The 138,286-nt window shown below is 56.2% G+C and overlaps 2 protein-coding genes and 1 long non-coding RNA gene across 7 annotated transcripts; 1 reads left to right on the top strand and 2 right to left on the bottom strand.

The window, feature by feature from the left end:
• Positions 1 to 8,456: 8,456 nt before the first annotated feature.
• Positions 8,457 to 38,501, bottom strand: LOC135188828 (retinal guanylyl cyclase 2-like). Its single transcript, XM_064168534.1, is given in 19 exon segments — positions 8,457 to 8,691; positions 11,804 to 11,889; positions 12,537 to 12,631; positions 15,531 to 15,629; positions 16,297 to 16,471; positions 17,379 to 17,571; positions 18,492 to 18,655; positions 19,945 to 20,093; positions 21,274 to 21,423; positions 22,402 to 22,558; positions 24,226 to 24,402; positions 24,967 to 25,047; positions 27,644 to 27,778; positions 28,716 to 28,812; positions 30,570 to 30,654; positions 33,454 to 33,814; positions 35,441 to 35,487; positions 35,490 to 35,741; positions 37,724 to 38,501. Coding segments are annotated over 19 exon segments (3,327 nt in total). The 5' UTR covers positions 38,463 to 38,501; the 3' UTR covers positions 8,457 to 8,606.
• Positions 10,648 to 114,469, top strand: TSKU (tsukushi, small leucine rich proteoglycan). Of its 5 annotated transcripts, XM_064168493.1 has the most exons (4): positions 10,648 to 10,663; positions 93,317 to 93,569; positions 94,466 to 94,656; positions 113,025 to 114,469. In XM_064168493.1, exons 3-4 carry the CDS (start codon positions 94,466 to 94,468, stop codon positions 114,088 to 114,090), a joined length of 1,257 nt encoding a protein of 418 aa, XP_064024563.1. In that variant the 5' UTR covers positions 10,648 to 10,663; positions 93,317 to 93,569; the 3' UTR covers positions 114,091 to 114,469. The 5 variants fall into 5 exon arrangements, 4 of the variants coding, with proteins under 4 accessions (XP_064024563.1, XP_064024573.1, XP_064024583.1 ...); XR_010307868.1 differs by lacking the exons at positions 10,648 to 10,663; positions 93,317 to 93,569; positions 113,025 to 114,469 and adding exons at positions 98,570 to 98,654; positions 105,579 to 105,651 and having other exon boundaries at positions 94,572 to 94,656; XM_064168503.1 differs by lacking the exons at positions 10,648 to 10,663; positions 93,317 to 93,569 and adding an exon at positions 98,570 to 98,654 and having other exon boundaries at positions 94,572 to 94,656.
• Positions 81,882 to 85,778, bottom strand: LOC135173352 (uncharacterized). The gene is made up of 2 exons (XR_010301294.1): positions 85,231 to 85,778; positions 81,882 to 82,229 (listed from the first exon to the last, which is right to left on the bottom strand). It is a non-coding gene; the product is annotated as an uncharacterized LOC135173352 (long non-coding RNA).
• Positions 114,470 to 138,286: the final 23,817 nt, after the last annotated feature.

The following is a 138,286-nucleotide window of genomic DNA, read 5'->3' on the forward strand; positions in this document are numbered from 1 at the left end:
GGGATAGAAAGCCAAGCAGAGCCTGGGCTGTGGGACTTTTAGGTATGTCTTACAAGCCAAGCTGACAGGTGAAACCCCTGAAGAAGACAGAAATGAGGGCACAGACCTTCTGCCTTGCACTTGCCCTGCAGCTCTGATGCTTGGGGGCAGCCTGTGCTGATGTCTCTGGGCTTTGCCTTCCCCAACCCCCACATCTCCAGAGATGTCTTCTAGCCTGTGCTTGAAGCATCCCAATCATTATCAACAGGCTGAGGGAGCTCTGCTCTGTGTGACAGATCTGGTCTGTCCTGAAATGCAAACCAGATGGCACTGATGTGGTTCCCCTTGCAAATACTTCTCCTATCTCTGCCTGCCACTGCAGCCCAGCAGGAGGATCTCTGAGTCAGGAGGTGCCAGACAAGCTCCAGAGCAGTTTGCCCTCTCGTCCTTGCTGATGGGGTTAGAGATCATGCTGCTTTGCTTAGATCTCAGTTCAAAGTGTGAGGCATCAGCCTTGCTTCTTCCTTCTTTGCATTTCCTTTTGGCTGGGAGGAGGAGGAGAGGCTGAGGGAGCTGGGGGGGTGCAGCCTGCAGCAGAGGAGGCTCAGGGCAGAGCTGATTGCTGCCTGCAGCTGCCTGCAGGGAGGCTGTAGCCAGGTGGGGTTGGGCTCTGCTGCCAGGCAGCCAGGGACAGAAGAAGAGGACAGAGTCTGAAGCTGTGGCAGGGCAGGTTCAGGCTGGATGCTGTCAGGAAGTTGCTGGCAGAGAGAGTGATTGGCATTGGAATGGGCTGCCCAGGGAGGTGGTGGAGTGGCCGTGGCTGGAGGTGTTGCAGCCAAGCCTGGCTGGGGCACTTAGTGCCATGGTCTGGTTGGTTGGGCAGGGCTGGGTGCTAGGCTGGGCTGGCTGAGCTTGGAGCTCTCTGCCAACCTGCTTCATTCTATGGTTCTATTCCCCACTAGGAACCTCCAGCAAATGTTGCAGATGGGCACTGCAGTTTCCTGACCTGACAAGTTCTGCTCATTGCCTTTTCATCCTTTCACTCGTGGTGTGAACTTTAAAACTGCCTGGGGAAGCCATTTCCCCTTGGCTGCTGCTGAAAATATTTGGGCCAGCTGATTTGCTTAGTTCTTTGGATGGAAACTGGTTGGGATGAGCCAAAGAATTTTGAAGTAAGCTGTCAACACCCCAAAAAAAAGCTTTGGGTACTCAACAGCAACAGCTGTGGAAATGCAGGGCACTTGAAGATTGTGTTCATCTGTGCCATGGTCTGGTTGGTTGGGCAGGGCTGGGTGCTAGGTTGGGCTGGATGACCTTGGAGCTCTCTTCCAACCTGCTTGATCCTATGATTCTATGCTTCTAAGGAAGAAGAAAGATGTTATCTCCTCCTGGCATTTCTCAGTCACTGCTGTTGCCTCAGGCCTTGGGAAAAATGACTTTAAGCTCTCAGCCATGTGGGAACTCAGCAATTTGCCCTTTTCCCTGTCTATTCTAATGTGGCCTCTTTACTGTGTTTGCTTTGGGGAGGTGGTGCTTTACTGCAGCAAAACTGCTGTGGGCAGGCTCCTGGGGCAGGTTGTAGAGTCTCCATCTCTAGGAGCATTCAAACCCTCCTGGATGTGTTCCTGTGTGATAGACTCTGGATAATACTGCTCTAGCAGGGTGGCTGGACAAGATGATGCCAAGCACCAATGCAGGCTGGGCAGTGAGTGGCTGGAGAGCAGCTCTGAGGAGAGGGACTTGGGGGTGCTGCTGGAGGAGAAGCTCAGCAGGAGCCAGCAGTGTGCACTTGCAGCCCAGAAAGCCAAGCAGAGCCTGGGCTGCAGCAGCAGCAGTGTGGCCAGCAGGGCCAGGGAGGGGATTCTCCCCCTCTGCTCTGCCCTGCTGAGACCCCACCTGGAGTCCTGCATCCAGCTCTGGAGCCCCTGGGACAAGAGGGCTGTGGAGATGCTGGAGAGTGTCCAGAGCAGGGCCAGGAGGATGCTGAGAGGCTGCAGCAGCTCTGCTGTGAGCACAGCCTGAAAGAGTTGGGGCTGTGCAGGCTGGAGCAGAGGAGGCTCCCAGGGGACCTTCTTGTGGCCTTCCAGCATCTGAAGGGGGCTCCAAAAAAGCTGGGGAGGGACTTCGGGATGCAGCCTAGGAGATGGCTGATCCAAGCAAAAATTGGTGACACCTTTCTGGTGGCTGAGTCACTCATTGCCATGTGCTGGGAGGAGAGAGGACAACTGATTGATGCATTCTCTGCCTGCCCTCTTGTGGTGAGTGGCTGCTGATGATCTGGTGGATGGCTTCAGAGCACACCTACCTGTTTATACAGTGTTAGAACCAATCAGGGTTGGAAGGGACCACAAGGAGCAGCCAGTGCCAACCCCCTGCCATGCCCAGGGACACCCTACCCTAGAGCAGGCTGCACACAGCCTCAGCCAGCCTGGCCTCAAACACCTCCAGCCATGGGGCCTCAACCACCTCCCTGGGCAACCCACTCCAGCCTCTCACCACTCTCCTGCTCAACAACTTCCTCCTCACCTCCAGACTCACTCTCCCCACCTCCACCTTTGCTCCATTCCCCCCACTCCTGACACTCCCTCACACCCTCCAAAGTCCCTCCCCAGCTTTTCTGGAGCCCCCTTCAGATGCTGGAAGGCCACAAGAAGGTCCCCTGGGAGCCTCCTCTGCTCCAGCCTGCACAGCCCCAACTCTTTCAGGCTGTGCTCACAGCAGAGCTGCTGCAGCCTCTCAGCATCCTCCTGGCCCTGCTCTGGACACTCTCCAGCATCTCCACAGCCCTCCTGTAATAATGGGGCATGGAATTAAGTGTAGGCATAATGTGTAATACATTCAGGCACCTCTGGATGGCCACAGACATAGAGGGCAGAAAATGCTTTCACCAGATCATAGAAACACAGAATTGTTTTGGTTCAGAAGGTTGTGCCTTAAGCCTGCCCCTCATGGCTGCCAGTGACCGTAAATCACTGCCTTTGTCAGGTCTTGGAATTGCTGAAGGCTTTCCACTCTCACCCCGATTTTGGTAGAAAGTGATTGGCACTGGAATGGGCTGCCCAGGGAGGTGGTGGAGTGGCTGTGGCTGGAGGTGTTGCAGCCAAGCCTGGCTGGGGCACTTAGTGCCATGGTCTGGTTGGTTGGGCAGGGCTGGGTGCTAGGTTGGGCTGGCTGAGCCTGGAGCTCTCTGCCAACCTGCTTGGTTCTCTGTTTCTCTCTGTACAAGCTCTTGGAACAGTTCACACTTCCCTCTTGTCCTGACTGTGTTGCACTCCAGACAGCTGCAGAGTAACCTCAGTGACTGCTCTGCATGAACAAACTTTAGCACCTCTCAGGGTCCCTCTGGAGCTGTCTGTGTGCTGATGTTTGGGCAGCCAGGGTTGCAGATTTGGCTGTGCAGAGCATCCCCTCCTCAGGGAGCCCACACAAGTAGGTTACACAAAAGCTTTCCTTCCAGCAGCGTTCCCGGGACACGGTGCCAAGATTTCATGGGAGGCTCAACACAAGGATTGGCAGGGAATGCTCTGCTCCTGCACTGCTTCCTTACTGCAGGCAGCTCTGAGACACACGAGAAGTGCTCAGAGCCAAAGCTGAGCTTCTTGCAAAGCCTAAAGTGTTCAGATGAAGAATTTCAGGGTTAGGCTTTAAAGCAGTAAGGCAGCAGGGCAGAGCTCACAGCCAGAGAGAGTGGCTGAGACACCTGGGGTTGGTTACTCTGGAGTAAAGGAAGCTGAGGGGAGACTTTCTTGCTCTCTACAACCTTCTGAAAGGTGGTCCTGGTGAGGTGGGGGTCAGTCCCTTCTCCCCAGTGGTAAGATGAGAATAAGTGGTAAGAGGTGGAGTCTCCCTCCCTGGAGGTGTTGCAGCCAAGCCTGGCTGGGACACTTAGTGCCATGGGCTGGTTGGTTGGGCAGGGCTGGAGGAGCTTGGAGCTCTCTTCCAGCCTGGCTGATTCTATGGTCTAGTTGATTGGCCAGGGCTGAGTGCTAGGTTGGGCTGGATGAACTTGAAAGTCTCTTCCAACCTGGTTGACTCTATGAGTTCAAAGAGGGGTGGTGCTGGAGAGGTTTTCCTCAGCTCTTATTGTGGCCTTCACCCAACTGCAGCCCTAAACCTCAGAGCAGCAGAGTCAGAGGATGTTAGGGGTTGGAAGGGACCTGCAGAGATCATCAGGGCCAGCTCCTCTGCCAAGGCATCTCCATGTAGTGAAGCATCTTGGCACTTCCCAATGAGCAGTGTGCTGTGAGGAGTGGAACTGCCTCCTCCAGTCTGGGGAGGTGTAGGCTGGACAGAAGCTAAAAAATATTCCCTGGAAGAGTGGTCAGGCACTGGGACAGGCTGCCCAGGGAGCTGCTGGGCTCACTGTGCCTGCAGGTGCATAAAGGTCACTTAGATACAGTGCTCAGCAGAGGACTTGGCAGAGCAGGCTCAATGGTTGCACCTGAGGGGCTCAGGGGTCTTTTCCAACCTGAATGATTCTGTGATCCACACCTCCTCCTCCCTCACACCCCCCCAGCTCCCTCAGCCTCTCCTCTCAGGGCTGTGCTCCAGGCCCCTCCCCAGCCTTGCTGCCCTGCTCCAAACACCTTCCAGCACCTCAACAGCTCTCTGCAATTCAGGAGCCCACAACTGGACACAGCACTGCAGGGGTGGCCTGAGCAGTGCTGAGCACAGGGGCAGAAGCAGCTCCCTTGTCCTGCTGCCCACACTGCTCCTGAGCCAGCCCAGGATGCCATTGGCTCTGCTGCCCACTTGGGCACACTGCTGGCTCACACTGCTCCTGTCTTCCTAGCTGTTTGGACACCCATCCATGCTGTGGCTGCTCCATACTTTACTTGGGAACTTCTGTGTCTCCTCATAGCTGCTCTGCCTGCCTTGCTGCTGGCTTGCTTCTAAACTGGTGGATAGTGGAGTCAAGATGTGAACAAGGGCTCCAGAGCTGCCTCAGCTGCAGAGAGGGCTGCAAAGCAAGCTGAGCAGTCAGCTGAAGGTAAACACACAGACAAGAACCAGACTTTCAGGTGCAGGGGGTAGGTCCCCAAGGATTCTTTATTGCATTTGGTTTTAATTAACTGTCCAAAGTCACATATGAAATATGAACTCCACTCAGTCAGTGCATGCTGTGCACAAACACATCCACAGCTCTCAGCTGACTGCACTGAAGTTCATTCTGCAGCATCAGTGCTAAGACTTTCAGCAATCACATGGTAGGGTCCTCTTGATAGTGGTTCCTGCAGAATGCACTTCACTGCCTCAGAGATCACAGAACCACAGAATGGTTTAGGTTGGAAGGCACCTCCAGAGATCATCCAGTCCAAGCCCCCTGCCAAGGCAGTGTCCCCTAGGGTAGCTCACACAGGAATGCATCCAGGTGGGCTTGGAAAGGCTGCAGAGCAGGAGGCTGCACAACCTCTCTGGGCGGCCTGCTCCAGGGCTCTGCCACCCTCACACCAAAGAAGTTTCTCCTCCTGTTGAGCTGAAACCTTCTCTGTTCCAGTTTGCATCCATTGCTCCTTGGCTGATTGCTGTGCAGCACCCAACAGAGCTTGGCCCCCTCCACCTGACCCCCACCCCTCAGCTCTCTGTGCACATTGCTCAGATCTCCTCTCAGCCTTCTCCTCTCCAGACTAAGCAGCCCCAGGGCTCTCAGGCTCTCTGCAAGGGGAGATGCTCAAGTGCCCCACTCACCCTCCTGGCTCCCTGCTGGACTCTCTCCAGCAGGTCTCTGTCTCTCCTGAACTGAGGAGCCCAAAACTGGACACAACATTGCAGGTGTGGCCTCAGCAGGGCAGAGCAGAGGGGGAGCAGAATCTCCCCACCCTGCTGGCCACACTTTTCCTGCTGCCCCCAGGATGCCCTTGGCTCTGTTGGCCACAAGGGCACATTGCTGCCCATGCAGCACTTGCTGCCCACCAGCACTCCAAGGTGCTTCTGCAGGGAGCTTCTTTCCTGAAAGGCAGCCCCAACCTGTCCTGGTGCCTGTTGTTACTCCACCCCAGGTGCAGGACCCTGCACTTATCCTGGTTGAATTTCAAGTAGTTGTCCTTTGTCCAGGCTCCAGCCTGTCCAGGTCTCACTGGATGGCAGCACAGGCTGATTGGGCATCAGCTACCCACATCCCCTCCCCATCTTCTGTATCACCAAGTCCACCCAGTGACCACAGTGACCTGTGAAGCCTGCTGCAGACCTACAGCATTTCACAGAACCAGGCAGGGCTGGAAGGGGCCACAAGGAGCAGGCAGTGCCAACCCCCTGCCATGCCCAGGGACACCCTACCCTAGAGCAGGCTGCACACAGCCTCAGCCAGCCTGGCCTCAAACACCTCCAGCCATGGGGCCTCAACCACCTCCCTGGGCAACCCAGTCCAGCCTCTCACCACTCTCCTGCTCAACACGACCTGGGTGAGGCACTTAGTGCCATGGTCTGGTTGACTGGATGAGCTTGGAGGTCTCTTCCAACCTGGTTGATTCTATGATTCAAGGCTAGTTTGAACCTATCCACCTCCAGCTTTGCTCCTTTTACAGCTTCCAGCCCACATCATCCTCACTGCAACATGCAAAGAGTGGCTCTAGGAGCCTAACAAGCAGCAAAGAGCCTGACATGGTAATCAGAAATAGAACAGGAAGGACTCTCATGAGCAAACTTCACCCTAGCTCCACAGAACTATGCCAGGAAAACGTAAATAGGCTTCCTGGATTCCTAACAGCAGAGGTTATCACACTCAGGGATGAGTTCTTGGCCTCTCCCTGCTGAAGTTAAGAGGGAAAAAACCCCACCAAACTCCACTGGCTTCACAGAATCGTGCAGGGGGTGCTGAAGCTGTCAGCAATTAGACCTCTGCTGCTCTGTTCTCCCTTCCCACAGATTGACCATTTGATTTTATTTCACGTTTAAAATGAATTCAAGGAATGTTGTTTGGGTTAGGAGACTCCAGGCTGAAAGAGAAGCCAAAAGCAGTGTGCAAAAGGGCAGGCTGAAATCCTCTGCTGGAAATTGGCTCCAGCTGGAAAATTCAGGGTTTGGCTGCTCAGTGCTTTGCTAAGAGAAAGTTGTTTCCTTGGGCTCACAACAACCTGTGCTCAAAAGAGTACTTCTGAGTTGCTTGCCCCCAGACTGAAATGGCAGAGGGTCAGGAGGGGAGGGACAGCCTCTTCCCACAGCATCTCTCACACTATCAGCAGCAGTGTGGGCAGCAGGACAAGGGAGGTTCTTGTGCCCCTGTGCTCAGCACTGCTCAGGTCATCCCTTGAGTGCTGTGTCCAGTTGTGGGCTCCTGAATTGCAGAGAGCTGAGGTGCTGGAAGGTGTTTGGAGCAGGGCAGCAAGGCTGGGGAGGGGCCTGGAGCACAGCCCTGTGAGGAGAGGCTGAGGGAGCTGGGGGTGTGCAGCCTGCAGCAGAGGAGGCTCAGGGCAGAGCTCATTGCTGCCTGCAGCTGCCTGCAGGGAGGCTGTAGCCAGGTGGGGTTGGGCTCTGCTGCCAGGCAAGCAGCAAGAGAAGGGGACAGAGTCTGAAGCTGTGGCAGGGCAGGTCTAGGCTGGATGTTGTTAGGAAGCTGCTGGCAGAGAGAGTGATTGGCATTGGAATGGGCTGCCCAGGGAGGTGGTGGAGTGGCTGTGGCTGGAGGTGTTGCAGCCAAGCCTGGCTGGGGCACTTAGTGCCATGGTCTGGTTGGTTGGGCAGGGCTGGGTGCTAGGTTGGGCTGGGTGTGCTTGGAGCTCTCTGCCAGCCTGTTTGGTTCTATGACAGAAGTTGCCATAGGTTATGGAGTCTTCTTTTCTGGAGTCTCTCAAAGCCAGCCTGGATATGTTCCTGTGTGGCCTGCCATAAGAGATGCTACTTTCGGCAGGAGGGTGGCACTCACTGATCTCTGGAGGTCCCTTCCAATCCCTAAAATTCTGTGGTCCTGTGGAGTTCTCTTCTGAGTTTTACTCTTATAACATGAAGCAGGTCAATCCCTCTGCAGTCAGCAGGAGCATCCTCAACTAGATCAGGTTGCCCAGAGCCCTGTTGAGCCCCACTTTGAATATCTCCAGGGATGGGGCCTCAGCCACCTCCCTGAGCAGCCTGTGCCAGTGTTCCACTGCACTCATGCTCAAGAACTTGTTCCTGACATCCACCCTAAACCTGCTCTGCCCCAGTTTAAAGCCTTTGCCTCTCGTCCTGTCACTGCAAGCCTTTGCAAACAGTCTCTCTCTCCATCCTGCTCATAGCCCCCTTCATGCCCTGGCAGGCTGCTCGTAGGTCTCCCTGGAGCCTTCTCTTCTCCAGGCTTAACACCTCCAGCTCCCTCAGCCTGTCCTAGTAGCAGAGCTGCTCCCCCTGCCCTGATCATTTTCATGACCTTCTCCATCCAGGTCACGAATGTGATAGGAATGGACTCAACAAGGCTGCTGCTGTGTTTGCTGCTGTTCCAATCACCTTGGGATTGAGACACTTGAAAAGGATAATTCACAGCTTTTACAAAAAAAAACCCATAAACGACAAACCAAACCCAACCCCCACCCAAAATGCCCCCCAGTGGGATGAGAAAGGAGGCATGACTCTAAGAGCAGCGACGCGGACAAGGCAGGAGCAGCCGCAACGGAGCAGTGCTAGGCTGGGGCTGTCCTGCAGCTGCTACCTGGGCTCTAGGCCTTGTTGCCAAGGACCTTTGCAGCCTTCCTCCTTCTGAGCTCTGCAATTTCTTCCTCAGGTAACCCATGAGCTCTGCACCTGCAGTGAAGATGTAGGCATTAGAGAAAGAACCACTCCAGTCTCGTCTGCAACAGAGAACAGTCTGGGGCTGAGGGAAGGGTCAGAGCCTGCTGGCTTGGAAAAGGAAAGCAGAGACTGGGCCTGGGCCTGCTTTCTAGAACCACATAGCTCAGTCACAAAGGGCCTGGGAGATAGAACCACAGAGCCATAGGAGCAGAAAACCTCAGAGCCACAAAAGCACAGAGCCACAAAAGCACAGAGCCACAAAAGCACAGAGCCACAAAAGCACAGAGCCACAAAAGCAGTCAGGGCTGGAAGGGAGCACAAGGAGCAGCCAGTGCCAACCCCCTGCCATGCCCAGGGACACCCTACCCTAGAGCAGGCTGCACACAGCCTCAGCCAGCCTGGCCTCAAACACCTCCAGCCATGGGGCCTCAACCATCTCCCTGGGCAGCCCACTCCAGCCTCTCACCACTCTCCTGCTCAACAACTTCCTCCTCACCTCCAGCCTCACTCTCCACACCTCCACCTTTGCTCCATTCTCCCCACTCCTGACACTCCCTCACACCCTCCAAAGTCCCTCCCCAGCTTTTTTGGAGCCCCCTTCAGCTGCTGGAAGGCCACAAGAAGGTCCCCTGGGAGCCTCCTCTGCTCCAGCCTGCACAGCCCCAACTCTTTCAGGCTGTGCTCACAGCAGAGCTGCTGCAGCCTCTCAGCATCCTCCTGGCCCTGCTCTGGACACTCTCCAGCATCTCCCTGGAGCAGCCCCTCTGGCAGCCAGCCAGCCTGCTTCAAAGCAAGCTGAGTCAGTGGCTTTCATTCCTTTTCTCCTCTTAATCAGCTTTCAGGTGCAAAGCAGAACAAGCAGACAGCTGCTCCTCACTTGCAGCGTGCCCCAGCCATGACCACAGCCACCACCACGATGCTCTTTTTCATGTTTATTATTGTTTTCCCTTCATTTTTCTGTGCCTTTTAGGGGCTCAGAAGCAATCTGGAAAGCAAACACTGATTGCAAAGCAGAGGAAGCATCTGCCCTGACTCAGAGTGATCAAGTATGAGGCATGAGGATGCTCTCCTGTCCCCAGAATGACCCTTGCTACAGGTGCTAGGGAGTCTGTTTGGGGACTGCTGTATAACTGCAATGAAGTGAGGGCAGCAAAAGCCTTTCCACTGCTGTTTGCTCCAGAAGCACTTTTATTTCTGATTGAAAACATGCATTGGGTGGGGAAAAAAAAACCCACAGCTCTAAATAGCAGCCTGGGTGGAAATCCTGTCTCCTGCCTCCCCAGAGAAACACACCTGTAGGAAAAGCAACACTAGAGACTCCCTGCTGCTCCTCTTCCACCTTGCTAGGCTGCTCCACCAAGCAAGGAGAGAGCTGGACTGGGTAGAAGAACCATGGAAGTATCTGGGCTGGAAAAGGCCTCCACAGGTCCATCCAGTCCCCCCCTCCCTGCAGTCAGGAGGGCAGGCCTGGGGATGCTGTGGGGCTCATGGTGTGGAGGGGCTGGACTGGGTCTAGAGCAGAGCAACAAAGCTGGGGAAGGGCCTAAAGAACAAAGCAGATGAGGAGAGTCTGAGGGAGGTGGGGATGAGGAGAAGTAGAGTGAGAAACCATGAGTGATATTAAAGTGAGTACCAGCTTCTTATCCTACCTAAACTGGGGGGCCCAACAGGCCCCCCAGCCTTTAATGCCCTTCACCATTCACCAGGTGCACACCCTGGGGACTCACCAGTGACCAGAGGAGGATCTCTCCACCCAAGGGCACAGCTTAGGGCTCTGCCCTCCCTGGGGGGAGGATTTAAAGGGTGGGTGGGCAGGGAGGGCAAAGTGGTCACACCTGGGGAGGGGAGGAGACTCCAATAAAACCCAGGGGCTGGGGGCTTTGGGAGCTGGGGCTGCTTAGCCTGGAAGAGAGAAGACCTCATTGCTGCCTACAGCTACCCAAAGAGAGATCAAGGAGAGGTTGGTGCTGAGCTCTTCTCACAGGTAACTGGGGACAGAACAAGGGGGAATGGCCTCAAGCTGAGACTGGGTAGATTTAGATTGGACATTAGGAGAAGGTTTATCACTGAGAGAGCAGCCAGGGACTGGAGTGAGCTGCCCAGGGAGGTGCTGGAGTCACCCAGCCTGGGTGTGTTTCAGGGTGGCTTGGATGTGGTGCTTGGGGCTGTGGTTTAAGGTGAGCCTTGCAGAGTGTGGCTCTAGGTTGGACTTGGTGATGCTGAGAGGCTTTTCAGCCTGCCTGTGTCTGTGGTTCTGTGATCAGGCTGCCCAGAGCTTGGCCAAGTTTCTCTTTGAATATGTCCCTGGGCCACAACTACCTCCCTGGGCAGCTTGTTCCAGTGTTTCACCACCCTCAGAGTAAGGAACTTGTGCCTAGCATCCAATCTCCATCTGCTCTGCTCAAGTTTGCAGCCATTGCCTCTCATCCTGTCCCTGCAGCCCTTTGCACACAGTCTCTCTGCAGCTTTCCTGTAGCCCCTCCAGGTCCTGGTAGGCTGCTCTTAGGTCTCCCCAGAGCCTTCTTTTCCCCAGACTGAACACCCCCAGCTCCCCCAGTCTGTCTTCATAGCAGAGCTGATCCAGCCCCATGAGCATTTTTATGCCTCCATCTCTGGACCCACTCTAGGCCATAAGAGCATTGAACCATAAAATCAGTCAAGGCTGGAAGGGAGCACAAGGAGCCACCAGTGCCAACCCCCCTGCCATGCCCAGGGACACCCTACCCTAGAGCAGGCTGCACACAGCCTCAGCCAGCCTGGCCTCAAACACCTCCACCAGTTGTGGGCTCCTGAATTGCAGAGAGCTGCTGAGGTGCTGGAAGGTGTTTGGAGCAGGGCAGCAAGGCTGGGGAGGGGCCTGGAGCACAGCCCTGTGAGGAGAGGCTGAGGGAGCTGGGGGTGTGCAGCCTGCAGCAGAGGAGGCTCAGGGCAGAGCTCATTGCTGCCTGCAGCTGCCTGCAGGGAGGCTGGAGCCAGGTGGTGTTGGGCTCCTTGAGCCTCCTCTTCTCCAGGCTAAACAGAATGCCTGGAAGTGTAAATCCCCTAAGGAAAATGGTGTGGACTTTGCAAACAGATGCCAAGGAAAGACAGCTCTGACAAAGATGAGTGATGGAGTCATACTCACCCTGCCTGCATTTCAGGAGGTTTAGGTAAGGGCTTCAGAAAGCCTTTTTTGCCAAGCAGCCAGTATGTGTCTTCCACTCCTTTACCCTGAACAAAACAAATAATGCAGATAAAGAGCAGCCTGGAGCACAGCCCTGTGAGGAGAGGCTGAGGGAGCTGGGGGGGTGCAGCCTGCAGCAGAGGAGGCTCAGGGCAGAGCTGATTGCTGCCTGCAGCTGCCTGCAGGGAGGCTGTAGCCAGGTGGGGTTGGGCTCTGCTGCCAGGCAAGCAGCAAGAGAAGAAGGGGACAGAGTCTGAAGCTGTGGCAGGGCAGGTCTAGGCTGGATGTTGTTAGGAAGTTCCTGGCAGAGAGAGTGATTGGCATTGGAATGGGCTGCCCAGGGAGGTGGTGGAGTGGCTGTGGCTGGAGGTGTTGCAGCCAAGCCTGGCTGGGGCACTTAGTGCCATGGTCTGGTTGGTTGGGCAGGGCTGGGTGCTAGGTTGGGCTGGCTGAGCTTGGAGCTCTCTGCCAGCCTGCTTGATTCTGTGACTGGACTAAAGAGACCCATTTAGACCCAGCTCATCCCATGGTCCTTCAAGAACTGCCTCATGTACCAAAACCACTGCTGGGGTCGATTTGGGCAGGGCCCAGCAGAAGAGATGTGGTTGAAGGCCAAAGCAGCTTGCTTGGAAAACTCCTGGAAGAAGAAGGTTCCCCTGTGAAGAAACACTTCACAGAGCCCAGGTCACCTTACCTGCAGGTCTGTTTTGCCCCTAGGTCTGATTTCATAACCTTCATTCAGACTACGAAGGGTATCCACTGTGCTCTGGCTGAGGTGGATCCTGTAAGCTGGGGATGGGAGACAAAACAGCTGCTGGCTGCCTGCTGGCTGCCTGCCGGCTGCCTGCTGGCTGCCTGCTTGCCTTTATCTTGTCAGGGGTAACTGCTCTAAAGCCTGCAGATGTGCAGCTGGTAGCAGTTGTGTGGTGCCTTTTGTTCCAGAGTACTCCAAATCCCTTCCTTCTCCCCCCACCCCCAGGGTTTGGGTGGGAAGGAGGAGGAGGTGTGGAAACTGCTTTCCCTCCCCAGTCCTGCAGGTCTGCAGGGGGAACAGCAGGAGGCCTTTCCCCAGGTGTGCTGACTCCTGTGGGAGCCTGGGCTGTGCCAGGCTGGGTTTGCATGCCCAGAGTAGGATGGCAAATGGGCACTTGGTCTAAGAAAGCATAAATAGAGCAAGGGAGAAGGTGAGGGGGGTCCTGCCTTGACAGAGCTCCCAACAGGACAGGTTCCTGCTGTGACTGAGTTCTCATTTTGGACTGTCCCTGCTTTTGGACTGAGGGCTGTGTAAATAGGCAGGAGCAGTTTTCCCCTGTCCCTGCTTTGGGACAGCTCCTACCTATTGACACAGCTCTCAGTTTTACTGAGAGAGTTGGGGCTGTGCAGGCTGGAGCAGAGGAGGCTCCCAAGGGACCTTCTTGTGGCCTTCCAGCATCTGAAGGGGGCTCCAAAAAAGCTGGGGAGGGACTTTGGAGGGTGTGAGGGAGTGGCAGGAGTGGGGGGAATGGAGCAAAGGTGGAGGTGTGGAGAGTGAGGCTGGAGGTGAGGAGGAAGTTGTTGAGCAGGAGAGTGGTGAGAGGCTGGACTGGGTTGCCCAGGGAGGTGGTTGAGGCCCCATGGCTGGAGGTGTTTGAGGCCAGGCTGGCTGAGGCTGTGTGCAGCCTGCTCTAGGGTAGGGTGTCCCTGGGCATGGCAGGGGTTGGCACTGGCTGCTCCTTGTGCTCCCTTCCAGCCCTGACTGGTTCTGTGAACCTATCTCCCCCTCTGCTCATGAATAATGATGCTCTGGTGCCCGCAGTGCTCCTGCTGCCTCCTTTCTCCCTGTGACTTCACTTCCAGGGGTTGAAACATGGAAATCCTTTCAGACATCTGTCTTGCCATTAGCAATCTGTTGTCAAAGGATTTTCTCCTTTCAAATGCAATCCTTGCCTCTCAAAATAAGCCAGCCCTCATCACAAGAAAGGTGATTTTCTTTAATCAATAATTAGCCTAATTGCTAGCCTTGATGAGTGCAATCAAAATCACTGGAGCTAGAAATCTGAGGTGGGGTGAAAGAGTGAGCAAGTCCTGATGTGGCATAACTGCTGCACAGCATACAGCTGGCAAGGCCCCAAGTGCTTCATCTCAGACAGTACAGACCTTGTGTGGAGCCAGCACAGGTCTTAGAGCTGCTGAAAAGACACCAAAAGGCAGATCAGAGACCTCAGAGCAGGACGTGGGAGATCCTGCCTCGGGCAACCAACTTATCCTGACCCTCCTGAGCATCAAAGACAACCCTGGCTGCAACCAGGTGGGGCTGGTCTCTTCTCCCAGGCAACCAGGAACAGAACAAGGGGACACAGTTTAAACCATGTGCAGAAAGGAGGCTGGAGCACCTCCCTGCAAGGACAGGCTGAAAGAGTTGGGGTTGTTCAGCCTGGAGCAGAGAAGGCTCCAGGGAGACCTTATTGTAGTCTGCTAGGGTGGTTTAGCCTGCAGAAGAGGAGGCTCAGAGCAGAGCTCATTACTGTCTGCAGCTGCCTGCAGGGAGGCTGCAGCCAGGTGGGGTTGGGCTCTGCTGCCAGTGTGTGCCCCACATCCACTTCTGCCTTGGCCATGATCAGTAGGTGTATTACTTTTGCAATGAGGATGATGAGATGCTGGAACAACTTGCCCAGAGGAGTGCTTTAGGTCCAATCCCTGGAAACATTCAAGCTCAGGCTGAGTGGGACTCTGTGCAACCTGATCTAGTAGCAGATGTGCTTCCCACTGCAGGGGGAGATGGTCTGCCTGCCCCTGGTGGTTCCTTCCAGACCACAGCACTCCACGATCTCACTGTGTCATCTCATTGCTGCCTGCAGGGAGGCTGGAGCCAGGTGGGGTTGGGCTCTGCTGCCAGGCAAGCAGCAAGAGAAGAAGGGGACAGAGTCTGAAGCTGTGGCAGGGCAGGTCTAGGCTGGATGTGGTTAGGAAGTTGCTGGCAGAGAGAGTGATTGGCATTGGAATGGGCTGCCCAGGGAGGTGGTGGAGTGGCTGTGGCTGGAGGTGTTGCAGCCAAGCCTGGCTGGGGCACTTAGTGCCATGGTCTGGTTGGTTGGGCAGGGCTGGGTGCTAGGTTGGGCTGGCTGAGCTTGGAGCTCTCTTCCAGCCTGCCTGATTCTGTGATTTTAGAATCATGGAGTCATAGATTTGTCAGGGCTGGAAGGGACCTCAAGAATCATCCATCTCCAACCCCCCTATCATGGGCAGGGACACCTCACACTAGAGCAGGATGCTCAGATCCAGCCTGACCTTAAAACCTTTCAGTAATGAGGCTTCCAGCACCTCCCTGGGCAGCCTGCTCCAGCCTCTCCCCACCCTTCTGCTGAAGAACTTCTTCCTGACATCCAATCTGCATCTCCCCATTTCCAGCTTTCTTCCATTCCTCCCAGTCCTGTCACTACCTGACAGCCTAAAAAGTCCCTCTCCAGCTTTCTTGTGTCCTCCTTCAGATCCTGGAGGGCTACAATAAGGTCTCCCCAGAGCCTTCTCCTCTTCAGACTGAGCAGCCCCAACTCTATTCCGTTTTACTGCGCAAGAAGAGCTCTGTCCCTGGATTGCAGTTCCCGACTCTGGCACAGTAATTCCCTGCCTCCAGGACCAGGGTGAGCATTTCTTGCTCTCTCTGGAGGAGTTTGCTCTGCCCAGCCCAGGGAGGGTGCCCAATACTCACGCAGGCCTGTGGCCTCCATGCGGGCTGCAGTGTTCACCGTGTCCCCGAAGAGGCAGTACCGGGGCATGGTGAGCCCCACCACACCTGCCACACAGGGCCCTGCAAGACATGGCACCTGCTGAGCCCAGAGGGGCTGCACAGCCCCAGGAGCTCACCAACAGGCAAGCCTCACCTTCTCCCCTCATATTCAGCCTCCCCCCAGGTAGAGACAGAGGAGAAGGCTTCGAGTCTGAGGATCAGCCAGGGCTGGAAGGGAGCACAAGGAGCAGCCAGTGCCAACCCCCTGCCATGCCCAGGGACACCCTACCCTAGAGCAGGCTGCACACAGCCTCAGCCAGCCTGGCCTCAAACACCTCCAGCCATGGGGCCTCAACCACCTCCCTGGGCAACCCAGTCCAGCCTCTCACCACTCTCCTGCTTAACAACTTCCTCCTCACCTCCAGCCTCACTCTCCACACCTCCACCTTTGCTCCATTCCCCCCACTCCTGACACTCCCTCACACCCTCCAAAGTCCCTCCCCAGCTTTTTTGTAGCCCCCTTCAGATGCTGGAAGGCCACAAGAAGGTCCCCTGGGAGCCTCCTCTGCTCCAGCCTGCACAGCCCCAACTCTTTCAGGCTGTGCTCACAGCAGAGCTGCTGCAGCCTCTCAGCATCCTCCTGGCCCTGCTCTGGGCACTCTCCAGCATCTCCACAGCCCTCTTGTCCCAGGGGCTCCAGAGCTGGATGCAGTCAAGTCACTAGGCACAGTCCAGTGGCTCTGCCCACCTGTGTGCAGCCCAATCCGTATCCTGAGGGGGATCTCTGGCATGTGTCCCATCCTGAAGGTCCCCACGGAGCTGAGGATGTCCAGGGCCATGTTTGCTGCCTCGGCCGCGTGCTTGTTCCCGTTCCGCTTCGGGAGCCCCGAGGCAACCATGTAGGCATCACCAATTGTCTCCACCTGGCAAATGCCTTCCATTAGAACTGCATCAGTTTGGGTTCACAACAAAATGCAAAGTTGGGAAAGAGATACAGAATCAAATCACAGCAGTGTTGGACCCACAGTTGTGTCATTGTGCCCAGGTACTCACAGGATCAGTCACAGAACCTGAGAGGTTGGAAGGCACCTCCAGAGATCATCCAGTCCAACCCCCTGCCAGAGCAAGGTTCCCTAGAGTAATCCACAGAGGAATGCATCCAGGTGGGGTTGGGAAGTCTGCAGAGCAGGAGGCTGCACAACCTCTCTGGGCAGCCTGCTCCAGGGCTCTGCCACCCTCACACCAAAGAAGTTTCTCCTCCTGTGGAGCTGAAACCTTCTCTGTTCCAGTTTGCATCCATTGCTCCTTGGCTGATTGCTGCTGAGCACCCAGCAGAGCTTGGCCCCCTCCACCTGACCCCCACCCCTCAGCTCTCTGTGCACATTGCTCAGATCTCCTCTCAGCCTTCTCCTCTCCAGGCTAAGCAGCCCCAGGGCTCTCAGGCTCTCTGCAAGGGGAGATGCTCAAGTCCCCCACTCACCCTCCTGGCTCTCTGCTGGACTCTCCCCAGCAGGTCTCTGTCTCTCCTGAACTGGGGAGCCCAAAACTGGACACAACATTGCAGGTGTGGCCTCAGCAGGGCAGAGTAGAGGGGGAGCAGAATCTCCCCACCCTGCTGGCCACACTTTTCCTGCTGCCCCCCAGGATGCCCTTGACTCTGTTGGCCACAAGGGCACATTGCTGCCCATGCAGCACTTGCTGCCCACCAGCACTCCAAGGTGCTTCTGCAGGGAGCTGCTTTCCTGCAGGGCAGCCCCAACCTGTCCTGGTGCCTGTTGTTACTCCTCCCCAGGTGCAGGACCCTGCACCTGCCCTGACTGAACTCCTCACCTTATAAACATCATGGTTTCCAATGACAGCATCAAACAGAGTGTAAAGGTCGTTCAGAAGGTCAACTACTTCGATGGGTTCACTGAGGGCTGAGATGGTGGTGAAGCCCACGATGTCACTGAAGTAGATGGTCACCTGCTCAAAGTACTCTGGCTCCACAGTGCCACCTGTCTTGAGGGCTTCTGCCACTGACCTGAAATAATAATGCAAGCACAAATGACAGAGTCATAGAATCAGGCAGGCTGGAAGAGAGCTCCAAGCTCAGCCAGCCCAGCCTAGCACCCAGCCCTGCCCAACCAACCAGACCATGGCACTAAGTGCCCCAGCCAGGCTTGGCTGCAACACCTCCAGCCACAGCCACTCCACCACTTCCCTGGGCAGCCCATTCCAATGCCAATCACTCTCTCTGCCAGGAGCTTCCTCCTCACATCCAGCCTGGACCTCCCCAGCACATGGCACAAACCCTTTAGTCAGGGTACAAACCATTTTGGCAGGGAACAAGCTCTTTTGCAACACATGCCCATGAGCTCACAGCATCTTCTGCCATGTTCTTACAATCACAGAACCAGGCAGGGCTGGAAAGGAGCACAAGGAGCAGGCAGTGCCAACCCCCTGCCATGCCCAGGGACACCCTACCCTAGAGCAGGCTGCACACAGCCTCAGCCAGCCTGGCCTCAAACACCTCCAGCCATGGGGCCTCAGCCACCTCCCTGGGCAACCCAGTCCAGCCTCTCACCACTCTCCTGCTCAACAACTTCCTCCTCACCTCCAGCCTCACTCTCCACACCTCCACCTTTGCTCTTCAGTCTGTGCTCACAGCAGAGCTGCTGCAGCCTCTCAGCATCCTCCTGGCCCTGCTCTGGACACTCTCCAGCATCTCCACAGCCCTCCTTTCCCAGGGGCTCCAGAGCTGGATGCAGTGTTCCTACTGATCTTCCAGCAAGCAGGAAGTTCTCCATGGCCACAACAAGTATCAAGTACAGTTGTTTACTGTGATTGGAAGGTGTTTGCCAAAACTGAAGGTCACCTCTACAGCCTTGCTCACTTCAGGGGTGCCAGTTTGGTCCAGCCCAGCAGCAGGGGTGCATTGCCCATGCCAGCAGCAGTACTTACAGGGGGAGCATTTGTGAGAGGAGTTTCTCTGTCTTCTGTTTCTCCACCTCCAGCTGTTCAGTCCGTTCCCTAATTAAATCTTCCAGGTTGCTGGAATACTGCTCGAGCATCCTGAGCATTGAGTCAATGATGTTGCTCTTTTTCTCCTTGTTGATGGTTTTGAACTGGGAAAGCAAACTGGAGAGTTATTTCCCTACCCTTATCACTGGCACAGTTTGAAAAGGAATGAAATGCAAAGCCTTCAAAGAGACTCTGCCAAAGATTGGCTCTGTCAGTGGCAGCAGCCCAGCAGCAGAGGACAAAGGGCAAACCAGAAGGTGGATTTGCACCACTGATTGTGGAAGCTGCTCAGAAGCATCTTGCTTCTCCCTGAACTTTGAGTGAGGTCTCACTGAAGCAGCACTTTCCATGAGATGACATTTATGCTATGCTGATACATGGTCAGAGTCCTGCAGCTGGGTGGAGGCAATGCCAAGCACAACTCCAGGCTGGGCAGTGAGTGCCTGGAGAGCAGCCCTGAGGAGAGGGACTTGGGGGTGCTGCTGGAGGAGAAGCTCAGCAGGAGCCAGCAGTGTGCACTTGCAGCCCAGAAAGCCAAGCAGAGCCTGGGCTGCAGCAGCAGCAGTGTGGCCAGCAGGGCCAGGGAGGGGATTCTCCCCCTCTGCTCTGCTCTGATGAGACCCCAGCTGGAGTCCTGCATCCAGCTCTGGAGCCCCTGGGACAAGAGGGCTGTGGAGATGCTGGAGAGTGTCCAGAGCAGGGCCAGGAGGATGCTGAGAGGCTGCAGCAGCTCTGCTGTGAGCACAGCCTGAAAGAGTTGGGACTGTGCAGGCTGGAGCAGAGGAGGCTCCCAGGGGACCTTCTTGTGGCCTGGACTGCTGCAGTTTATTCTTCCTGCCCAGGTGCAGGACTCTGCACTTGGCCTGCTTGGACCTTGCTTGCTCTCTCAGCACCCCCTGGGCCCTCTCTGCCTGGCTGCTCTCAGCCACTCTGGCCCCAGCCTCTAGTGCTGCTTGGGGTTATTGTGGCCACAGTGCAGAACCCTGCCCTTGGCCTTGTTCAGTCTCATCCCCTTGGCCTCTGCCCACCCATCCAGCCTGGCCAGGTCCCTCTGCAGGGCTCTGCTACCCTCCAACAGCTCCACAGCTGCTCCTAGCTTGGTGCCATCTTTACTCTTGTCAAGGAACCACCTTTTAAATGCTTTACCATGCCAGAAAATATGTTGTCCTGGAGCCACCATCGTGTGCAGCTGTGCAAGCCCCAGGAGGCCACTCAGACAGCTGCAGTGCACAGCTGCAGGTACCAAGCCCCTGTCCAGCTGCACAGCACACAGGGTCTGCCGTGCAGCCCCGGGTCGGGTGTAAGCCAAACAGCACAGACCATGAACCGGCAGCAAAGGCAAGACTGTGGCCACAGCAGCTCCTCACGTGTGGCTGCTGCTGTGCTCACCAACCTGGTCAAACACCTCCTCCAAGGCTGGGCGCCGCTCGGGGGCCTCAGCCCAGCACTGCTTCATCACCTGGATGCACTCCCGCGGGGCCAGCTCCGGGGCCACGCTCGGGCGGCACAGGGGGGGAGGCTGCTTCACCTTCTGTATGATCTCTGGGGCAAAGAGAGGGGTGGGAGCATGCTGTCAGAGGAGGGGCTGGTGGCTGGGCACAGGGACAGGGAGCTTGGCACAGAGTCACACAGCCCTAGAGGTTGGAAGGGACCTCCAGAGATCATCCAGTCCAAGCCCCCTGCCAAAGCAGGGTCCCCTGGGGTAGTTCCTACAGGAATGCATCCAGGTGGGGTTGGGAAGTCTGCAGAGCAGGAGGCTGCACAACCTCTCTGGGCAGCCTGCTCCAGGGCTCTGCCACCCTCACACCAAAGGAGTTTCTCCTCCTGTGGAGCTGAAACCTTCTCTGCTCCAGTTTGCATCCATTGCTCCTTGGCTGATTGCTGTGCAGCACCCACATCAGTGACACTGATGAGGGCACAGAGAGGCTGCTCAGCAAGTTTGCTGCTGACACCAAGCTGGGAGGCTTGGCTGAGACAGCTGCAGGCTGTGCTGCCATCCAGCCAGACCTGGGCAGACAGAGCTGGGCACAGAGGAACCAAAGGAGGTCCAAGAAGGACAAGTGCAGAGTCCTGCACCTGGGGAGGGAGAGCAAATTGCATCAGTCCAGGCTGGGAGGTGACTGCTGGAGAGCAGCCCTGTGCAGAGGGAGCTGGCAGTGCTGGGGGAGAACATCCATGGCACAGCAATGTGCCCTGGGGGCCAAGAGACCAATGGGGTCCTGGGGGGCATTGAGCAGAGAGTGTGCAGCAGGTCCAGGGAGGTTCTCCTGCCCCTCTGCTCTGCCCTGCTGAGACCTCATCTTGAGCATTGCCTTCAGTTTGGGGCTCCCCAGTTGCAGAGGGACAGGGATCTGCTGGAGAGGGTCCAGTGAGGGCTAAAAGGATGAGGAAGGGACTGGAGGGCACTGCCTGGTGAGGAGAGGCTGAGGGCCCTGGGGCTGCTTAGTCTGGAGAAGAGAAAACTCAGAGGAGATTGAATCAATGTCTATAACTATCTGAGGGCTGGGGGTCAGGAGGGGGGGACAGGCTGGACGAGGCCATGAACTGCCCTATCTGGTGCAGAATTGTCCCTGCTCACGGCAGGGAGGTTGGAGTGGATGATCTCTGAGGTCCCTCCCAACAGAAGCCATTCTATGACACTACTGTTTTACCCAAGGGGCTTGGCCAGACACTTTTTGAGCACTCTGTAAAGCCTTAAAGATGCAGAGAAGACGTTGCCTACCTTCAGCTGAGAGCTCTGACATGCAGTATGGTGGGCCCCGAACAACCACTTCTTGCAGGATGATTGCAAAGCTGTAAATGTCCCCTTTGAAGGTGCCCTTTCTGCACGGGCCTGGCTCCCTCAGCAGCTCAGGAGCTGTCCAGAGCAACTCTGCAAAAGCCAACAGCAGCACATTTCTTACACTGCATAGACCCATAGGATCAGGCAGGCTGGCAGAGAGCTCCAAGCTCAGCCAGCCCAACCTAGCACCCAGCCCTGCCCAACCAACCAGACCATGGCACTAAGTGCCCCAGCCAGGCTTGGCTGCAACACCTCCAGCCACAGCCACTCCACCACCTCCCTGGGCAGCCCATTCCAGTGCCAATCACTCTCTCTGCCAACAACTTCCTAACAACATCCAGCCTAGACCTGCCCTGGCACAGTTTCAGACTCTATCCCCTTCTTCTCTTGCTGCTTGCCTGGCAGCAGAGCCCAACCCCACCTGGCTACAGCCTCCCTGCAGGCAGCTGCAGGCAGCAATGAGCTCTGCCCTGAGCCTCCTCTGCTGCAGGCTGCACCCCCCCAGCTCCCTCAGCCTCTCCTCACAGGGCTCTGCTCCAGGCCCCTCCCCAGCCTTGCTGCCCTGCTCCAAACACCTTCCAGCACCTCAACAGCTCTCTGCAATTCAGGAGCCCACAACTGGACACAGCACTCCAGGGGTGGCCTGAGCAGTGCTGAGCACAGGGGCACAAGAACCTCCCTTGTCCTGCTGCCCACACTGCTCCTGAGCCAGCCCAGGATGCCATTGGCTCTGCTGCCCACCTGGGCACTGCTGCCTCAGCTTCAGCTCCTCTCTGCCAGCATCCCCAGCTCCCTCTCTGCCTGGCTGCTCTCAGCCACTCTGGCCTCAGCCTGCAGCACTGCTTGGGGTTGTTGTGGCCATAGTGTAGAACCCTGCCCTTGGCCTTGTTCAGTCTCATCCCCTTGGCCTCTGCCCACCCTCCAGCCCCTGCAGGGCTCTCCCACACTCTGTCCCCAGCCTGTAGCGCTGCTTGGGGTGGCTGCACCATCACTGATCTGCAGTAGCTTTAGGACAATGAAGACAGCAGTGAAGAAGTCTTTGCCACGCTGTGTCCTCCTGGCACTTACCTTCTGGGGCTGGCTGGGTGTGTGGGCACTGCTGTGCCTGCAGGAGCTCGTTGTAGCCATAGTCAGTGACCTTCAGCACGAAGCGTCCGTCCACCACGCAGTTGCGCGACTTGAGGCGCCCGTGGGCAAAGCCCTGCTGGTGCAGGTACCTGAGCCCCTGGGAACACAGGGCAGGCTGAGGCTGCTCCCCAGGAGTGACACCATCCAGCTGCAGACACTGACACCGAGCTCAGCTGTCACCTGAGACTGCAGCAGGCACAGCACTGACTCCCTGCCAAAGGCGTCCTGGTCTGCCCAGGAAAGGTCTCACCAAGGCAGGGTCTCCTCCCTCTCTGCTCTGCCTTGGTGAGGCCTCACTTGGAATGTTGTGCTCAGCTTTGGGATCCCCAGTTCAGGAGGGACAGGGAGGAGGCTCAGAAGAGTCCAGGGGAGGGCTATGAAGATGCTGAGGGGGCTGGAGCAGTGCCCTGTGAGGAGAGGCTGAGGCACCTGGGGCTGTTAGGTCTGGTGATGAGAAGACTGAGAGGGGATCTGATCAATGCAGATCAATACCTGGGGGCTGGGGGTCAAGAGGGAAGGGACAAACTCTGCTCAGCTGTGCCCTGTGACAGGCCAAGGAGCAATGGGTGTAAACTGCAGCACAGGAGGCTTCACCCCAGCGTGAGGAAGAAGTTCTTTACTGTAAGGGTCAGACAGTCCTGGCACAGGCTGCCCAGAGAGGCTGTGGAGTCTCCTCCTCTGGAGACTTCCCAGCCCTGTCTGGGTGTGTTCCTGTGCAGCCTGCACTAGACCCTCTGTTCCTGCTCTGGCAGAAGAGTTGGACTCAATGATCTCTGGATCTCCCTTCCAACCCCTAGCACCCTGTGGTTTCTGCAAATAGAGACTCCTTAGGAAGCATGGATTTGTCACCAGCTTCCTTACTATAGGTGACCAGATCCAACCTGGTGTGTATGTTTAACCCCCAAACTGCTGTGTGGGTGTAGCCCTACTGCATGGACTTGGGGGTGCTGCTGGAGGAGAAGCTCAGCAGGAGCCAGCAGTGTGCACTTGCAGCCCAGAAAGCCAAGCAGAGCCTGGGCTGCAGCAGCAGCAGTGTGGCCAGCAGGGCCAGGGAGGGGATTCTCCCCCTCTGCTCTGCTCTGATGAGACCCCAGCTGGAGTCCTGCATCCAGCTCTGGAGCCCCTGGGACAAGAGGGCTGTGGAGATGCTGGAGAGTGTCCAGAGCAGGGCCAGGAGGATGCTGAGAGGCTGCAGCAGCTCTGCTGTGAGCACAGCCTGAAAGAGTTGGGGCTGTGCAGGCTGGAGCAGAGGAGGCTCCCAGGGGACCTTCTTGTGGCCTTCCAGCATCTGAAGGGGGCTCCAAAAAAGCTGGGGAGGGACTTTTAGGGTGTGAGGGAGTGTCAGGAGTGGGGGGAATGGAGCAAAGGTGGAGGTGTGGAGAGTGAGGCTGGAGGTGAGGAGGAAGTTGTTGAGCAGGAGAGTGGTGAGAGGCTGGAGTGGGTTGCCCAGGGAGGGGGTTGAGGCCAGGCTGGCTGAGGCTGTGTGCAGCCTGCTCTAGGGTAGGGTGTCCCTGGGCATGGCAGGGGGTTGGCACTGGCTGATCCTTGTGCTCCCTTCCAGCCCTGACTCTGTGGTTCTATGCCCCAAGTAGGGCTTCTCCCAGCTGGTAGCAGGAGAGGAGCAAGAGCTCTCCATCACCACCTCACACCCTGCTACAGTCCCACCCACAGAGGATTTTCTCTGCCCCACTGCCCTGGCTGCAGCACCTCTGTCAGTGCAGCAGGCACATGCAGGGCATGGCTCAGCAGCAGCAATGCCCTTACTTTGATTAGATCCATCAGGAGAGAGGACTTGAACATCCAATCCAGTTTCATGTCCTCACTTCTCAGCAGGTCCTGCAGGCTGCCTCGGGAGCAGTATTCTGTCACTATGGCAAAGATGCCACAGTCAGAGAAGAGGCCCAGGAACAGGTTCACGTTTTCATGGTGCAGATCCTTCATCTGAAACAAGAGAGGGAGTTACAGAGAGGCTCCACCAGCCAAGGGCTGCCCAGCAGCTTCTTTACAGCACACAACACTCAGGAGGGACACAGACCTGCCTGTCCAGCACAGAGCCACAGAGGTGGTGAAGGGAATGGAGCATCTCTGTTATGAGGAGAGGCTGAGGGAGCTGGGGCTGTGCTGCAGGGAGAGGAGGAGACTCTGCTCTGCTGAGACCCCACCCAGAGCACTGCATCCAGCTCTGGAGCCCCTGGGACAAGAGGGCTGTGGAGATGCTGGAGAGTGTCCAGAGCAGGGCCAGGAGGATGCTCAGAGGGCCTCAGCCAGCCTGGCCTTAAACACCTCCAGCCATGGGGTCTCAACCTCCCCCCTGGGCAACTCATTCCATCATTCCAATCACTCATGGCCCACTCCACCAGACTGCAGCAGGCAAGGCTCACTGTCAGCCATGCCATGGGTCCATGGATAATTAGGAGCCCAGGAGAGCAAATCCACCCTGCAGCCATGACTGTGCCCCCAAGCACCCTTCCCTCCACATGCCACACCAACCCTCCTTCCTCCTACCTTCCTCAGGATGCTGGTGGAGCTTTGCCTTAGCCTGGGAGCTGCTCCTGCCTCGAATTTCTTCAGCCACACACAGTCTCCCTGGCCACAAGAGAGCAGGGTGAGTGACAGAGCAAGGCTCTGAGCAGCAGGTGACACTGGGACCCGGGTCTGGAGCTCCAGAGTCCCCACTTTGGAGTTGGCTGGGGGTTTGCAGTGCTCCTGGCAGTAGATTCTCTCCACACTGCACCCAAATAGGAGTACCCAGAGCACAAAAAAATACAGTGCCAGGCAAGGACCTTCACTGGAGCAGAACTCTGCAGCTGGGTGTTGGACTAGTTGGACTCTGTCAGTCCCTCCCAACCCAGATGGGCTCTGCCAGTCCCTCCCAACCAGGGTCACTCTATGGTTCTGTAAGTTGCCTTAACACAGCTTTGATTCAAAGGGCAATGATGACCCAGTCCCTTCTCCCCCTTGTCAGGGAACACACCATTCCCATGTCCCCCAAGGCTGTGTCTTTAGGAAAGAACTGGTGGGTGGGAGGAGTTTTCTTGGCCATTGCTGCTCCTTAAACTGCACAGCCTCCTCCTGGCATGAAGTGCAATGTGACAGCATTTTCACTCTGCACTTGGATCCTATCTCCTAAGAAAGGTCCTCATGAAACACATCATTACCACCAGGCTGTCCTGTGAGAAAGGCTCTGCATGGTGCTTTTAGGTGATGCCATCTCTAGCAGGGGTCACACCTAGGGATGCTAGCTAGGGTATCAGGTACCATGACCCCACATGTCAGGTGTCAGGGTGAGGGCTGAGGGAGTAAGTCCATGGAATCAGAGAATCAACCTGATTGGAAGAGATCTTCAAGTTGATCAAGTCCAACCACCCAAACACTGCTAGGTCATTACTAAACCATGTCCCAAAAGCACCACATCTGCACGTGGTGGGTTTAGGCAGAGCAGGTCCTGCCTGAGCCTGAGCTCCTTTTATGATCAGGTTCCTGCCTGGTGAGTGTGGGGCAGGCTGTGCATGGAGTCTGCCTGGACTGCAGCAAAGCCTTTGGCACCTTCTGCCACAGCAAGCTCCTGGCACAGCTGGCAGCTGCTGGCTGGGACAGATTCACTCTGGTATGAGTCAAGAACTGGCTGGAGGGCTGGGCCCAGAGAGTGGTGGTGAATGGTGCCACATGCAGCTGGCACCAGTGGTGTGCCCCAGGGATCAGTGCTGGGCACAGTCCTGTTCAATATCTTTATTGATGATCTGGAGTAGGACATTGAGTTTGCAGATGGCACCAAGCTAGGAGCAGCTGTGGAGCTGTTGGAGGGTAGCAGAGCCCTGCAGAGGGACCTGGCCAGGCTGGATGGGTGGGCAGAGGCCAAGGGGATGAGACTGAACAAGGCCAAGGGCAGGGTTCTGCACTTTGGCCACAACAACCCCAAGCAGCACTGCAGGCTGGGGCCAGAGTGGCTGAGAGCAGCCAGGCAGAGAGGGAGCTGGGGGTGCTGGGAGAGAGGAGCTGAAGCTGAGGCAGCAGTGCCCAGGTGGGCAGCAGAGCCAATGGCATCCTGGGCTGGCTCAGGAGCAGTGTGGGCAGCAGGACAAGGGAGGTTCTTGTGCCCCTGTGCTCAGCACTGCTCAGGCCACACCTGCAGTGCTGTGTCCAGTTGTGGGCTCCTGAATTGCAGAGAGCTGCTGAGGTGCTGGAAGGTGTTTGGAGCAGGGCAGCAAGGCTGGGGAGGGGCCTGGAGCACAGCCCTGTGAGGAGAGGCTGAGGGAGCTGGGGGGGTGCAGCCTGCAGCAGAGGAGGCTCAGGGCAGAGCTCATTGCTGCCTGCAGCTGCCTGCAGGGAGGCTGTAGCCAGGTGGGGTTGGGCTCTGCTGCCAGGCAAGCAGCAAGAGAAGAAGGGGACAGAGTCTGAAGCTGTGCCAGGGCAGGTCTAGGCTGGATGTTGTTAGGAAGTTGCTGGCAGAGAGAGTGATTGGCACTGGAATGGGCTGCCCAGGGAGGTGGTGGAGTGGCCGTGGCTGGAGGTGTTGCAGCCAAGCCTGGCTGGGGCACTTAGTGCCATGGTCTGGTTGGTTGGGCAGGGCTGGGTGCTAGGTTGTGCTGGCTGAGCTTGGAGCTCTCTGCCAACCTGGCTGAGTCTGTGGTTTTATGCCTTTGAAGCCCCTCCAGGCATGGGGACTTCATCTCTTCCATGGGCAGACTGCTCTTGGCAGCTCTTTCAGGTAAGAAATGCTTCCTAATAGCCAAACCAAACTTTATCTGTTGCAACTTGCAGCCATTGCCTCTCGTCCTATTTCTTGTCCCTTGGGAGAGGAGACCAACACCCACCTGGCTCCAATCTCCTTTCAGGGAGCTGTAGACAGTGGCAGCCTGCTCTAGGGTAGGGTGTCCCTGTCCATGGCAGGGGGGCTGGAACTGCCTGATCCTTGTGGTCCCTTCCAACCCTGACTGGTTCTATGAGTCTAGAAGGTCTCCCCTGAACCTGCTTTCCCCCAGGCTGAACACCACACCCCTGGACAGCCTGTTCCAAGGCTCCACAACCTTTCTCCACGCTTGGGAACCTACTTCCATCCTCGGGGTCCATCAGCAGTGTTCTCATTCAGGGCCCTGCAGTGCAGCAGTCCGAACTTTTCCTCTCCTGAGCAGCTCAGGGAGCAGAAGGGGTGGGAGAAGACTGCCTGAGGCTCCTGACCTACCTCACACAGAGCCACGTTGGATGTCTCGTGGGTGGCAGCTGCACCTTTTGAGGAAGAGGAGTGGGTTACAGACTTCAGGCTTCTGCCATCAGCTGCCAGGCTGTTTGCATCAGTCAGACTGTCCAAGGTCAGCCTCTGGGGGGACAGGGAAGCAGGAGCAAGACAGTTACCACCTTTGGATGTGGACCTCCACTCCAGCTCAGCCTCAGGCCATACCATGGTTGAAACCTCCCAAGTCTCCCAAGTGTTGACTTGCCTGGAAGGGTCCCAGAGCCTGGCACAGGCTGCCCAGAGAGGCTGTGGAGTCTCCTTCTCTGGAGCCTTTCCAGGCCTGTCTGGACGTGTTCCTATGTGATCTGTGCTGGACTGTGTGGTCCTGCTCTGGCAGGGGGTTTGGACTGGATGATCTAATTGGGTCCTTTCCAACCCCTGACATCCTGTGAGCCTGGGATCCACAGATGATCCAGTCCAACCTCTGCCAGAGCAGTGTCCTCTAGGGTAGCTCACACAGGAATGCATCCAGGTGGGGTTGGAAAGGCTGCAGAGCAGGAGGCTGCACAACCTCTCTGGGCAGCCTGCTCCAGGGCTCTGCCAGCCTCACACCAAAGAAGTTTCTCCTCCTGTGGAGCTGAAACCTTCTCTGTTCCAGTTTGCATCCATTGCTCCTTGGCTGATTGCTGCTGAGCACCCAACAGAGCTTGGCCCCCTCCACCTGACCCCCACCCCTCAGCTCTCTGTGCACCTTGCTCAGATCTCCTCTCAGCCTTCTCCTCTCCAGGCTAAGCAGCCCCAGGGCTCTCAGGCTCTCTCCAGCTCAAGTCCCTCAGTCATCCTCATGCCTCTCCACTGGACCTGCTCCAGCAGTTCCCTGTCTGGCTTGAAGTGGGTAGATGAAGCATGAAGAAGGAAATGACCTCCCCAGACCACCACAGATATGAGAATACCATAGAGTAAACCTGTCTGGGAATGTCCCACCAGAGTGCTGTCACCAATGGAAGGGACAGGGATGGGTGTCAGGTTGGGCTGGTAGAGCTTGGAGCTCTCTTCCAACCTGCCTGATTCTGTGACCTACCTTTTTACGTAGCTCTGGGTTGATGAAGATGAGGTCCTCCAAGGTTAGTATTATCTTGTTGGGTCCCCTGAATAGCTGCCTCTTCAGGAGGTTATGCCTGGGAGATTTGGAGAGCCACAGTTAGCATTCTTAGGCAGGCAGCCAGTGTGTGCCACCTCCAAGACCCCACGCATGGTGTCTCTGCTGGCTGGGGCACTTGGTGCCATGGTCTGGGTGCTTGGCCAGGGCTGGGTGCTAGGTTGGGCTGGAGGAGCTTGGAGCTCTCTTCCAAAGTGGTTGGTTCTAGGACTCCATAAGAGAGTCCAGCTTGTGCTATGGCAGCAGGGAAGGACTGGGGTGCAAGTAGACAAACCATGGTGTCCTGGCTTGGACTGAGATGGCAGTGGAGAGAGGCTGGACTGGGTTGCCCAGGGAGGTGGTTGAGGCCCCATGGCTGGAGGGGTTTGAGGCCAGGCTGGCTGAGGCTGTGTGCAGCCTGCTCTAGGGTAGGGTGTCCCTGGGCATGGCAGGGGGGCCTGATCCTTGTTCTCCCTTCCAGCCCGGGCTGATGGTGTGATTCTAGGTGTTCAGGTGTGGATGTGGGAGCTCAGGCCATGGCTTAATGGCCATGGTGCTGTTAGATTGCTGCTTGGACCTGATGCTCCTGGAGGTCTTTTCCAACAGGAACAATCCAATGATTCTGTCATTAACTGCCTTGTCCTGACCCACCCAGCTCAGCTTCCAGCAAAAACCTCATTTATGGTGTACTTTTCACTGTGTGTGGTCAATCCTCCTCCCCCCCAACCCATGGAAGGATGCAGCTCTCTGCTAAAACCAGGAGACAGGCAGCAGGGTGAACCCTAATGAAGGGCACTGAGCAGCTCCCTGGCCATGCCCTGAGCCCCCACGATTGCAGTCAGACCATGCTGGGGATTAAATGCAGTTCCAGACAAGCCCTTCCCAGCATAAATCATGCTCTGAGTCATGCTAGGCTTTTACTTCTCCCCTTCCTTGCAGCTGTCATGCATCTCTACTCATGGCTGAGCCTTCCAGACCTGCACACCAGACTGCCTGCACAGTCTGCTGCCTGTGGAACAGTTTACAAGTAGAGCAGGCAGAAAGATTGTGTTTTACTGAGGTCATTGTGGAGGCTGGAAGCCAAGGGCTTGGCAGTGGGGAGGGATGGAGGCAACCTCCTCAGTGGCTGAGGAGTCAGAGGCAGCTGTGTGTTACAAGCAGGGGAACCACTGGGAAGGTTGCTTGCTGGGTGGCCTTGTGTCATCTGGGGTAGGAGGCATGAATCAGGAGGGGAAGGGAAACTGGTTTGGGGATGAGCTGATAGGGAGAGCTGGGCAAGCCAGGAGCTCTGCTGAACTCAGTCATAGAATCAGGCAGGCTGGAAGAGAGCTCCAGGCTCCTCCAGCCCAACCTAGCACCCAGCCCTGCCCAACCAACCAGACCATGGCACTAAGTGCCCCAGCCAGGCTTGGCTGCAACACCTCCAGCCACGGCCACTCCACCACCTCCCTGGGCAGCCCATTCCAGTGCCAATCACTCTCTCTGCCAGGAGCTTCCTCCTAACATCCAGCCTAGACCTGCCCTGGCACAGCTTCAGACTCTGTCCCCTTCTTCTCTTGCTGCTTGCCTGGCAGCAGAGCCCAACCCCACCTGGCTACAGCCTCCCTGCAGGCAGCAATGAGCTCTGCCCTGAGCCTCCTCTTCTCCAGGCTGAACAACTCCAACTCTATCAACCTGTCCTTGCAGAGAAGTTCCTCCAACCCCCTTTCTCCAAGTGGTTTAAAGTGCTGGGTCAAATGCAAAATTCCCACAGAAGATCAAAGTGGCACTGGCTGAAACCCACACCTCAGTGCTCACCTGATGAGAGAGGTCAGGCCCACAGCACAAAGCAGCAGGGCAAACAGCAGCATAGCTCCCAGAATGACGACTGCAGGCTCAATCCCTGTGCAAAGAGGGGGAAAAGAATCAGTGACTCAGAACACCCCTTTGATCTAGGCAAAAAGATGCCAAATATCAGAGCATCAGGGGGCAAAAACTCAGCCAGGAGAATACCAGAAGACAGTATCACAGTATTATTAGGATTGGAAGAGACCTCACAGATCATCAAGTCCAACCCTTTAGCACAGAGCTCAAGGCCAGACCATGGCACCAAGTGCCACGTCCAGACCTGCCTTGAACAGCTCCAGGGACGGCGACTCCACCACCTCCCCAGGCAGCCCATTCCAGTGCCCAATGACTCTCTCAGGGAAGAACTTTCTCCTCACCTCCAGCCTAAATCTCCCCTGGTGCAGCCTGAGGCTGTGTCCTCTTGTTCTGGTGCTGGCCACCTGAGAGAAGAGAGCAACCTCCTCCTGGCCACAACCACCCCACAGTGTTCAGGTGATGCTTACTTTTGAATACACAAATGTCAATGGCATCATAGAATCAGTCAGGTTGGAAGGGACCACAAAGATCATCCAGGGCTGGCTCAGGAGCAGTGTGGGCAGCAGGACAAGAGAGGTTCTTGTGCTCAGGTCACACCTGCAGTGCTGTGTCCAGTTGTGGGCTCCGGAACTGCAGAGAGATGCTGAGGTGCTGGAAGGTGTTTGGAGCAGGGCAGCAAGGCTGGGGAGGGGCCTGGAGCAGAGCCCTGTGAGGAGAGGCTGAGGGAGCTGGGGGGGTGCAGCCTGCAGCAGAGGAGGCTCAGGGCAGAGCTCAGTGCTGCCTGCAGCTGCCTGCAGGGAGGCTGTAGCCAGGTGGGGTTGGGCTCTGCTGCCAGGCAAGCAGCAAGAGAAGAAGGGGACAGAGTCTGAAGCTGTGCCAGGGCAGGTCTAGGCTGGATGTTGTTAGGATGTTGCTGGCAGAGAGAGTGATTGGCACTGGAATGGGCTGCCCAGGGAGGTGGTGGAGTGGCTGTGGCTGGAGGTGTTGCAGCCAAGCCTGGCTGGGGCACTTAGTGCCATGGTCTGGTTGGTTGGGCAGGGCTGGCTGAGCTTGGAGCTCTCTTCCAACCTGCCTGATTCTATGATGTATGATCCCTTCCAAGCCAAAAGCGTTCTATGGATCCATGACATTCACCTCCCCTCTGCCCCCTGCACTCTAGCTCTGCAGATGGCAGGGATTTCATTCCAGTGATAGGATCCAGCCTGCAAAAGATCAGCAGTAACAACCCATAGCCACTTCCCTGACAAACTGCCCTGCAGCTCTGTGCTTCTGTAAAGAGGCCAACATAAAACCTGCTCTTGGTAAAACAGTGAGGGGTTCCCCCCCCAGCCTGCTCTGGGATGCTGAATGCCTGCACTGCTCCCAGTGGCAGTGTAAGCTTTGGATTCAGGGTAGCATTGTGTTTGCCACTTCCATAGCTGGCTGCTGCAAGATCAATGCAGCTCTGATTTCCACCGAGTGAGACTGATTTAAACCAGCCATGGCAGAGCCAAGGGGAAAGATTCTTTTCCCTCAGCTGCTGCATGAAACGTTCTGTAGCTGTGGTTCATTTTGCCTGTTTAAGTCATGTCCTGGAGCAGTAGGAGTAAAAGCTCAGCACTGTAGGTAAATATGTCAAGTGGAAGCTAAATATCCTGCCCTGAGGCTTTTGGTTTCCCCGAGGACGTTAAAATTGCACCACAAATGCCTCAAATTGAAAGCAATAAACACAACCAGGCTTGGTCTGGTGAACCCAGGAAGCAGGGCAGGGATCTCTGCCTCTCAGCCTTTCATTTGCTGCCTCTGTGCTCTACAGCAACTCAAATTGCTTAATGATGGTCATCTTGTCCTGATGAGGTAAGCTCTGCTGAGCCTTCAGAGCTGCAGACCCAGCTGGGTAAAGAATCACTACCTCCTGCCCCTTGTCCTGGCACTGGGCATCACCGAGCAAAGCTGACTCCATCCTCCTGGCTCTCACCCTCTGCACATTGATAAACACTGATGGGGTCACCTCTCAGGCTCCTAGAACCATAGAACCAGGCAGGGCTGGAAGGGGCCACAAGGAGCAGCCAGTCCCAACCCCCTGCCATGCCCAGGGACACCCTACCCTAGAGCAGGCTGCACACAGCCTCAGCCAGCCTGGCCTCAAACACCTCCAGCCATGGGGCCTCAACCACCTCCCTGGGCAACCCAGTCCAGCCTCTCACCACTCTCCTGCTCAACAACTTCCTCCTCACCTCCAGCCTCACTCTCCCCACCTCCACCTTTGCTCCATTCCCCCCACTCCTGACACTCCCTCACAGCCTCCAAAGTCCCTCCCCAGCTCTTTTGGAGCCCCCTTCAGATGCTGGAAGGCCACAAGAAGGTCCCCTGGGAGCCTCCTCTGCTCCAGCCTGCACAGCCCCAACTCTTTCAGGCTGTGCTCACAGCAGAGCTGCTGCAGCCTCTCAGCATCCTCCTGGCCCTGCTCTGGACACTCCCCAGCATCTCCACAGCCTTCTTGTCCCAGGGGCTCCAGAGCTGGATGCAGGACTCCAGGTGGGGTCTCAGCAGAGCAGAGCAGAGGGGGAGAATCCCCTCCCTGGCCCTGCTGGCCACACTGCTGCTGCTGCAGCCCAGGCTCTGCTTGGCTTTCTGGTCTGCAAGTGCACACTGCTGGCTCCTGCTGAGCTGCTCCTCCAGCAGCACCCCCAAGTCCCTCTCTCCAGGGCTGCTCTCCACTGCCCAGTCTGCATTGGTGCTCCAGCCCTCTGAGCATCCTCCTGTTCCTAACAAGAAGCATGAACCTAATACCATTTCACCCTGGGGGCTGGGTTGGTTTTTGTTTTCCCTGTCTTACCTCCAGTGCAGAGAACATCTGGATCAAACCAGCAGCTTGGGTCTGGCTTGGGTGGAGCTCCACTGGGAAAGTGGATGGCCCAATCCAGGCTCCTCACAGACACAGGCTCTGAAGACATGTCCAGCAAGTGGGTTGGGAAGAGCTGGTTCCCACGGCCCTCTGTGTCCAGTATGACGTAGTTGCTCATCCTCTTCCCACAGCTGTCTGTCTGGATCCAGTTGCTAAATCCAGGGAAGCTGAGGTTTTTGGTGTGCTCAGCTAGGGCAGACCCTGAGAGCTTGGCTCCGCTGCGCCGGGCGCTGCCCATGGCCATTGCCAGCAGGTAAATGGAGTCATAGATGGTGCCAAAAAGGGGAGAAACCTAAACAAGGAGCAGAAGATGTGGTCAGGATGTGCTGCTGCCAGCCTCTGGCTGGAGATCTGTGGCTAAAACAGCTCACTGGCTAAGCTGTAAGCTCAAGAGCAGAGACATTTGAGCACTAAGGTTCAGAGGGTAATGGGTTTGAAGGATCCCAGGTTGAAGGCAGTGCTGGAGCAGTCAAAAGGAGGTGAGGAGGAAGTTGTTGAGCAGGAGAGTGGTGAGAGGCTGGACTGGGTTGCCCAGGGAGGTGGTTGAGGCCCCATGGCTGGAGGTGTTTGAGGCCAGGCTGGCTGAGGCTGTGTGCAGCCTGCTCTAGGGTAGGGTGTCCCTGGGCATGGCAGGGGGTTGGCACTGGCTGCTCCTTGTGCTCCCTTCCAGCCCTGACTGATTCTATGAAGCTGTGTGGCTCTTTGAGTATCTCTTTTCTAGTGGGTGTTACCCAAAACAACAGTTCAGAATATTTTTGAGCCCATGCAAAATTGCTTCACCACAGGAAGAGCCCAGCCCCAGAGCCTGGAGCTCCCCTGGCCTTTACCAGCACCTCACTAAAGCATCCTCCACAAAGACAAGATCAAAGTCAGAGGCCCCTGTCTCTACCCAGGTAGGAAGAGAGTCATGCCCAAATGATCATCCTCTCAGTAAGAGCATTCTTTATTCCTTGGATGTAAAAAATGACAGAATCTATTAGGTTGGAAAACACCTTCGAGATCATCCAGCCCAACCTAGCACCCAACACCTCCTGATTAACTAACCCATGGCACTCAGTGCCCCAGCCAGGCTTGGCTACAACACCTCCAGCCACGGTCACTCCACCACCTCCCTGGGCAGCCCATTCCAGTGCCAATCACTCTCTCTGCCAGCAACTTCCTCCTCACATCCAGCCTAGACCTCCCCCAGCACAACTTGAGACTGCATTCCCTTGTTCTGTTGCTGCTTGCCTGGCAGCAGAGCCCAACCCCACCTGGCTACAGCCTCCCTGCAGGCAGCAATGAGCTCTGCCCTGAGCACTTCTATCCCAGGGCACAACTGAGCAGAGTTTGTCCCCTCCCTCTTGACCCCCAGCCCTCAGATATTTATGAGCATTGATCAGATTCCCTCTAAGCCTTCTCTTCACTAGACCAAATACCTAGGCTGGGTGTGAGGAGGAAGCTGTGGGCAGAGAGAGTGATTGGCATTGGAATGGGCTGCCCAGGGAGGTGGTGGAGTGGCTGTGGCTGGAGGTGTTGCAGCCAAGCCTGGCTGGGGCACTTAGTGCCATGGTCTGGTTGGTTGGGCAGGGCTGGGTGCTAGGTTGTGCTGGCTGAGCTTGGAGCTCTCTTCCAGCCTGCCTGATTCCATGATTCTATGACAAAGCCCCAGGTCCCTCAGCCTCTCAGTGATGAGGAGAGGAGTTGCAAAGGGCACCTGCCTGCTGACAACTCAGGAGGGAGCAGGATCAGCAGAGCAGGGCAGCTCTTGCCTTAGAAGACAAAGCAGCCTTGCTGAGGCAGAAGCTGGAGTGAAGAGGAGGGTTTCCAGGCTGCTGAAATAAGCCCCCAATCCATCTTGTCTGCCCCCTGTACTTTATCACTATTGCCTGTCTCCCATTTCCACGTCCCAGACAGCCCCAGGAGAAGGCATATTTACCTGGGTGGCTTCCAAGCCCTCGATTATTTCACCTCTGTGTTTGGCTTCCTGAATGCATCCAGGAAGGTGCTCCCTGCAGACTGCAGTGTGACAGTCAGCACAGCATCATAGGCCTCCTGCAGCCTGGCGTCCGCGGCGAGGGCGCTGAAGGAGTGGTTCTGGTAAGGCAGGCTGTAGAGCAAGGTGTCATAGGGCACGAAGACATATCTGCCACCTGCCAGCCCCATTTCCAGAGCCTTGGTGAGGAAGGTGGCCTGCTCCTGCCCTCCAACCAGCACAGAATGCATGCACAGCACCAGGACTGAAACACAAGCACCACAGACAGCCTGGTTACAGCATCACAGAGTCATTGAGGCTGAGATCACCAACCCCAGCCTAGGATCTGACACCACCACTTTTACTGGGCCATGTCACTCAGTGCCACATCCAGGCTCTCACAGTATCACCAAGGTTGGAAGAGACCTCATAGATGATCAAGTCCAACCCTTTACCACAGAGCCCAAGGCCAGACCATGGCACCAAGTGCCACGTCCAGTCCTGCCTTGAACAGCTCCAGGGATGGCGACTCCACCACCTCCCCGGGCAGCCCATTCCAGTGTCCAATGACTCTCTCAGGACCTCCAGAGATGGCAACTCCACTACCTTCCTGGGCAGTCCATTCCAGGGTCTAATTACCCTTTCCATCAGGAAGTGCTTCATAATACCCAGCCCAAACCCTCCCTGGTGCAGCTTCAGGCCATGCATGCCCTTTTGCCTTGTCACAGGTTGCCTTCTCTGAACCTCCCATTCTCTTTTGCCAAAACCCAGATAAAACCAGCCACTGCTTCAATGCTCCCAAAGCTTGTGCTTTGCCATTACATGAACAGGCAGCAACCAACAGAGATGGCTGTGCTGTGCTCCACAGAGGATTCATCAACCCCCCAAGCACTTGTGCATTTGTCAAACCAGCAGGGACAGGTGCAGCAAAGCCAATTGAACAGGGTCAAGTGCAGGGTTCTGTGCTTTGGCCACAACAACCCCAGGCAGCACTACAGGCTGGGGCCAGAGTGGCTGAGAGCAGCCAGGCAGAGAGGGCCCTGGGGGTGCTGGCAGAGAGGAGCTGAAGAGGAGGCAGCAGTGCCCAGGTGGGCAGCAGAGCCAATGGCATCCTGGGCTGGCTCAGGAGCAGTGTGGGCAGCAGCACAAGGGAGGTTCTTGCACCCCTGTGCTCAGCACTGCTCAGGTCACACCCTGAGTCCTGTGTCCAGTTGTGGGCTCCTGAATTGCAGAGAGCTGTTGAGGTGCTGGAAGGTGTTTGGAGCAGGGCAGCAAGGCTGGGGAGGGGCCTGGAGCACAGCCCTGTGAGGAGAGGCTGAGGGAGCTGGGGGGGTGCAGCCTGCAGCAGAGGAGGCTCAGGGCAGAGCTGATTGCTGCCTGCAGCTGCCTGCAGGGAGGCTGTAGCCAGGTGGGGTTGGGCTCTGCTGCCAGGCAAGCAGCAAGAGAAGAAGGGGACAGAGCCTCAAGCTGTGGCAGGGCAGGTCTAGGCTGGATGTGAGGAGGAAATTCCTGGCAGAGAGTGATTGGCACTGGAATGGGCTGCCCAGGGAGGTGGTGGAGTGGCCGTGGCTGGAGGTGTTGCAGCCAAGCCTGGCTGGGGCACTTAGTGCCATGGTCTGGTTGGGCAGGGCTGGAGGAGCTTGGAGCTCTCTTCCAACCTGCTTGGTTCTATGGTTCTATGATTCTAATCTCCTGATTGCTACCTTGTTAAAAAGTGAGTGATGCTCTTTCAGTTGAAATGGATTCAACTCACTTGGCTGAACTGAAAACTTAACACTGCCTTTGGAATGAACTGGTAGCACCTCAGTGTTACAGAACACAGCCCAAGAGCTGCTTTCTCCCTAGCAAATGCTGGCTGAGAATTAGCCAGAAGTCCAACTGCTGTGCCTACTGCACAAAGTTGCTGCTAGAAAGTAGCAGGATATCAGGGAATCTGAAGGCATTTGAGGAAAAACAGCACTGAAATGGAATCTGGTAATGCACAGGGGGCTGGAACTGGCTGCTCCTTGTGGCCCCTTCCAACCCTGCCCAACCTAGCACCCAGCCCTGGCCAATGCTCAGCATTCTTTCACTTGCAGCTCTGGCTCCATTTGAGTCAGAAGTAAAACTGTTCTTGACTTGAACCATTTCCAACTGAGACTCTCTGAGCTGTGCCCGTTGGATGACAATGCAGCCCTACCCTGGGGACAACAAAAAGCCCACTCTGGGGACAACAGAAAGCCAAGGAATGAGACTGCCAGCACTTACTTTTAATGCCTTCAACTCCTTGGATCTCATTCCAGGTCTCCTCCATGCCCTTTTCTCCCCCGCGCAGGGATGTAACGATGCCTACAGGAAGCCCCTGGCTCCTGAGTGCACTTGCTAGCTTGCTGGCAGTGTCCATCCAAATAGCCTCTTTGGAAGCAATGATGCCAACGTGAGCCCAGCTGAAGTGCTTCATCACTGCAAACAAGACTTGGGCCGGAGAGGGCAAGGTCCTGGCAAAGGTAGGGTGATGGAAGGCGGAATCCAGCCGGTAGCTGACACACATCCAAGAGAAGATGGCTTTATTCCAGTCTTCCCCTAGAAGTGTGGCCACCTCGCAGAGTCCAGGGTTCAGGGGGCCTATGAAAGCTGAAGAAAGCTTCCCAAAGCCAAGGAAGCTAAGCAGAGCTCTTGGTGTGTCGCATTCCTCTTGCAGAACCACATAATCCAGCCTGTGGCCGAGAGGGAGCGAAGGATCTTTGCTTATCCGTTCCACGGCTAGCCTGGCAGCCAGCTGGGGAAAGGCCTTGGAAAAGAGGGGGTCACAGTCCCAGGGGCCAAGCACACCAATTTTAAACACAGAAGACTCTGCTGCACAGCAAAGCAGGACAATTCCCAACAGCAGCCACCAGAGAGCCAGGAAAAGTGTCTTGAGTGAACGCCCAGCGTTGGATTGATGCAATCTGCTGTGCCTGGGCAGCAGCCAGAAGGAGCTGCGAGGACACCACAGGAGAGCTGACATCTTCTACAGGTGGGGAGGGCTGCAGGAAGGCAGGCAGAGCACTGCCAGCTGCTGGAACAAGAGATTGTGTTTACCCTCCTGTATCTGCAGGTAGGCACAGCTGAGGCAGCCCAAATCACAGAACTGACCAGGTTGGAAAAGACCTTTGAGATAATTAAGTGCAACCTAACACCTCCTGATTAACTAACCCCTGGCACTGGGTGCCTCATCAGCCTCCTTTAAACACCTCCAGCCATGGGGCCTCAACCACCTCCCTGGGCAACCCACTCCAGCCTCTCACCACTCTCCTGCTCAACAACTTCCTCCTCACCTCCAGCCTCACTCTCCACACCTCCACCTTTGCTCCATTCCCCCCACTCCTGACACTCCCTCACACCCTCAAAAGTCCCTCCCCAGCTTTTTTGTACCCCCCCCCCCCCCCCCGCCTTCAGCCTGCTCTAGGGTAGGGTGTCCCTGGGCATGGCAGGGGCGTTGGCACTGGCTGATCCTTGAGGTCCCTTCCAACCCTGCCTGATTCTATGACTCTGGTTTGCCCTATCTCTACTCTCCTCACTCTGGCGAGACTCCACCTGCATTACAGCATCCAGCTCTGGAGCCCCTGTTACAAGGAGGATCTGGGCATGATGGAACATATCCTGCTCTAGGGTAGGGTGTCCCTGCCCATGGCAGGAGGGTTGGAACTAGATGATTCTATGGACCTCGCCCTTCACAGCCAGGAACAGGAGCTGCAGAGCCACCACAGTGTCCCTGCCACCCAGAGTGTCACTCTGTGGCTCAGACGTGCTGAGCCAAGCAGGTTGGTGCCCCAACAGCAGCAGGTCCCTGCAGCAGCTCTACCTGCTCAGCACTGGAGAGGTATTTTTATCCCGGATCCTCAGCTGCGACCTGGAGCACTGCAATGCAGTCCTCTGCATGTCCTCTAGCTCCACAACAGACACCTCCAGGGAAAGCCACCCACCCACAAAGCAGGCCCTTCTCACCTGTGGCAGTCCTTGGATGCAGGTCTGCCCCTCAAGGAGAGGGGGAGCAGGGCCAGCCTGCCCTGCAAGCGTGCTTCAGCGCTCGCCTGGGACACTGCTGCTGGGTGGGGGCTCTGGGACCATCCACCCCCTGCCAACCAAAACGATTCTATGAGGCTGACATCTTCTTGTCCCTTTTACTGAGGGCCTTCTTTCCCCTCCAGGCCTTCAGGAGCTGGGGTACATCCCTGCAAAGCCTTAGCTCCTCAGTGAAGGTCTTGAGGAGCTCCAGGGCTGCCTGACTCTGAGGTGCCCCCGAGCAGAGATGTGCTCATCTCTAAGTAATTGCAGAGATGGCATCTTAAAGCTTGTCCTGGGATTAGTGGGATTTAGCTCCTGGGATCTGCCTCTGAGGAGCAGCTCTGTAAGCCCCTCTGCAGTGCAGCAGGGAGTGATCCTCTTCTGCCCTGTGAGCAGCAGAGACAAGAGTTATTTTAGCTGTAGGGCAAGGGCAATATTTGATCTGGGGCTTCACCAAGCTCTAATATTCCTCTTTCCCCCCTTTATTCCTTCCACCCATCATGAAACACAGAGAGGTTTTTATACTGGTGTCAAGGTCTTCTTGGTTACTTCCCTGGGTCTTCAGAGACTCAAGCAGGTTGGCAGAGAGCTCCAAGCTCAGCCAGCCCAACCTAGCACCCAGCCCTGCCCAACCAACCAGACCATGGCACTAAGTGCCCCAGCCAGGCTTGGCTGCAACACCTCCAGCCACGGCCACTCCACCACCTCCCTGGGCAGCCCATTCCAATGCCAATCACTCTCTCTGCCAGGAACTTCCTAACAACATCCAGCCTAGACCTGCCCTGCCACAGCTTCAGACTCTGTCCCCTTCTTCTCTTGCTGCTTGCCTGGCAGCAGAGCCCAACCCCACCTGGCTACAGCCTCCCTGCAGGCAGCTGCAGGTAGCAATCAGCTCTGCCCTGAGCCTCCTCTGCTGCAGGCTGCACCCCCCCAGCTCCCTCAGCCTCTCGTCCCTGGGCTTGTGAGCACTTTAAGGACTGGGACAGCTGAAGATAGTTACCAGGAATCACACTTGGGAAGCAGCTGAGAGGAGCACTGACATCAGATCTGAGCTCAGGACTCTGCTTTGTTTGCTCCTGCTGCAGTAGGTTCTGATCACTTGGGGGTTTAATCAAAGCATGAAGTGAAACAAAGCTCTTGCAGGCAGGAGTCTGACTTTCTGAATTGAGCTGAAAAGGCTGATTTCTTCCTGCCCAAATGTACCACATCTCTCTGTACTTATCCTGTGCTCTCTGCTGTCTCATTGCTTTTGGTACCAACAGTGGCACTGCACTGGAAGTCAGGGGTCTCAAACTCCCAAGGAGGAGCTGCTGAACTCCAGTGGGGCTTCTAGGGGTTACTTATGCATTAAAATGTCCCTTGTTGAAAACAACCAAACCCCAGAATCACAGCATGGCAGGGGCTGGGAGGGACTCCAAAGCTCAGCCAGTCCCACCCCCTGCCTCAGCAGACTCAACTAGACCAAGTCACACAGGAACACATCCAGGCAGGGTTTGAATATCTCCAGAGAGGGAGACTCCACAGCCCCCCTGGGCAGCCTGTGCCAGGGTCTTGTCAGCCTCACAGGGAAAAAAATCCTCCTCATGTTTCCATGGCACTTCCTCTGCCTCAGCTTCCACCCAGTGCCCCAGAGCCTGGCTGCAGCCTCCTGGCACTCACCTGCACAGCTTTATCAACGTGCCTGAGGTACCCTCTCAGTCTCCTCTCCCAGCAGCACAGCCCCAGCCCCCCCAGGCTCTCCTCCCAACAGAGCTCTTCCATTCCCTTCAGCATCTTTGTGGCTCTGTGCTGGACTCTCTCCAGCAGTTCCCTGAGGTCCTCCTTGAACTGAGGGGCCCAGAACTGGACACAGCCCAATGAGGTCCGAGAAGGCCAAGGGCAGAGTCCTGTACCTGGGCAGGAAGAATAAACTGCAGCAGTCCAGGCTGGGAGGTGACTGCTGGAGAGCAGCCCCAAGGATGGCAATGATGGGGGAGAACATCCCTGGCACAGCAATGTGCCCTGGGGGCCAAGAGGCCAATGGGGTCCTGGGGGGCATTGAGCAGAGAGTGTCCAGCAGATCCAGGGAGGTTCTCCTGCCCCTCTGCTCTGCCCTGCTGAGACCTCATCTTGAGCACTGCCTTCAGTTTGGGGCTCCCCAGTTGCAGAGGGACAGGGATCTGCTGGAGAGGGTCCAGAGGAGGCTATGAGGATGAGGAGGGGACTGGAGGGCACTGCCTGGTGAGGAGAGGCTGAGGGCCCTGGGGCTGCTTAGTCTGGAGAAGAGAAGACTGAGAGGGGATTGAATCAATGTCTGTAACTATCTGAGGTTGGGGGTCAGGAGGGGGGGACAGGCACTGCTCATTCTTCCCTGGCACAGGACAAGCAGCAATGGATGGAAGCTGCAGCACAGGAGGTTCCAGCTCAGCACAAGGGGGAACTTCTTGCCTGGAAGGGTCCCAGAGCCTGGCACAGGCTGCCCAGAGAGGCTGTGGAGTCTCCTTCTCTGGATCCTTTCCAGGCCTGTCTGGATGTGTTCCTGTGTGCCCTGAGCTGGATTGTGTGGTCCTGCTCTGGCAGGGGGTTGGGCTGGATGCTCTCCTTGGGTCCCTTCCAACCCCTGACACCTGTGAGCCTTCTACAGCCAATGCCCTGCTCATCTCCTCTACATCCGAAAGAGCATCCGGGAAGTTCCCCTCTGCTGTTGATAACTCAGACCCAAAGCAGGGCATTAGCTCTGACACTGCTCCACCACACCTCTCTGCCGTACTCCCTGCGGCCAGCGGAGATGCTCAGGCTCCGCAGCCGCCCCGCTCCCCGCGGGAGGGCTGAGCCGCAGCTCCGCCGCTTTGCTTTAACTTTTCAGAGCAGAAGAGGGTGCTCTAATCTCTCTCTCTGGCCTCCTGCAGCAGCCTGCCAGGAGCCGCTGCTGCTGCTCTGAGCGGTCCAGACCTCCTGGAAGCAGAACGCGTTCAGTAACGGGGGTGGCTGGGCGAATCCAGAGGGCACCACCGAGTCAAGCTGCTGCTCCGCAAGCCTCCTGCAGCCAGCGGAGAGGAGCAGGGGAAAGGGGCTGGCTCCTCTTCTGACTCTCTTATCTCCAGCGGCCATGGGGCAAAACTGATGGAGGGCAGCATGGCAATGCTCACCTCTCCACGTCCTCTGAGCCTTAAGTAGCAGCTCCAGCCTTGGAGGATCTGCCAGGTTCCCTCATCTATTGTTCCAGCTCTCAATTACCCTCACCAGTAAAGATGCCCACTGAATGATCTGGGGTAGGGTGTCCCTGGCCATGGCAGGGAGCTTGGATCTAGATGATCCTTGTGGTCCCTTCCAGCCCTGGCTGGCTCTCTGATTCCACAATGTCTAGTGTGTCTGGTTTGAGCTCCCTGCAGCTGGCTCTCACTCCACTCTTGCCTGAGGAACACAGAGCCCAGGAAGCACAATAATTACCAGCTCCCTGTAGACATCTGCCTTTGGAATGGGCTGCCCAGGGAGGTGGTGGAGTGGCTGTGCCTGGAGGTGTTGCAGCCAAGCCTGGCTGGGGCACTTAGTGCCATGGTCTGGTTGGTTGGGCAGGGCTGGGTGCTAGGTTGTGCTGGCTGAGCTTGGAGCTCTCTTCCAACCTGCTTGACTCTATAAAGGCAAAGCAAACCACAGTGAGACAAAGAGAAAGGAGAAAAGCAACCCAAGGTTGCAGTACATCTCCTGGCAGACCAAGAGTGATGGCCCTGGCCAAGCCTGCTCATGCAGAGTGGGTAACAAGGCTTCTGCATGCCTCAGTGGGCTGGTGGATGGTTGCCTGACCTTCTTACCTTGTGCTACGTTGCAAACTCTCCCACGAGCTCACAACCTCCCTGGAGCACTCAGTGGGGCCTGCCAGAGCTGAGCAGTGGCATCTATCCCTGCAGCAAAGCCTGAGTGTGGACTGAGCTGCGCTGCTTTTGCACCCACGCTTCGCCAGCCCTGTGGAGGGCATTGCCCCATGACATCTCCTGTCTCAGGAGGTCTCTCCTAGCCCCTGGCACCGTTGGCAGCTTGAAGAGGACAGCCAGTTGGACAGCCTTAGCTAAACAGCTGAGCCTGCATATGTTTGCTGCAGGGACTTAAACTTGCTCTTGGGGGTCCTAGTGGGTGGGAGGTTGAGCATAAGCCAGCAATGTGCTGTGGTGGCCAAGAGGGACAATATCATTCTGGGGTGGATTAAAAGGGGCTAGTAGGTCAAGAGAGGTTCTCCTGCCCCTCTACTCTGCCCTAGTAAAGCCTTGTCTGGAGTACTGTGTCCAGTTCTGGGACCCCGAGTTCAAGAAGGACCTCAGGGAACTGTTTGAGTCCAGCACAGAGCAACAGAGATGCTGAAGGGAATGGAAGAGCTCTGTTAGGAGGAGAGCCTGAGGGAGCTGGGGCTGTGCTGCTGGGGTAGGAGAAGACTGAGAGGGGACCTCAGTCATGTTGATAAAGGTGTAAGGATGCCAGGAGGCTGCAGCCAGGCTCTGCTGGGTGATGCCCAGTGCCAGGCCAAGGGGCACTGGGTGGAAGCTGAGGCAGAGGAAGTTCCGTGGATACATGGGGAGGAATTTTTACCCTGTGAGTCTGACAGGACCCTGGCACAGGCTGCCCAGGGGGGCTGTGGAGTCTCCCTCTCTGGAGATATTCAAACCCTGCCTGGATGTGTTCCTGTGTGACCTGCTCTGGGTGGGACTGGCTGAGCTTTGGAGGTCCCTTCAGGCCCTGCCATGCTGTGATCCTGAGGCACAGTACAAGCTACAGAGCACTGCTGCTGTATCTTCCTCCCCCTCTCACCTTGTCTGCAGCAATCTGAACCTTTGTCCCCTGTTTTCAGGCTACCCAAACACGTAGTCAACATGTGGTGGAAGAGCAACAGCCTGCTCTTCTCCAGGCTAAAGAGCCCAGGTGTCTCAGCCTTTCCTCCTAAGAGAGCTGCTCCAGAACCTCCTTCATCTTTGTAGCCTCCACTGGGCTCTCTCCAGTAGTTCCTTGTCTCTCTTGAACTGCAGAGCCCAGAATAGGACACAGTAGTCCAGGTTTGGCCTCACCAGGGAGCAGAAGGAGAAAAGATCCTCCCTTCTCCTGCTGGCCTCACTCTTCTTTATGCCCCCCAGGATACCACTGGCCCTCCTGTGTAAAAGCACATTGCTGGCTCGTGGTGAACTTGCTGTCCACGACAATCCCAAGCTCTTTCATCTGTGGAGATGCTCTCCAGCAAGACAACCTCTGAGCTGTGCTGCTGCAGGGAGTTTCTCCTCCCCAGGTGCAGGACTCTACACTTGACCTTCACTCCTCTCACCCCAGCCCTCCAAGCCTCTCCAGCTGATGGTTATGTGATCAGATGTTGAGGTGTGTCTCCCCTCCTGACCCCCAGCCCTCAGATAGTTACAGACATTGATTCAATCCCCTCTCAGGCTTCTCTTCTCCAGACTAAGCAGCCCCAGGGCCCTCAGCCTCTCCTCACCAGGCAGTGCCCTCCAGTCCCTTCATCATCCTCATAGCCTTCCACTGGACCCTCTCCAGCAGATCCCTGTCCCTCTGCAACTGGGGAGCCCAAAGCTGAAGACAGTGCTCGAGATGAGGTCTCAGCAGGGCAGAGCAGAGGGGCAGGAGAACCTCTCTCCATCTGATTGGTTGACATTAGGTCAAACCAGGGCTTTTGCTTTGCTTTCCTTTCCTTTCCTTTCCTGTGGTTGCTTCCCCCAGGACAGAAGGAGGGGCAGCAGGGGTGGAACATGTCTGGGTAAGCCAGGACATGTTCAGGCACATTTTGGCCTATTTAGACCTACCCCAACAAAATCCCAGTGCAAACATTGCCCTAATTCCCACCCAGGTGCTGCAGGTGTCCCCAGCAAGCCCCCAGGCATTAATCATCCTCAGCAGGCAGCTGCAGGCTAACACCTCCCTAAGTCCCTGTTACCTGCTGCTGCAGCAGGGCAACTGCAGGATGCCCTCAGAGAAAGGCAGAGAGGAGGAAGAAAAACCAGGTCAAAGCTGCTGGTGGGAAGAAGCACTGAGCCAGGAGGCAGACAGTTACTTTAAACAGCAGCAGCCTGCTCCTGGTGCTGCTTCTCAGGGTGGTGGTCACAAAGGGTCTGCCCCAAAGAGCTGGGATAAACAAACAGCATGCTCAGGGAGCTGGGACAAACAAACAGCATGCTCCTTGTGCAGGGAGAGACCCTTCAGAGCCATTGCACTTCCCAAGGGCATCTGTGGCCAAAGGGCCAGGGCCTTAGCAGCTGAGGATCAGCAGCATGGCACCAATGTGCCTTATGAAGCAATTAGCTTCAGCCAGGCTGAAGAGAGGCAGAGCCCCAGAGCTGCAGCTCAGTTCCCCTGGTGCCTGTTTAAAGGAATTGATAATGTCTTAGTCTCTTTGGGGGTGAAAGTGTTGCTGCTGATTAAAATCCCCTGAAGACCTACATCTCCTAAGCTGATGATAAGCCTCTCAGGCTGCCTGCATGATGCTCTGCTACCTCCAGTGCTGGTGTGCATGAGCAGCAGACACGAGGCATCCTCCTGGCCCTGCTCTGGACACTCTCCAGCATCTCCACAGCCCTCTTGTCCCAGGGGCTCCAGAGCTGGATGCAGGACTCCAGGTGGGGTCTCAGCAGAGCAGAGCAGAGGGGGAGAATCCCCTCCCTGGCCCTGCTGGCCACACTGCTGCTGCTGCAGCCCAGGCTCTGGGCTGAATTTCTATCATGGAATCATAGAATCAGCCGGGCTGGAAGAGAGCTCCAAGCTCATCCAGTCCAGGCTAGCACCCAGCCCTATCCAATCCAGCCTGAAAGCTCTGCAGCACTCCTGAACAGCCATCTCCAGCCTGTGCATTCTGCAGACCTCCTCACCATGATCAGAGCCCACTGAAGCCAGCCCCTGGGACTCTCTCAGGCTCTCATCTGTGTGCCTGACAAGTTCCTCTGACAGACAGGCTCAGTGATTTGTCTCCTGGTAGATGGTTTTAGTAGACAGCTTTGGAGAAAGTGGTTTGCCATCTGTCTGTGTCCACCCATGGCAGCTTAATGGAGAGTAATGATCCTTCCAGACCCTCTGAGTGGAAGCCATCAGCTGAACCAATGGGAGAAGCTGAACTATTGCCTCACCCAGCACTTCCAATTCACCTTCCAGTCCCTCCTGTCCAACAGGTGCTGGACTTGGAAGTGGATCTCTGTCACTCACCAGGACCCAGGCAGAGAGAGATCTCTCCCTTTGGCTCCCCAGGGAAGTTAGCATCTGGTAGAAGAGTCCTTGGGCAGCTGCTGATGGATTTTTCTACCTCACTTTCTGTTCCTGCAATCTGAACTGGTCTGAGATTGGTTTTCTCCTTGTGGCTTGCCCTGACAGCAGATCTGTCATAGAACCAGAGAATGGTTTGACTTGGAAGGGACATGGAAAGATCAACTACTGCAACCCTCCTTCAGTGAGCAGAGACCTCTCCCACTGCATCAGAGAGCCCTGGGCAGACAGAGCTGGGCACAGAGGAACCAAAGGAGGTCCAAGAAGGACAAGTGCAGAGTCCTGCACCTGGGGAGGAAGAATAAACTGCAGCAGTCCAGGCTGGGAGGTGACTGCTGGAGAGCAGCCCCAAGGAGAGGGAGCTGAGAGTGCTGGGGGAGAACATCCATGGCACAGCAATGTGCCCTGGGGCCAAGAGGCCAATGGGGTCCTGGGGGGCATTGAGCAGAGAGTGTCCAGCAGATCCAGGGAGGTTCTCCTGCCCCTCTGCTCTGCCCTGCTGAGACCTCATCTCGAGCACTGCCTTCAGTTTTGGGCTCCCCAGTTGCAGAGGGACAGGGATCTGCTGGAGAGGGTCCAGTGGAGGCTATGAGGATGAGGAGGGGACTGGAGGGCACTGCCTGGTGAGGAGAGGCTGAGGGCCCTGGGGCTGCTTAGTCTGGAGAAGAGAAGCCTGAGAGGGGATTGAATCAATGTCTGTAACTCTCTGAGGGCTGGGGGTCAGGAGGGGGGGACAGGCTCTGCTCACTGCTCCCTGGCACAGGACAAGCAGCAATGGGTGTAAGCTGCAGCACAGGAGGTTCCAGCTCAGCACAAGGGGGAACTTCTTGCCTGGAAGGGTCCCAGAGCCCTGGCACAGGCTGCCCAGAGAGGCTGTGGAGTCTCCTTCTCTGGAGCCTTTCCAGGCCTGTCTGGATGTGTTCCTGTGTGCCCTGAGCTGGATTGTGTGGTGCTGCTCTGGCAGGACTGGATGAGCTCTTTGGGTCCCTTCCAGCCCCTGACTCCTGTGAGCCTTTTACAACCAATGCCCTGCTCATCCCCTCTACATCCAAAAGAGCATCCAGAAAGTTGCTCTCTCTTGTTTAGAGTCTCTTTGGGTTCTTCCCACCCCCTAGCATCCTGTGATCCTCTGATCCTGTGATCAGATGCCCATGAGCTGGTGCCCAATTCAAGCCTGCACCTCCTGAGACTGGAACAGTGCAGTGAGAGCAATATCTGTGGCCACAGACCCACTGAGTGAACGAACCAAACCCACAGGTGTTGGAAGGGAGCCTCTGGAGGTCTTCTAATCCAACTCCCTGCTGAAGCAGTGTCACCCAGAGCAGGCTGCATCAGGGCACATTCAAGCTGGCTGTGACAGTCTGCAGAGAAGGAGGCTGCAGAGCCTCTTTGGACAGCCTGTTCCAGTGCTCAGCCACCCTCAAAGACACCAGGATGCTGTGTTCAGAGTCAGCCTGAGGCTCCCGTGGAGGCCACCTCTAGTGCCAGAACAGACACCTAACAACATGCAGAGGACTTGGAGCAGCTCAGCAGTGTCACATACACTTTCACTCTTGCTCATCATGCATCCAACTACCTGCCAAGGGCAGGTTTTCTCCTTGGAGGTGTTTGATGGAGCAGATTTAATCCAAGAGGACACTGGCCCTGACTGCATCATGTTAGCCCATCTATTATTGAGGATCTGTAGCTGCTGGTCCCTGGGTGGGTTGCTGTTGCCTCCCAGCTGGTCTTCCCCTGAGCTTGGGCTGTCTGTTTGTTTTCCTGGTGGATGTGCTTGTGCTTGCTGTGTGCCAATGCAGTGCTGGTTTGGCCCAAGAGGAAGTGTCAGCTGGCATGTATCTCCAGGAAGGAGGCAGCTCCTGCCTCTGGAAAAGGAGCAGAGCCACAGAGGGGAACTCTTCAGCAGTGCAAAGCTAACACAGCCTATCTGCAAAACTAAACCATCCCAGCCCCAGAGAAGGGCCTGGGTTGGAAGGGACCCCCAAAAGCCATCCAGTCCAACCCCCTCTGCAGCAATCAGAGTGTCCTCGACTGGATCAGCTTGCCCAGAGCCCTTTTGAGCCTCTTCTTGAATATCCCCAGGGACAGGGTTTGAGCACCAACCTGGGCAACCTGTGCCAGTGTTCCACTACCCTCATGGTAAGGAGCTTGTTCCTAACGTGCAACCCAAATCTGCTCTTCTCTGCTCTGAAGCCATTGTCTCCTCTTGTATCACCACAGGCCCTTGCACACAGTCTCTCTGCAGCCTCCTTGTAGCCTCCTTCAGCTACTGGCAGGCTGCTGTTAGGTCTTCCTGGAGCCTTCTCTTCTCCAGGCTGAACACCCCCAGCACCCTCAGCCTGTCCTTGTAGCAGAGCTGCTCCAACCCCCTGAGCATTTCTGTGGCCCTCCTCTAGACCTGCTCCACCAGGTCCATGTCCTTCCTGTGCTGAGGGCTGCAGAGCTGGGGGCAGTACTCCAGGGGAGGTCTCCCCATACAAAGTGGCAGAGTCACCTCTCTGCTTCTGCTGGCCATGCTGCTCGTGGTGCAGCCCAGGCTGTGGTTTGCCTTCTGTGCTGCAAGCTCACTCTGCCTGCTCCTGTCCTGCTTCTTGTCCATCAGCACCCCAAGGTCCTTTTCCAAGGGCTGCACCAAGTGGAGATCTGTCCCTCAGCATCTGTCACTCCATGGAGTGCTGGCTGCTGTCCCAGAGCTTCTCCCTGCTCGCTACAGCGCAGCAGCTGCGAGCTGCATTACTCACAGATGTCTATAATTAGGGTCCAGCACTGCCTTCTGATGGCATCTGAACCAAAAAGGCCTGTGAACACTGACCTTGGGCCAGCAAAGAGTCACACCCTGTGCGCCTGTGCTGTTCAGTTTCACCAGGTTAGCTCACCCTCATTACCTCAGAATGGTCATCAACTCATTTTGGCTGGAGAGGACCTTTTGAGACCACAGAATCATAGAATGCATTAGGTTGGAAGTGACCCTTAAAGGTCATCTTGTCCAAAGCCCCTGCAGTTAGCAGGGACATCTTTAACTGGAATCACAGAATCAGAATCACAGAATCAGTCAGGGTTGGAAGGGAGCACAAGGAGCAGCCAGTGCCACCCCCCTGCCATGCCCAGGGACACCCTACCCTAGAGCAGGCTGCACACAGCCTCAGCCAGCCTGGCCTCAAACACCTCTGGAGGTGTTGCAGCCAAGCCTGGCTGGGTCTCCTAAGGTGCAGTCAAGATGAGTGTGACCAGCAGGTTCAGGGGAGATCCTCTTGTGGCCCCAGTGGGGCCACATCTGGAGCACTGAATCCAGTTCTGGGCTCCCCAGTTCAAGGGAGACAAGAAGCTACTGGAGAGAGTCCAGCAGGAATTACAAAGGTGCTGAGGCAATTGGAGCATCTCTGTGGGGAGGAAAGGCTGAGAGCCCTGGGGCTGTTAGCCTGCAGAGCAGACAGAGAGGAGTTCTTCATCCTGATCCATAACTGCACAGCATCAGGCTCTTTTCAGTGGTGCCCAGGGACAGGAGAAAGGACAATGGGCACAGAGTGGAGTACAGGCAGGAAATCACAGAACCAAGCAGGCTGGAAGATAGCTCCAGGCTCAGCCAGCCCAACCTAGCACCCAGCCCTGCCCAACCAACCAGACCATGGCACTAAGTGCCCCAGCCAGGCTTGGCTGCAACACCTCCAGGGACTCTATGCTGTGGGGGTGACAGCACTGGAACAGGCTGCCCAGGGCAGTTGTGGAATCTCTTTCTTTGGACATTTGTCCACCTGGACACAACCCTGTGCAGTTTGCCCTCTCTGGGTGACCCTATTTTAACAGAGCCTTTGGACCAGATGAACTCCAGAGGTCCCTTCAAACCTCTACCACTCAATGATTCAGGAGGTGAGGGGACAGGCTGAGGGCCCTGGGGCTGCTTAGTCTGGAGAAGAGAAGACTCAGAGGGGATTGGATCAATGTCTGTAACTATCTGAGGGCTGGGGGTCATGGGGGGGACAGGCTCTGCTCACTGCTCCCTGGCACAGGACAAGCAGCAATGGATGGAAGCTGCAGCACAGGAGGTTCCAGCTCAGCACAAGGGGGAGCTTCTTGCCTGGAAGGGTCCCAGAGCCTGGCACAGGCTGCCCAGAGAGGCTGTGGAGTCTCCTTCTCTGGAGCCTTTCCAGGCCTGTCTGGATGTGTTGCTGTGTGCCCTGAGCTGGATTGTGTGGTGCTGCTCTGGCAGGGGGTTGGACTGGATGTCCTCCTTGGGTCTCTTCCAACCCCTGACATTCTGTGAGCCTGTGATGTGCTCCTGTGTGTCCTGAGCTAGACTCTGTGGTCCTGCTCTGGCAGGGGGGGTTGCACTTGATGAGTGCCTTCCCAGCCCTACATCCTGTGAGCCTGTGATTGCTCTCCTGTCACAACGATCAGACTGTGAACCCCAGGAGGCAGGACAACACTCCAGTGATGGTCCTGAGCTACCTTCTGCCTTGCCTGCCCTCTCTATCTCTTCTCTGTTCAGACCTTCACTTCTTTTGTCCTCGTAGATGCTGCACTCCGAAGCTCCCTGGCCCGCCGGGGGCCCTGGCAGCAGAGTTAAGAAGAGGTGCCAGCTATAAATGGGGTGACAACCAGCCACAAATAAACTGAAGGGCTGGGCTGCCACGGCAGGGGGGCTGCCACCATGTGTGGGACACATTGCTTCCCCTGCCACTGGCAGCCCAGGAATGGCTGCTGTGAGCCACCCATGGCAAGCATCCAAGTCCCCATGTGCTCAGACACAGCAGAATCCCAGCTCAGCCCCCACTCCTCACAGCCCCTGCTACTCCCTGCCTTCCTTGGGTGTGTTTTAAATAGATGGGCTCTTTAAATAGCCATGGCTTCAGATGGAAGAGGAGGCTGAAGGGAGACCTTACTGGGCTCACAGAATCACAGAATCACAGAACCAAGCAGGCTGGCAGAGGGCTCCAAGCTCAGCCAGCCCAACCTAGCACCCAGCCCTGCCCAACCAACCAGACCATGGCACTAAGTGCCCCAGCCAGGCTTGGCTGCAACACCTCCAGCCACGGCCACTCCACCACCTCCCTGGGCACTGAGTGGCAGAAGCTGCCTACTTCTCCCTGTCAGCCTCTGCCAGTGTCTTGGTCAGGGAAATGGGCTTGGAAAATAAAACAACAGCCAAAAACCCCCACCAAAAACCAAAACTAAACCAAACCAAAACCAGACTAAGCCAAAAAAAACCCAAAACCAAACCGAACCAAGCCAAAACCAAACAAAAAACCAAAACCAAACCAAACCAAAAACCAAATCAAATCCAAGCCAAAACCAAACCAAAAATCAAACCAAATCAAAGCCAAAACCCAAACCAAACCAAACCAAAACCAAACAAAAAACAAACCAAAAGCCAAAACCAAACTAAACCAAAAGCCAAACCAAATCATAATCAAAGCACATAAAAACCCAAAACCAAATCAAACAAAAAACAAAGCTAAATCAAACCAAACAAAAACCCAAACAAACCTGAAAACCAAATCAAATCAAAACCCAAAACTTGAAACCAAACCAAACAAAAACCAAATCTAAACCAAACTGAAATCAAAACCAAACCAAACCCAAACCCAAAAGCAAACAAACCTAAAAACCAAAACCAATCAAAAAAACCAAACCAAAAACCAAGCCAAACCACAAACCAAAGCCCAAACCCAAATAAAAAACCAAAACCAAATCTAAACCAAACCAAAGCTATCAAATAACAAACCACTGATTAAAAATCTTCTCAGCAGCACAGAATCATTGAGGCTCAAGGAGGCCTCTGAGATCAGCAACTCCAGCCTATAACCTAGCACCACAACATCAACTGAACCATGCCACCAAGAGCACATCCAATCTCTCCTTAGAGGCTTCCAAGGATGGTGACTCCATCCCAGTGCTTCTGTTGTCTTTGCTAACCAGATCAAGGAGTGATACAGAAGCACAGACTCACAAAAGCTTACATGTTGGAAGGGACCTCCAGAGAACATCCAGTCCAACCCCCTGCCAGAGCAGGGTCCTCTAGGGCAGTCCACACAGGAATGCATCCAGGTGGGCTTGGAAAGGCTGTAGAGCAGGAGGCTGCACAACCTCTCTGGGCAGCCTGCTCCAGGGCTCTGCCACCCTCACACCAAAGAAGTTTCTCCTCCTGTGGAGCTGAAACCTTCTTTGCTCCAGTTTGGATCCATTGCTCCTTGGCTGATTGCTGTGCAGCACCCAACAGAGCTTGGCCCCCTCCACCTCTCAGCTGTTTGTAGACATCGATCAAATCCCCTTTCAGTCTTCTCCTCTCCAGACTAAACAGCCTCGGGGCTCTCAGCCTCTCTCCACAGGGGAGATGCTCCCACTCAGAAGCTGAATTAAGGCAGGATGCTGGCTTTAAAGGCTGCAAAGCACTGAAGCTGTCCAAAACATCTGCACTTCTGCACGCTGGAGCAAGGAGGATGCAATTTGTTTTGCATGGGGCATGATGTTGGCTGGTCTCAAAGCAAATGCTACTATGCATAGCAGTGTCCAGTGTGATCATAGAATCTCAGAATCAGCCAGGTTGGAAGAGACCTCCAAGATCATCCAGATGAACAAGGTGATGGCTGCTCCCACCAAACAAAAATAGCCAGTTGTGGCTGCTCCCTCCCTGGAGGTGTTCAAGGCCAGGCTGGATGAAGCTTTGAGTAACCTGTTCTAGTGGGAGTTGTCCCTGCCTATGGCACAGGGTTGGAACTGGATGAGCTTTGAGGTCCCTTCCGACCTAAACCATTCTGTGATTCTATGGCCTGGAAAAGAGGAGGCTCAGAGCAGACCTCATTCACCTCTACAGCTGCCTGCAGGGAGGCTGTAGCCAGGTGGGGTTGGGCTCTGCTGCCAGGCAAGCAGCAAGAGAAGAAGGGGACAGAGTCTGAAGCTGTGGCAGGGCAGGTCTAGGCTGGATGTTGTTAGGAAGTTGTTGTCAGAGAGAGTGATTGGCATTGGAATGGGCTGCCCAGGGAGGTGGTGGAGTGGCTGTGGCTGGAAGTGTTGCAGCCAAGCCTGGCTGGGGCACTTAGTGCCATGGCTCAGTTAATTAGAAGGTGTTGGTTGATTTGTTGGACTCAGTGACCTCGAAGGTTTGTTTAATGCTGTGCTGTGATGTCCACTGAGCATTGGCTGGAACAGCTTCCTCCAGTACAAGCAGTCCTGAAGCAGTCCTGGAAGCAGGATTTGGGCTGGAAACACATCCATGATGTCCATTGGAGTAGTTGCTTGGCTTGGTTTGGCTCCATGGCCAAAGGGCTGCCTCAGCAGCCTGCCTTCTCCACGCCTGGTGCAGAGCTGAGAGCTCCCAGGGAAGCAGCTCAGAGCTCCCTGCTCGGGTGGGGCAAGCACATACTTTTCAGATGATGGCTGAGGAAATGCACTTCTTGGTAATCCATAAGACAGGGATGGTGCAAGAAGTCCTGGAGTTGTCTTCTGGCAGAGGCCCTGGATAACACTGTGCTGCCTGACTTCACCCTAAAACCATGCCTGGGCCCAGCCTCCCTGCAGGCTGAGCTTCTAGGGAGGGTAGAGGAAACTCCCAGCTGCTAGCAGCCAGGAGCAGACACCAAAGCTAAGCCTCTTGTCCTTGCAGGGTCTGTGAAAGCAGACATGCACCTACCTATCTATCCCCCTCTGCTGAGACCCACCTGGAGTGCTGCATCCAGCTCTGGAGCCCCTGGGACAAGAGGGCTGTGGAGATGCTGGAGAGTGTCCAGAGCAGGGCCAGGAGGATGCTGAGAGGCTGCAGCAGCTCTGCTGTGAGCACAGCCTGAAAGAGTTGGGGCTGTGCAGGCTGGAGCAGAGGAGGCTCCCAGGGGACCTTCTTGTGGCCTTCCAGCATCTGAAGTGGGCTCCAGAAAAGCTGGGGAGGGACTTTGGAGGGTGTGAGGGAGTGTCAGGAGTGGGGGGAATGGAGCAAAGGTGGAGGTGTGGAGAGTGAGGCTGGAGGTGAGGAGGAAGTTGTTGAGCAGGAGAGTGGTGAGAGGCTGGAGTGGGTTGCCCAGGGAGGTGGTTGAGGCCCCATGGCTGGAGGTGTTTGAGGCCAGGCTGGCTGAGGCTGTGTGCAGCCTGCTCTAGGGTAGGGTGTCCCTGGGCATGGCAGGGGGTTGGCACTGGCTGCTCCTTGTGCTCCCTTCCCACCCTGACTGGTTCTGTGATTCCATGATCCCAGGAAACATCATTTTTAGTGCCTGCTTCCCTCTCCTTTCCCCACCCTCATAAAAAGTTTCCTGTGACTTCATTTCAAGATTGGGATGTGGAGCAAAAAGAACCCAGAGGAAGCCTTTAAAACAATCTTCCTGGGAGGTCCTGGTGAAGCCAACTGTCAGAGGAGGGAGGCAGTTGCCCTTTGGATTTGCAATCCAGCTAATGAGCTGGGAAGCAGCATCTGATCCGAGCAGGGCACCGAGCTGCTGAGGTTGATATTTCCAGGCCTGTCAGCCTGTGCATTAAAGACAAAACAGAAAGGATCCGAGGCACAGGGAGGGAGCAGCAGGGCTTAATGAGGCACCCTGGGGCAGTTCGGGAGCGCTGGGAAGGAGACCACCTTGTCTGCTGAGCCCTCCTTGCCTGTGCTCCTGGTGGCAGCCTGGGATGCAAAGCTGAGCTAAAGGAGGGGCTCATTGCTGCCTCCTCCTGAGGCCCCTGCAGGGATGCAGAAAGGCTGGAAGCAGGCAGCAGCGAGAAGGAGGAGGGGAAGCAGTTCTCAGAAGGATGGGTGGGCAGAGGCCAAGGGGATGAGACTGAAGAAGGCCAAGGGCAGGGTTCTGCACTTTGGCCACAGCAACCCCAAGCAGCACTGCAGGCTGGGGCCAGAGTGGCTGAGAGCAGGCAGGCAGAGAGGGCCCTGGGGGTGCTGGGAGAGAGGAGCTGAAGCTGAGGCAGCAGTGCCCAGGTGGGCAGCAGAGCCCAACCCCACCTGGCTACAGCCTCCCTGCAGGCAGCTGCAGGCAGCAAAGAGCTCTGCCCCCTTGCTGAGGGTGCCTGGATCAGACTGTCTATAGCATTGATAAAAGTATCAGCACAGGTCCCAGCATGGACCCCTCAGGGACACCACTTGTCACTGCTCTCCATCTGGATTTCAAGCATTGAGCCCTCTGGAATCATAGTCACACAATCAGTCAGGGCTGGAAGGGAGCACAAGGAGCAGGCAGTGCCAACTCCCTGCCATGCCCAGGGACACCCTACCCTAGAGCAGGCTGCACACAGCCTCAGCCAGCCTGGCCTCAAACACCTCCAGCCATGGGGCCTCAACCACCTCCCTGGGCAACCCCTGCCAGCCTCTCACCACTCTCCTGCTCAACAACTTCCTCCTCACCTGCAGCCTCACTCTCCCCACCTCCACTTTCGCTCCATGATGTGACCATGCAGCCAATTCCTTATCCACTGAAGAGTTTCCCCCTGAAATCCATATCTTTATTACTCTGCCTGTAGTGTCTTGAGTTATGGTGGTGGTCCTGCCTGGGACTCATCTGCTTTACAGTTGAAGACTCCCTTCTGCACATCATGTAAACCCAAAGCATCTCCTAAGCTTTGCACCCCACCACAACCACCTCTCACCAGGCAGCCCTATCCAAGCAGCTCACTTCCCAAACCAGCCAAGCCTTAGGAGCATCTCTGCCTGTTCCTGCTCTCTGCAACCACTTTGCCACACGTGTTAGCATGTCAGGCCCATCCTGGAGACCAGGCTCCATCCACTCATGGATTAGCAACAATTAAGCACCACTCATCGACCTGGTCCAAACTGGACCTCCCTGAACTGAACAGGAGCCACACTGGATCTTGTTCTTTCCACTTCTGGGGCTAATTATTATGGCCTAAACAGCAGCAGGCTTTCCCTTTGTCTCTGTGCCATGCTTGTTAGCATTGTTTCTCCCAGCAGCTTTTCATCTCAATGGAGGCAATTGTGCCTGGCTGACATTTTAATTCTTTCCAGCTGCATCTGAACAAAATGACACAAATTAAGTGGAAGGGCTTGGGGAAGAGGGGGGAAGGAAGCTCCCAGCCCCCAAAGTCTGTCCCACAGAGAGGGGTTTGTGCTCGGTGCAGCAGATGCTCAGAAGATGCCATGAAGAAAGGATTTGGTGCCATGAAGAAAGGATCTGATGCCATGAAGAAAGGATCTGATGCCATGAAGAAAGGATTTGGTGCCAGGAAGAAAGGATCTGGTGCCATGCTGACAGCATGGGTTCAGCCCCAAGGGTGTTGTGTTGCAGCAAGAATGCCACTCTCTGTAGTGTCTCTAACTTAGGGACATGGCATAATGGTGGCTTGGCAGTGATGGATGAATGTTGACTCAATGATCTTTAAAGGTTTCTTATTTGAGGGACTTTCTGGGTTGAAGCACTAGGGGGAATGCATCCAGCTCTGGAGCCCCTGGGACAAGAGGGCTGTGGAGATGCTGGAGAGTGTCCAGAGCAGGGCCAGGAGGATGCTGAGAGGCTGCAGCAGCTCTGCTGTGAGCACAGCCTGAAAGAGTTGGGGCTGTGCAGGCTGGAGCAGAGGAGGCTCCCAGGGGACCTTCTTGTGGCCTTCCAGCATCTGAAGGGGGCTCCAGAAAAGCTGGGGAGGGACTTTGGAGGGTGTGAGGGAGTGTCAGGAGTGGGGGGAATGGAGCAAAGGTGGAGGTGGGGAGAGTGAGGCTGGAGGTGAGGAGGAAGTTGTTGAGCAGGAGAGTGGTGAGAGGCTGGAGTGGGTTGCCCAGGGAGGTGGTTGAGGCCCCATGGCTGGAGGTGTTTGAGGCCAGGCTGGCTGAGGCTGTGTGCAGCCTGCTCTAGGGTAGGGTGTCCCTGGGCATGGCAGGGGGTTGGCACTGGCTGCTCCTTGTGCTCCCTTCCAGCCCTGACTGGTTCTGTGATTCTGTGAACGGATCCAAGCTAGAGGAGGGGAGGTTTAGATGAGATGTTAGGAAGAAGTTCTCCAGCAGGAGGGAGGTGAGACACTGGCACAGGTTGAGGGTGGTGAGGCACTGGCACAGGTTGAGGGTGGTGAGGCACTGGCACAGGTTGCCCAGGGAGGTAGTGGAAGCCTCATTCCCGGAAGGTTTTTAAGGCCAGGCTGGATGTGGCTCTGAGCAAGGTGACCCAGTGTGAGGTGTCCCTGCCCATGGCAGGGGGGCTGGAGTTGGATGAGCCTCGAGGTTTCTTCCAACCCTGACAAATCTGTGACTCCATGTCAAAGGTAAAAAAGAGTCAAAAAAGTCCTAGTATTGAGCACAGGGAACAAGATCAGACTGGTTCAGCAAGCCACAGGGCAACACAACTAAGACTGATGCTGGATTAAACTGCCCTGAAACCAGAAGATTAAACCAGAGAGGTTTGCTTGCCATGAATGTGCTACTGCCTCATGGCAGTGAGCAGGGATGGAAAAGGGTTTGGCTTTGCAGTGGTTCCTCCTTCTAACACCACACTCATGGTCACACCAGCTGCCAGGCAGGGAAAGCCTTTTCTCCTTGCTTACTGTAACACATCCCCATCATCTTGGCAGTGCTACAGGCTGGGGCCAGAGTGGCTGAGGGCAGCCAGGCAGAGAGGGCCCTGAGGGTGCTGGCAGAGAGGAGCTGAAGCTGAGGCAGCAGTGCCCAGGTGGGCAGCAGAGCCAATGGCATCCTGGGCTGGCTCAGGAGCAGTGTGGGCAGCAGGACAAGGGAGGTTCTTGTGCCCACCCCTGTGCTCAGCACTGCTCAGGCCACCCCTGGAGTGCTGTGTCCAGTTGTGGGCTCCTGAATTGCAGAGAGCTGTTGAGGTGCTGGAAGGTGCTGAGAGAAGGGCAGCAAGGCTGGGGAGGGGCCTGGAGCACAGCCCTGTGAGGAGAGGCTGAGGGAGCTGGGGGGGTGCAGCCTGCAGCAGAGGAGGCTCAGGGCAGAGCTGATTGCTGCCTGCAGCTGCCTGCAGGGAGGCTGTAGCCAGGTGGGGTTGGGCTCTGCTGCCAGGCAAGCAGCAAGAGAAGAAGGGGACAGAGCCTCAAGCTGTGCCAGGGCAGGTCTAGGCTGGATGTTAGGAGGAAGTTCCTGGCAGAGAGTGATTGGCATTGGAATGGGCTGCCCAGGGAGGTGGTGGAGTGGCTGTGGCTGGAGGTGTTGCAGCCAAGCCTGGCTGGGGCACTTAGTGCCATGGTCTGGTTGGTTGGGCAGGGCTGGGTGCTAGGTTGGACTGGCTGAGCCTGGAGCTCTCTGCCAACCTGCTTGGTTCTGTTATTCTATGACCTTAAAGCTGTTTTCTAGTCTCTGTGATCCCCCCAAGAGCCAAGTGATGCTGGCAGGTTCTCACAGCTCCCACCCTAACACCTGAGGAAACAGCGCTGGGATGTGCTGAGCTGAGAAATGAGGAGCTGGGGGGAGGGGAAGTCTGTTTTCAGCCTTTGCCGTGGTTTTAATTTTCTTTAGAGCTGTGTTTGAGCAGGTCTCAGCAGGGGTCTGGAGCTGTGAATGCTGCCAGGCTTTCGTTCTGCCACGCAGCTTAAGCTACCTCCATAAATCCCTGCGGATCTCAGGCGTCCGCAGTGGAAATGGAGTTCTGGGACACTGCTTTGTTCATTGCCCTCTGCTGCAGCTCCTGCAGACCCTTCTGGCTCTAGCTCTGAAAGCAGGAGGCACAGGAAGGAGCAGAGGGCAGAGGAGATAAGAAGAAATTCCTGATGTATAACAGACGGTTTGTTTGGTTTAGATTTGGGTTTTTTGCTCCTGCAGAAAGGGTCTCTGGAAACTAAGTCGAATTCCTTGGGGGATTTAAAGGAACCTGACACTGCCTCTCTGTTCTCTTCACTTCAGAGACCTTGCACCGCAGGCTGTGGCTTCCTGACACATTTTCTTTGGCAGCACCACTGGCTTAAAGGGTCTCTTACAGCCACAGAGTCACAGGGTCACAGAACCAAGCAGGCTGGAAGAGAGCTCCAAGCTCAGCCAGCCCAACCTAGCACCCAGCCCTGCCCAACCAACCAGACCATGGCACTAAGTGCCCCAGCCAGGCTTGGCTGCAACACCTCCAGCCACGGCCACTCCACCACCTCCCTGGGCAGCCCATTCCAATGCCAATCACTCTCTCTGCCAGCAACTTCCTAACAACATCCAGCCTAGACCTGCCCTGGCACAGCTTGAGGCTCTGTCCCCTTCTTCTCTTGCTGCTTGCCTGGCAGCAGAGCCCAGCCCCACCTGGCTACAGCCTCCCTGCAGGCAGCTGCAGGCAGCAATGAGCTCTGCCCTCAGCCTCCTCTGCTGCAGGCTGCACACCCCCAGCTCCCTCAGCCTCTCCTCACAGGGCTGTGCTCCAGGCCCCTCCCCAGCCTTGCTGCCCTCCTTTTCTTGCTGCCCACACTGCTCCTGAGGCAGCCCAGGATGCCATTGGCTCTGCTGCCCACCTGGGCACTGCTGCCTCAGCTTCAGCTCCTCTCTCCCAGCACCCCCAGGGCCCTCTCTGCCTGCCTGCTCTCAGCCACTCTGGCCCCAGCCTGCAGTGCTGCTTGGGGTTGTTGTGGCCAAAGTGCAGAACCCTGCACTTGGCCTTGTTCAGTCTCATCCCCTTGGCCTCTGCCCACCCATCCAGCCTGGCCAGGTCCCTCTGCAGGGCTCTGCTACCCTCCAACAGCTCCACAGCTGCTCCTAGCTTGGTGCCATCTGCAGCCTCACTGCTGCTGGACTCAGTCCCCTGCTCCAGATCAATGAAGACATTGAACAGATCTGTGCCCACATTGATCCCTGGGGGACTCCCACTCCGTACTCTTTCCCAAGTGTTTGTTCCTGCTGCTTCCTCTGGTGTCACAAAGCTGTGGCTGAGTAGGGCAGGACAAAACAACGAGGGAAGCAACTGCTTACCCCCAAACATCTGATTTGGCTGTGTCACTTTCAATCTGGATGCTCTCCCCAAAGCAGCTCTCAGCAGAGCAGCTGTGCTGGCAGGGCCAGAAGGGTGGCATGCAGCAGCCTGACAGCAGCAACACAGAGGCACCAGAAGGAGGGAGAGTGGAGAAGCCATCAAAGACTACTTACCTTGATGCTAGGCTCACTCAGAGGCTTTTCATGCAGCTGTTGCTGTAGATGGGGGGCTCAGGTCCTGCATCCTCTCCAGCATGCAGCCATGCCTGGAGCGTCTGTGGTGCTAATGCAGAGCTCTTCCCAACTCAGGGAACCAGCAGGAGAGGAGGGAGAATCAGAATGCCCTGAGAAAAAGAAAGTGTGGGAAGACTCAGTTTGAGATCTGTGCTCCTTTAAGTCACATTTGTGCTCTCCCAAAGGGAGACCTCTTGGCCTCTTGGCTAAGATCATGGTTAGTATCTTAGAATCACAGAATCAGTCTGGGTTGGAAGAGACCACAGGGATCAGCTAGTTCCAACCCCTCTGTCATGGGCAGGGGCACCCAACCCTAGATCAGGCAGGCCAGAGCCTGTTCTTATCAGTTTAATATCTGCTGTGTCCTTCATTTTGTGGCCAGCAGGGTGGGGAGGTTCTTCTGCCCCTCTACTCTGCCCTGGTGAGGCCACACCTGCAATACCATGCCCAGGCTTGGGCTCCCCAGTGCAGGGGAGAGAGAGACCTCTTGGAAAGAGTCCAGCAGAGAGCCAGGAGGGTGAGTGGGGCACTTGAGCATCTCCCCTTGCAGAGAGCCTGAGAGCCCTGGGGCTGGTTAGTGTGGAGAAGAGAAGGCTGAGAGGAGATCTGAGCAATGTGCACAGAGAGCTGAGGGGTGGGGGTCAGGTGGAGGGGGCCAAGCTCTGTTGGGTGGTGCACAGCAATCAGCCAAGGAGCAATGGATGCAAACTGGAACAGAGAAGGTTTCAGCTCCACAGGAGGAGAAACTTCTTTGGTGTGAGGGTGGCAGAGCCCTGGAGCAGGCTGCCCAGAGAGGTTGTGCAGCCTCCTGCTCTGGAGCCTTTCCAACCCCACCTGGATGCATTCCTGTGTGGACTACCCTAGGGGACACTGCTCTGGCAGGGGGCTTGGACTGGATGACCTGAAGGTCCTTTCCAACCCCTAAAGGAGGTTCTGTGGTTCTGTGAATGAGTGCCTGGGCATGATGACCAAACTGCCTGTGGGTCATACACTGTCCAAGAGCAGTGGGGCGGAGGCAGCAGAGCAGAAGCAGCACACAATGAGGCAGAGCAGCAAGGCAAAGGCAGCCAGGCAGGAGCAGCACAACTGCTTGCAGCTGAGCTCCATTTCTGTTCCTTGCCCGAGTGCAGAGGCTCCTTTGGCCACAGAGGTTCCCCAATCAGATGGCAGTTGCCAAACTGACCATGTTAGGTGACCCCAGGGCTTGCTCAGCCTTCTTTGGGCAAGACACCAGCAAGTACCCAAACCCCTGTGGGTCTCTGTTTATCACTTTGGGAGGACACATAATGGCCCAAGCCTTTGTTCTCCTCCTGCCCTTGCTTCCCCCATCAGCAGAAGGGTAGGACAAGCCAGGACATCTCATAGGCCTCTTAGCCTGGCAGGACAATGAGCTCCTGTGAGGGGCACCAGAGGAGCAATGGATGAAACGTGGGAAGCTCTACTTGAGGCACTAAGATGAAGGAGGAAGTGGTGGAGCTGCTTGAGGAGAAGAGAGATTCTGTGTCTATCCTTCAGGGCAGAGCAGAGCAGGCTGGAGGGGGGAGGGAGAGCAGCCATACAGAATGCTGATGAGGTGGAGGTGATGCTGCTTGCTGTTGAGCTGAATGTGCTGAAGGGACCCTCCAGGGAGGATTACTCAAAATGACTTTCAGGAGACACCCCTGGGACACTCCCAGCTCTGCATGGAGTGCTTGGTGCAATACATCACCAGGCAGCAAGATGGGCAGGGGATGATGAATGTCAGCAGTGCAGGAATTCTCTTCCAGGGGAGAAAGGGAATGAAATTTGGTGTCAAGGGCTGGGGATGAATGCCTGTGGGCATGGTTTGTGCAGGGCTGGGTTCACAGAGACATAGAATGGTCCAGGCTGGAAATGACTTCCAAAGGTCACCGACTCCAACCACCCCCACCACTGATGGGGGCCTAGGTCAGTTGTATGTGGTTCAACAAGGCCAAGTGCTGCTGGGTGCTGCACTTGGGCTACAACAACCCCATGCAATGCCACAGGCTTGGGGCAGAGTGGATAGGAGCTGCCCAGTGGATAAGGACAGGGATGCTGGTCAGCAGCCAGCTGGACACGAGCCAGCAGTGTGCTCAGCTGGCCAAGCAGGCCACCAGCATGCTGGCCTGTGTCAGAAAGAGGGTGGCCAGCAGAAGTCAGGCAGTGATTGTCCCCCTGCACTCAGCCCCCTGCGCCCAGCGTCAGGGCACTCACTGCGAGCAGGAGGTGCTGCAGGGGGTTCAGAGAAGGGCTAAAAGGGCAGGCAAGAGGGAGCGAAGCTGGAGGTGTGGAGAGTGAGGCTGGAGGTGAGGAGGAAGTTGTTGAGCAGGAGAGTGGTGAGAGGCTGGACTGGGTTGCCCAGGGAGGTGGTTGAGGCCCCATGGCTGGAGGTGTTTGAGGCCAGGCTGGCTGAGGCTGTGTGCAGCCTGCTCTAGGGTAGGGTGTCCCTGGGCATGGCAGGGAGTTGGCACTGGCTGCTCCTTGTGCTCCCTTCCAGCCCTGACTGGTTCTATGGTTCTAAGGCCACTGGCATCCTGGCCTGGGTTAGAAATGCTGTGCCCAGCAGGAGCAGGGAGGTGATTGTCCCCTTGGACTCTGCCCTGGTGAGGCCACACCTCGAGTGTTATGTTCAGTTTTGGGCACCTCAATACAGGAGAGCTGTGGAGGTGCTGGAGCCAGTGCAGAGGAGGGCAGGGAAGCTGGGGCAGGGCTTGGAGAATAAGTCTGATGAGGAGCAGCTGAAGGAGCTGGAGTTTGGGAAAGAGGAGGCTGAGGGGAGACCAAACTAAAATGGTTCTACCAAATTCTGCTTTACCAGGAGGCAACTCAGAGTGGTTGTAGGGGCCCTGAGCTTGCACACAGCTGAGAGTGCCAGCATGGGGTTCGTGCCTGGGCTAGGCTAGGAGGAGTGAAACCTCCTGCAGCCTTTACAGAAGCTTATCAATGCAGATAGAGTGTACCTGCAGCCAGTGTGCTAGAGATACCAGACTGGGAGCAGTGGCTGGCACAGCAGAAGGCTGTGCTGCCACACAGGGTGACCTGGAAGGAGAGCTGGGTGGGGAGCAACCAGATGGATGCCAACCAGGGCAAGTGTGAAGTCCTGCATCTGCCCTGCCCTGGCAGGGAGGCTTGGACTTGTTCTTTCAACATCCCTTCCAACTCCTAGCACTCTGTTTCTGTGTGGTTCTGTGACCTGGGGGAGAGCAGCCCCAGGGATAAGTACAGGTGGGGGTTGGAAGGCAGCCCTGAGGGAAAGGACCTGCTAGACAGCAGGATGACCATAGGCCTTGAAGCCAAGAGGGCCAAGGGCATCCTGGGGTGCATCAAGTGTGGCCAGTAGGTGGAGGGAAGGCTTCCTGCCCCTCCACTCTGCACCGGTGACACCTCCTCTGAAGCACTGTCTCCAGGTCTGGGCACTGTAGCTCAAGAAGGACAAAGAACTACTGCAGAGACTCCTGTGCAGGGCCACTGAGGTCGTGAGGGGACTGGAACAGACTGAGGGAGGTGAGGCTGTGTAGCTGGGAGAGGAAGAGGCTAGAGGGGGATCTTATTAATGCTTACAAATACCTAAGGGGTGGGAATCAGGGAGATGGGACCAGACTCTGCCCAGTGCTTGCCATAAGCTTGAACATAGGAAGCTCCTTCTGAACATGAGAGGGAACTTCTTTACTTGGAGGATGGCTCTCAATGGCCCCACCTGCAGTGCTGGCTCCAGCTCTGGAGTCCTCAGCACATGGTGTGGTGTGGACCTGTTGGAGTGGGAGCTGAGGGGGCTCAGAGGGCTGGAACCCCTCTGTTGTGAGGGCAGGCTGGGACAGCTGGGACAAGCAGGCACCTAGCACACGGAGCAAGAGGGAGAGAGCAAGAACCATACATGTCTTCCACCAAACCCTGCAGCACTCAGGTGTGAAAGAACAGGGTGGGAGGTACTGGGCTCTTCTTGTACGGAGTGGGAGTACGGAGTGGGAGTCCCCCAGGGATCAGTGCTGGCACAGACCTGTTCAATGGCTTCATTGATGATGTGGAGCAGGGGACTGAGTCCAGCAGCAGTGACTCTGCAGATGGCACCAAGCTAGGAGCAGCTGTGGAGCTGTTGGAGGGTAGCAGAGCCCTGCAGAGGGACCTGGCCAGGCTGCATGGGTGGGTGGGCAGAGGCCAAGGGGATGAGACTGAACAAGGCCAAGTGCATGGTTTTGCACTTTGGCCACAGCAACCCCAAGCAGCACTACAGGCTGGGGCCAGAGTGGCTGAGAGCAGCCTGGGCAGCCTGAACACCCTTGGAGTGAAGAGGTTGTTCCTGATGTTCAATCTAAACCTCCCCTTGTGTGCTTTGAGGCCATTTCCTCTTGTCCTATTTCTTGTTGCTATGGGGAAGAGGCCAACCCCCACCTCACTACCATGACATTTAGAATCACAGCACTGTCAGGGTTTGAAGGGACCTCAAGGATCATTTAGCTCCAAGCCCCTGCCACAGGCTGGGACAGCTCACACTAGAGCAGGTTGCTCACAGCCACACCCAGCCTGGCCTTAAAAACTCCCAGGGATGAGGCTTCCCTCACCTCCCAGGGCAACCTGTGCCAGGGTCTCACCACCCTCATAGTGAAGAACTTCTTCCTACTGTCTAATCTAGATCTCCCCTCCTCTAGCCTGGACCCATTCCCCCCAGTCCTGTCACTACTTGATACCTTAAAAGTCCCTCCCCAGCTTTCTTGTAGCCCCCTTCAGATCCTGGAAGGCCACAAGAAGGTCTCCTCTCCAGTCTGAACAACCCCAACTCTCTCAGCCTGTCCTCATAGCAGACCCTTCCAGATCAAGGCCAGCTATCAACAGGAGCAACCTTTCCTGTGTACCCTGTAGTTAGACAAAGCCAGGGAGCAAGATGCAAGCATCCAAGGCATTCCAAAACACTTCAGGAATTCCATGAATGCCAAGTGCACTGGAGAAAGGCATCCTTGCTGTGACACTGTGTCCTTGTCCAAGGACACTGCTGGAGCAACATCAGTCATCTTGGGAACCTGAGCTCTCCATGCTGCACTACTGTGTCCTTGTGTCACAGGATCACAGAGACAAGCAGGTTGGCAGAGAGCTCCAAGCTCAGCCAGCCCAACCTAGCACCCAGCCCTGCCCAACCAACCAGACCATGGCACTAAGTGCCCCAGCCAGCCTTGGCTGCAACACCTCCAGGCACAGCCACTCCACCACCTCCCTGGGCAGCCCATTCCAGTGCCAATCACTCTCTCTGCCAGCAACTTCCTAACAACATCCAGCCTAGACCTGCCCTGCCACAGCTTGAGGCTGTGTCCCCTTGCCCAGGGAAGCAACCTCTCTTCAGTAGCCATAAACTGCAGCGGTGGCTCCTTGAACAAGGTCAGCTGCAGCCCAAAGGGCTTAACAAAACCAGCGCTGGGAGCAGACACATCCCTGCGTAGTCCTGCCCAGGGGGAACACCCCTGAACATTGCTCATCCTGTCCTGCAACACCACTCAAAAGGTGGCTTCAGCCACTTTGTATTCCCCACACCAGCAGGCTGCAGAGCCCTGAGAGCCTGGGTGAGAGACTCCCTTGATGTGCTTTTCCTTCTGGGCTGCATCATTTATCTCTTTCAGCTCTTTAATTTTCCGCTTCTCTTGCTGATACCGAGAGGGGATCCAGACTGGAGGTGTCTTTGACATCTCCCCATTCCTTCCCTTCAGTTCTGCTTTCCCCTCTCATTTAATCCTGCTGGTGTTTGTTTTATGCAGCTGGTGATGGAGTAGAGGCTCATGCATGTCTGAAAGCCTCTGTAATTGCCTTGCCTGTCTTCTGATAGTGCAATTAATCAGGCGTATTAATCATCACCACCTTCCAGTGATTGCCTCCCATGCAGCTATATGGCCCTGCAAAGTTCAAGCACAGGTCTCAATCTGCACAGACTTATTCCTGCTAATGGCAGTTAACAGCTCTGGGGACTTCCTCCACCACCTCTAGGCAAGGAGTGGTCATTTGTGGGGAGGTCCACTTGACTTGCAGACCTCCCTCATCTGCATGGTTTAATTGATGGAAATCATTTCCCTGAAGCTGGAAGTCCTATGATTGATTTACTTCCTGAGGATGATAGTCCTGCACCTGGGGAGGAAGAATGAACTGCAGCAGTACAGGTTGGGAAGTGATGGAGTCACCGTGCCCGGAGGTGTTGCAGCCAAGCCTGGCTGGGGCACTTAGTGCCATGGTCTGGTTGGTTGGGCAGGGCTGGGGGATAGGTTGGGCCAGGCAAGCTTGGAGCTCTCTCCCAACCTGCTGGATTCTGTGATTCTATGATCTGAGGGAGAGGGAGCTGGCAGTGCTGAGGGAGAACATCCATGGCACAGCAATGTGCCCTGGGGGCCAAGAGGCCAATGGGGTCCTGGGGGGCATTGAGCAGAGAGTGTCCAGCAGATCCAGGGAGGTTCTCCTGCCCCTCTGCTCTGCCCTGCTGAGACCTCATCTTGAGCACTGCCTTCAGTTTTGGGCTCCCCAGTTGCAGAGGGACAGGGATCTGCTGGAGAGGGTCCAGCAGAGGGCCAGGTGGAAGAGGAAGGGACTGGAGGGCACTTCCTGCTGAGGAGAGGCTGAGGGCCCTGGGGCTGCTTAGTCTGGAGAAGAGAAGACTCAGAGGGGATTGGATCAATGTCTGTAACTATCTGAGGTTGGGGGTCAGGAGGGGGGGACAGGCTCTGCTCACTGCTCCCTGGCACAGGACAAGCAGCAATGGATGGAAGCTGCAGCACAGGAGGTTCCAGCTCAGCACAAGGGGGAACTTCTTGCCTGGAAGGGTCCCAGAGCCTGGCACAGGCTGCCCAGAGAGGCTGTGGAGTCTCTTTCTCTGGAGCCTTTCCAGGCCTGTCTGGATGTGTTCCTGTGTGCCCTGAGCTGGAATTGTGTGGTCCTGCTCTGGCAGGGGGTTGGGCTGGATGCTCTCCTTGGGTCCCTTCCAACCCCTGACACCTGTGAGCCTGTAATAACAAGGTGTGGGTGCTCTGGGTGGACACTGCCTTGCCATCTTTCCCTTCTTGCTTTACTTCCTAGCAGTCTACCACAAGGCTGTTAAAGGTCTTTAAGTTACTTATTAAGAGGAGTCATGAGTAAGAGATGAGTTGGCTGATGTGTGACCTACATGGGTGGCAGTGCCTGGGTGGATTATAAACCTGTCAAAAGGCACTTTGTTTCTTCACCTGTGCTCCTTGGCAGGGATCAGAAGCCATTCCTCCACCAGCTCTATTATCTTAAGCATACCTATTCCTCATCTGAAAGGTGCTGGGAGGACTCAGTGCCCAGCAGCTGGCCCCTGCCGTGCCTGGGGGAGTCTCCTGCTGCTGTGGCTATGTTTGAAGGGAGAATCACAGAACCTGAGCCTCCTCTGCTGCAGGCTGCACCCCCCCAGCTCCCTCAGCCTCTCCTCACAGGGCTCTGCTCCAGGCCCCTCCCCAGCCTTGCTGCCCTGCTCCAAACACCTTCCAGCACCTCAACAGCTCTCTGCAATTCAGGAGCCCACAGCTGGACACAGCACTGCAGGGGTGGCCTGAGCAGTGCTGAGCACAGGGGCACAAGAACCTCCCTTGTCCTGTTGCCCACACTGCTCCTGAGCCAGCCCAGGATGCCATTGGCTCTGCTGCCCACCTGGGCACTGCTGCCTCAGCTTCAGCTCCTCTCTGCCAGCACCCCCAGGGCCCTCTCTGCCTGGCTGCTCTCAGCCACTCTGGCCCCAGCCTGTAGTGCTGCTTGGGGTTGCTGTGGCCAAAGTGCAGAACCCTGCCCTTGGCCTTGTTCAGTCTCATTCCATTTTCCCACCCTTCAGCCATTCAGGCTGAGTCAATCTGACATTTCCCCTCCCTTGGTGCTTTAGCATATGCCATATGGGCACAGTTGTGCCAGCCCTGCTGATCTGGAGGAACTCCTCCTTGCACCCCCAGCTTCCCCTTCCCCAGGCTGCATAGAAAAGCAGTTCAAGCCAAGGAACTCTGTCCCCCAGGAGAAAGTGGGAAGTGTTCTCCAATGATGGGAAATAGATGCACCAAAAGGAGGTTGCTGGGTCAAAAGCTGTGGGTGATGTGAGGGCAGGAGGGAGGACAAGAACAGGAAGAGAAACAAAAGTCATTCATATGGAAGGGAAAGTGTAGGCTGCCAACAGCCTTCTGCCAGAGGTCTCTTTTTAAAGGCACAAAGAGTGCTCAGTCAGAAGACTCTTGTTCCTAAACAAGATCCCAGAATCACGGAATCAGTCAGGGCTGGAAGGGAGCACAAGGAGCAGGCAGTGCCAACCCCCTGCCATGCCCAGGGACACCCTACCCTAGAGCAGGCTGCACACAGCCTCAGCCAGCCTGGCCTCAAACACCTCCAGCCATGGGGTGTAGGCTGGATGTGAGGAGGAAGTTGTTGGCAGAGAGAGTGATTGGCACTGGAATGGGCTGCCCAGGGAGGTGGTGGAGTCCCCATGCCTGGAGGATCCATCACCAATTCCAAAGTGAGCCATTCACCTCTGGCCTGAACCCTGCCTCTGGCTCTCAAAGGAGAGGAGCAGTGTGAGACATTCGCTGAACTCTCCCGGCACGGCAGCTGATGGTTAAACAAACAGAACCTCCCAGCCTGAGCTTTGCAAAGGCAAAAAGTCCTTGTCCCATCCTGTTATCAGCAGGGGTGTCTGGCAGAAAGCACCCAGGTCACTTGCAGCTCTGCAGCCTGCAGCAAAGTGCCTCCCAGTCACCTCAACCTTTGCAATGCTGATCGTTTGGCAGCCAGATTTGTGTCACTGGCTTGCAGGCAGCAGGCACTGCTGGGTGCTGCCAGGGCAGCTGTGCCTGCCAAGCAGCTGATAAGCTGACTTTTCCTCTTAGCTGAGAGATGAGAGCTTCTTTTATTGCCAGCTAAGCCCTGCCTCCTCACCTTTTCTCTGCTGGGGAGGGAGGTGCTGCTTGCTGTGACTAACAGGAGGTTTAACTGGCTCAGATGTCACCGGGGCAAGAGGCTGTCAGAGTTCACCAAGAGGCAGGCAAACTCTTGCTCTGGATGGGGCCTTCCTGGTGAGCCTTTGAGCTCACTGCCTTCATGAACAAATGGAATGGAAGCCATCAGTGAGATGGGATGTGGCCCAAGACATGGGGCTGGCTGCTAGGTTGGCCTGGATGAGCTTGGAGGTCTCTTCCAGGCTGGTTGGTTCTATGAAACATGTCAGCCAACCTGGATGCCAGCAGAAAGTGTTTGGATATGGAGGGTTGGGCAGGGAGAAACTGAATGAGATTCAACAAGGGCAAGTGTAGAGTCTGGCACCTGGGAAAGAGCAGCCCCAGGGATCAGGATGGGTTGGGGACTGACCTGCTGGGAGGCAGCAAAGGGGAAAAGGATCTGGGGGTCCTGGAGGATGGGAGAGTGACCATGAGCCAGCTGTGTGCTCTGGTGGCCAGCAGGGCCAGTGCCATTCTGGGGTGGATTAGAAGGGCTGTGGTTAGTAGGTTGAGAGAGGTTCTCCTGCCCCTCTGCTCTGCCCTGCTGAGGCCACATCTGGAGTGCTGTGTCCAGTTCTGGGCCCCTCAGTTCAAGAGGGACACAGAACTGCTGGAGAGAGTCCAGCACAGAGCCACAGAGATGCTGAAGAGAATGGAACAGCTCTGTTAGGAGGAGAGCCTGAGGGAGCTGGGGCTGTGCTGCTGGGAGAGGAGCAGCTGAGGGACCAGGGCTTGTTTAGTCTGGAGAAGGGGAGGCTGAGGGGAGACCTCACTGCTCTCTGCAGCTCCTTGAAACGAGGTGGTAGCGTGGTGGGGTTTGGTCTCCCCTCCCTAGAGTGAGGTAATAGGATGAGAGCAAATGGCCTGAAACTGTTGTAGGGGAGATTTGGGTTGGATACTGGGAAAAAACCTTTCTTTCCTGCTACAGTGGCCAGGCATGGGAACAGGCTGCTCAGGGAAGTGATGGAGTCAGTGTCCCTGGAGGTGTTAAAGATGTGGGCACGGAACTCTGGGGCATGATTTAATGGCAGTGTTTGGTTGACAGATGGACTCAATGAGCTCAGAGGTCTCTTCCAGCCAAAGCAGTGCTTAGAGTCCCTGATTCCATTTCACAGTGGTGAAGCAGCAGGAGCTGCAGAAAGCAGCAGCAGACAGGAGAGAGTTTTACTGGAAATCCCAGCAGTAAATCTTACCCAGTCCTTACTGGAATAAGGACTGCAGCATTGCTCTGAGGAGGAAAGGATGGGACCACTGGGACTGCCCAGCCTGGAGAACAGGAGGCTGAGAGGGGATCTCCTCAGTGCTCATCAGTGTGGCCAGCAGGGCCAGGGAGGGGATTCTGCCCCTCTGCTGTGCTCTGCTGAGACCCCACCTGGAGTCCTGCATCCAGCTCTGGAGCCCCTGGGACAAGAGGGCTGTGGAGATGCTGGAGAGTGTCCAGAGCAGGGCCAGGAGGATGCTGAGAGGCTGCAGCAGCTCTGCTGTGAGCACAGCCTGAAAGAGTTGGGGCTGTGCAGGCTGGAGCAGAGGAGGCTCCCAGGGGACCTTCTTGTGGCCTTCCAGCATCTGCAGGGGGCTGCAAAAAAGCTGGGGAGGGACTTTGGAGGGTGTGAGGGAGTGTCAGGAGTGGGGGGAATGGAGCAAAGGTGGAGGTGGGGAGAGTGAGGCTGGAGGTGAGGAGGAAGTTGTTGAGCAGGAGAGTGGTGAGAGGCTGGACTGGGTTGCCCAGGGAGGTGGTTGAGGCCCCATGGCTGGAGGTGTTTGAGGCCAGGCTGGCTGAGGCTGTGTGCAGCCTGCTCTAGGGTAGGGTGTCCCTGGGCATGGCAGGGGGCTGGAACTGGCTGCTCCTTGTGCTCCCTTCCAGCCCTGCCTGAGTCTGTGCTTCTATGATTCTATGTGCAGGTAGGATTCAGGAGTCTCCAGAGAAGCAGGCTCCACAACCTCTCTGGGCAGCCTGGTCCAGGGTCCTCAAAGGAGAGAAGTGTTTCCTTAATTTCAGGTGCTGGTGTGGTACTTTCTGTACTCCAGCTCATGCTGCTCACCTCTTACCCCATCACTGAGCACCACTGGAAAAAATCTGATCCTATCTTGTCACAGGATCACAGAATCAGGCAGGCTGGAAGAGAGCTCCAAGCTCCCCCTGCCCAACCTAGCACCCAGCCCTGCCCAACCAACCAGACCATGGCACTAAGTGCCCCAGCCAGGCTTGGCTGCAACACCTCCAGGGATGGAGACTCCACCACCTCTTGCCACCTGCACTTCAGATATTGGCAGAATCAATAAAAGTCCCTCCCCAGTTCTTTTGTAGCCCCCCTCAGATCCTGGAGGGCCACAAGAAGGTCACCTGGGAGCCTTCTCTTGCCATGATGACACAACCTGCTCGGGGTGACCCTGCTTTAGCAGGAGGCTTGCTCTAGATACACCCCAGAGGTCCCTTCCAGCCCCCATCACCCTATGTTTCCTTTCCTCCCTCCACAAAAGCCTGCTTACCCAAGAGGCTGGAGAGTGAGGTCAGCACTTTGTTATCAAGCAGCTTAATAAACTACTCAAACTGTTCCCTACATCTCTGCACCTTCTTCTTCCCCCTGTCATGCCTGTCCACGAACTCAGATGGCTTTTGTTCAACCTGTTACATAAGTATTTTGCAAGCCTTTTGCAAACTCACCCATAGAGAACTCTTATCTTGGCAAAGGGAGCCCAGCAGTGGTTTTCCTTTCTGCTTTTATCAGCTGACTTCAGCCTAGAAGCTTCTCTGGCCCCGGGGTTAATCTTGTATCTCATGAACTTTATCATCTGCAGGCAATGGGGGTCAGGAAAGTTCACCACAGTTTTCATCTCTGTAGGTAAATGCAAAGTTCACTACCAGGAGGAAAAAAAAAAGGGGGGGGAGAGGGGAAAGGCACTTAAATAGAACAGAGAAAATACAACAAGATTCATAGAATCACAGCATCAGGCAGGCTGGGAGAGAGCTCCAAGCTCAGCCAGCCCAACCTAGCATCCAGCCCTGCCCAACCAACCAGACCATGATGGTCTTGGAGGTCTCTTCCAACCTGCTTCATTCTAATCTATTTCTATTCCATTCCATTCTATTCTAAGTGCCCCAGCCAGGCTTGGCTGCAACACCTCCAGCCACAGCCACTCCACCACCTCCCTGGGCAGCCCATTCCAATGCCAATCACTCTCTCTGCCAGCAACTTCCTAACAACATCCAGCCTAGACCTGCCCTGCCACAGCTTCAGACTCTGTCCCCTTCTTCTCTTGCTGCTTGCCTGGCAGCAGAGCCCAACCCCACCTGGCTACAGCCTCCCTGCAGGCAGCTGCAGGCAGCAATGAGCTCTGCCCTGAGCCTCCTCTGCTGCAGGCTGCACACCCCCAGCTCCCTCACAGGGCCATTATATTACACCATTACAGTGTGTCCAGTTCTGGGATCTCTAGCTCAGGATAAACAAGGAACTACTCATTCCTGTCTACAACTACCTTAAGGGAGGCTGTAGCCAGGTGGGGTTGGGCTCTGCTGCCAGGCAAGCAGCAAGAGAAGAAGGGGACAGAGTCTGAAGCTGTGCCAGGGGAGGTCTAGGCTGGATGTGAGGAGGAAGTTGTTGTCAGAGAGAGTGATTGGCATTGGAATGGGCTGCCCAGGGAGGTGGTGGAGTGGCCGTGGCTGGAGGTGTTGCAGCCAAGCCTGGCTGGGGCACTTAGTGCCATGGTCTGGTTGGTTGGGCAGGGCTGGGTGCTAGGTTGGGCTGGATAATCTTGGAGGTCTCTTCCAGCCTGCCTGATTCTGTGATTCTATGATTCTACTTGAGAGGGTCCAGTGGAGGCTACAAAGATGCTGAGGGGGTTCTGGAGCATCTCTCCCAAAGGGAAAGGCTGAGGGATCTGGGGCTGTTTAGCTTGAAGAAGGCAGAGGGACTCCTTCTCAATGATTGTCAGTATCCAAAAGGTGGAGGTTGAGGACAGGGCCAGAGTCTTTTTGGTTGTGCCCAAAGACAGGACAGACACAGACTGAGAGAGGGACTGGCACTGGAGTGGGCTGCCCAGGGGAGGTGCTGGAGTCACCAACGGTAGGTTGGGCTGGATGAGCTTGGAGCTCTCCTCCAACCTGCTTGATTTTATGATTCTATGATTAGTATTTAAGGCATCTGCAGGGTATTTATTCCTGGGAATGCTATTAAAGGCCCTTTCCTGGTGGATGTGTGCCTGGTGAGTAGGTACTTTGTCAAGGCAAAAGGGGGAAGACAAAAAGAGGGAGGGAAAACAGCCCAACAGATTGGCAGTCTAATCACCCTGAAGCCATATGTGCAGCAGATGTCAGCAGTCACAGAGAGCTTCAGGAACAAAAACAACCACAAAACCTCAGCCTTTGACTTCAAAGGGCTCTTAAAAGGGGCAGCGTTTGGGTTGCTGAATTTCTGCCCATCAGGGGAAAGTCAGGGGCATTCTTTTGTGTGTGCCTGTTGCTGGGAACAGCTTTGCTACAAAAGTCTAACCACAGGATGTTAGGGGGTGGGAAGGACCTGCAGAGGTCATTGAGTCCAACCCCCCTGCCAGAGCTTGACCACAGAGCCTAGCTCAGGTCACACAGGGACACATCCAGATGGGTCTTGAATGTCTTCAGAGCAGGAGACTGCACAGCCTCTCTGGGCAGCCTGTGCCAGGGCTCTGGGACCCTTCCAGGCAAGAAGTTCCCCCTTGTGCTGAGCTGGAACCTCCTGTGCTGCAGCTTCCATCCACTGCTGCTTGTCCTGTGCCAGGGAGCAGTGAGCAGAGCCTGTCCCCCCCTCCTGACCCCCAGCCCTCAGATAGTTACAGACATTGATTCAATCCCCTCTCAGTCTTCTCTTCTCCAGACTAAGCAGCCCCAGGGCCCTCAGCCTCTCCTCACCAGGCAGTGCCCTCCAGTCCCCTCCTCATCCTCCTGGCCCTCTGCTGGACCCTCTCCAGCAGATCCCTGTCCCTCTGCAACTGGGGAGCCCCAAACTGAAGGCAGTGCTCAAGATGAAGTCTCAGCAGGGCAGAGCAGAGGGGCAGGAGAACCTCCCTGGATCTGCTGGACAGAGAGAGTGATTGGCATTGGAATGGGCTGCCCAGGGAGGTGCTGGAGTGCCCATCCCTGGATGAGACTGGATGAGACACTTGGTGCCTTGGTTTAGCTGGTTAGATAACGTTGGGTGCTGGGTTGGACTGGATGATCTGTGAGGTCCTTTCCAGCCTGCCTGGCTCTGTGATCCTATGGAGCATCTTTATTGCAGGAGGACAGAACTTCCCAGCACAAACTGAAGCTTTTGGCCCTGCACAAACAGGGGTGACAGCCCTGAGCCAAATGCTTGGAGAGCAAATGGCAACCTGCCAGGCAAAGTGGGGGCAAAGTCCCCTCAGCTGCAGACACAGCAGTCAGCAGACACCAGCTGCGTGTCTGCAAGGAGCCTCTGGTGATCAGGGTCAGGGTGAAAGCCTCTGTGGAAGCCTTCAGAGCGCTAAAGCAGACACATGGCTTGTGTAGGCTCAAGGAGGAGAGGAGGTGCACTGGGAGAGCTCAGCTGCCCCCCACCAGCTGCAAACTTTCTCAGAGAGAAGGCAAACCCTCCTCCCAGCAGGGTTTGGGCACAGCACAGACGTGAGAGGCACGGGGGTGTGCCAGCACGGAGGTGTTAAATGCCCAGCAGGATGCAACCCATTTGGGAAACAGGTTCAGCCAGGATGGTGCAATGCTCTGAGCTCAGACACAACCCTTCCTCCTCCCACTCGCTCCCACCACGAGGCCCTGCTGGGCCACTTCCATATGGCTGTGAGCTGGAAAAGAGTCATTAGAAACCTCTTGGAAAAGAGCTGGTGGAGAAATCAGTGCAGAGAAGGTGAGGGAGCTGACATGGAGCTGCCTCACTACACGTGGGTATGTGGACTCAGAATCATGGGCTGCTGGCACAGGACACAGTTGGGAGGACACACTGGAGCAGACAGGATGGAAAGGGAACAGAAAGGGTCTCTCAGCCAGTTCCAAGGCCACTGATAGCCTTGGCTGATGCCATACTGTGCCCCTGCTGCTGCTCTGCTGAGGCACAACTCAGGATGGGATCTCTAAAGGTGTCTGAGACCCCACCTGGAGTCCTGCATCCAGCTCTGGAGTCCCTCTTGCAAGAAGGATGTGGAGATGCTGGAGAGTGTCCAGAGCAGGGCCAGGAGGATGCTGAGAGGCTGCAGCAGCTCTGCTGTGAGCACAGCCTGAAAGAGTTGGGGCTGTGCAGGCTGGAGCAGAGGAGGCTCCCAGGGGACCTTCTTGTGGCCTGCCAGCATCTGAAGGGGGCTCCAGAAAAGCTGGGGAGGGACTTTTGAGGGTGTGAGGGAGTGTCAGGAGTGGGGGGAATGGAGCAAAGGTGGAGGTGGGGAGAGTGAGGCTGGAGGTGAGGAGGAAGTTGTTGAGCAGGAGAGTGGTGAGAGGCTGGACTGGGTTGCCCAGGGAGGTGGTTGAGGCCCCATGGCTGGAGGTGTTGAGACTCTGGCCCCTTGCTCTGCTGCTGGGAGGAGAAGAGCCCAACCCTCACCTGGCTACAACCTCCCTTCAGGTAAGTGGCACCAGGGCAGGTCTAGACTGGATGTGAGGAGGAAGCTGTTGGCAGAGAGAGTGATTGGCATTGGAATGGGCTGCCCAGGGAGGTGGTGGAGTGGCTGTGGCTGGAGGTGTTGCAGCCAAGCCTGGCTGGGGCACTTAGTGCCATGGTCTGGTTGGTTGGGCAGGGCTGGGTGCTAGGTTGGGCTGGCTGAGTCTGGAGCTCTCTTCCAGCCTGCTGGATGCTGTGGTTCCATGACTCTGATGTAGGACCACAGGCACAGGGGGAAGGGCTGCCCAGGCTGGCCATGGCTCATGGGGCAGGGCAGGGGAGATTAAATTTATCTGGCTCTTAGGAACAGCTTCCTGAGAGAGAAGACAATGAGGCAGTGGAACTGTTTGGCCGAGCGAGGTAATTGCTGCACAAACACTCTGTGGACGCCAGCCAAGAGCTGATAAGTGTAGTGGAAAATGTAGTGCAAGGTCTCTTAGATGAGCCCAGAGGGGCTGGCTGTAGCTGGCAGCAAGCCCAGCTGAGCACAGAGAGGGAACTTCCCCTGGAACCTTCTGCAGACAGCAAGGGGGACTGCAGGACCAGAGGTGGCTGTCCTGGGAGGGCAGAGAGCAATGCAGCCACCCCCTCTGCTGTCTCCCTGGAGCCTTCACTTCTCCAGGATGAACAACCCCAACTTTCCCATCCCTTCTCCATAGGTGTTTCAGCCCTCAGTGACTTTGGAACCACAGCTCATCCAAGGGCATGAGGGTGGAGGGGTTATATGTGGGGTGGGAAGGGAAGGGAAGGGAAGGGAAGGGAAGGGAAGGGAAGGGAAGGGAAGGGAAGGGAAGGGAAGGGAAGGGAAGGGAAGGGAAGGGAAGGGAAGGGAAGGGAAGGGAAGGGAAGGGAAGGGAAGGGAAGGGAAGGGAAGGGAAGGGAAAAGAGAAACAAGGTTGGCAGAGAGCTCCAAGCTCAGCCAGCCCAACCTGGTACCCAGCCCTGCCCAACCAACCACACCATGGCACTAAGTGCCCCAGCCAGGCTTGGCTGCAACACCTCCAGCCATGGCCACTCCACCACCTCCCTGGGCAGCCCATTCCAATGCCAATCACTCTCTCTGCAAGGAACTTCCTAACAACATCCAGCCTAGACCTGCCCTGCCACAGCTTCAGACTCTGTCCCCTTCTTCTCTTGTTGCTTGCCTGGCAGCAGAGCCCAACCCCACCTGGCTACAGCCTCCCTGCAGGCAGCTGCAGGCAGCAATCAGCTCTGCCCTGAGCCTCCTCTGCTGCAGGCTGCACCCCCCCAGCTCCCTCAGCCTCTCCTCACAGGGCTCTGCTCCAGGCCCCTCCCCAGCCTTGCTGCCCTGCTCCAAGCACCTTCCAGCACCTCAACATCTCTCTGCAATTCAGGAGCCCAGAACTGGACACAGCACTGCAGGTGTTGTTGTGGTAGCATTCTGAAGCTCTTTTCCCACCAGGTGACTGTACAGTTCCATGACTTGCAAGGCCTGAGGTCACTCTTTAATCATTGCCTAAGAGGCCTGGGTTTGATGTCACTCATCTGACAGCCATACTGCAGAACCAGCCCTTATGTACCCGCCTGGGACAGGATGATGGCTCAGCTGAGCACCACTGAGGCACAGCCAAGAAGCAAAGGTCATGCAAGCTTTGAGGCACTGCAATGGCATCCTCAAACTGCTTACATAAGGAGGCAAGAGGAGGTCAGCTCCTGGTGGCCACCATTCAGTGGTGTTGCCTCATCTCTTGCTAATTTACAACCCAGGCAGGCTGGATGGGGCAGGTTGGAGATGGAAACTGCTGCCCAAGCAAATAGAGGCTGTGATGAATAATTAACAGGAGCTGTACTATCACAGTGTCCTCTGATGGGTGGGAAGGAGCAAGGAGAATAAAGAGAGAACATCAGGCTTATGTAAAAGCAGGACTATCTGACCTTGACTCCAAGCCTAGGCCCTGCCTCTGCTGCTCCACTCTGAGCCAGGCAGAATGCAAAGCTCTCCTCCCATGGATGTCATCAAGGAAGAGGAGCAGAAGGGTTTGTGATGTGCTCTTTGGATGCTGAGGGACCACCATCCCTGGAGGCCTTTAAGAAAAGACTGGATGTGGCACTTAGTGCAGCTGATGCCATGGTGTTAGCTTACAGGCTGGACACATGAGCTCAGAGGTCTGCTCCAGCCTCAGAGATTATGTCACTCTGTGACACGGTGCAGTGACAGCAGCTTAGCAGTTGTGGTGGGACTGAGTGCTGCAGGCAAGCAGTTGGGCTTGAGGATCTCAAAGGCCTCTCTCAACCTCAACAGTTCTACAGAGTCATCACATGGATAAATGTTCTCATTATCAGGGGATGGATCATGGAATCAAGCAGGTTGGAAGAGAGCTCCAGGCTCAGCCAGCACAACCTAGCACCCAGCCCTGCCCAACCAACCAGACCATGGCACTAAGTGCCCCAGCCAGGCTTGGCTGCAACACCTCCAGCCACGGCCACTCCACCACCTCCCTGGGCAGCCCATTCCAATGCCAATCACTCTCTCTGCCAGGAACTGCCTCCTTACATCCAGCCTGGACCTCCCCTGCCACAGCTTCAGACTCTGTCCCCTTCTTCTCTTGCTGCTTGCCTGGCAGCAGAGCCCAACCCCACCTGGCTACAGCCTCCCTGCAGGCAGCTGCAGGCAGCAATCAGCTCTGCCCTGAGCCTCCTCTGCTGCAGGCTGCACACCCCCAGCTCCCTCAGCCTCTCCTCACAGGGCTGTGCTCCAGGCCCCTCCCCAGCCTTGCTGCCCTTCTTTGGCCCTTTCCCTCAGCACCACATCCACACATCTATTCAACACCTCCAGGAGTGGTGACTCCATCACCTTCCTGGACAGCCTGTTCCAGTCACAGAGTGTCAGGGGCTGGAAGGGAGCTCCAAAGCTCAGCCAGTCCAACCCCCCTGCAGAGCAGGATCACCCAGAGCAGATCACACAGATCACATCCAGGCAGAGTTTGAGTATCTCAAGAGAGGGAGACTCCACAGCCCCCCTGGGCAGCCTGTGCCAGGGCTCTGTCACCCTCACTGTGGAGATAATCCTCCTGTTTCCATGGAACCTTCTAAGCCTCAGCATCCACCAGTGCCCCTTGGCCTGGCACTGGGCAGCAGAGCCTGGCTGCACATCCTGGCACTCACCTGCATACCTTTATCAACATCACTGAGGTCCCCTCTCAGTCTCCTCTCCCAGCAGCACAGCCCCAGCCCCCTCAGGCTCTCCTAACAGAGCTCTTCCATTCCCTTCAGCATCTCTGTGGCTTTGCTCAAACAGTTCTCTGCCCCTCCTGAAGTGGGGGCCAGAACTGGACACTGCCTAAGGAGCCCCTCTGTGAAGCAGTGTTTAGTCCACGCCAGAGGAAGCAGCCCCGAGATCTGCAGGGGGACAGAGGGAGGCCTTTGCTCCATGCTTTCTGTTTGGAGTCCTTTCACAGCCTTGCCAGCAGGGCTGTGAGCTGCAGGCTGCCTACCTTCCCCTCTGGCTGCAGGCAGTGCTGCTATTTCAGGTAGACTTTTCCTTCCACGTTGCCCTTTTCATTCCGTGCCAGCAGCTGGGCTCATTCTGCAGGGTTTGATCTGCAGGGGAAGGAGGGGAGAAAGCAAGCAGGGAGACTTCTGAGCCTGGCAAAGCAAAGAGATCTCTTCCTTGCCTTTCTCAGTGCCTTCCCACGGCGTTATTGTCTGCACCAGGCAAGCTCCTGGTTCCAGCTGCAAGGCTTTTTTGTTCTCCCCAGAACAATCGTTTGGCTAACAGAGACCACTCCCTGCAGACCGGGAAGGAACGACCCAAATTGGGATTGCAGATGGAGGTTTGCTTGGATCTGCTGACAGTGCCACAGTGAGACAGAGAAAGCAAGCAGGGTTTAACAGAAGAGCCTGCTCTCCTCTGCCTCTTTCTCCCCTGTTGGCTTTCCTTTCTCTCTCTCAAAGGAAATTACAGAGAGAGAGAGAGATCTGGGAGGAAAGAAACAGAAGTGGATAACTAACTGGCAGAAAAGCAGCAGGACACACCTTGTGGTCTCCTCAAAGACAGATTCAGATCCAGTGGCTTCTGGCATAAGAAGTTCAGGTCCTCTGGAAAAACTGGAAAAGACAGAATCATAGAAGGTCAGAGGCTGGAAAGGACCTTGGAAGCTCAGCCAGTCCCACCCCCTGCCACAGCAGCAGCACCCAGAGCAGCTCACACAGGAACACATCCAGGCAGGGTTTGAATATCTCCAGAGAGGGAGACTCCACAGCCCCCCTGTGCAGCCTGTGCCAGGGCTCTGGCACCCTCAGAGGGTAAAAATTCCTCCCCTATGTTTCCATGGAACTTCCTCTGCCTCAGCTTCCACCCAGTGCCCCTTGGCCTGGTGTTGGGCATCACCCAGCAGAGCCTGGCTGCAGCCTCCTGGCATCTTTACATCTCTATGAACATGTCTGAGGTCTCCTCTCAGTCTCCTCCTCTCCCAGCAGCACAGCCCCAACTCCCTCAGCCTCTCCTCCTAACAGAGATGTTCCACTGCCTTCAAGCATAGAATTGTTTTGGATGGAAAAGACCTCTGAGGTCATCAAGTCCAGCTGTTAATTCAGCACTGCCAAGTCCACCATGCAGCCATGTCCCTCAGCACCACATCTACACAGCTTTTAGATCTCTCCAAGGGTTCTGCACTTTGGCCACAGCAACCCCAAGCAGCACTACAGGCTGGGGCCAGAGTGGCTGAGAGCAGGCAGGCAGAGAGGGCCCTGGGGGTGCTGGGAGAGAGGAGCTGAAGCTGAGGCAGCAGTGCCCAGGTGGGCAGCAGAGCCAATGGCATCCTGGGCTGGCTCAGGAGCAGTGTGGGCAGCAGGACAAGGGAGGTTCTTGTGCCCCTGTGCTCAGCACTGCTCAGGCCACCCCTGCAGTGCTGTGTCCAGCTGTGAGCCCCTCAATTCAAGAGAGCTGTTGAGGTGCTGTCAAGTAGGGGTTGTTCTGCTCCCCCTAGCAACAAGTCATAGGACAAGAGGGAATGGCCTCAGGTTACACCAGGGGAGGTTTAGGCTGGAGACTGGGAGAAACTTCTTCACTGAAAGGGTTCTCAAGCACTGGCACAGGCTCCCCAGGGGTGTGACTGAATCTCCCCCCATGGAAGCCTTTAAAAGGTGCAGAGCTGTGGTGCTGGGGGACATCATTTGCCACCAAACTTGGTAGTTAGATAATGATTGGACTCCAGGACCTTAAAGGTCCTTTCCAACCAAAATGGTTCTGTGATTCTGCCTCTGAAGTGCAATGTCTGTCACTGGACTCTGCCTGTCCCAGCCTCCAAGCTCCCCTTGCCCCGCAGCAGCCTGCAGCGCTCAGGTCTCCGGCGCTCCATCCGGAGTCACTGCTCCCAACACCAACTCCACACTCACCCCACAGACCCCAGTGGCTTCCCCCCCCCGCCCCCCGAATCCAGCTGGATTCTGAGCCTCCACAGACTCCACTTTTCCACCGCCACAGCTGCATGACTCAGTGCTGCGCAGCAGCTCCGCTTGCCAAAGCGTTGCGCAAGCAGGGGCTGACTAAGCCCTGCCGGAGCCCCATCCTCTGCCAGTTGGATTGCAGGGGCCTCTGAGGAGCTCGGCTGCAGCTCAGCCCAGAGGTGCAATTGCATCTTCAATTGTGTAAGCATCTGGGGGGTGGGGAGGGTGGGAGGCAAAGGGAGTTGTTGAGTCGCTGCTGAGCTTTTATGCCTCCCTCTGAAGTGCTTTCACAAGGCGTGAGGAAACGCAGCAGCATCCTGGGTGCTGGTCAGAAGCTCTCCTCCAGGCATGGGAACTCCTTGGGCCAGGGGAAGTCGAGAAGGGCAATGTTTAGTGCTTCTCCAGTGTTTCAGCTCTGTGGCTGTGAGAAAGCTGATCCCCTGCTTCTCAGTCTGGCCTCCATCTGCCTCGCTGCAAACCTGGCCCAAGGGCTGGAAGGAATTAGAGGAAGGGTTGCAGTTTGTGCAGATTAACAGCTCTGGTTGCAGGAGGGACAAGGGAAAGGCAACTTCTGGGCTCTCAAACTTCTTGGGCTAGGGAAGGTCTAGGCTGGATGTCAGGAGGAAGTTGCTGGCAGAGAGAGTGATTGGCATTGGAATGGGCTGCCCAGGGAGGTGGTGGAGTGGCCGTGGCTGGAGGTGTTGCAGCCAAGCCTGGCTGGGGCACTTAGTGCCATGGTCTGGTTGGTTGGGCAGGGCTGGGTGCTAGGCTGGGCTGGGTGATCTTGGAGCTCTCTGCCAACCTGCTTGGTTCTAAGAAACCTACATCCACCTCATCACAGAAATGGTGGTGAAGATCAGAGCATGGTGAAACACAGCACACAGCTTGTGAGATGGGCTCCTGGACCTCCCTCTCACCCTAGAGCAGGGCAGCAGGACTGAGCTCTTCATCCACATATGCAAAGCAGAGAAAAACACTGGAGGCAGAAATGCTTTGGGTATTCTGCTACTTTCTTCTTTCCCCTCCAGATGAGCAATGTTGCCTCCTGATGTGTGCAAAAGGCATGAGGACTTCTGGCAACCACAGGGACCTCATGCCTGAAAAGATCATCACAGCAGTATTTACTGCAGCCTGCAGTGATCTCTGCCCAGCTGTGATTTGCTGCTCTGCACCAGGAGGGAAGGGAACACATAAATTCTATCAGTAGGGGTGCCTGAAACGAGGCCCCAGATGGAGTGAAGGTGAGGATGGGAGATGGAAGATGAAAGCAGAACTCATAAGCAGAAGAACAGGCTGAGCCCTGTGGAACTAGGAGGGGTTAAACTGCATCCAGCTCTGGAGTCCCTCTTGCAAGAAGGATGTGGAGATGCTGGAGAGTGTCCAGAGCAGGGCCAGGAGGATGCTGAGAGGCTGCAGCAGCTCTGCTGTGAGCACAGCCTGAAAGAGTTGGGGCTGTGCAGGCTGCAGCAGAGGAGGCTCCCAGGGGACCTTCTTGTGGTCTTCCAGCATCTGAAGGGGGCTCCAAAAAAGCTGGGGAGGGACTTTGGAGGATGTGAGGGAGTGGCAGGAGTGGGGGGAATAGAGCAAAGGTGGAGGTGGGGAGAGTGAGGCTGGAGGGGAAGAAGAAGTTGTTGAGCAGGAGAGTGGTGAGAGGCTGGAGTGGGTTGCCCAGGGAGGTGGTTGAGGCCCCATGGCTGGAGGTGTTTGAGGCCAGGCTGGCTGAGGCTGTGTGCAGCCTGCTCTAGGGTAGGGTGTCCCTGGGTATGGCAGGGGGTTGGCACTGGCTGCTCCTTGTGCTCCCTTCCAGCCCAAGGGCAGCAAGGATCATGAATGCTGGCCCCAGCCGGGGGAGGGAGATGCTGGAGCTAAGCTGGGTCCTGCAGAGGTTAAAGGGCAACTCTTAGAGAGGCAGAGGAGGCATTTGGAAGGAAGAGCTGGGTGTGCTGGAATGGGTTCAGAGGAGACACGGTGCAGTGACAGCAGCTTAGCAGTCGTGGTGGGACTGAGTGCTGCAGGCAAGCAGTTGGGCTTGAGGATCTCAAAGGCCTCTCTTAAACTCAACAGTTCTACAGAGTCATCACATGGATAAATGTTCTCATTATCAGGGGATGGATCACAGAATCAAGCAGGTTGGCAGAGAGCTCCAAGCTCAGCCAGCACAACCTAGCACCCAGCCCTGCCCAACCAACCAGACCATGGCACTAAGTGCCCCAGCCAGGCTTGGCTGCAACACCTCCAGCCACAGCCACTCCACCACCTCCCTGGGCAGCCAATTCCAATGCCAATCACTCTCTCTGCCAGCAACTTCCTCCTAAGGAGGGTGGTGAGACACTGGCACAGGTTGCCCAGGGAGGTGGTAGAAGCCTCATCCCTGGAGGTCTTTAAGGCCAGGCTGCATGTGGCTCTCAGCAACCTGCTCTAGTGTGAGCTGTCCCTGCCCATGGCAGGGAGGTTGGAGCTGGATGATCCTTGAGATCCCTTCCACACATTCTGTAATGCTTGGAGAGGGCTTCAGGCCTTTAATTTGAAATGGTGAAGGAATCTCAGAAGATAGCAGATGGGAAATATTTAAGGAAGCAATAGAGAGCACAGGAGGGAACTTCTTGAGAGGCCTAAGAAAACAAGGAGAAGCTGGGCAAATAAAACAAGAGCATGAGAGGGGAAAGGCAAACAGAGCCCAAGACTATGGCAGAGTGGAAATGAAAGCACAAAAGAAAGCAGGAGGAAATGTCCAAGGGCAAGAAAAACCTTCCCAGGGTATTGGGAAGCATCAGCAAAGTGAGACAGAAAGAGACTGGGTTTGATGGGACTGAATGGCACAGTGCTAAGAGCAGGGCTGGCCTGGGAAGGTGAAGCCATGGAAAGAGTGGGTGGGAGGAGATCACATCAGATCACAGCATAACACAGGATCAAGCAAAGCCTGGCTGGGGCTCTCAGTGCCATGGTCTGGTTTGATTGGCCAGGGCTGGGTGCTAGGTTGGACTGTCTGAGCTTGGAGCTCTCTTCCAACCTGCCTGATTCCATGATTCTATTTATAAGAAGGTCCCCTGGGAGCCTCCTCTGCTCCAGCCTGCACAGCCCCAACTCTTTCAGTCTGTGCTCACAGCAGAGCTGCTGCAGCCCTCTCAGCATCCTCCTGGCCTGTAATCCCAGCCAGGATGCCACTGGCTTGTGTTGATGTGGTGCTGAGGACCAGGATGTAGCAGTGAAGTGGCAGTGTCAGGTTAACAGCTGGACCTGATGAACTTAAAAGGTCTCTTCCAACCAAAGCAATTCCATGATCCTAGTCTGTGATTCCATGATTCATGGAATTAGGTGTTCAAGATGAGACTGGATGAGGCACTTAATGCCATAGTCTGGTTGGTTGGCCAGGGCTGGGTGCTAGGTTGGGCTGTCTGAGCTTGGAGGTCTCCTCTGACCTGGTGGATTCTATGATTCTAACCCCACCCTCCCCACACCACTCTGTGGTGGAGAAGAGCAGCCACCTCCTACCTTTGCCACTACAGCTGGGAGCTTCCTCTGCAGCTGACCCCTTGCAAGGTGACGTAGACCTCGGGAGCGTTGCTGGCAGCTCTCCGCTTGTTCCACTCCGGCCCCGTCCTTGGGTTCAGCAGACCTCTGGGTATTGATGGGTTTGGAGCATGAACAAACAGCCACTGGATCAATGTTCTCTGGTGCAGGCTTGCTGAGCTAAACCATTGGCTTTGTTTGTTAAACTTTAATGCTGACCTGCCTGGCCAAGAGCTGAGTCACTCCCAGGTTTCTAGGTGCATTTAGCTGCTGGGTCATTAAACTTCAAGCTCAATGAGCATTGTTACTCTCAATCTGGATCCCTGGCACTCAGCTTAAAAAATACATGTAATTAAACCTCAGAGGAGCACCTCATCAATTGATGGTCCGTGCAGAGCTGCTCTGAGTGACAGCCCAGCAGGCTCCAGGGCAGCAGAGGTGCAGGGGCTGAGCGCGGAGGCGCAGCGCAGTCGGCAGGCGCAGGTCCTCGGGGGAGCTCAGCAGCCAGGGGGAAGCTGCAGCCCAAACAGAGCAGCTATTAAAGCAGGAAAAGATGCATATGTCATCTTGTCTCTGATACATACCATGCTCTGTTACCATAGCAATGGACATTATAGGGAGCTTCAGAGGAGGGAGAGAGTGATTAGCAGAGAGATAAGGGAGGAGGCTGCGCTGAGCTCGCTGCAGAGTGTTTTCATTAAGGTGACAAGAAGCACGCCCCAGGTACCAGGCAGGAGATGCTCTCAGAGAGCCAGGCAGGTTGGGAGACATCTCCAAGCTCAGCCAGCCCAACCTAGCACCCAGCCCTGCCCAACCAACCAGACCATGGCACTAAGTGCCCCAGCCAGGCTTGGCTGCAACACCTCCAGCCACAGCCACTCCACCACCTCCCTGGGCAGCCCATTCCAATGCCAATCACTCTCTCTGCCAGCAACTTCCTAACAACATCCAGCCCAGACCTGCCCTGGCACAGCTTCAGACTCTGTCCCCTTCTTCTCCTGCTGCTTGCCTGGCAGCAGAGCCCAACCCCACCTGGCTACAGCCTCCCTGCAGGCAGCTGCAGGCAGCAATCAGCTCTGCCCTGAGCCTCCTCTGCTGCAGGCTGCACCCCCCCAGCTCCCTCAGCCTCTCCTCACAGGGCTGTGCTCCAGGCCCCTCCCCAGCCTTGCTGTCCTGCTCCAAACACCTTCCAGCACCTCAACAGCTCTCTGCAATTGAGCAGCCCAGAGCTGGACACAGCACTCACAAGCTGTGGTCTGAGCAGTGCTGAGCCACAGGGGCACAAGAACCTCCCTTGTCCTGCTGCCCACACTGCTGCTGAGCCAGCCCAGGTATTTCATTCTTGTCCTAATCTAACTTTAAATGTATCATGCAGCAAGGACACCCCTTGCATCCCCTGGCAAGCAATTACACCAGATGAAAGATTCCCCTCCCCCCTCCCCAGTATTTGGCCTCCTGTTGTCTCCATTCTCTGGTATATGGTGCTTAATCTTCTCCAAGTGATGAACAAAAGCACCCCAAGTCAATGGGTTTTGGTCTGAAATTGGGCTGCTTAAAGGCTAACTGCATCTTAGCAATGATTTTGTGCTTTGGGCTGGAAACTTGCTTACCAGGCCCCAGTGCAGAGGAGAATTTTGTCTTCCAAATTAAAAGAAAGGGGGGGAGGGAATTGCTAAGAGTCACTTTGCCTGGAACTGAGAAAGCAGAAGAAGGAGGGGGGAAGGGAATCATAGAAACAGACAGGCTTGGAAGGACCACAAAGATCATCCAGTCCCACCCCCCCCTGCCATGGGCAGGGACACCTCACACCTCCAGAGCCTCATCCAGCCTGGCCTTAGCCATTGGAATGGGCTGCCTAGGGAGGTGGTGGAGTGGCTGTGGCTGGAGGTGTTTCAGCCAAGCCTGGCTGGGGCACTTAGTGCCATGGTCTGGTTGGTTGGGCAGGGCTGGGTGCTAGGTTGGGCTGGCTGAGCTTGGAGCTCTCTGCCAACCTGGCTGATTCTATGATCAGAGGGCTGGAACACCTCTCCTGCAAAGACAGGCTGAGAGAGCTGGGGCTGCACAGCCTGGAGAAGAGAAGGCTCTAGGGACACTCTGCAGTAACAATGTCTGAAGGAGGCTTCCAGGGAGGCTGAGGAGTGCTTGAAACAAGCTGGCTGAGGCTGTGGGCAGCCTGCTCCACGGTGGGGTGTCCCTGCCCAGGGCAGGGGAGTTGGAAGTGTCTGATCCTTGTGGTCCCTGCAAACCCTGCCTGACTCTGTGATTCTAGCAGTAAGATGGAAGACAACAGCTTGACACTAGAGCAGGGCAGGTTTAGGCTGGCTGTAAGGAGGGAGCTCTTCACAAGGAGGGTAGTGTAACACTGGAAGAGGTAGCCCAGAGAGGTGGAGGAGATCCCATCCCTAGAGACATCCAAGGGTAAGCTTGATGGTCCCCTGCAACCCCTAACATTCTTGGTGCTGAGCTTCGAGTTTTGCTTCAGTCTTGCTTGTTAGAGGCTCTCACACATTTCCTGCAGGCCAATTCAGTGCCTCTCAAAACCTCTCACAGCTCCATTCCTGCCCTTTGGAACTGCTACACAAGTGAGCAGAAGGCAGCAGGAAAACACAAAGGAGCTCAGCCTCAGGAAGGAAACCCAACCAGCAACCCTGGGTGATGTTAGAGTGACCATCAAGACCACAAGCTACCTAAACTGGGGGGCCCAACAGGCCCCCCAGCCTTTAATGCCCTTCACCATTCACCAGCTGCACACCCTGGGGACTCACCAGTGACCAGAGGAGGATCTCTCCACCCAAGGACACAGCTTAGGGCTCTGCCCTCCCTGGGGGGGGATTTAAAGGGTGGGTGGGCAGGGAGGGCAAAGTGGTCACACCTGGGGTGGGGAGGAGACTCCAATAAAATCCAGGGGCTGGGGGCTTTGGGAGCTGGGCCTGCATAGCCTGGAAGAGAGAAGACCTCATTGCTGCCTACAGCTACCTGAAGGAAGGTCATGGAGAGATTGGTGCTGAGCTTTTCTCACAGGTAACTGGGGACAGAACAAGGGGGAATGGCCTCAAGCTGAGACTGGGCAGGTTTAGATTGGACATTAGAAGAAAGTTTATCACTGAGAGAGCAGCCAGGGACTGGAGTGAGCTGCCCAGGGAGGTGCTGGAGTCACCCAGCCTGGGTGTGTTTCAGGATGGCTTGGATGTGGTACTTGGGGCTGTGGTCTAACATAAGCCTTGCAAAGTGGAGCTAGAGGATGGACTTAGTGATGTTGAGAGGCTTTGCCAGCCTGCCTGTGTCTGTGGTTCTGTGAAAATGGGGGAAAAGGTGGTGTGGGGAAGGGACAGGTGTGGTGGGAAAGTGGAGATGGTGGTGAAAGGATGCTGAGAGGGCTGCAGCAGCTCTGCTGTGAGCACAGCCTGAAAGAGTTGGGGCTGTGCAGGCTGCAGCAGAGGAGGCTCCCAGGGGACCTTCTTGTGGCCTTGCAGCATCTGAAGGGGGCTCCAAAAAAGCTGAGGAGGGACTTTGGAGGGTGTGAGGGAGTGTCAGGAGTGGGGGGAATGGAGCAAAGGTGGAGGTGGGGAGAGTGAGGCTGGAGGTGAGGAGGAAGTTGTTGAACAGGAGAGTGGTGAGAGGCTGGAGTGGGTTGCCCAGGGAGGTGGTTGAGGCCCCATGGCTGGAGATGTGAAATATAAATTAGTTCCTGCTGGTGTGCCCCAGGGATCAGTGCTGGGCACAGTCCTGTTCAACAGCTTCATTGATGATCTGGAGCAGGGAATTGAGTCCAGCAGCAGTGACTCTGCAGATAGCACCAAGCTAGGAGCAGCTGTGGAGCTGTGGGAGGGTAGCAGAGCCCTGCAGAGGGACCTGGCCAGGCTGGATGGGTGGGCAGAGGCCAAGGGGATGAGACTGAACAAGGCCAAGGGCAGGGTTCTGCACTTTAGCCACAACAACCCCAAGCAGCACTAGAGGCTGGGGCCAGAGTGGCTCAGAGCAGCCAGGCAGAGAGGGCCCTGGGGGTGCTGGGAGAGAGGAGCTGAAGCTGAGGCAGCAGTGCCCAGGTGGGCAGCAGGACAAGGGAGAAGCAGGGCAGTAAGGCTGGGGAGGGGCCTGGAGCAGAGCCCTGTGAGGAGAGGCTGAGGGAGCTGGGGGGGTGCAGCCTGCAGCAGAGGAGGCTCAGGGCAGAGCTCATTGCTGCCTGCAGCTGCCTGCAGGGAGGCTGTAGCCAGGTGGGGTTGGGCTCTGCTGCCAGGCAGCCAGCAAGAGAAGAAGGGGACAGAGTCTGAAGCTGTGGCAGGGCAGGTCTAGGCTGGATGTTGTTAGGAAGTTGCTGGCAGAGAGAGTGATTGGCACTGGAATGGGCTGCCCAGGGAGGTGGTGGAGAGGCTGTGGCTGGAGGTGTTGCAGCCAAGCCTGGCTGGGGCACTTAGTGCCATGGTCTGGTTGGTTGGGCAGGGCTGGGTGCTAGGCTGGGCTGGCTGAGCTTGGAGCTCTCTTCCAACCTGCCTGATTCTATGGTTCTGTGATACCACTGAGATTTGTGAATTCCTAAAGCATCTGCTCCCTGTCAGCCACAAAGGAGAGGGTTTGTGAGCAAGAGGAAGGCTTTTCCTCCTCTGCAGGAGCAGCCAGGGAGCAGAGCAGGGTTCAGGACTGCACAGCACCCTTCTGGCTCTGTGGCTATTTGCAACGGTTTGGTTGCAGGAGAAGCCTCCCTTGCCGGGATTGCATAAGAAGAGGAAGGGAAATGAGGTCTCAGGGAGGGACTGAGAACACCATGGGGCAGAACTCCCACACTAGCTCTTAGTAACCCTGCTTATGTCATCCTCCTTCCCCCTGTAATTCCTTTTGCCTGAATGCACCTTAGAGTTTATCTGGAGAAACTCGGAGTGACTCAGAACTTTACTGGGGCTCAAGAGATGTCTGGGTTTAAACAAGCCACACCAGGCATGATGCTATCAGCTGTCTAGAAACAAGGAGCTGGGCTGGTGTCAGCTGGGAACAGAAAGGCAGAATCACAGAACCAACCAGGTTGGAAAAGACCTCTGAGATCACTGAGTCCAACCTAAACCTTCAAATCAACCAAGCCATGGCACTAAGTGCCCCAGCCAGGCTCCTTTTAAGCACCTCCAAGCATAGCCACTCCACCTCCCTGGGCAGCCCATTCCAGTGCCAATCACTCTCTCTGACAGCAACTTCCTAACAACATCCAGCCTAGACCTGCCCTGCCACAGCTTCAGACTCTGTCCCCTTCTTCTCTTGCTGCTTGCCTGGCAGCAGAGCCCAACCCCACCTGGCTACAGCCTCCCTGCAGGCAGCTGCAGGCAGCAATCAGCTCTGCCCTGAGCCTCCTCTGCTGCAGGCTGCACCCCCCCAGCTCCCTCAGCCTCTCCTCACAGGGCTGTGCTCCAGGCCCCTCCCCAGCCTTGCTGCCCTGCTCCAAACACCTTCCAGCACCTCAACAGCTCTCTGCAATTCAGGAGCCCACAACTGGACACAGCACTCAAGCTGTAGAAGGAAGCTCCACCTGAACAAGGGTGATAGAGCACTGGAACAGGCTGCCCAGAGAGGCTGTGGCATCTCCTTCTCTGTTTAGCCTGCGGAAGAGAAGGCTGAGAAGAGATCTGATCAATACTGGTCACTACCTAAAGGGCAGCAGTCAAGAGAATGGGGCCAGACTCTTTTCAGTGGTGTCCACTGATGGGGCAATGGGCACAAACTGGAACACAGCCTGCAGCAGAGGAGGCTCAGGGCAGAGCTCATTGCTGCCTGCAGGGAGGCTGTAGCCAGGTGGGGTTGGGCTCTGCTGCCAGGCAAGCAGCAAGAGAAGAAGGGGACAGAGTCTGAAGCTGTGGCAGGGCAGGTCTAGGCTGGATGTGAGGAGGAAGTTCCTGGCAGAGAGTGATTGGCATTGGAATGGGCTGCCCAGGGAGGTGGTGGAGTGGCTGTGGCTGGAGGTGTTGCAGCCAAGCCTGGCTGGGGCACTTAGTGCCATGGTCTGGTTGGTTGGGCAGGGCTGGGTGCTAGGTTGGGCTGGCTGAGCTTGGAGCTCTCTTCCAGCCTGCTTGACTCTATGACTCCTGTGTTCCAGAACCAGGCAGAGGCAAATCTGTGCTCAGGACTCAGCTGAGCCAAGAGCTGTTTTGGGGAAAACCCTGGGAAAAAACCCTCCTCTGGGCTGTGATTTCCACGTGAGGGCTGTGATGCTATCTCCAGCCACCAGCAGCTTGCTCCAAGTTCCCATTCCCCCAGACCTTTGCCCTGATCATTTTTATAGCTCTGGGGTAGGGGAAGTTGATAAGCTCAAAGCTTCTGTTGAATTTTCCATTCTGTTCATTTCTCCTGTGCCTCACAGGAGGCTTTGGCTACGTCAAAAATCAGCCTCAGGAAAGGAAAATGCCAGTTTGAAGCTGGTGGAGCTGGGAATTGAGCTCCCCAGCTGAGATAAAATCCAGTGGTCAGCACTGCCAGGCCTGGCTGTTTAAAAGCAAGGGATGAAAACCACAGACCTGACTCAAACCCTCTGAATTGGGGTAAAGAAAGGTCTTCACACTTTGTTTTCCTTAATTGGAGCCCCAAATGAGTCTGTTTTGACAGCTGCTGCTGATGGGCATGAACAAAACTGTGTCCTCAGGAGCTCTGTTGATGACAGAAACAATCAGCTGAGAGGTGTTCTGGCTGGAAGCTCTAATGCTGATGCTGAGATGCTGGGCCCAATCCTGTCCAATATCTTTACTGATGATCTGGAGCAGGGCATTGAGTCCAGCAGCAGTGACTCTGCAGATGGCACCAAGCTAGGAGCAGCTGTGGAGCTGTTGGAGGGTAGCAGAGCCCTGCAGAGGGACCTGGCCAGGCTGGGTGGGTGGGCAGAGGCCAAGGGGATGAGACTGAACAAGGCCAAGGGCAGGGTTCTGCACTTTGGCCACAACAGCCCCAAGCAGCACTGCAGGCTGGGGCCAGAGTGGCTGAGAGCAGCCAGGCAGAGAGGGCCCTGGGGGTGCTGGCAGAGAGGAGCTGAAGCTGAGGCAGCAGTGCCCAGGTGGGCAGCAGAGCCAATGGCATCCTGGGCTGGCTCAGGAGCAGTGTGGGCAGCAGGACAAGGGAGGTTCTTGTGCCCCTGTGCTCAGCACTGCTCAGGCCACCCCTGCAGTGCTGTGTCCAGTTGTGGGCTCCTGAATTGCAGAGAGATGCTGAGGTGCTGGAAGGTGTTTGGAGCAGGGCAGCAAGGCTGGGGAGGGGCCTGGAGCAGTGCCCTGTGAGGAGAGGCTGAGGGAGCTGGGGGGGTGCAGCCTGCAGCAGAGGAGCTGAGGCATTGGAGCAGGCTGCCCAGGTTGCTGGGGGAGTCACCATTCCTGGAGGTGTGGACATGGCACTTCAGGACAGGCTTTGTGAGCATGGTGGCCTGGTTGGACCTGATGATTTTGGAGGTCTTTATCAAACAGTTCTAAGATTCTGTGATGTGTTTGGAGAAAGCAGCAGGGCAAAATCCTTGTTTGTAATCAATGTTTCTAAACAGCTGAGGGCTGGGGGTCAGGAGGGGGGCACAGGCTCTGCTCACTGCTCCCTGGCACAGGACAAGCAGCAATGGATGGAAGCTGCAGCACAGGAGGTTCCAGATCAACACAAAGGGCAACTTCTTGCCTGGAAGGGTCCCAGAGCCCTGGCACAGGCTGCCCAGAGAGGCTGTGGAGTCTCCTTCTCTGGAGCCTTTCCAGGCCTGTCTGGATGTGTTCCTGTGTGCCCTGAGCTGGATTGTGTGGCCCTGCTCTGGCAGGGGGTTGGGCTGGATGCTCTCCTTGGGTCCCTTCCAACCCCTGACATCCTGTGAGCCTGGAATCAAGCATCCAGAGTGTGGGACCTGTCTCCTGCTTCTTCTTTCCTGTATCACAGCTCTAAGCTTTTCCCAGGCCATTACACTTCAGAGCCACTGGATTCTGGTGCAGGGCTGCTCTTCACAGCCTGCTTGGAGGAGCCCCAGGAAAAGGCCATCCTGCTGTGAAGGGATCCAGACTCTGTGCCCCAAACTCTGCATCACCACTTGCATTTTCAGCTTCTTTTTAACATCTCTGCTGTCCTTTTCCAGGGGTTGCACCACAGGGTGCAGAAGCCCAGATCTGCTGCCTGCTAGCATTGCTGAGACCTCACAGGATCAAAGAGTTGTAGCATGGTTTGGGCTGGAAAGTATCTGCCAAGGACATCTAATCCTGCCACGGGCTGGGCTGTTCTCAACCAGAGGAGGTTGCTCAGTCTCAAGCAACCTGACCAGGGATGTTTCCAGGGATGGAGTATCTGCCACCCCTCAGGACAGCCTGGGACAGTGCCTCACCACCCTCAGTGTAAGAAATGCATTCTCTGTATTTACTCTGAATCTCCTTCTTTAAGTTTCAAGCCTGGCTGGGGCACTTAGTGCCATGGCTAAGGGCTGGGTGCTAGGTTGGACTGGATGATCCTGGAGCTCTCTTCCAGCCTGCTTGGTTCTGTGATGATCACCTCTTGTCTTGTCATAGCAAGCCCTGATAAAAAGTTGTCTCCATCTTCCTTTAGGCAGTGATAGGCCACAAGGAGGTCTCCCTGAAGGCTGAGCAGTCCCAACTCTCTCGGCCTGTCCTCGCAGCAGAGAGGTTCCAGCCCCCCTCCCCCCCCCCCCCCATTATCATCATCATGGCCTCCTCTGGGCCCTCTCCACCATGTCCATGTCACACCATGAGCTGGACCCAGCACTGCAGCTGAGGTCTCAGCAGAGCAGAGGGCAGCAGAATGTCCTCCCTCCACCTGCTGCCCGTTCTACTGGGCATGCAGCCCGGGACAGGGTTGTCTCCTGGGCTGTGGGCACACGGTGCCAGCTCACCTGCAGCTCGTCACCCCCTTTAGTGCTCCCTCCTCCCGCTGCACAGCTGGGAGCGCTCCCTGTGCGCCTGGAAAGCTCTCTTCAGGTGGTCTTCAGGAGTGGGACCCCCTCCAGCAGCTCCCTCCCTGCAGAGGTCAGGGCTGGACCAAGGCTGCGGTGTGGCAGCAGCTCCGCACTGAGCCCCGAGAAAGCAAACAGACAACAAAAGAGTTACCCTCGGCGGGGAGGGGGGGCAGTGTTCGCGTCCAAAGCTAGCTCGACGCCCCCCTCTTTCCCCCAGAGGGGGAGGGGGAAGGGGGGTTGCGAGTGTCTGCCAGCTCCAGGAGTGGCACAGCCGAGCGCCTCCTCCTGCCTCCTTCCTCCTCCTCTTCCTCCTCCTCCCAGATGTTCCCTTGTGTGCAGCCATCTGTTGAGCTCCCTCCTCCCTCCCTCCCTCCCTCCTGCGAGGAAAAGGGGCAGCCCCGTTTGCCCGGCCAGCTGCACGCCCGGGACGAGGAGGAGGAGGAGGGAAGAAGAGGACACCCAGCCCCCAGCTTCGCCCCCGCTCCTCGCCGTGGGAACCGACCCTGGGCTCGGTGAGTCCCCTCCAGCATTCCCCGTCCCCAGCCCGGGTAACCTGGGATGCTCCGGGGCCGGCGCCTGCTGGGGACATCCCACCCCAGCCCTTCGGGGGGGAACTTTGCGGGTGCGATGAGTTTTGCCTTGGCGTAGAAGCTCAGCGACTGCTGGTGCCGGGTGGGGAGGGGGCGTCTGCGAGCCACCTCTGGGGGGGATAACACAGGTTTTGGGTGGGAATAAACTTCTTTTTTCCCCTTCCTCAGAAGGAATTTTGGGGTCCGAGCCCCCAGTCCTGCTTTCCCTCACTCCGGTAGAGCGCATGCAGGGAAAGGGGGACTGGGGATGGGGCTGGGAAGGGCCATGGAGTGCGTCCCGCCGGGATCTCTTCTTCCCTTCTCCCTCCCCTCCTTCCCCCCGGTGCAATGGTGGTTTGGAGAGTGCTCGGGATTGCCACGGCTGCAAAGTAATCCGAGCAGCAGCTGGAGGCTCCGCACCGCCTCCCGTGCCCGGCTGCGGGGCTTTGATTTCACACAGGGCTCCCTGTCTCCCCTTCTCTGCCCCCCTCCCCATTCCACACATCCCCCTCCCCACTGCCTTTCCCTGTCCCTCCCCTCCCAGCACGGAGGTCTGGAAGAAAGGAGAGAAAGGGAGAAAGGGAGAAAGGCTTTTTTTGGGCTTTGCTTTTCCTGCCGAGTTCTGGTGCTGGGAAGCTCACAAGGGTTGCAGTTTGCCCAAGGTAAGGGGGGGGAAGGAGGAAGGTGAGGTGGGAGGTCAGTGCTTGGATGAGGTGGAGAGGCTGGAAGGTGTAGTGGGGGTCTCCTAGATGGGCTGAAGAGGCTGGAAACGTACAGAGACGTCTGTCTGAATGAAGAGAAGAGGCTGGAAGGTGTAGTGGGGGTCGTCTGAACTGTGTGAAAAGGTTGGGGATGTATGAAGAGGCTCATCCAGATGGAATTGAAGAGGCTGGAAGGTGTAAAGGTGGTTGTCTGATGAAGGTGAAGGGGCTGGAAGGGATAAAGGTGATTGGATGAGGGTGAAGGGGCTGGGGTGTATAAAGGTGGTTAGAATCAGTCAGGGCTGGAAGGGAGCACAAGGAGCAGCCAGTGCCAACCCCCTGCCATGCCCAGGGACACCCTACCCTAGAGCAGGCTGCACACAGCCTCAGCCAGCCTGGCCTCAAACACCTCCAGCCATGGGGCCTCAACCACCTCCCTGGGCAACCCAGTCCAGCCTCTCACCACTCTCCTGCTCAACAACTTCCTCCTCACCTCCAGCCTGAACCTACCCATCTCCATCTTCCAGGTTGTTTGGATGAGGGTGAAGAGGCTGGAAGGTGCAAAGGTGGCTGTTTGGATGAGGGTGAAGAGGCTGGAAGGTGCAAAGGTGGCTGTTTGGATGGGGATGAAGAGGCTGGAAGGTGTAAAGGTGGCTGTTTGGATGGGGGTGAAGAGGCTGGAAGGTGCAAAGGTGGCTGTTTGGATGGGGGTGAAGAGGCTGGAAGGTGTAAAGGTGGCTGTTTGGATGGGGGTGAAGAGGCTGGAAGGTGCAAAGGTGGCTGTTTGGATGGGGGTGAAGAGGCTGGAAGGTGTAGAGAGGTAGTTGCCTGGATGGGGTGAAGAGGCTGGGAGTGTATATAAGGAAGGTTGCCTGGATGGGGGTGCAAAGGTTACAAACATACAGAGAGGGTAGCCTGGATGGAGTGAAGGTGCTGGAAGGTACAAAGGAGGTGGTCTGGATGGATTGAAGAGGCTGGAAGGTGGGGGGCCTGTGTGTCCACTTTGCCTGTGTTGCAGAGAGAAATCTCCCTGCCTGGGATTTTCCCATGCCTGTAAATGGCTTAAGCTGGAGGGGAAGGTGTGTTTGGGGAGGTGGGAGGGAAGGAGAGAAGGCAAATCAGGGTTAATTTGGTCTGTTACTGCAGTAAGAGGTGGAGGGGAAGGAATTAAAAACCCAAACAATCAGAACCAGCTAGAGGCCAAATCAGAACCAACTAAAGGCCAATAAAAAGCTAACCAAAACCAACTTAAACCCCAACCAAACCAACAAACAAAAAAGCCAAACAAACCCCAACCAAACCAACTGAAACCTAACCAAAACTGACTAAACTCCAACCAAACCACAAGCAAAAAAGCTAATTGAAACCTAACCAAAAACCAACTTAGACCCCAACCAAACCAACAAAGCCAAGCAAAACCTACTGAAACCTAACCAAAGCCAACTGAATCTAACTAGACCTCAACCAAGCCAACAAACAAAGCCAAACAAAATCCAACCAAAACCAACTAAACCCCAACCAAATCAACAAGCAAAAAAGCCAATTGAAACCTAACCAAAACCAACCAAAGGTCAAGCAAAAAAAACCCAACTTAAACCCAAACCAACAAACAAAGGCAAGCAAAACTAACTAACCCCCAACCAGAAGCCAACCAAACCCAACTTAAACCCCATCCAAACCAACAAACGAAAAAGCCAAACAAAACCAGCTAAACCCCAACCCAACAACTAAAAATGCCAACCAAAGCCCACCTGAAGCCCCAGCCGGCCCAGCAAGCCAGCTGCTGGCCGTGAGTCTGGCAGCAGGAGGCCGAAAGCACGGAGGGCTTCCCCTGCCAGGGCACACACCCTGTAAACTTTTGGGCAGCTCCATGGAAACTTGCTCTGAGCGCTGCAGTCACGGAGCGGCGCAGACCGCGGCGGCGTTAGCCCGGCACAGGCACAGCGGGTGCCAGCTCGCCGGAGCGCAGGAGGCACCGGCAGCTCTCCTCCTCTGCCTGGGCTTTGGGGAGCCTTGGGCAGCAGAGCAGGCGAGGGCTGGAGCTGCCGGGCTGTGTCCTCTGGGGAAGAGGCACCGTGGCCGTTATCCGCCGCGGTCAGGCTAACGCAATCCGCCGGCGGCGGTGGTGGTGGAGGGGGAGGGTTGAGGAGAGGGCGGCGAGAGCCAGCTCCAGGCAAGGAGCTCCCAGTTGCGAGGCTTCCCCGGGTGTCTGCCCTGCTAAATCAGCTGCCGGGAGGATGAATAAGTGCATTCAGTGAAGTTACAGTAGGAAACTTGTCTGGGTGGACGCTGTGCCATTGGCGCAGCGCAGAGCAGCCGGCGCTGGCGCTGAATATTGCATTGATCGCCGCTCCCGGGCTCGGCGGCAGCCGGGGGGGCTCCATCGCAGCGGGAGCGCCGGCAGGAGAGGCAGGGTTTAGCTCGACGCTTTGCTGGGAATCAGGAGCACCTTGGATGTCTTAGATGCCTGGGGAGATCCGTGCGAGCCTGGTACGTCCCCGGGAGGATTTGCAGTCGCTACCTGGCTGGCTGCTGGCCGTCGGCAGCCGAGAGCGGCGAGGGCGGAGCGGGTTAGCGTTCGCCGTGGTTCTGGCGTGGGGACAGCTCCTGTCGCTCCGTGAGCCACGGGAGCCAGTCCCGTCCCGGAGAGGACAGGGGAGGCGCTTGCTGGCATGTGGGTTATAAAAGGCTCGGCGGGGCCCTGACCCGCGCTCAGCAGTCGCCTGTCGCCCTTGGATGCGGGATCCCTGCGTGGGGGTGGGTAGGTGGGGCGGGGGAGGCAGGCGGTGGGTGGCAGCGGCCGGGCAGGGGCTGTCCCTTGCGGCACCCCGGAGCCGGCGTGCTGCGGGGGGACGCCGCTGGCTTGTGAATGAACCGGAGCAGCTGCCGGCAGAGGCGGCGGGGAGCGAGCCCTGGGCGCCCGCAGGACGTGACAGACATCCCCGGGGACGCTGCTCTCTGACGGGGAGGCGGACAGGCAGGGGAGGCTGCAGGGCTGGAGTGAGGAGCTCTGCCTTTAGGACCCAGCGCACGGAATCCAATTTAGGATTAAGCGCAGCAGCGAACGGGAGGAAACTGGGAGAAGAGAGCTGTGAAACAACAGCACCAACAGCACCTCTTCGGCGAGGGTTTTAATCGTCTCCTTTGGGCTGCAGGAGGAAGCATCCCGTGGACCCTCAGCCCCGCAGTGGACAGCAGTGTGGGGCCAGGCTGAACTGAGGCAGAGCTGGGAATTAAAAGGTGAGCCAGCATCTTCTGGCGGTTCAGAGTTTTCCCTCCATCCCTAACTGCTTTTCCTTTTTTGTTCCTCCTCCTTTCTTCCTTTTTTTTTTTTTAAATCTCTTTGAATCTCTTCTCGCTGCTCGGCGGTGGAGAGAAGCAGGGGCTGGAGGGCGGGATAAGAGCAGGCATTCTTGTCCGGCAGCCCTCCTGACCCCCCGAGCACCCCCGGGGCTGTGCTGGGAAGCCGCAGCGCTGCCTGCCTGGCAGGCTCTCAAAAGAAACTTCCGAACGTGGGAGATGTTGAGGGTTGGGAAGAGATAAAGGCTGGCTGGGGCAAGCTGCTGCTTGTCTTAGAACTTGGCACCTGGACCTATGGAGGGGAATGTATGAAGAGCTCAGTCATTCATTGCAGGGAAGTCCTGACAGTTCCATTTGTAATCTAAGATATATATATCTCTTTCTGGGAGTTTCCATCATTCTCTCTTGGAGCATTTAAGATGTGGAGCAGGGAGGGAAGGAAATATGTGCTCTGAGAATCAGCCTGGCCTCCCCCACCTTTTTTGCAGACACTGCAAGACATTAAACAGGAGTGGGGGGAATGGAGCAAAGGTGTAGGTGAGGAGAGTGAGGCTGGAGGTGAGGAGGAAGTTGTTGAGCAGGAGAGTGGTGAGAGGCTGGACTGGGTTGCCCAGGGAGGGGGTTGAGGCCCCATGGCTGGAGGTGTTTGAGGCCAGGCTGGCTGAGGCTGTGTGCAGCCTGCTCTAGGGTGGGGTGTCCCTGGGCATGGCAGGGGGTTGGCACTGGCTGCTCCTTGTGCTCCCTTCCAGCCCTGACTGGTTCTGTGATTAAACCAACCTGGCTGCCTTAGCATGGGACATTCCCGAGTTGCATGAACCAGGCTGGAAATCTGCCTGTTGGAACAGTGGCAACACTGGGAAGGAAAACTAAAGCCCCAACAGCCAAGCACTTTATCTTTGTTGCAGCTGAGCAGAGGGCCATGTGCTGTGTGTAACAGCTGAGTGCCAGTATCCCTGGGTCTTATTCTCCTTCCCCCTTCCTCTCCTCCTCCTTTTTTGTTGCTGTTGGTCTGTCTGTGATGTTGAACCCTCTCCTTTCCCCTGGGTCGTGCCCAGCAGCTCAATCCCAGGGGTGGGGAGACAAATAAGGACCTTTTCTTTTTGGGGGGCTTTGAAAAAGGGAACCTTTGTGAGGAAAAACAGACTTGAAGGCACAACCCTGCTGTGGCAGATGTGCCAAACCAGATGTGGCTCCTCACATGTCTGAAGTGACAAACGCGTGCAGAGCTCATGCAGAGCTGTGTCCATCCCCTGACCCCAAAACCACTCATTTGCCTCCCAGCCTTGAGAATGAGAGGTCTGTAGCAGGAGAGACAGCAAAGGCAGGCTTCAACCAGAGGGACAGGGGAGAGCCTTCCTCCAGGGCCCTTTAATCCCAGGTGCAGAGGCTCAGCTCCCACCCAAGGGGCAGCTTCTTTATCTACTCAGGATTGGAGCATTGCAACCTCTTGCAAGAGTTCACCAACTGCAAGGATCCCAGGGCAGCTCTGAACCTGGCAGGCCTCATGCCCTGGCAGAGAGCATTGCTTTGTTGTGCTGTCTCTCCATGTCCCATGGTAGTGGCCCCATCTCCTGTGTTCACAACAGGCTGTGTGGTTGCTTTCCCTGGCTTTGGGGGGAGCAGTAGGGTGCAAGGGGCCCCTTACCATGTAACCCATGGAGGAGATACAAGAGGCTGCTGTAATTGGGCAGGTCTTGCTCTGCCAGCCAGTGAAATCAGGTCAAATGGGGTTAGGAGGTGGCTTAGAATAGGGTTAAGAGGTAAAGGAAGGTGGCTCTGTGCATCCCTGTTGACTGGCAGCTGCATGGCACAGAACTGTGCCCAAGTAAGGGGACAGGGCCAGGATGGATCCAGGGGAGGTGGGCAGAGGTCATGGGAGAGGTCAGCCTGCTGGAGGCAGACACTGAGGCTGCAGCTGTGCTTCAGAGGCCACAGATACTGATTTGAGAAGCACTTAGATACCTTTACAGCCACCTCCCCAGGTGTCCCTTTCCCTGTCCCCCAGCTTGGCTGCCCATTTTGCAGAGGGCAAAGCAGGGCTGGTGTCCCAGAGCATCCAGGCAAGGCAGGAGCTGGACTTAGAGCATAAGAACCTTGGTGGCATTTAGCTGGACCAGGGGTGGCAGTGGCAGCATTGGCCTGAAGGCTTCTACACTGGGTGGGATCAGGGCATCTTGGCTCCATGCCCAGCTAAACTGGTGAGGTTTGGGCCTGTGGATGCTATCCCCATCCTCACATGGAATGAACACCTCTGAGCCCTGGGGTTAGGCCATCTCAAGCTGTCAAGAGGGAAACTGAGGCAATCGAATTGGCTCTTGTGGTGAAGGCAGTGGTGAGAAGTGGCTTCTGCTGGAGATGTGACTCCCCCAGTCTACATTGGATGGCCTTTCCCTCCATGGCATTGCTCCTGCTATGAGGGACTGGAGGATCCTGGGCCCAGGAAGGGAGGCAAAGAGCAGAGGAGGTGCCACACCATCACACCACTGGGGCAGTGAAGCACCTTCTGGCCTGGGAACCGTAGCCCTGCTGCTAAACCCTTCCCCCATTGCCCACACCCTTCCTCTCTCCAAATCTCCCTTTCCCAAATCTCATAGGAGCCCCACCAGGCACAGCAAGTGTCTCCCATGCTTTGCTGGGGGGTGAGCAGCTCCTGGAGCCCTGGCTGATGCTGCACTGAGTGGCTTTGCTGCCATGCATTGCTCACAGTCTCGCACTGCAAGAACTATGGCGGGGGGGAGGAAGAAAGCCCGGGAGGGGAGGGAGATGGGAGCCTCCAGCTGTGCTGTTTGCAACAACAATGGCCAGGATTGTGGTTATTATCTCCTGGGTGGAGGTCTGCAGCTGCATGCTGAGAGCCACAGGCAGCAACAAGGGCTGCAGAATATTGGGCATGAAAACAAAGCCCCAAAGCAAACACAACCAAACCAAGAGAAATAAATAAGCCCTGGGTTGGCTGGGGCAGCTCCAAGGGTTTATGCTCAGGTTCCTGCCTGGTGAGTGTGGGGCAGGCTGTGGATGGAGTCTGCCTGGACTGCAGCAAAGCCTTTGACACCTTCTGCCACTTACAGCTCCTGGCACAGCTGGCAGCTCCTGGCTGGGACAGATCCACTCTGCTATGGGTCAAGAACTGGCTGAATCCTGGGCCCAGAGAGTGGTGGTGAATGGTGCCACATGCAGCTGGCACCAGTGGTGTGCCCCAGGGATCAGTGCTGGGCACAGTCCTCTTCAATGACTTTAGTGATGATGTGGAGCAGGGGATTGATTGCAGATGACAGCAAGCTTGGAGCAGCTGTGGAGCTGTTGGAGGGTAGCAGAACCCTGCAGAGGGACCTGGCCAGGCTGGATGGGTGGGCAGAGGCCAAGAGGATGAGACTGAAGAAGGCCAAGTGCAGGGTTCTGCACTTTGGCCACAGCAACCCCAAGCAGCACTAGAGGCTGGGGCCAGAGTGGCTGAGAGCAGCCAGGCAGAGAGGGCCCTGGGGGTGCTGGGAGAGAGGAGCTGAAGCTGAGGCAGCAGTGCCCAGGTGGGCAGCAGAGCCAATGGCATCCTGGGCTGGCTCAGGAGCAGTGTGGGCAGCAGGACAAGGGAGGTTCTTGTGCCCCTGTGCTCAGCACTGCTCAGGTCACTCCTGGAGTGCTGTGTCCAGTTGTGGGCTTCTGAATTGCAGAGAGCTGCTGAGGTGCTGGAAGGTGTTTGGAGCAGGGCAGCAAGGCTGGGGAGGGGCCTGGAGCACAGCCCTGTGAGGAGAGGCTGAGGGAGCTGGGGGGGTGCAGCCTGCAGCAGAGGAGGCTCAGGGCAGAGCTCATTGCTGCCTGCAGCTGCCTGCAGGGAGGCTGTAGCCAGGTGGGGTTGGGCTCTGCTGCCAGGCAAGCAGCAAGAGAAGAAGGGGACAGAGTCTGAAGCTGTGGCAGGGCAGGTCTAGGCTGGATGTTGTTAGGAAGTTGCTGGCAGAGAGAGTGATTGGCATTGGAATGGGCTGCCCAGGGAGGTGGTGGAGCACTGTCAAACTCTAATTTCTGTCTGTCAAACTCTAATTTCAAGTGAAAATGGCCCTAATACAGCCTGACCAGGGAGGTTGTGGAGCACAGAATGTGATCAAAGATCACATTCTGTGCCTCTGTCCTCCACACCCTTCCTGGAGGTGTTCAAGGCCAGGTTGGATGAGACCTTGAGCAACTTCATCCTTGGAGGTGTTGCAAGGCTACACCTTCAACCCAGGGCTGAGTTTTGGGCCACTCACTCCACATAAGACATTGAGAGGTGCTGGAGTGTGTTCAGAGGAGAGCAGTGGAGCTGGTGAAGCACCTTAGGCACATGTCCTGTGGGGAACAGATGAGGGCACTGGGGATGTGCAGCCTTCAGAAGAGTAGGCTGAGAGGGGACTTCATCACCCTCTACAAGTCCCTGGAAGGAGGCTGGAGGCAGGTGGGGCTCCAACAAGAGACAGAACCTGGTCTAGTGGGAGATGTGCATGCCCATGGCAGGGGAGCTGGAACTAGGTGCTCTAGAAAGTCCCCTCCAACCCATGCCTACAGGACAGCTGGGGAGGGTGTGAGGGAGTGTCAGGAGTGGGGGGGATGGAGCAAAGGTGGAGGTGGGGAGAGTGAGGCTGGAGGGGAGGAGGAAGTTGTTGAGCAGGAGAGTGGTGAGAGGCTGGAGTGGGTTGCCCAGGGAGGTGGTTGAGGCCCCATGGCTGGAGGTGTTTGAGGCCAGGCTGGCTGAGGCTGTGTGCAGCCTGCTCTAGGGTAAGGTGTCCCTGGGCATGGCAGGGAGGTTGGCACTGGCTGCTCCTTGTGCTCCCTTCCAGCCCTGACAGTTCTGTGCTTCTATGATAGCTGCCCTGCAGCAGAGGCCTCCTGCTCTGGGCACGTCACTGGCTTTCTGATAAAGGTCTTACTCAGGCTGACTGTGAGGTGCTTAAGAAAATATTTGTGTTCCTGGCTGAGATGAGGTCTCTGCTATGCTCAGTGAGTGCTGGGATAACAAAACCTCCTGTTCCTGGAATTACTCATGGGTATGAAGCAGAGAGAGGAGGATGGGGATCGGGTGGGGTCACTGGAGGTAAAAGGATTTGGGTTGCTCACTCTTGGGTGGTGCTGGAGCAGGGGAATCACAGCATGACAACATCACAGAATGATAGGATTTGGAAGGGACCTCTGGAGGAACATCAAGCACACCCCAACCCCCTGCCAGACCTCAAGCAGGTTGCACAGAAAACCCTGAGGCTTTGCATCCCTTTCATAGAATCACAGAATCAGGCAGGCTGGAAGAGAGCTCCAAGCTCAGCCAGCCCAACCTAGCACCCAGCCCTGCCCAACCAACCAGACCATGGCACTAAGTGCCCCAGCCAGGCTTGGCTGCAACACCTCCAGCCACAGCCACTCCACCACCTCCCTGGGCAGCCCATTCCAATGCCAATCACTCTCTCTGCCAGGAACTTCCTCCTCACATCCAGCCTAGACCTGCCCTGCCACAGCTTCAGACTCTGTCCCCTTCTTCTCTTGCTGCTTGCCTGGCAGCAGAGCCCAACCCCACCTGGCTACAGCCTCCCTGCAGGCAGCAATGAGCTCTGCCCTGAGCCTCCTCTGCTGCAGGCTGCACACCCCCAGCTCCCTCAGCCTCTCCTCACAGGGCTCTGCTCCAGGCCCCTCCCCAGCCTTGCTGCCCTGCTCCAAACACCTTCCAGCACCTCAGCAGCTCTCTGCAATTCAGGAGCCCACAACTGGACACAGCACTCCAGGGGTGGCCTGAGCAGTGCTGAGCACAGGGGCACAAGAACCTCCCTTGTCCTGCTGCCCACACTGCTCCTGAGCCAGCCCAGGATGCCATTGGCACTGCTGCCTCAGCTTCAGCTCCTCTCTGCCTGGCTGCTCTCAGCCTCTCTGGCCCCAGCATGTAGTGCTGCTTGGGGTTGTTGTGGCTAAAGTGTTTTTGGAGCACCCTGTTTGACCCTGTGCTTCCTGGGCTGCTGCCAACCCTGGGTGGTTGCTGATGCTCCCAGCTTGAGTGATCCTGCCAGGAGCATACTCTGAGCCCAGGATGTTCGTGTCCCCTCTGTGCCCTGTGAGTCCCACCCTGGTGCTGCAAGGAGGTCCTATTGCTGCCCCCTCATGCTTTCCTTCCAGCTCTGGGCCCCTCAGTTGAAGAAGGACCTCAGGGAGCTGCTTGAAAGAGTCTAGTGCAGAGCCAGAGGAATGATGGAGTGGAACATCTTCCTTGTGAGGACAGACTGAAGCAGTTGGAGCTCTTTAGCTTGGGGAAGAGGACCCTGAGGGGTGACCTCATTCATGTAAAGATGGCTGAGTGCCAGGAGGCTGCAGCCAGGCTCTGCTGGGTGATGCCCAGTGCCAGGCCAATGGACACTGGGTGGAAGCTGAGACAAAGGAAGTGCCGTGGAAATATGGGGAGGAATTTTTACCTTCTGAGGATGACAGGACTCTGGCACAGGCTGCCCGGGGGGCTGTGGACTCTCCCTCTCTGGAGATACTCAAACCCTGCCTGGATGTGTTCCTGTGTGACCTGCTCTGGGTGATGCTGCTCTGGCAGGGGGGTTGGGCTGGCTGAGCTTTGGGGCTCCCTCCCAGCCCCTGGCATGCTGTGGTCCTGTGTGTTTCTGTGGCCCCCCTGCCTGCAGGCACTCCGGGGGCTTGGCAAACCTCATTTCCTTTTGGGAACGCCTCCTCCTGGCACAGACACAACTCAGCATGAGGCTGCAGAGCAGAGCTGCCTTCGCAACCCGTGGGAGACTATTCCCCCATCCCGCAGGAGCTCACTTTGTAACCTGACAGCTTCCTGCTCTGAGCAGGGAAGGGATTTTCCTGCAAAGCCCTGGAGTCACAGCCACTGCATTCCTCATTTCCCAGGAGCTGCACCAACCTCTGCACACTCAAGGCCAAAGTCATAGAACCACAGAATGAGTCAGGGCTGGAAGGGAGCACAAGGATCAGCCAGTGCCAACCCCCTGCCATGCCCAGGGACACCCTACCCTAGAGCAGGCTGCACACAGCCTCAGCCAGCCTGGCCTCAAACACCTCCAGCCATGGGGCCTCAACCCCCTCCCTGGGCAACCCACTCCAGCCTCTCACCACTCTCCTGCTCAACAACTTCCTCCTCACCTCCAGCCTCACTCTCCCCACCTCCACCTTTGCTCCATTCCCCCCACTCCTGACACTCCCTCACACCCTCCAAAGTCCCTCCCCAGCTTTTTTGGAGCCCCCTTCAGATGCTGGAAGGCCACAAGAAGGTCCCCTGGGAGCCTCCTCTGCTCCAGCCTGCACAGCCCCAACTCTTTCAGGCTGTGCTCACAGCAGAGCTGCTGCAGCCTCTCAGCATCCTCCTGGCCCTGCTCTGGACACTCTCCAGCATCTCCACAGCCCTCTTTTCCCAGGGGCTCCAGAGCTGGATGCAGGACTCCAGCTGGGGTCTCAGCAGAGCAGAGCAGAGGGGGAGAATCCCCTCCCTGGCCCTGCTGGCCACACTGCTGCTGCTGCAGCCCAGGCTCTGCTTGGCTTTCTGGGCTGCCAGTGCACACTGCTGGCTGCTGCTGAGCTTCTCCTCCAGCAGCACCCCCATGTCCCTCTGCTCAGGGCTGCACTCCAGCCACTCATTGCCCATCCTGCAGGACCTTGCCCTTGCTCTTGTTGCACCTCCTGAGCTTGGCTTGTGCCCACCTCTGCAGCCTGTGCAGCTCCCTCTGGATGGATCCTGCCCTCCAGCCTGGCTGCTGCAGCACACAGCTTGGTGTGGGCAGCAAACCTGCTGCGGCCACTGTTGGGGCCATGGCACTGACAGGTTCCCCAGAGCTGGGCTGCTGTTTGCTCCCAGGGTGTGGCTTCCTGTGGCTGCACAGCTCTTGGGGTGGCAGAGATCCTTCACGTTTCAGCCATGGGTGTAAACCAGCTGGAGCCCCTGCCTGTTCAGCCCTGCCTGCACAGGCACTGCCCCAAATGCACCTTGATGTCTTCCTTAGGGTGGAGGTGGGGTTGGGGGGGAGATAAAGGATGCTGGAGCAGGGGAGGCTGCCCCAGTGGAATGAACTATTGGCTGTTCAAAGAGGAGGGATGCTGAACTACCAGCAGCCTCTGCACAGCAGATGGGATCTGTGACATGAACAGTTGGAACAGAGATTATTTTCATGGGGCTCTCTGCTGCTTTTCTAAGGAGCTCACTCCATCTCTTCACTGTATTAAAGAAACAAACAGAGCAGAGGCTGCCTCAGCTGAGCAGAGGCTGTCACATGTTTGAAAACAAACCCTGAGCCTGAAGCTGTAGTGCTGGGAGGAACAAGTTCTGTAGGGGAGGGTGATGGAGCACTGGAACAGAGTGCCCAGGGAGGTGGTTGTGGCCTCTTCCCTGGAGATCATAGGATAGAATCAATCAGGCTGCAAGAGAGCTCCAAGCTCAGCCAGCCCAACCTAGCACCCAGCCCTGCCCAACCAACCAGACCATGGCACTAAGTGCCCCAGCCAGGCTTGGCTGCAACACCTCCAGCCACAGCCACTCCACCACCTCCCTGGGCAGCCCATTCCAATGCCAATCACTCTCTCTGCCAGCAACTTCCTCCTCACATCCAGCCTAGACCTGCCCTACCACAGCTTCAGACTCTGTCCCCTTCTTCTCTTGCTGCTTGCCTGGCAGCAGAGCCCAACCCCACCTGGCTACAGCCTCCCTGCAGGCAGCTGCAGGCAGCAATGAGCTCTGCCCTGAGCCTCCTCTGCTGCAGGCTGCACACCCCCAGCTCCCTCAGCCTCTCCTCACAGGGCTGTGCACCACCTGCTGCCCACCTGGGCACTGCTGCCTCAGCTTCAGCTCCTCTCTGCCAGCACCCCCAGGGCCCTCTCTGCCTGCCTGCTCTCAGCCTCTCTGGCCCCAGCCTGTAGCACTGCTCCATCCAAAATGCTGCCCGTTCTAAGAGGCCAGGGGTGCAGCAGGAGAAGGGGAGGCTGTATCCTGCCTCCATCAAACTTTCAAGCACCTCCCTGTGTATTGTTTTTAATTGGCCCTCAATTGCTGACTGCAGGGGTTTCTGGCTGGGTGGTTGCCAGGGTAACTGGAGGCAGCCTAGGTAGCATCCTCTTCATCTCCACATTCCTGAGGGAGGGAACAGTCCCTGAGTAGTAGGCCTCCATCCAGGGTGGGAGGTGTTAGCACATCTACCTTGGGTGAGGACGAGGTGGGAAAGTCTCAGCTGTGCATGGGGGAAGAGAAAAGTTTGTAAGGAAGAGGAGAAGGAGGAAACCAAGAGCAGTGAGCAGCAGGAGGCTGCAACAGCAGTGCAGCCAGGCTTGCCTTGCTCCCCCTCCCCAGGCATAAGCTCAGGCTGGCATTGCCTCTGCTGTCTGGATTTTAAATCAGGTTTCAGTGAGAGCCTATTTTGGCAGAGGAATCTCAGTGGGAGGTTTCTGCCCAGATCCTGCCACATGCCAGGTGGTCCTGAATGCCAGCACACAGCACCTACAGGGTGGCCAAGAGCTCAGGCCCAGGCAGCAGGGGTTTTTAGGCAGAGCAGGTCCTGCCTGACCAAGCTGAGCTCTTTTCATGATCATGTTCCTGCCTGGTGAGTGGGAGACATGGAGTCTGCCTGGACTGCAGCAAAGCCTTTGGCACCTTCTGCCACAAGCAGCTCCCAGCCAAGCTGGTAGCTCCTGGCTGGGACAGATTCACTCTGGTATGGGTCAAGAACAGGCTGGAGGGCTGGGCCCACAGAGTGGTGGTGAATGGTGCCACATGCAGCTGGCAGCTGGCACCAGTGGTGTGCCCCAGGGATCAGTGCTGGGCACAGTCCTGTTCAATGTCTTTATTGATGATCTGGAGCAGGGGATTGAGTCCAGCAGCAGTGAGTTTGCAGATGGCACCAAGCTAGGAGCAGCTGTGGAGCTGTTGGAGAGCAACAGAGCCCTGCAGAGGGACCTGGCCAGGCTGGATGGGTGGGCAGAGGCCAAGGGGATGAGACTGAACAAGGCCAAGTGCAGGGTTCTGCACTTTGGCCACAACAACCCCAAGCAGCACTAGAGGCTGGGGCCAGAGTGGCTGACAGCAGGCAGGCAGAGAGGGCCCTGGGGGTGCTGGGAGAGAGGAGCTGAAGCTGAGGCAGCAGTGCCCAGGTAGCTCCACAACCTCCTTGGTGGTGTTTGAGGCCAGGCTGGCTGAGGCTGTGTGCAGCCTGCTCTAGGGTAGGGTGTCCCTGGGCATGGCAGTGGGGTTGGAACTGCCTGATCCTTGTGGTCCCTTCCAGCCCTGACTGTTTCTATGATAAATTCTTTGCAGTGAGGGTGATGAGAGACTGGCACAGGTTGGGGGTGGTGAGACACTGGCACAGGTTGAGGGTGGTCAGACACTGGCACAGGTTGCCCAGGGAGGTTGTGGAGCACAGAATCACCCAATGTGATCTGTGATCACATTGGGTGATTCTGTGCTCCACAACCTCTCTGGAGGTGTTCAGGGCCAGGTTGGATGAGACCTTGAGCAACCTGTTCTAGAGGGAAGTGTCCCTGCCCATGGCAGGGAGGCTGCAAGTGGATGAGCTTTGGTGTCTCCTCCAACCCAAACCATTCTATCACCTATGGTTGCATGATTCCATGATCCTACTGCTGGGGGTTTCTGGCCTGTGGTGTTTCCCCCATGTGGCTGTCCCCAGTGCTGCAGGAGGATATCTCCTGTTGCTTTTCCAAGGGGAGACCTTGGCTTCCTGCCTCTGCCCACAGAGCAGCTCGTAGGCAGCAATCCAAGGGCAACTCGATGCGGTGCCAAAGGCAGGCTGGATGCAGATGAACTCTGGCTGCCTGTGGCAGGCTGCCTTCCCCCTGTCCAAGAGAGCTCTTGATTGCTCCATGGGATGACAAAGCAGGCCTCCCCCTGACTAAGCTCTTCATTGCTTAGTTGGCAGTGCAAGGGGTTTCTTTCTTGGCCTGGAAAGTGATCAGTACCTTAATGTCTCCTATCGTTCAGCAGAGCTGTTCTCCAGGTGTCTCCTCAGCTTCTGGCTGCTCCACAAGGGACTCTCTGCCTAATTAGTGTGGCAGGTCACTAACCATCTCCTCCTGGATAATGGAGGCCTCCTTCTGCTCCCCATGCCTATCTTCCAGCTCAGGTGCCTGGGGACTCTGCCAACAGCTGGTCTTACTACAAAAGGCTGATGCAAAGAAGGTGTCAAGGACCTAAGCCTTTGCCTCATCATAGAATCAGGCAGGTTGGCAGAGAGCTCCAAGCTCAGCCAGCACAACCTAGCACCCAGCCCTGCCCAACCACCCAGACCATGGCACTAAGTGCCCCAGCCAGGCTTGGCTGCAACACCTCCAGCCATGGCCACTCCACCACCTCCCTGGGCAGCCCATTCCAATGCCAATCACTCTCTCTGCCAGCAACTTCCTAACAACATCCAGCCTAGACCTGCCCTGACACAGCTTCAGACTCTGTCCCCTTCTTCTCTTGCTGCTTGCCTGGCAGCAGAGCCCAACCCCACCTGGCTACAGCCTCCCTGCAGGCAGCTGCAGGCAGCACTGAGCTCTGCCCTGAGCCTCCTCTGCTGCAGGCTGCACCCCCCCAGCTCCCTCAGCCTCTGGATGGATCCTGCCCTCCAGCCTGGCTGCTGCACCACACAGCTTGCTGTGGGCAGCAAACCTGCTGAGGCTGCACTCAGTGCCTCTGTGCAGTGATTTGCTGATCCTGAGCAGCTTTTCCAACCTGACTGGCTCTGTGATTCTGTGATTCCAACTTCAGCTTCCCAAGAAAGGAGAAGCATTTAGTTTAGGAGGAACTTCATAAGGGGGCAAGCTGTGGTCTGTCTGCACAGATCCAGAGAGGATCAGCTTTGGTGCCACTAGGAAAGGTGTCTGCAGAAGGGAGCTCTACCCTCTGTGTCCCCTCTCCACACATCTGTGTTTGCTCAGGGAAGAGATGGGCTGGGGCTAGGACTCCTCTCAGTGATTTGCTGTTGTTTCCATAGGCTAACAGACCCCTGAGGACTGTGTCTTGGCCTTTAACAGTGATTTGGTTGCAGGCACTTTGGCCAGAGTCCCAACCCCTGCTCTTGCTTAGCAGATCTGGGAGTTAACCACCAGGCAACTCTTGCAACACTTTTCTGCCTTTGCACTGTTTTTACACACTGGCAATTAGCCTCTGATTCCTTCTCCTGGGAAAGGGCCAGGGAGACCATGCTGGAAAGGGAGAGGAGCTGCTGCCAAGGGATGGGTGAGGGAAGATGAAAGGAAGCTTGAACTTCTAGGAAATGGCCCTGGGAAAGTACAAGTGCTGTGGGGAAGGTGCCTCAGCCAGATCAAAGGCTCTGTGGGAAAGATGATCCTGCCAGGAAGTCAATAAAGTGCTTTTAAACGGTGGTGGGAAGGTGAGAATGGAGACCAGAGAGGGCGAGGTGGGAATGGGAACAGCTTTGAAAGGTTGAGGGCTTTTTTCCCTCTTGTTTTGGCTAAATGAGTGCTTAGTACATGAGGCTGTGCTTAGCACCAGCAGTGTAGCCAAGGAGCAGGGACTGGCACTGGAATGGGCTGCCCAGGGAGGTGGTGGAGTCACTGCCCCTGGAGGTGTTGTAGCCAAGCCTGGCTGGGGCACTTAGTGCCCTGGTCTGGTTGGTTGGGCAGGGCTGGGTGCTAGGTTGGGCTGGCTGAGCTTGGAGCTCTCTTCTCAATGCCAATCACTCTCTCTGCCAGGATCTTCCTCCTCACAGCCAGCCCAGACCTCCCCTGCCACAGCTTCAGACTCTGTCCCCTTCTTCTCTTGCTGGCTGCCTGGCAGCAGAGCCCAACCCCACCTGGCTACAGCCTCCCTGCAGGCAGCTGCAGGCAACAATGAGCTCTGCCCTGAGCCTCCTCTGCTGCAGGCTGCACACCCCCAGCTCCCTCAGCCTCTCCTCACAGGGCTGTGCTGCTTGGGGTTGCTGTGGCCAAAGTGCAGAACCCTGCACTTGGTCTTCTTCAATCTCATCCCTTTAGGCCTCTGCCCACCCATCCAGCCTGGCCAGGTCCCTCTGCAGGGCTCTGCTACCCTCCAACAGCTCCACAGCTGATGCTAGCTTGGTGCCATCTGCAAACTCACTGCTGCTGGACTCAATGCCCTGCTCCAAATCATCAATGAAGATGTTGATGTTATTTTTGTTCTGATGTTATCTTTGTCATCTATAGGAAGTTTGAGCAGAGCTTTGGTGTTGTGTTTTCTGATAGACACCTCAGGCTCCAACTGGGCTCCAACTGAGCTCACAGCTGAAGGGATCCTACAGGAAGGCTGCAGAGGGACTTTTCATAAGGGTTTCTAGAGAGAGGCCAAGGGGAATGGTTTGAAGCTGAGGGAGAGCAGGGTTGGGCTGGAGCTTAGGAAGAAGTTCCTCAGTATAAGGGTGGTGAGACTCTGGAATAGGCTGCTCAGGGAGGTTGTGGATGCCTTGGGGTGTTCAGGGCCAGGTTGGTTGGGGCCTTGAGCAACCAAGTCTAGTTGAGAGGTGTCCCTCTTCATGGTGTGGAGTTTGGAGCAGATGATATCTAAGTTCCCTTTCAACCTGAGTCATTCTGTGATTCTCTGATCATTTGGGCCAGCCAGGCTGTTTAAGGTTATACTTAATCTGTCCCTTTGGAAAGACAGAGGAGAAAACTGCACTGCTCGAACCACTTGCAGCCTGGAGGGCCAAGCAGAGCCTGGGCTGCAGCAGCAGCAGTGTGGCCAGCAGGGCCAGGGAGGGGATTCTCCCCCTCTGCTGTGCTCTGCTGAGACCCCACCTGGAGTCCTGCATCCAGCTCTGGAGCCCCTGGGACAAGAGGGCTGTGGAGATGCTGGAGAGTGTCCAGAGCAGGGCCAGGAGGATGCTGAGAGGCTGCAGCAGCTCTGCTGTGAGCACAGCCTGAAAGAGTTGGGGCTGTGCAGGCTGCAGCAGAGGAGGCTCCCAGGGGACCTTCTTGTGGCCTTGCAGCATCTGAAGGGGGCTCCAAAAAAGCCTGGGAGGGACTTTGGAGGGTGTGAGGGAGTGTCAGGAGTGGGGGGAATGGAGCAAAGGTGGAGGTGGGGAGAGTGAGGCTGGAGGTGAGGAGGAAGTTGTTGAGCAGGAGAGTGGTGAGAGGCTGGAGTGGGTTGCCCAGGGAGGTGGTTGAGGCCCCATGGCTGGAGGTGTTTGAGGCCAGGCTGGCTGAGGCTGTGTGCAGCCTGCTCTAGGGTAGGGTGTCCCTGGGCATGGCAGGGGGTTGGCACTGGCTGCTCCTTGTGCTCCCTTCCAGCCCTGCCTGCTTCTGTGATGCTGTGATTGACTCAGACACCTTTCCTGCCGTCCTTTCTGTGGCATTTCAGTCCATTCTCATCTTGTTTTCCAGGTCCACAATGCATTTTCTAGCCTGGTTCATCCTGCTGCTTCTCCTTCCCTGTTTTGGTACCACCAAATCCTGCTTCCCTGGGTGCCACTGCGAAGTGGAAAGCTTTGGTCTCTTTGACAGCTTTAGCTTGACCAAGGTGGACTGCAGTGGAATAGGCTCACATATTGTTCCTGTCCCCATTCCTCTGGATACCTCCTACTTGGATCTATCATCAAACAGGCTGGAAACAATCAACGAGTCCATGCTGACTGGCCCTGGGTACACCACCTTGGTCAGTCTTGATTTGAGCTACAACAAGATTGCCAGGATTTCCCCCACAACCTTCTCCAGGCTGCGCTACCTGGAGGCCCTGGATCTGAGCCACAACTCCCTGGAGGTCCTCCCTGAGGATTGCTTCTCCAGCTCTCCTTTGGGCGACCTGGACGTGAGCAACAACAAGCTGTCGAGTGTAGCTATGGACGTCTTTGCTTCCAAAGGGCAAGGCAAGCCCCTCAGTGTGGATCTATCCAATAATAAGCTCACTGCCATCACGAGGCACCGTGACAAGAGCACCCCCAACATCCAGAACTTGAATCTCTCTGGGAACAGGCTAACCTCAGTGCCAAACCTCCAAGGGATGCCTCTGCGATACCTGAATCTCGACGGGAACCCTCTGGTGAAGGTCGAGAAAGGAGACTTCAGGGGGCTGAAAGGTCTGATTCATTTGTCCCTCAGCAGCCTGCATGGCCTTGGAGAGTTATCTCCCTACAGCTTCCAGGAACTCCCAGCCCTCCAAGTCCTGGATTTGTCCAACAATCCCAACTTGAAGACGCTGCCTGCTGAAGTCGTCTTGGGTCTGAACTCGCTGCAGGAGCTCAACCTGTCGGGGACGGGCGTGGCAGCCCTGCCAAGGGCTGTGCTGCAGCACCTGCCCTCCATCAGGAGCATCAGCCTGGGCAGGGACATTCGCTGCTTTAAAGCCATCAGGGAGGGGCAGTACCACCGCCACGCGGGGCTGGCCAGAAAGGAGCTGCTCAGCTGCCACGACGCCCACGGAGCCGTAGTGCCGGCGCCTTACGTCTTGTGATGGAGGCTGTGGAGGGGGACTGGGGGAGGGAGAGGGGCTGGGATTTGTACAGCTGTCGGACTGAGAGGGCCTGCAGAGTGCCTTTTGTACATGGCCCATAATTTATACATTTCTACATGCCCACACTCGCTGCTCTCTGCCTGCTGCCAGCTCCTGGCTGCCCGCCCGCGCCCGCCGCCGCCTCCAGGGCTGCCCAGGGCAGCTCCTGCCTCACACACCTGGTGGCCTGATGGGGACAGCTCACAACAGGAACGCAGGAGGGGTCAGGTCCTCCTTTGGAGGCCCTTTCCAGCCTCTGATTCTCTGGTTCTCTCTCTGTCTGCCACAAGCAGCTCCCAGCCAAGCTGGCAGCTCCTGGCTGGGACAGATTCACTCTGGTATGGGTCAAGAACTGGCTGGAGGGCTGGGCCCAGAGAGTGGTGGTGAATGGTGCCACATGCAGCTGGCAGCTGGCACCAGTGCTGTGCCCCAGGGATCAGTGCTGGGCACAGTCCTGTCCAACAGCTTCATTGATGATGTGGAGCAGGAGATTGAGTCCAGCAGCAGTGAGTTTGCAGATGGCACCAAGCTAGGAGCAGCTGTGGAGCTGTTGGAGGGTAGCAGAGCCCTGCAGAGGGACCTGGCCAGGCTGGGTGGGTGGGCAGAGGCCAAGGGGATGAGAGTGAACAAGGCCAAGGGCAGGGTTCTGCACTTTGGCCACAACAACCCCAAGCAGCACTAGAGGCTAGGGCCAGAGTGGCTGAGAGCAGCCAGGCAGAGAGGGCCCTGGGGGTGCTGGCAGAGAGGAGCTGAAGCTGAGGCAGCAGTGCCCAGGTGGGCAGCAGAGCCAATGGCATCCTGGGCTGGCTCAGGAGCAGTGTGGGCAGCAGGACAAGGGAGGTTCTTGTGCCCCTGTGCTCAGCTCTGCTCAGGTCACCCCTGGAGTGCTGTGTCCAGCTGTGGGCTCCTGAATTGCAGAGAGCTGCTGAGGTGCTGGAAGGTGTTTGGAGCAGGGCAGCAAGGCTGGGGAGGGGCCTGGAGCAGAGCCCTGTGAGGAGAGGCTGAGGGAGCTGGGGGGGTGCAGCCTGCAGCAGAGGAGGCTCAGGGCAGAGCTGATTGCTGCCTGCAGCTGCCTGCAGGGAGGCTGTAGCCAGGTGGGGTTGGGCTCTGCTGCCAGGCAAGCAGCAAGAGAAGAAGGGGACAGAGTCTGAAGCTGTGGCAGGGCAGGTCTAGGCTGGATGTTGTTAGGAAGTTCCTGGCAGAGAGAGTGATTGGCTTTGGAATGGGCTGCCCAGGGAGGTGGTGGAGTGGCCATGCCTGGAGTGTCCTCAGCTGAAGAGGGGCAAGGAACTACTGAAAGGGTCTAACTGAAGCCTACAGAGGTGATGATGAGACAGGAACATCTCCTCTCAAGGGAAGGCTGAGAAACCTGGGGGTGTTTAGCCTGCTGAAGACTGAGAGCATCTTCTCAATGCTTGCCAATATCCCAAGGATGGAGGTCAGGAGGATGGAGCCAGACTCCTGGCAGTGGTGCCCTGTGACAGAACAAGGGCTAAGAAGCAGAAACTGGAAGATAGGAGGTTCCACCTGAACAGGAGGGAGAGCTTTGCTGCTGTGAAGAGGGCAGGGCACTGGGGGAGGCTGCCAGATAGGGTTGTGGAGTCTCCTTCTCTAGAGATCTTCAAAACCCATCTGGACCTGACCCTGTGCAAGAGGCTCTTGGTGAACCTACTTTAGCAGTAGGGTTGGCCTGGATGATCCCCAGAAGTCCCTCCCAAGCCCCACAGTGCTGAGATGCTGTGGTTTGCAGGATGAGTGATGTGGAGGGGGCCCAGAGGTTTTGTTTTTCACAAGACCAAGGGGGCAGGGGAAAGCTTGTGGGTTCAGGACTGATCTTAGGGCAGGGTAAGCTGCATGCTGCCAGAGCACAGAGCTTTTGGCAGCAAGGCAGATGCTGTCCAGGCTCAGCACCACCCTCCGAGGAGCAGGGGCTGCTGCCTGCAGGGCTGGGAGCATGCAGAGCTATTGCAACCAGAGAATAAATAGAAAGCTCTCAGGAGGGCTTTGCCTGCTCTTAAATAGCAAAGTTAATTGGAAGCACTTCTGTGTGCTGTGTATAGAAGTGATGCAAGCAGAGCCCAGGGAGGAAACCGCCTCCGGGAGGCTGCAGTGTTCCTGCTCCTCCCCAGCATCTTCCACCCAGGCAGGCAGAGCTGCAGCCTGCCTGGCACAGCCTGCTGGCCTTTTGCCTGCCTTCCAGTACTGCCCTCTCCTGCAGGGTGCTCTGCCAAGCACAGGCAGACCTGTCCCTGGAGGTAGTTACCTTCAGGAGAGACCAGCTCTTGCTCCCAGCACTGTTATGGGCTGCAGGGGGAAAGCCATCATGGAACCCTGGAGAAGAGTGCTCCTGCAGTGTCCCTGGTGAGGCTGGCACCATTAGGCTACACCACAGCATTGCTCCTGGGTAGGACCCCTGCTGCCCTGGGCTGTGGGCTCAGCTGGAGCGACAGAGGGTGTCCTGCTGGCCTGGGGGAGGTCACTGCCCTGGGAGCTGTGGGTTTGAAGCTGCATTCTCTCCCAGAAATGGAATGCCTCATTTAGGGCATCTTCCAGCACTCTGCTGCTGCCTGTCCCTCCTGCTACTCCTTGGCCTTCCTGCCTTAAGTCACTCTTACTTTGCTGGTGAATTTGTTCCTCAATTAGCCTTTCAGAAGCCTCCTTGGACAGCAAGGAGCTCACAAAGCCACTCTCAGGAGCATGAGCCCAGACGTGGCCCATGCAAGGTTCCCTCTATCCACCATGGGATGTGGACACCAGTAACAGAGCACCAAGGTCCCCAGCAAGGGACATAAAGGCATGGAGGAGCTTCAGGCCTGGAAAGTCTGAGGAGGCCTTCATGTCAGCTTCCTGAATCACAGAAGCAGGCAGGGCTGGAAGGGAGCACAAGGAGCAGGCAGTGCCAACCCCCTGCCATGCCCAGGGACACCCTACCCTAGAGCAGGCTGCACACAGCCTCAGCCAGCCTGGCCTCAAACACCTCCAGCCATGGGGCCTCAACCACCTCCCTGGGCAACCCACTCCAGCCTCTCACCACTCTCCTGCTCAACAACTTCCTCCTCACCTCCAGCCTCACTCTCCCCACCTCCACCTTTGCTCCATTCCCCCCACTCCTGACACTCCCTCACACCCTCAGAAGTCCCTCCCCAGCTTTTTTGGAGCCCCCTTCAGATGCTGCAAGGCCACAAGAAGGTCCCCTGGGAGCCTCCTCTGCTCCAGCCTGCACAGCCCCAACTCTTTCAGGCTGTGCTCACAGCAGAGCTGCTGCAGCCTCTCAGCATCCTCCTGGCCCTGCTCTGGACACTCTCCAGCATCTCCACAGCCCTCTTGTCCCAGGGGCTCCAGAGCTGGATGCAGGACTCCAGGTGGGGTCTCAGCAGAGCACAGCAGAGGGGGAGAATCCCCTCCCTGGCCCTGCTGGCCACACTGCAGCTGCTGCAGCCCAGGCTCTGCTTGGCTTTCTGGGCTGCAAGTGCACACTGCTGGCTCTTGCTGAGCTTCTCCTCCAGCAGCACCCCCAAGTCCCTCTCCTCAGGGCTGCTGTCACAGAGTGACAGACTAAAGGCTGCTGTCAGGCATCAGCCAGGCCAGCCATGCCAGGGAAGTGAGCCAGGCTGGCTAGCTGTGAGCTCTGGCTGCCTCCAGGAAGCAGCTCAGCCCTGTGGCTGAATGCATTTGCCCTGGCAGGCAAGCTGGGCGTTTTAATTAGGGGCTGAGTATTTTTAGAAGCAGGAAAGCCTGACGGAGGCTGGGCCAGGAGGATAGGTTGGGGCAGGGAGGGAGAAGCAGCTGAGCTGGCGTTGGCTCACAGGAAGCTTTCTGCTGGAGGGAGCATCTCACACACACCCCCACACCCCCAGCGTGTTGGGAAAGGCACTGAGGGCTGCTCCCCACATCCAGACTGTGCCCAGGGCAGCGTGGAGCACACTCTTCTCTTTGCTTGAAAACATGCACCTCCTGGGCTGCAGCAGCAGCAGTGTGGCCAGCAGGGCCAGGGAGGGGATTCTCCCCCTCTGCTCTGCTCTGCTGAGACCCCAGCTGGAGTCCTGCATCCAGCTCTGGAGCCCCTGGGACAAGAGGGCTGTGGAGATGCTGGAGAGTGTCCAGAGCAGGGCCAGGAGGATGCTGAGAGGCTGCAGCAGCTCTGCTGTGAGCACAGCCTGAAAGAGTTGGGGCTGTGCAGGCTGGAGCAGAGGAGGCTCCCAGGGGGACCTTCTTGTGGCCTTGCAGCATCTGAAGGGGGCTCCAAAAAAGCTGGGGAGGGACTTCTGAGGGTGTGAGGGAGTGTCAGGAGTGGGGGGAATGGAGCAAAGGCGGAGGTGGGGAGAGTGAGGCTGGAGGTGAGGAGGAAGTTGTTGAGCAGGAGAGTGGTGAGAGGCTGGACTGGGTTGCCCAGGGAGGTGATTGAGGCCCCATGGCTGGAGGTGTTTGAGGCCAGGCTGGCTGAGGCTGTGTGCAGCCTGCTCTAGGGTAGGGTGTCCCTGGGCATGGCAGGGGGTTGGCACTGCCTGCTCCTTGTGCTCCCTTCCTGCCCTGTCTGATTCTATGGTAGCCAGAACCTCTCCATTTTCCTCTTGCCTGTCTGCTGGAGCTGTTTCTCCTGGCTGTCAGCTGTCAGCCCACAGAAGTCCCTGGCTGACTGACGATGTGGCTGGCTCCACAGCAGCAGTTGGTGCTGTCCCTGTTATAAATAGCAGCTCCTCTCTCCATGTTCCATTTTGCAGGAGGAGATTTTTTGTGTTGTAATCTTTTAGTTTTTATTTCCAGCACATTTGTTCCACACACCCTGGCACGGTCAGCCTGGGGGAAAAAAAGCACAGATGCCCTCGTGCCATGCCAGAAAATAATGCTGCATGGTTGGGCATAATCCTTCTGGCTGCCCCAGAACTGTCTCCTGAGAAAGCTCTGGGGCAAGAGGAAGCCTCTGCTCTGTGCATGTTGCTAGAGGCACCACCACAGCATCTTTTCTGCCATGCTGTCCCAGAGACATAGAAACACAGGATCACAGAATGAAGCAGGTGGGAAGAGAGCTCCAAGCTCAGCCAGCCCAGCCTGGCACCCAGCCCTGCCCAACCAACCAGACCATGGCACTAAGTGCCCCAGCCAGGCTTGGCTGCAACACCTCCAGCCACGGCCACTCCACCACCTCCCTGGGCAGCCCATTCCAATGCCAATCACTCTCTCTGACAGCAACTTCCTAACAACATCCAGCCTAGACCTGCCCTGCCACAGCTTCAGACTCTGTCCCCTTCTTCTCTTGCTGCTTGCCTGGCAGCAGAGCCCAACCCCGCCTGGCTACAGCCTCCCTGCAGGCAGCTGCAGGCAGCAATGAGCTCTGCCCTGAGCCTCCTCTGCTGCAGGCTGCACACCCCCAGCTCCATTTCTATTCCTTGCCCAAGTGCAGAGGGTCCTTTGGCCACAGAGATTCACCAATCAGATGGCAGTTGCCAAACTGACCACCCTTATTTGCTCACCCTTATTTGGGCAAGACACCAATAAGTACCTAAACACTTTGGGAGGGGACATAATGGTCCAAGCCTTTGTTTTCCTCCCTGACACCCTCCAAAGTCCCTCCCCAGCTTTTTTGGAGTCCACTTCAGATGCTGCAAGGCCACAAGAAGGTCCCCTAGGAGCCTCTTCTTCTGCTCCAGCCTGCACAGCCCCAACTCTTTCAGGCTGTGCTCACAGCAGAGCTGCTGCAGCCTCTCAGCATCCTCCTGACCCTGCTCTGGACACTCTCCAGCATCTCCACAGCCCTCTTGTCACAGGGGATTTCACAGCTGGATTTGAAGCCACCTGTGGGGCACCTTTTCACCCCAAACCATTCCTCATCACAAGACTCCTGTCTCTGCTTCTCCTCATCAGCTGTTTCTCTGAAGGTCGGACACAAGCAGGCTCCACAAGAGGGAGGTGGGCACTTGATGAGGTCAGGCAGAGAGATGCTGCTCTGTGAAAGAGCTCTGCCTGGCTCACAGTGGATTTCTGTTCCATTGCTTTGGGGGGAAAAGATTAGGACTCCTCTATGGTGGGTCTGCAGTTATTGTTTGCTGTCTCCTAGCAGCTTCAGGAAAGCAGTGGTAGGTCCTTTAAGCACACAGAGCATCCCCCAGTCACAGCTTGCAGCTCATGGGCAATGAATTCAGGCATTCAAAGGCTCTGCTTGAAGTTGCTTTGGCTTCCCTCTTCCTGAAGTCAAAAGCAGAGCTGTAAAGTGTGTGCCAGCCTCCCAGGGCAGAATGGAAGCCCCACAGCAGGCAGGGACCCCATCCTAGAGCCACCAAGGGGACACAGAAATCACAGCACTCATCAGCATAGCCATCACCAGCAGCCTGCTGGAGGTGAGGTGGTTCATCCCTTTCTTTGCTCTCATGCAGGCCACAGCAGAAGGGCAACAGTTCAGTCACAGCATGACAGGGGCTGGAAGGGACCTCCAGAGCTCACCCACTCCAACTCCCTGCCACAGCAGCATCACCCAGAGCAGATCACACAGGAACACATCCAGGCAGGTCTGGAATATCTCCAGAGAGGGAGACTCCACAGCCCCCTTGGGCAGCCTGCTCCAGGGCTGTGTCACCCTCACAGGGACAAAGCCTGCAGAAGAGAAGACTAAGAGAGGATCTTCTCAATGCTTATCAGTATCTAAAGGGTTGGGGGTCAAGAGGCTGTGGCCAGAATGTTTCCAGTGATGCCCAGTGCCAGAACAAGGAGCAATGGGCACAAACTAGAACCCAGGACTTTCCACCTGAAATGAGGACAATCCTCCTTCATTTGAGGCTGCCAGAGCAGCAGTGGAGCAGGCCACCCAGAGAGGCTGGGGTGTTTCTTTCCCTGGTGAGATTCCAACCCCATCTGGACATGTTCTTGTGCAACCTGCTCTGGGTGAAGCTGCTTTGGACTAGCTGATCCTGGGAGATCCCTTCCAACCTTCACCATGCTGTTAATCCTGTGATGTGTGCCCATTCCAGCCCCACAGACCCTGAGCTCCCTCCTGCAGAAGAGATGCAGGTTGGCTGCTCTGAAGCAGCACTTCCACACAGCTGAGCAGCTTCCAGCAGACCTTTGGAGCCAGCCAACCACCATTAGCCCAGTTTTTTATCCAAGCAAGGAAACTTGGGCTCCTGGCAGACTTATTAGCTTTGGCACTGAGCTCAGCTGACACCTGGCCAAGGCATTCTGGCTGCAGCTGGACCTGCCTGGCTTCTGTCCCACCAGCTTGGGTCTTTCCTCACCACACTTGCCTACCCTCTTGGTTCAGCATGGACAGAATGAGCTGGTGTGTCTGCCCAGGACAGATGAGTTGTTCAGATTTCAAGTCCCTTTGCACATCCAAAGGTCACAGAAGCAGAGAATGGTTTAGGTTGGAAGGGACCTCAAGGATCAGGCAGTTCCAACCCCCTGTGCCATAGGCAGAGACAGCTCCCACTAGAACAGGTCACTCAAGGCCTCATCCAACCTGGCCTTGAACACCTCCAGGGAGGTTGTGGAGCACAGAATCACCCAATGTGATCTTTGATGTGGCACCTCCAGGCATGGCCACTCCACCACCTCCCTGGGCAGCCCATTCCAATGCCAATCACTCTCTCTGCCAGCAACTTCCTAACAACATCCAGCCTAGACCTGCCCTGCCACAGCTTCAGACTCTGTCCCCTTCTTCTCTTGCTGCTTGCCTGGCAGCAGAGCCCAACCCCACCTGGCTACAGCCTCCCTGCAGGCAGCTGCAGGCAGCAATGAGCTCTGCCCTGAGCCTCCTCTGCTGCAGGCTGCACTCCCCCAGCTCCCTCAGCCTCTCCTCACAGGGCTCTGCTCCAGGCCCCTCCTCAGCCTTGCTGCCCTGCTCCAAACACCTTCCAGTACCTCAACATCTCTCTGCAATTCAGGAGCCCACAACTGGACACAGCACTGCATGGGTGGCCTGAGCAGTGCTGAGCACAGGGGCACAAGAACCTCCCTGGGTTAGCAGTTGGACTTGGTGATCTGAAATGTGTTTTCTAGCCGAAATGGTTCTCTGGATCTCAGACTTTCAGGTGCCCAAGTGTCAGTTGAATGGTTTAGGAATGCAACCTTGTTCATCAAAGAGCAGGATGGGAAGGTCAGGACAGGTGAGTATTTACACAGGGCAAAGCTGACTGATAGTAGCAGAAAAGGAGAGGTCCTTCAGCCATGCTGATAAGGGGACAAGCAGACCTGATGGATGGAAGGTAGAACTAGATTAACCCAACCTTTGAAGTGGACACCAACCCACTGCTGTGAGGGTAATCAAATACTGGAGCAGCTTATTAGGGAGGCTGCCAAGCCAGCAGTGCCTCTTCCACTGAGATAAAGATCAGGTATCTAGGAAAGGAGATCCTCTAATCCAATTTCTGGCTAAAATCTATTTTCTGGATGCAGAAGGTCAGATAAAATGATCCTGGTGGTGCCTTCTGACTGTGCAGTCTGTGAATCCAGGAAGCACAAACTCCCCTGCGTAAGGATCCATCTTCATCAGCTGCATGATGTGCCCAGGCAAATGAAGGGGAAAAGAGGAATCCAGGCTGAGATCCCAGTGCTGGGAAGAGAGCTCAGGGATTCCTGGCTCTTCTGCCATTAGCCTACTGGAAGATAGGTGAGGCTCCACAGTTCTGCAGACCTCAGATGAATCACAGCCCTGCTTAGAGGGCCTGGGGCTTGTTTGGTATTTACACTGCAACAGCAACAAAGAGACACAGCCTGTGCTAAATGAGAGGGGATGGAAAAGTGTCCCAAGGTTTAGAGACTTGCTGAGGACATGAGCAGAGCAAGAAAGGGCTCAGCAGTAGCATCCTGCAGATGTAGTCCTCTAACAACTCAATGAGATCATAGAACCATAGAATCAGGCAGGTTGGCAGAGAGCTCCAAGCTCAGCCAGCCCAACCTAGCACCCAGCCCTGCCCAACCAACCAGACCATGGCACTAAGTGCCCCAGCCAGGCTTGGCTGCAACACCTCCAGCCACAGCCACTCCACCACCTCCCTGGGCAGCCCATTCCAATGCCAATCACTCTCTCTGCCAGCAACTTCCTAACAACATCCAGCCTAGACCTGCCCTGGCACAACTTGAGGCTCTGTCCCCTTCTTCTCTTGCTGCTTGCCTGGCAGCAGAGCCCAACCCCACCTGGCTACAGCCTCCCTGCAGGCAGCTGCAGGCAGCAATGAGCTCTGCCCTGAGCCTCCTCTGCTGCAGGCTGCACCCCCCCAGCTCCCTCAGCCTCTCCTCACAGGGCTCTGCTCCAGGCCCCTCCCCAGCCTTGCTGCCCTTCTCTGGACACTTCCAGCACCTCAACAGCTCTCTTGAATTGATCATGCACCTGAGCCAGAAACAGAAGGAGGACAGGAAGGCAAACCTTGGAAGAGCAAATAAATACAGTGGCTGTGATGGGGGAAGGTTTGCAAGCCCCAACAGGATGTGCTCAGAGCTAGAATCTATCCAAACAAGGAAAACTTGGTTGCTAAACTCCTCTCTATTCTATTCCCAAAGCCCTGGCAGCCTGGGGCAGTCCTCACTGACTGGGAAAGGGGAAACACAACTCCCATTGTCAAAAAGAGTAGGAGGGAGGAGCCAGGGAGCTCCAGGCCAGGCAGTCTCACCTCTGTGTCCAGTAAGATCACAGAGCAGATCCTCCCGGAGGCACTACTGAGACAGAAGAATAGTGAAGAGGTGATTTGGTACACTCAGGATGGCTGCACCCAGGGCAAACCCTGCCTGGCAAACCTGGTGGCCTTCTAGGAACAGGTCACAACATGAAGAGATGAGGGGAGAGCAACTGATGGCATTGATCTGACCTGAGCAAGGCCTTTGGCACTGTCCCACACCAAATCCTGATCTCCAGGCTGGTGACACATGGGTGTGATGGGAGCACCACTGGATGGGTACAGAACTGGCTTGATGGCTGCACCCAGAGAGTGGCTGCCAATGGCTCCATGGCCAAGTGCAGGCCAGGGACAAGAGGAGTCCCTCAGAGATCAGTCCTGGCACCAGTCTTGTTCAGCAGCTTTGTGGGTGCCATGGACAGAGGCACTGAGTGCAGCCTCAGCAGGTTTGCTGCCCACACCAAGCTGTGTGCTGCAGCAGCCAGGCTGGAGGGCAGGATCCATCCAGAGGGAGCTGCACAGGCTGCAGAGGTGGGCACAAGCCAAGCTCAGGAGGTGCAACAAGAGCAAGTGCAAGGTCCTGCAGCTGGGTGGAGGCAATGGCAAGCATCCAGCTCTGGAGCCCCTGGGACAAGAGGGCTGTAGAGATGCTGGAGAGTGTCCAGAGCAGGGCCAGGAGGATGCTGAGAGGCTGCAGCAGCTCTGCTGTGAGCACAGCCTGAAAGAGTTGGGGCTGTGCAGGCTGCAGCAGAGGAGGCTCCCAGGGGACCTTCTTGTGGCCTTGCAGCATCTGAAGGGGGCTCCAAAAAACCTGGGGAGGGACTTTGGAGGGTGTGAGGGAGTGGCAGGAGTGGGGGGAATGGAGCGAAGGTGGAGGTGGGGAGAGTGAGGCTGGAGGTGAGGAGGAAGTTGTTGAGCAGGAGAGTGGTGAGAGGCTGGAGTGGGTTGCCCAGGGAGGTGGTTGAGGCCCCATGGCTGGAGGTGTTTGAGGCCAGGCTGGCTGAGGCTGTGTGCAGCCTGCTCTAGGGTAGGGTGTCCCTGGGCATGGCAGGGGGTTGGCACTGCCTGCTCCTTGTGCTCCCTTCCAGCTGTGGCTGATTCTGTGACTCCTGCCTGCTCATTCCCTGCAGACACCCTGCAGGAGCAGCCCTGCTGTTCTAGAGGCCAGCAGTGGAAAGGTACTGGAGAAGAGCAAATTAAGGCAGGCTTCATTTGCCGGCAGAAAAGCGATCCTGGAAAGCAGTGGCAGGTGTTGGGTTCCAGGCTGCAGAGGAGTGAGGGGAGAGGTGTGACTCTTTCATCTTTAATGAACTCCTTCACTTCTAAAAGGTTTTATGCTAGTGGCTGTGCTTGCACCAAGAGCTTCTGCTCATCAGGGAGCCTTGAACGCTTCCTTCTTCCACACCCACAGAGCAGGAGCTCAAAACTGATGTCAGAGCAGACCCTGACCTCTTCTACCCTGATTTTCTGCCTGGTTCCTCCTCTTTTTTGTAGACTCATAGCATCAAGGAATCAGTCAGGGTTAGAAGGGACCACAAGGATCAGCCAGTTCCAAGCCCCCTGCCATGGGCAGGGACAGAGTCTTACACAGTAACATAGAAGAGAACCATCAAGGTTGGAGAAGGCCTCAAGATGACCAAGACCAACCTTCTACCCAACACCTCCATGTCCTCAGGTGCCATGTCTACTACTCAGGTGTTTAACACCTCCAGGGATGGTGTCTCCACCATCTCCCTGAGCAGCCTGAGAACCTCCCCAGGCTTGCAGCCAGCCCAGTGGAAGAAGAAGGAGACCTTAGAATGCTTCCAGTAATGGAAGGGGGCTCACAAGGAAGCCAGGAAGGGGATTTTCACAAGGGCTTGTGGTGACAGGACAAGAGAGGATGGATTGAAGCTTGAGGAGGGCAGATTCAGACTGGATACTGGAAAGGAATTCTTTCCAGTGAGGGTGGTGAGACACTGGCACAGGTTGCCCAGGGAGGTTGTGGATGGCAGAAGCACTCCAAGGGCTTTCTCCAGGGACTGGATCTCAGGAGGTGTGCTGCTGAAGCTGTCTGAGAACAGGCAGAGCCTTACTCTTTTCTCTTCACCTGTTTGTCTTGCCCCAGGTTCCCTCATTTATGCCAGAGACTCTCTAAAGAAAAGTCCCTTCCAGCCCACTCCAGCCAGATGCTCAACAGTTGAGATTAGTCTCCATTGGCCACCCTGACCCTTTGTATCTCCATCCAAACAAAGTAATTCCTTGCCTGGCAACATCCCAGTGGGAAACCACTGCTGGCTCTGAATACAGCCGGGAGGAAGTTCGTTAAGAGCTGGGCAAAGAAAGGTTAAACAAAACTAAGCCATCTGAAGCTTGGGAAGGAGATCGTGGGTTTGGCTGGGGAAGGAGCTGCTGCTGTGCAGTGTGGGTGGAGAAGAGGCCATGGCCCAGCAGGAATGGGAGCCTGTCAGCTTTCTCCTCCCGCGTCACTGACGCCAACCCAAGCTCCCAGCTCCTGCTCAGGGAAGACTTCTGCTGCCAGATGTCAACACACTGAACTGATCAGTAAAGATCCAACCAGGCCATGGCCAAAAGCTTTGTCCAAACTATGATTGCTGCCAGGTCTGGAGAGATAAAGAAAGAAATAACTGAATAAGCAGTGGGGGTGGAGAAAACCTGTAGTTAGTTAAACTGGGGGAGTCTGGGACAGAGAGAAGTGTAAGCCTCAGAGCAGCTCATTCATGCTGGGCAGTCTCCTTCCTGCTTAGAATGGCCTTGCTGAACCTGGGCCACAGTCCAAAGCAACTTAATTGACTGCTAACACAATTGCAATTGATGGCAGAGCCTTGGATTCCCCTGAAGGCCCTACACAGGCTCACAGGATGTCAGGGCTGGGAAAGGACCCAAAGAGATGATTGAGTCTAAACCCCCTGCCAGAGCAGGATCAATCTAGCTCAGGTCATGCAGAATCATAGAATCAACCAGGTTGGAAGAGACATCCAAGATCATCCAGTCCAACCTAGCACCCAGCCCTGGCCAAGCAACTAGACAGGCCTGGAAAGGCTCCAGAGAAGGAGACTGCACAACCTCTCTGGGCAGCCTGTGCCAGGGCTCTGGGACCCTTCCAGCAAAGAAGTTCCCCCTTGTGCTGAGCTGGAACCTCCTGTGCTGCAGCTTCCATCCACTGCTGCTTGTCCTGTGCCAGGGAGCAGTGAGCAGAGCCTGTCCCCCCCTCCTGACCCCCAGCCCTCAGATAGATATAGACATTGATCCAATCCCCTCTGAGTCTTCTCTTCTCCAGACTAAGCAGCCCCAGGGCCCTCAGCCTCTCCTCACCAGGCAGTGTTCCAGTCCCCTCCTCATCCTCCTGGCCCTCTGCTGGACTCTCTCCAGCAGATCCCTGTCCCTCTGCAACTGGGGAGCCCCAAACTGAAGGCAGTGCTCAAGATGAGGTCTCAGCAGGGCAGAGCAGAGGGGCAGGAGAACCTCCCTGGATCTGCTGGACACACTTTCTAATATTACTCCAAGATCCCCTTGGCCTTCTTGGCCACAAGGGCACATTGCTGTCCTCCTTCTGCAGGCAGCTTTGCTGTCTGCCTGCTGCTGAACTGGGATGGTCATAGCAGACTTCCCCTCCACCAGTCTCCTGCAGCAGAGCTTTGAAGGAGAATGTTCGAAACAAACTGCCTCCTCTGCATGCATTCTGCAATCAGTCCTCATCCTGAGTGAGACAAAATGAGCTCTAGGTGTGATGGAGATGAACTGTGAGGACCTGTGAGGCAACAGGATGGAGGAAGCCTGAACACCTCATTGCTGTCTACAACTACCCGAAGGGAGGCTGGAGGTGGGGTTGGGCTCTGCTGCCAGGCAGCCAGCTACAGAGGAAGGAGACACAGTCTGAAGCTGTGGCAGGGGACAGATGTTAGGAGGAAGTTCCTGGCAGAGAGAGTGATTGGCATTGGAATGGGCTGCCCAGGGAGGTGGTGGAGTGGCTGTGGCTGGAGGTGTTGCAGCCAAGCCTGGCTGGGGCACTTAGTGCCATGGTCTGGTTGGTTGGGCAGGGCTGGGTGCTAGGTTGGGCTGGCTGAGCTTGGAGCTCTCTTCCAACCTGCTTGATTCTCGGAGCCTGTGATTCTAAGGGCATATGGTGGTAAGAGACCAGCAGAGGTAGGGTGCACAGAAGTGTGAGGGTGCCTACGTGGGAGGAAAAAGTGAGAGCACACACACCTCTGTGGGAGGGAGCAGCACAAAAACGTGCAACTGAAGCAAAGCAGCCCCAACATCCCATTCCAATGTGTTCCACACCAACTCCTCCCCTCTCTTGTCAAGAAGGGGCCGCTGGGGAGTGGAGGCACAGAGTTGGGTGTGCTGAGCAAGCCACCACACAACCCTCCCCGGGAGGACAGTCCTTGTGCAGCCAATTAAAGCTGGTCGGGCAGCTCTGCTGGGCTCAGCAGCCTCTGTGTGAGTGAGGTGACCTCTGCTGATTTTATCTGACAGGGATGGTTGCTTCAGGGCCAAATCCCTGCATGGGAGTTGGCACCCACCAAGAGAAGGACAAGGACAGCTTCAGAGTCCAGTGGCTGGGAAGGAACAATCATCTGCACCAGTACAAATTGGGGTCTGCTGGAGAGTAGCCCTGTGGGGAAGGAGCTGGCAGTGCTGGTGGCCAAGAAGCTCTCCATGGCACAGCAATTTGTGTCCTTGTGGCCAAGAAAGCCAATGGGATCCTGGGTGCATTAAGAGGAGTGTGGGCAGCAGATGGAGGGAGGTTCTCCTCCCCCTCTACTCTGCCCTGCTGAGACCTCACCTGCAATGTAGCATCCAGTTTGGAGTTGCCCAGTTCAAAAGGGACAGCTTGAGGCTGTGTCCTCTGCTTCTGTTGCTGCTTACCTGGCAGCAGAGCCCAACCCCACCTGGCTACAGCCTCCCTGCAGGGAGCTGCAGACAGCAATGAGGTCACCCTCAGAAGAGGGAAAGACAGAAGCAAACTAAGGAGTGAAAGAAGTCCTCAGGTGTGGAGGTTTGGGGAGACAAGCAGAAAGTGTGACAGAAAAGCTGTGCTGGACACTGAGAGTCCTTGCAGGAAGCAGCTACGGACCCTGCCTGAGAGCAGCTCCTTATTTCCCCAACCTGAAGGAGATAAAGCAACTCCCTGGCTCCTTCCCAGATTCTCTCCTTTGATTTTCCTATTTTCATATCAAAGGCTCAGCCTGGATGTCTTCCATCTTGGCTATCACTCTCACTAAGGAATGAGCTTCAAATCAACCTGCTTAGAAGCTGCCTTCTCTGGAAACCTTCTTTGATAACAGGTTTTACATGTCCTCTTAGAATACCTTTCAGAAGCATCAAAGTACCCACTAATTGCTGCTCCCTGCCTCAGGAATACCTGGATGCCTGAATGATCCCACAAGATCCTCCCCAAACTGGGGGATAAGTGAATCAGAGAACCACAGAATCAGTCAGGGCTGGAAGGGAGCACAAGGAGCAGGCAGTGCCAACCCCCTGCCATGCCCAGGGACACCCTACCCTAGAGCAGGCTGCACACAGCCTCAGCCAGCCTGGCCTCAAACACCTCCAGCCATGGGGCCTCAACCACCTCCCTGGGCAACCCACTCCAGCCTCTCACCACTCTCCTGCTCAACAACTTCCTCCTCACCTCCAGCCTCACTCTCCCCACCTCCACCTTTGCTCCATTCCCCCCACTCCTGACACTCCCTCACACCCTCAGAAGTCCCTCCCCAGCTTTTTTGGAGCCCCCTTCAGATGCTGCAAGGCCACAAGAAGGTCCCCTGGGAGCCTCCTCTGCTCCAGCCTGCACAGCCCCAACTCTTTCAGGCTGTGCTCACAGCAGAGCTGCTGCAGCCTCTCGGCATCCTCCTGGCCCTGCTCTGGACACTCTCCAGCATCTCCACAGCCCTCTTGTCCCAGGGGCTCCAGAAGTGGAGTGGCTGGAGAGGGGCAGAGAGGGACCTGGGAGTGCTGGGTGGCAGCTGGACAGAAGGCTGCCCAGGAAGGTTGTAGTTTCCTGCTCTGGAGACTTGCAAAACCCACTTGGATGTGTTCCTGCACAGCCTGATCCAGGGATGCCTGCTTTAGCAAAGGAGGGACTAGGTGACCTCCACAAGTCACTTCCCACCTCTACCATTCTGTCATTCTGCATGATCAGGAAAAAAGTCTTCCCTGAAAGGGTTGCCAAGGTCTGGAACAGGCTGCCCAGGGCAGTGCTGGAGTCCCCATCCCTGGGTGAACTTCACTTTGTGTAGATGTGGTTCCAAGGGACTTGGTGCAGTGGTGGATTTGGCAGTTGTGGGTTAGCAGTTGGACTGGGTGGATGGATGGATGGAAGGATGCAGGTGGGGTCTCAGCAGAGCACAGCAGAGGGGCAGAATCCCCTCCCTGGCCCTGCTGGCCACACTGCTGCTGCTGCAGCCCAGGCTCTGCTTGACTTTCTGGGCTGCAAGTGCACACTGCTGGCTCCTGCTGAGCTTCTCCTCCAGCAGCACCCCCAAGTCCCTCTGCTCAGGGCTGCTCTTCAGCCTGGCACTGCCCAGCCTGCATTGGTGCTTGGCATTGCCTGGACCCAGCTGCAGGACCTTGCCCTTGCTCTTGTTGACCTCCTGACAGGGCTGATTCTATCACTCTCTGTTGTGGGTATTTTCTAAGTGTGCTCTTCACTGCTTTTATAAGGCTATATTTTATTCCACATCTGAGTGCTACTATTACAGAACCACAGAATTAATCAGGTTGGAAAACACCTTCCAGATCATCGACCTCAACTTGTCACCTAACACCTTCTAATTAACTAACCCATGGCACAGAGAGCCTCATCCAGCCTCCTTTTAAACACCTCCAGGGGTAGTGACTCCAGCACCTCCCCAGGCAGCCCATTCCAATGCCAATCACTCTTGCTGTGAAGAACTTCTCCCTAACATCCAGCCTGAACCTGTCCTGGCACAGCTTGAGCCTGGGTCCCCTTGTTCTGGCCCTGGGTGCCTGGGAGACACTGTCAAGGTTACCACCTCCCCTCTGAGAGGCTGCCCCATGGAGTTGAATGACAGTGGGAAGTGGCTCCATGTTTCTAGAAGAGGTTTGGTGATGCTTTTGTTAGAGGAGATCCACTTCCCAAGCAGTTCTGCCTCCTCTGCTCTGCTGTCCTGCAGTCTGATCAAAGGACACACATGGCACTCATTAGAACCCTTCAGCCACTGGGAGAAGAGACAGCCAGACCCAACTGTATGCACAGCTGTGGCTTCCAGCTCCTCCTTGTCTCCTGCACCTTCAGAGCTCTGACTGCTTTCACAGGATCATTCCATAACCTTGCTATATCTCAGGGATGCTCCAGCTTAAGCCTTTGGGCTCCTACACAGGAGCTGGCTGACAGCACCGTGTAGGTCTATGTGCAGGCTGCATGCTCATGGCCCTGCTTCCCCTCTGCAGCACTGCTCCCATAAACTGAGCCCTGCTCAGCCATTATGGATGCAGAGGGAGCTGACTTGGAGGGAGCACCATTCATCAAGGGGCTCCAGCCTCTATTCATTCTGCAGCAGCTACAATGAATCAGTGTTAATGAGGCAATTTTTGGTCATTTCCACTTTGTATGCACAATAATTTTCCACTCTTGAAAAGTAGTCCCTAATTAAGCTGATGGATTTCAGCATGATCTGGCAAGACTAAACCCTGTTCCTCTTTCCTAAGGGCAGCACGGCCCCGTGAAGTCTGTTGTGACTGAGCTCTGCAAGGCACAACAGAATCATGGAATCACAGCATCAGGCAGGCTGGAAGAGAGCTCCAGGCTCAGCCAGCCCAACCTAGCACCCAGCCCTGCCCAACCAACCAGACCATGGCACTAAGTGCCCCAGCCAGGCTTGGCTGCAACACCTCCAGCCACGGCCACTCCACCACCTCCCTGGGCAGCCCATTCCAGTGCCAATCACTCTCTCTGACAGCAACTTCCTAACAACATCCAGCCTACACCTGCCCTGCCACAGCTTCAGACTCTGTCCCCTTCTTCTCTTGCTGCTTGCCTGGCAGCAGAGCCCAACCCCACCTGGCTACAGCCTCCCTGCAGGCAGCTGCAGGCAGCAATGAGCTCTGCCCTGAGCCTCCTCTGCTGCAGGCTGCACCCCCCCAGCTCCCTCAGCCTCTCCTCACAGGGCTCTGCTCCAGGCCCCTCCCCAGCCTTGCTGCCCTGCTCCAAACACCTTCCAGCACCTCAGCAGCTCTCTGCAATTCAGGAGCCCACAACTGGACACAGCACTCAAGGTGTGGCCTGAGCAGTGTTGATTGAGTAGAGAGTATCCAAATTCCTCCCTTTGCTGGATTTTTATCAGGCTGAACAGATGAAAAGCTTGGGTGAAAACAAAGATTATTCTGGTGATTCTGCCCCTTGGCTCTGCTCTCCTCACACCCCACCTGCAGTCCTGGGGGCAGTTCTGGAGCCCCTAACACAAGCAGGACATAGAACTGTTTGAGCCAGTCCAGAGCAGGGCCATGAAGATGCTGAGAGGGCTGCAGCAGCTCTGCTGTGAGGACAGGCTGAGAGAGTTGGGACTGTGCAGCCTGGAGAAGAGAAGGCTTCCAGAAGACCTTGGAGTGGCCTTGCAGGACCTGAAGGGGACCTACGGGAAGGCTGGGGAGGGACTATTGACAAGGTCTGGGAATGAGAGGATGAGGAGGAATGGGTTTGAACTGGCAGAGGGGAGATTGAAACTGGGTGTTACGAAGAAGTTGTTTGCAGTGAGGGTGGTGAGACACTGGCACAGGTTGAGGGTGGTGAGACACTGGCACAGGTTGCCCAGGGAGGTTGTGGAGCACAGAATCACCCAATGTGATCAAAGATCACATTGGGTGATTCTGTGCTCCACAACCTCCCTGGAGATGTTCAAGGCCAGGTTGGATGAGACCTTGAGTAACCTGTTCTTGTGGGAGCTGTCCCTGCCTATGGCACAGGGGGGTTTGAACTGCCTGATCCTTGAGGTCCCTTCCAACCTCAACTATTCTCTGATTCTAAGAAAAGGAAGAGGTGAGATGCCTCTTCCTCCTGTCAAACCCCCCACCTAACCCCCCAACCCAATTCCTTTAAGTGCCCTAGGACAGCTTGACATCAAATGGGCAGGAGAGCAGGATGAAACTCCTTCATTCACTCGAGTCAGAAATGCCTGCTCATGAAAATGCAGGCAGGGAACTGCTCTCTTTTGCAATCTGGATGAGAAAAGGAACCACATTTCCACATCTCCCCCCCACCAGCCCCTGCTCTGCCGACATCCCTGATGCAAAGGGGCACTCTGAATGCAGCATCCCCAAGCTGTTGCATTAGAGTCCTTACTTCTTCAAGCTGTTGAACCAAATGGAGGTCAAGAGCCTGTTGCTATCAGCCCTGAAGCCAGCAGTGCTCTTTCAAGGAGCCTGGAGGAGCCTTTGCATTGAAGCTAAATGCTCTCACAGTCAAACTGCTGTCCTTGGAGCATGCTGTTGCAGCAGCTTTTGGAAGGGGTTGGCTCTCCTTGCATCAGCAGTGTACCTCAAACTGGCTGAGCCACAGCCATTTCTTGGGTCTAAACTCGTCACCAGGCAAAAGAAGTGTTGCTGAGCTGAGCTGAGCCCATGAGTGGAGAGGATGAGGCTAAACCAGATTACCTCTCCTTATCTGGGGAGCACATGCAAGCAGCTGATGAGCAGCAGCTCAGGACAGAGCAATGTGACCTTGTGCTGCTGTCTTCAGGCACTAGGAGCATCACAGCTCTGGCTCCTTGATTACTTGGGGGCTGAAAGCAAAGGAGTCTAAGCCCTCATGGAGAGGCTCTGAAACCGAAACTGACTTTGTAGGGAAGCTTCATGCAAGACAGATCCAAGGCCAAAGCTGGCAATAAATGAAGGGTTATTCATCCACACTGCAGAGGAGCTCAGCCCTCTGAGCCCCAGAGGCTGCTTCTCCTAGGGGAAGTGTAATTCATGCAGGCTCTAAAGAGACAGAACAGAAAGCTGAGATGTGCAGGGCTCAGTCAGTGACATCAGTAGATGGAGCATCCCTGACATATGGCAAGGTCATGGAATGAAGCTGGGGAGGGGCCTGGAGCAGAGCCCTGTGAGGAGAGGCTGAGGGAGCTGGGAGTGTGCAGCCTGCAGCAGAGGAGGCTCAGGGCAGAGCTGATTGCTGCCTGCAGCTGCCTGCAGGGAGGCTGTAGCCAGGTGGGGTTGGGCTCTGCTGCCAGGCAAGCAGCAAGAGAAGAAGGGGACAGAGTCTGAAGCTGTGGCAGGGCAGGTCTAGGCTGGATGTGAGGAGGAAGCTCCTGGCAGAGAGAGTGATTGGCACTGGAATGGGCTGCCCAGGGAGGTGGTGGAGTGGCCGTGGCTGGAGGTGTTGCAGCCAAGCCTGGCTGGGGCACTTAGTGCCATGGTCTGGTTGGTTGGGCAGGGCTGGGTGCTAGGTTGGGCTGGGTGAGCTTGGAGCTCTCTGCCAACCTGCTTGATTCTGTGATTCCATGATTCTGTGACTCTATGACTCTGTGACTCTATGACTCTGTGATTCTGATTCTGTGATTCTATGACTGTGATTCTGTGACTGTGACTCTGTGACTGTGACACTGTGACTCTATGACTGTAATTCTATGACTCTGTGACTCTGTGACTGTGATTCTATGATTCTGTGATTCTATGACTCTGTGATTCTATGATTCTGTGATTCTATGACTCTCTAATTCTATGACTCTGTGACTCTATGATTCTGTGACACTATGACTCTGTGATTCTATGATTCTGTGATTCTATGACTCTGTGACTCTATGACTGTGTGTTCTATGACTCTATGGCTCTGTGATTCTGTGGCTCTTCCTACCTGTGCTCACAGTCCAGAAGCCAACCATATCTTGGCTTCATCTGAAGCGGTGTGGCCAGCAGGTCAAGGGAGGTGATTCTGCCTCTCTGCTCCACTCTGATGAGAGTGCACCTGCAGTGCTGTGTCCAGCTCTGGAGTTCTCATCACAGCAGAGACACAGACGTGTTGGAGCTGGTCCAGAGGAAGCCACAAACGTGATATGAGGGCTGGAACCTCTCTGCTGTGAGAACAGGCTGAGAGAGTTGGATTTGTTCAGCCTGAGGAGGAGAAGGCTCCAGGAAGACTTTATTGCAGCCTTTCAGTACTTAAAGTGGAAGCTACAAGAAAGCTGGGGACAGAGCTTTTTGCAGGACAAAGGGTGAAGGTTTGGAACTAAAAGAGGAAGATTTAGACTAGAATCATAGAATCAGACAGGCTTGGAAGGCACCACAAGGAGCAGGCAGTGCCAACCCCAGCAATGGCAAGGAAGAGTGAAAAACAAGGAGTGTTGCTGGCTCTAAGTTAGCAGCTTCTGCTCAGCTCTCTGTCTGATGACCTCCACAGATGGATATGCCCTTTGGAAGGAGCTACTCATTCTCATATCCCAGGGAATGCATCGAAACAGGAGCTCCACTTCAAAATGAGCTCTTGCTAACTTTCTACCTCAGCAGAGAAGGAAACCAATTTCCCAGTGCAGACAAAGATTTATGCACACACAGAGGCACCCAGAGCAGCAAACAACAACCCAACCTCCTCTGGCCTTCAGGCTCCACACATCATAGCCATGACAAAGCAACAATTTGGCATTGGGGTGCTTAGGAAAGAGCTCTGCCTCTTGCCTGCTGGGAACTCGGGGGTGCTGGCAGGCCAGCAAGGCCCTTTTCATCTCTAACGTTTAGGTTTCCACCTCTTTGCACATGTAATTTTGCACCTCATTGCTCCTAATTGAGTGGCTTTGCTAACCTCCCCTGAAGAGGCTATCCATTACTCTGCCACAGCCAACCTGTGCCAGAGGAAATAAGGGCTCAGCCCTTCTGCCTAGAAATAACCCTGCTGCTGTGGGCTTATCCACAGGGAGCACTGACAGCTGTCTCCTTGCTGCTGTCTTCCTCCAGTTTCTTTCACGTTCTTTCATAGACTTATAGGATCAACCAGGCTGGAAGAGAGCTCCAAGCTCAGCCAGCCCAACCTAGCACCCAGCCCTGCCCAACCAACCAGACCATGGCACTAAGTGCCCCAGCCAGGCTTGGCTTCAACATCTCCAGCCACAGCCACTCCACCACCTCCCTGGGCAGCCCATTCCAGTGCCAATCACTCTCTCTGCCAGCAACTTCCTCCTCACATCCAGCCTAGACCTGCCCTGCCACAGCTTCAGACTCTGTCCCCTTCTTCTCTTGCTGCTTGCCTGGCAGCAGAGCCCAACCCCACCTGGCTACAGCCTCCCTGCAGGCAGCTGCAGGCAGCAATCAGCTCTGCCCTGAGCCTCCTCTGCTGCAGGCTGCACACCCCCAGCTCCCTCAGCCTCTCCTCACAGGGCTCTGCTCCAGGCCCCTCCCCAGCCTTGCTGCCCTGCTCCAAACACCTTCCAGCACCTCAACAGCTCTCTGCAATTCAGGAGTCCACAACTAGATACAGCACTCCAGGGGTGGCCTGAGCAGTGCTGAGCACAGGGGTGGGCACAAGAACCTCCCTTGTCCCTCTCCAGCTTTCTTGCAGGACCCCTTCAAGTACTGAAAGGCTGCTAAAAGGTGTCCTGGGAGCCTTCTCTTCTCCAAGCTGAACAACCCCAACTCCTGAAGCCTGTCTCCATATGGGAAGCTCTCCAGCCCTCTGATCATCTTCATGGCCTCCTCTGGACCCACTGCAGCAGTTCAATGCCCCTCTTGTGTCGGGGGCAGCAGAACTGTGCACAGTGCTCCAGGTGGGGTCTCAACAAGGACAGAGCAGAGGGGCAGAATCACCTCCTAGTCCTGCTGCTCTCCTTGCTTTGGATGCAGCCCAGCACACAACTGCCTTTTGGGCTGCAAGCAACCACTGCTGCCTCACGAGGAGTCTTTGATCTACAGACACCCCCAAGTCCTCCCCAAGACTGCTCTCAAGCCACTCCTTACCTGCTCCAACAATCTAGTGCTGAGGCTTTGACTATTTGCCTGCTCTGCTCTCTACCACCTCCCTAATTCAGTTCATAATCAAACAAGCACAGGGCATGCAGAGCTGGCAGCCTAAAAGCACTTTCTTGCACTCATCTTGCTTTGTAAACAGAGCCTGCTTCTCCCACAGACCACAGAGCACAGGCATAACTCACTCTGCCAGCCTGCCTGCTGTGGTCTCAGTCCAGGGTAGTGTCACTTGGTTTATTTTTGCCTTGAAATGTGTCTTTTTTATCAGAAAAAATGACTTTGTTTATCCCTGAGGGTTGCTGGCAACACCTCTGTGCTCAAGTCAGTGTGCTACAAGGATGTGCCAATAAAATGAGTCATAGAATCAGAATCAACCAGGGTGGAAGAGACCTCCAAGCTCATCCATCCCAACCTGGCACCCAGACCTGGCCAAGCAACCAGACCATGGCACTGAGTGCCCCAGACAGGCTTGGCTTGAACATCTCAAGGGGTTCCACCTCAACACAAGGGGGAACTTCTTCACTGGAAGGGTCCCAGAGCCCTGGCACAGGCTGCCCAGAGAGGCTGTGGAGTCTCCTTCTCTGGAGACTTAAAAGGCCTGTCTGGATGTGTTCTGTGTGATCTGTGCTGGATTGTGTGGTCCTGCTCTGGCAGGGGAGGTGGATTTGACGATCTCCTTGGGTCCTTCCAACTCCTGACATCTGTGAGCCTGGGATCTCCAGCCACAGCCACTCCACCACCTCCCTGGGCAGCCCATTCCAGTGCCAATCACTCTCTCTGACAGCAACTTCCTCCTCACACCCAGCCTAGACCTGCCCTGCCACAGCTTCAGGCTCTGTCCCCTTCTTCTCTTGCTGCTTGCCTGGCAGCAGAGCCCAACCCCACCTGGCTACAGCCTCCCTGCAGGCAGCTGCAGGCAGCAATGAGCTCTGCCCTGAGCCTCCTCTGCTGCAGGCTGCACCCCCCCAGCTCCCTCAGCCTCTCCTCACAGGGCTCTGCTCCAGGCCCCTCCCCAGCCTTGCTGCCCTGCTCCAAACACCTTCCAGCACCTCAACATCTCTCTGCAATTCAGGAGCCCACAACTGGACACAGCACTCCAGGGGTGGCCTGAGCAGTGCTGAGCACAGGGGCAGAAGAACCTCCCTTGTCCTGCTGCCCACACTGCTCCTGAGCCAGCCCAGGATGCCACTGGCTCTGCTGCCCACCTGGGCACTGCTGCCTCAGCTTCAGCTCCTCTCTCCCAGCACCCCCAGGGCCATCTCTGCCTGGCTGCTCTCAGCCACTCTGGCCCCAGCCTGTAGTGCTGCTTGGGGTTGTTGTGGCCCAAGTGCAGAAGGGTCAGGATTTGATGAGCTAGAGGAGAGAAATGGTTTTTCCAGAGCAGAGCTGATGGATGAAGTTAGCATTGGGGTTTGTTTTTTTGTTTTGGCTTTGGGTTTTGCTTTTGTCTTAGCTTGGAATTTCCCCCTGCAAAGAAAAGTGCTACTGGCATGAAACATGCTGGAGGACGGATGGAGCCAGGAGGTGTTATAATACAGGTCACTTTGAAATTTTGCCCTGCAGAAGGTTGAAAGTGCAGTGCCCAGGATGGGAAAGATCTGAGCAAAGAGGAGGTCCTGGGCTGCTTGCACCAAGGTGCC

This window comes from Pogoniulus pusillus, chromosome 3 (assembly GCF_015220805.1).
Source record: "Pogoniulus pusillus isolate bPogPus1 chromosome 3, bPogPus1.pri, whole genome shotgun sequence".
Taxonomy (NCBI): domain Eukaryota; kingdom Metazoa; phylum Chordata; class Aves; order Piciformes; family Lybiidae; genus Pogoniulus; species Pogoniulus pusillus.

Excerpts from the sequence above, each read along its gene's own strand:
- TSKU (XM_064168493.1), top strand. The coding sequence starts at position 94,466 with ATGTTCCCTTGTGTGCAGCCATCTGTTGAGCTCCCTCCTCCCTCCCTC. Across the intron at positions 94,657-113,024 it reads GGGAACCGACCCTGGGCTCG|GTCCACAATGCATTTTCTAG; the intron begins GTGAGTCCCCTC and ends CTTGTTTTCCAG.